This window comes from Molothrus aeneus, chromosome Z (genome assembly GCF_037042795.1).
Source record: "Molothrus aeneus isolate 106 chromosome Z, BPBGC_Maene_1.0, whole genome shotgun sequence".
Classification (NCBI taxonomy): domain Eukaryota; kingdom Metazoa; phylum Chordata; class Aves; order Passeriformes; family Icteridae; genus Molothrus; species Molothrus aeneus.
In genome coordinates, this window is record NC_089680.1 from 17,396,327 (window position 1) to 17,540,505 (window position 144,179).

Genomic DNA, 144,179 nt, shown 5'->3' on the forward strand with positions numbered 1-144,179 from the left:
TGATGAGGGGATATTTAATGTAAAGGACAATTATTGCAGCACAAATTCTAATGCAGTGTCCTCTCTCTCTCTGCAGCACAGCATTATCTGGAGAATTCCTGATGACAGACTCACATTTGCTGTTTTGGTTTCCATTATGAAAAACCACAAAGGAAAAGATATGTAGCAAACTGCTTTGGCTTGCCATTTGTTAAAATGAACGCAGATTCTTCTGCTGTACAGGGACCACCTCTGCAATTAAAAAAACCCATAAATACTCCTGCAGCATACTAAGAAATTCCCCTGAACTCAAACAGAAGGTTCTAAGAACTTCAGAAGGCAGGCATTGCCTCTCCTCAATTCTGACTGTAAAGAAAAGAAGTTTTGATACCCTTCAGCAACAGAATATGATCAACAAGGATGCAACAAGCAACAGTTTATTTGTAGAAAAATCCTTTAAAATTTACTACAATGTAAGATTAAGGAAAAAATAGTCTTAATATATATACATACAATATATATAAACAAACACATATCGCACCATGAAAATTACATGCTTTTTAGAACAGAGAATGGGTCATATTCCCTCATATCAATTTAAAAGTTATCACTGCAAGAAACCTTGCTTCCTTTTTTTTTTATCCCCATCAAAGTTTTCAAGTACAGGAAGTAAGTAATGCAGGATCTAATAGTAGAAAACCTTTGTTATACACAAATTACAACTGACAACTAGACAATATTATTCTGCAGTATCCAACACTTGTATTTTTTGAACTCTATTGTAATGATATGAACTTTTACCTGAGGTGCATGGAAATAACAAAGCATGATAATTGGCAAGTTTAAGAGATTTTCACATTATGATTTGACTGTAATTGAAGTTGATTAGGTATCACACCTATGCCTATAGTACTGGCACAAGAATGCTCTGCGTGAGTCATCACCAATGACTTAGAAGTGCAGGAAAAAATAATAGGCAAGCACCACTTGCAATGATAAGCATGCAGACAATTTAAGTGAAACAGAGGTAGCATGTTCTCGTAACTCCAGCAGGGTCATTCAAATCAACTGCACCCTCCCTCCTGCAAAAGGCACTCACTTTTTCAGCTAAAAACGATGCACTTAAGTTTGGTCAGATTGACCACAAATGGTGGAATTCTCTCATTACAAATATAAAAAGAATTAAGCAGAGGACACAGTGAAAAGGAAAAAAAAAAGAATGTAAGAAAGAGACACATAAGGTACTATGTGCTATTCCTCTCCCCCTACCTTTTAATGGGGAGAATTATATAAAACAGTTGCAGTACGTAATCTAAAAGTTAAGACTTTCCAGTTGAAATTGCAGTATTAAGCAGCACATTCTCAATCAGAAATAGTTCTAAACCACCAGAAGTACACCAGTCTTTTTAATAAAGAGCAACAACTCACAGTAAGGAGTAGAAAGTTTACACACAAAAAAAGGTGGTGCCAGAGAAGGATCCTCTGATGCAAAAGCTCATAAATTAGTATGCACTGTAACTTTTATATTGTATCTTTTATCCTTTCTGCGCTTTGAAAGGATATTCATGCAAAACACCTCCTCTTACCGTGACACTACAGAACTAATTGAGTTATAAGATGTGCCACTGTTGCAACTGGAGGCATAAGCCTCTTGACCATTAGCATCTAAATTAATTTTGAATACAGAAGATGCCTTCAGTAAGAAATCTGCTGCATCTCTGCGGCCTAATTCCCTCAGCTTAGACATTAGTGTCCCTACAGTACTGTCAGGTGCATTACTCCATTCCTGCAGAAGGGCATGAACTGGGCTTGAAAGAAAGTAATTTTGTGTTCCATTATTTGTATTGTACTTTGCAACAAGATCAGGGAGGCCCAGGTTCATGGCAAGAAGGCACCAATCTTTGCCCATTGGATCAGGTGGATCCAAAAGTCGACTTAGTTTTCTCCTGGTAAGTAGATTGAGATCAGAAACATGAATATCCATTCCTAGGCTTCCCTGGGAGTAAACATCAAGACACCCAAAACACAGTATACTGCTAAAGCTCTCTTTATATCCCCCCATAGTGTTAGTTAATGATGTCTCCTTTTGACTCTGTGCACGGAAAAAGTCTCTAGGCTGGTAGACCATTACTGGTTCATGATGTTCCCTCAGCTGCTGAGGACTAAGGTAATATTTCCCAGTCAGAAGACCTGGTAAGGTTGTTGCTATTAAGTTATCAATGGTGCTGCACACAGAATCCAGAAGTAAACAGCACTTGATCTTCTCTGTTTCCAGTCCTCTAACTTGAACCTCTATACCCTGCCCATGGTTGACCAGCAGCACTAAAAGCTCAGCTCCACGATTCATAATCTTTGATCCATTTACCCACAGACGTATATCAGCATCTCCCTCTGTGCTCTGCTGATGAATCCACCTGCAGAGATTCACCTGAACTTTATGAAAAATTCCACAAGGAAATGGGGTAAGATGTTCCACAGGAACTATTCTAACACCACCATAAATCAGCACTTCATCCTCCTCATCTGTCCAAGACCTGTGAAGATTGTCAGTCTTTATGAGAGCAGGAATATCCACCATTGCTCCACTGCTAAGGTCCCTTGCACAAATATCCATGGCATCCAAAATCTGTATCAGCTCTTCCACGTCACTATCTGCCACCAGACGCTGGATGTCCTCTATGGTGTACCGACCTCTATAATGGTGGAGAGCTTTTGGGTTCTCCACTGACAGGATTTTTCCAAGGACATTAGAACAGAGCCAGCGAGGATCCAGAAGCACAACATCTTGGACAGTTTCGCTCTGCATAATGTTAATCTGTTTATAAATATGAAAGTTACTGTTTACATCTTGTGAGGTACAAGATGATAGCCCACATTCTCACCTTCCTAACAGACTGACCCGACAATTTGATTAAAACTGCTCACAGGAAAAAAAAAACAACAGTGCATTTAAATATATGGCAAGTACTCAGAACAAAAACCAGATCTTGTTATTTCCCACTAGTAATGAGATGATTAGAGCCCAACAGCTGGAAAGCCTAGTCATGCCCTGCAAGCTGTTTATGCAAAGGTGTTATCAGTTTCTAGTGGACACAAATAGCAGTGAACACTTCATTGAAGGTGATAACATAGTGATCCTTTCTGGGTATTTTAAATAACTATAACAATAAACTGTAATTCTTCCTGTCTCAAAGAGATTATGGTAACAAAATAGAACCACAAGACATAATGATAACAGAAAGCGTTCTCTAGTTCTTATGATGTCTTAAGAGTAAGAGAAAAAAACAAACAACTTTAGACATTTGCTTAAACTCCTACAGAAATATTCTACCAGAACAGTAAATAAAGAAATGGAATTTAGATAAAAATACTTACTTCTCCTATGCTATGCAACTGCTGTGCAATATGCCGTAGGTCATTTTCACTGGCTAAGGGATTAAGATGTTCCTGTACATCATACACAAACTGCTGCAAGGACATCAGCTGGTTGGGCCCATTAATTTTTCTCCAGGAAGGCAGTGTGGAGATTATTTTTTCACATAGGTGAGTCATAGGTGGGCAAGTCTTAGAAAAGCACAGAAAACATCCACTTGAGAATAGGGGTGCTATTTTTTTTATATTGAGGTCTAATGCATTTATAATGAATATTCAGACTTAAAGAGCTCCGTTTGTGCTGGACCCTTACTCTTTCACCTGGCATTAACTTACCATAAGATCTATCTACCTTTTCTTAAAAAAATGAATTGCAGAAACTAGTTTTTCACTGAAATAAGGAAATTTTCCAAATATCACCATGAGTTGCCATCATGCATCTGTAAGTTAATGCTTATTTCTGAAATGATGAGAATTTATTTAGAATCTGTACTCATCAATATCTTTACAGGACCAATTTACTTCAAAAGGTGAGACACCAGGGTGCTAAATAAGAAGCAAAAATGGTACTGATGTATTGATTGCCTTAGTCTTCACTGATGCCTTCTTGCTATCCTCAAGCCACAGCCTCCACTTCTTATGCAGTAAAACTCTTCAGATTTCAAGCTAGTGACTATAGCTATAACAAAGCTTTCTTAGAGAAGAAAAGCTTACAAAATCAAGAGACAAAATCAGAAATGTAAAACAGGCTGAATTTTGCATGAATCTAAATATTTTCCTCAACCCACAGAATTAACTCTGTATTACATCTACTTTTAATCAATTACAAAAAATACATTTCAAAAGTAGCTACAGAAAATCTTGTTGGTGTGTAACATGATATTAATCCATTTAGCACAGGCTACAAAAAATTTGACTTGGTGAATGCTTGATTTGACTTGAATTAAAAATGCAGTCAAAAATTAATACCTATTCAGTTTACATATCCATATTTGGAATTATCTTTCTAACAGTTGAGAAAACTGTTCTACTCTGGTGAGTTTTTAAGTGAAAAAACCTGTTTTCCAGAAATATATTTATAATAGATTTCTGTTTCTCTATAATACTTTGCTGAGTAAAAAAAAAAAAAAAAAAAAAAAAAACCAACAAAAAGGGGGGACCAATGCTGGAATCCAGTCACTGCCAATCAAAAAACAAAATTATGACTCTGAACTGATATCTCAAATTGTTTCCTTTCAACAGAGAGTATTTTGGTCATCTGCTTTGAACAGCTACTATTTTCAAAATGCTGACTGAATCTTTGATGTCAAGGCTTTGTTTATCACAAGACCTGTCAAGCATGCTGTTAGAACACTGGAACAACAGTGGTTTTTGAATGCTTCATTATTCTAAGTTTGAAATTTACAGTAGATCATTACACAAGACGTTCACATTTTGGCTCATCCAACCCAGACTATTAGACAGTACTTACAGAAATTATCTGGCTTCTTATTTCTTGCAAGTGATTTCGGAGAAGCTTCATATCTTTAGACCCAGATGCTCCAGCATCCAGGACAAATAACTTTTCTGAAATTTGCAAATCATTTCCAAATCTAAAAAAAAAAAAAAATTATTATTAACTTAGCCCCAAATCCAGTTTATTTCTTAATACAATTGTAGTTTGGTCTTAAATTATACTAGAGTTGGAATGATGAAGTTTAAGTAATGATTATACTGAGATATTTTATAAGCACAGACACTATAGTTACTGTGTCATTTTCTTGAAAATAGGCAGAGGTATTGAGAGTAAACTGTTTTCTCTCAGGATGAAGATTGAAAATGTGTAAGAAATTTGTAATTGCATCACATGAACTGTAATTACAAACCAAAACATTTTACTAGAGAAGAGACTACAGGAATTTATTTATTTTAAGGTCTTAATGTCTGTTGCTTGCTCTCTTCTCACTTTAAATAGTTCAGTAGTCATTGATGTTGACTGCTCTCTTTCCACCTCCTTTTGAGTTTCCAACCACACAAGCCTGTTTGCCTAGCTCTGGAGAGATTTGCATTTAAAAGGACTCCAGCACCAAAGATGACACACAGGTTTTTTTCTATTGGTTTATTTCAACTTATTAAAATACTGCCTCCCCGCCAACTATTGGCTATTGGCTGGAATTCCTTCATCTGTTTCTTGTACAGCCCAGACAAGTGTCCATACTTGCAGGTACGGATGATTTCTCATACCCAGTGTTTCCTGCTTACATGCTCACTCTGAATATAAGGTATAGTTGCTTTAAACAATAGTATGTTTATGGAAAATTCCTCATTTCCATCTACCATTAGCATGTGCTCCAGACATTTGCTGAGGAATTCTAGAAGTTTCATTAACTTCTGTGTACTTCTTGGCTGACCTTGTCACCCGTGTGACTCCACAATGTCCAGCTTTTTGCAAAGTGTGGGGAGTAAGGCCTCATCTAAGTTTTTTTCATAGGTGTCCTAAATCAGTAAACAGGTAAGGGTAGTTCTCTGGTAAATTTTCCTCTTTTGCATCCAAAGTTTTTAGCTGCAAATGGCCTACTTTTCTGAGATCGGTGCAAAACCTGAGAACCAAGATGTTAGACAGAAAGTTGGGAATGGGTCTTTGGATGTAGCCCAGTGTTTACAGGGTGACACTGCCTACACCACAATTAATTTTGACACCACTTGGCTCATTTTAGCTCACTCAGGGCAGCTTACTCACTGTAATATTAGTAAATGTTTCAATTTTAGCACAACATATGCTTCCTAAACATATTCAAAATATCATCATATCATATAAGCCATGTAAAAACCTTTTACCTATTCCAATGCATTTTAGTATTTTTCTTTCCAATTAGCATGTTTAAACACCATGTATAAGTATACTTTCCACTTACCTGTTCCTGATTTCTTTCAACAAAGAGATGTCTTTGTCATACCAGAACTCTCCCCCGACAGGCCGAGGCAGATTCACTATGTCAGCATGCGTGGCAACCAAAACAACACGCAGGGGACTTTTCAGCTTTCCACCAAATGCTAGAAGAGAAACAAGAGGACTCCCTCACTACAAGGCATGCCTACGGAGATGGCTGATACTGACCCAGAAAAGCAGAAATACATTTTACCTTCTTCATACCAACCACTTTTGTAGTTATTTACCAACTCTAAGCACAGCCGTTAACAGTGTAACTGTTGATGCTCTGGCAATTATCTGCTTATAGGACTGTGTGTTATACATTATCTGCTTATAGGACTGTATAAGGCCCAATTTTAATAGCTAGACAATTTGAATAACATCAGATACATTAATATTGGGTTACTTTATTGGTTTAACAAAAACAGTAATCAGAAGCACTAATGATATAGCTACTAACTACAAACTATGACAGCATGAGGGGAAAAAATTAGAAATAGCAGCTTCATGAAAGGATTTTTGCATAATCTTTGCATAGTCCTTAATATTACAGGTGCAGAATAGAAGATTGTAAGAACACAAAATGTTTACAACATTCATATGTTGATATGAATGCTATTTTGCAGTACTTACACAAACAATGACCTCTCACTTAGGTGAGAGTTAAGTAGGAAAGCCTGGCAGAAGCCATGAAAAAGAATGAGAAAGAAAGATACAAATGGCATGAATGAAGCGACAGTACAGAACACAGAGTTTTCACTCTTTTCTCAAACTCGTATTCCAAAAAATAGAAGACATCATTAAACAATTTTTAGAAGAGACAGTACACCCTATCATCCTCTTTTAGCCTTAAAAAAGGTCACATGCTTACATCACTGCTCAGTTCTCATCAACTAAGAGCTACAAAATCTTGAATAAATCATAAAAAGCCCCATTTCCCCAAATCTCTGCATAACACGTCCAGGCAAGTATTTTGTAATTATCTTCTTTTTGTTTTTCTTTTTAATTGGCAGCTAAGGACTTAGACAAAATAACTGAAAAGTAATTCCAAGAGTTTTAACTTTTCTGCACACATCAGTTACTAGATATTACTTGAGAGATTTGTAACAATACAGAGATGGATGGGTACCCAGACTGAGCTGATCACTATAAACACAGATTTAAGTGAAGTACCTAAATAATGCTGATAATCAGATAAGCAAGAAGAAAAAAATCAACTGAGACTGAGGAGCAGTGAAAAGCTTTCAGCAGTTGCAAATTAGCTGTATTTGCAGCTTTGTCACCCTTTTTGCAAATTTCTGAGCTTTAACTTTCACAGGTCATTTATTGTTGGTTAGATCCAAATGCTGATATTATTAGCACTGTGATTTTATCTAAAACAGAAAATAAAAAAATGCAGATGCCTGAACTGAAAACCAAGGGTTGGCCTTGGCTCATTGTCTGGCTGAGATAATGCATACAGAAAGAGAGAGAAAATAACTCGTTGCACAATGTTAAGTACTTAACGCATTTGTCTGGTGAATCCCTAGCGTTGCTAAAAATGTCCTTTAGTGCTGAGTTAGATCCACTGGCTGGAATAATCTTTCAGATGACAGAACCAAGACACATGACAGAGGTTGCTTAGTCCAAGAGACTGTAACAGTCTGCAGACCAGTAATCAACTACAAACACAAACATGTTTAAATAAGTTACTGTATATACATCTGGACTACCAGACCTTTTGAGAAAAATATTATTTAAGTTAATTTAAGTTTGCCCACCAAGTAACTTGCAGTAAGCCTGAATATAAAACAAATAAAATTACTTAAAACCTGTGCAAAATTGGAGCATATGTGAAATTTACAAGAAATACTGATTTTTTTGCATCAGCACCAAAAAGTTACCATATTTGAAGTCCAAACAGAACTTTAGTTAAACACATGAAAGTTGCACATACTGAGGGATAACACTGTTCCATAATACTGTTCTGTCCTGTTGTCACTGACAAGACTAATTTATGCTGAAAATATTGTTTATTGGGGCTAGATATAAGAGGAATTTAAGCAAAGTGTCTAAACTTGGTTCTGAATGGTTCCAGCCCTCTGAAACACTATTGATGGCTTATGTGACATAAAACTTCATCTGCCATGTACAGATGTAAATCCCAGTGCCACAAGATATTGCACTGTACTTCATGACATTTTAAATTGAGCTAAGTGGTGTGTGAAATGCTTCTGGCTTCTTCCACGGTTAAAATTCCCTTTTGCCAAGAAACCTAATATCAAGTTTGTTTGCATACATAGGGATGAAGACACGAAACACGGATGATGTACAGAGTTGCAGAGAAATACAAGAAGCTTGATATCTCTAATACTTAATTAACAAGAACATACCTATTGGCTCCTCAACTGGGACCAATGATTTCAGGAAATTGAGCCAAAAGGTCACTTGGTTTAACTGGATTTCATAAGGCTCCTCAAGGCTAAAAAGCACTATGTGAATAGCAGTGTGATCATTAGCAGCAAAATAATCATAACAGCAGAAGTACACAGGATTCCCAGAGAATTCCCAGATGCTGAAATCCCCAACTCCTGAAAAACAGACAAACATATGAAGAGATCATCAGTAAGCATGAAATATCTTCTGGCCACGAAATACAAGCAAAACATTTAATCTGATTTAAACTGTCACAAACATAAACTGTATGCATGTGAGAAAGCAAGGCTGAAAATGCAATCATGGACAAAGGGAACAAGTTTCAGTCAGTTTTAGAGGCTTAGCAGTTGGGCCCTCAAAGTCTGTTCCTCTCTCACACTCCTTCTCTAGGGCATTTAGCCTGATTTCATATGTAAGTACCTGTGCTAAATGCATGCAGTCTTATGCAATTAAATTGAGTTTTGCCTTGAACAACAGCAGCAGATCTTGTAATTGTCTTGAAAACCAAGAATAACGTCTCCCATTCTTTTCCCTGTTCACTTCAAAAAAGCTTAATATTTTTCTTAATTATTCTTTTTAACATGCCACCACTGATTTCAAAAACCACTGAAGAACATTCTAAAAAGAAGCTGCTTTGCTTTACAGAACTGGACTATTCACATTGTGCTGGTAAATCAGGGATGAAGAATCACCATGTTAAGGGTTCCAAGAGCTCCCTGCTTCTTTTTGCCATCTCTAGCTTTGAGTAAGAAAAGCGTTAGTATGTTGCACTTCCCAGATGCACCATCTGATTACGGTGATATCTGCCTCACCTGTACTGCTTCTAATTAAATACATGGTGATTAAGAGGCACCTCAAACTTCTAGGAGAGAAGTCAGAACACTCCAGCCTGTTGTTATGAGTACAGCTACTCAGAGTTCACCTGTGTGTACACTTTATTCTGTATAGTACAGAACAGAGAAAGAAAACAAAGTCCTTCTGACAGTCCATGGCACTACTCGGTTTCCTTCCCAGAATTTGACTGGGCTTCAAATTATACTGAAGGAAGAAATTAGCCTACACAAAGAACAAGTTTTAGCTACTTGGCAAAGTCTTCAGCATCTAGGATAAAAGTTTTGTCACTGAATTCATTATTATACACTGATAAGCAGGTTTCTGTTTCCAAGGTAAACTCTTGATTAATACTAACTCAGCTTCAAAATTGCAGCTGCTAAAGCATTCAAAACATTTTCCTTATGAAGAAGAGATCTGACCACCAATATAAATCACAATTAATATGGCTGGTGGAGACAATTTGTGTGGTCTCAGAGCCAAAAGCTATGTGTGTACTTACGACACCTTCTGTGATTGACCCCTCTTACTGCTAACTGGCTTCAAGTGCAGAGCAGTTAGTTTCATTGCAAAAAAAGAAATTAAATCAGAAGCTCCACTCACAATGACTGATGAGCTCCAGGACTTACCAAAAATGCTCCAGTCCTGATACAAAGTGAGAACAGTATGTCCTTTGCATAGCTGGTAATACTGGGAATATACTTAAATGGTGAGGACTAAATGGGACCAGGCTAAATCTGACAAAATCCACAGATGACCTCTAGTATAGGTGAAGAAGCCTTCATACTATTAGCCACATTGCTGACCTGCTCCTGTCATACCAAATCCCTCTTTTCTACTCTCCCACTTACTCACCTCAGAAATGTATTTCAGTATTTCTACGTAATACTGTAAAGATCTGACATGAGTGATTGAAATGTATATTACAACAGCTACAGCACTTCAGGCAGATTTACTTTCTCAAACAAATTAAATCCCACCAGTGTTGGATTGTCAAACACAGTCACTACTATGCAAAGTCAGACTTTCCCCCCCATTTTTCTTTTAAAAAACAAGTTAAATGGCATTAACTGCTTTACAGCATTAAGGCATCCCAGCCCAGGGCTCTTCTTACCATGCAAGCAGGCATTCTGGATGTCAATGGCCTTGGTGGACTGGTCATCAGAAGAGAAGTGAGAGTGATGGGCAGGTGACACGAAAGTTTCTAATACCCCTTTGGTCAGGCCTGGCTCAAACATCATACTGCGGCTTCTCACACTGACATTTTCACAGCCAGGATAAAGATTCGTAATACTTACTGAAACTGGGTCAGGGAAAGGAAAATGAGATTACAAACCATGTGAAAATCACAACAAGATCACTTCAAAACAAGTATGCAAGCCATAAAAGCAGCTTAAAAAGCCCAAAGTGCTCTTCAAAGAAAGGAGATGTCTATGAAGCTGTGGGTGTATACAACTACATTCTTATTCTGAATTATTAAAAGGAGAATATTAGAATGATCCTATAAAGCACTTATGTCCTATGTTCTATGTTGCAAACTATGTCCTAAGTTCTATGTTGCAAAATATGTCCTAAGTTCTATGCTGCAAAATAGAATGCTTTTAATTTTTTTTATTTCATTTATTTTAGCTAAAAGCTACAGTTTCATTGCATGACTTATTATTGGCATGGAAATGTCCCATATTCATATTATTGCTTCCTGTAAGTAATGATAAAAAATATCACAGTGTAACAAGTGTCACTGGGGTGGTGGAGGAGAAAAGCAGGCCCTTAACCCAAATGATTTTACTAATAAGCAAATTTTAAGTTCCTTGTTTATTCAGCTTCCCAGAGTGCAAATGAGAAACAAAAGGGCTTTTTAACTGACATGCACCATCTAGTGGATAAAGATTTCTTTCCTCCACTAGTTGGCAATTTCTAATATTTGGGTTTTACAATAGAAAGAGGTTACCAGTTAGCTGTCAAACTACACTTCCATGTTTGACCTCCTAGGACAATATTTTAAATCTTTCGGCTGTTGTAAATAAATACTTAGTGAATTCACTTATTTTTACAGAATTTAAACAAACACATAAACAAACAAATGTTATATCACCAAGTATAGACCAAATTGTGCTGATTTAAATATTTATCTGATTATGTCACTCAGTGTAGAATATAATTTACATGCTATATAATGATTTACATCCCAAAAGAACGTATACTGAAAGAAGCAAAACCCAAACTTCCAAATACTAAAATAACTCCATAGTAGCTTTGTATGTATACAACAGCATGTCTTTCTGGCTTTATATCTAGGAAAGCTCTTTTGAAGGGCTTCAAATTCACCTTTATTTTTACATTGATTTGCCAGTGTGACTGGCAGTCTTTCTGATTTTATGATGGCGTGAGCAACATAAAACCTCTTCTTTGGTTCTGTTACCAACCAACACAAAAAAACCTTCCTGTACTGCCTCCAGGAACTGATATTCCTTGAGCAATTTATCACCCTTTGTATGACACAGTAAATTAAGATAAATAAATCAAGAACTTTTGATTGATTAATTTAATCAAGTTCTTTTTTCTGTTGTCACAGGTGTGAGGCCCTTGTGTTAAGTAACAATCTCTGTGGCATGGGTCTTGCCTTGTTAAGCCACTTTGTGAATGCCCTATATCTTCCTCAGGTGAATAGAGAGAAAGTAGAGATGAAAACTACTACTAGCAGTGTTCTAATATTACTTAAAAATCATGAACAAAATCCAAACCTGCAAGTATTATCCAAAGGGTTTTTTTTTTTTTTAAGGCAACCCTGGCCTCATCTAAAACTTACACAGACCACTTCTAAACATCAATTTAAACTTGAGCTCCTCAACATGCTTAGCTTGCTTGTGTAGGCTCCCAGTGTTAGAAAAGGGACCTGGACGTGGTCTATCCACTGTCCGTCCCCCTGTGGGTTCTTCAAAAACTATGCACAGGCTTAAGTGTAAACCTAGCTAGTTCCTCTACACCTTCTAGCTCTTCCCACTTTGCACAGGCCAGCTGGTGCTACATGAGCAATCTATTCCCTAGTATTTGTAAACATTTACTTCAGTTTGGAAAACTTCCATTTCCAGCTTGTTTGAAGATGATTTTAGACACCACTAACTGGTAATCTAATTCAAACCTGTATCTTAGGGAAAAACACTCCAAGGCATCAGAGGCAGTTCTGAAACCTGTTACTACTTAAAAATCACATAAAGATGCAGCAATTGTTCCAATTTTGCAGTGTTTATTGAAGTTCCTCCAGCAGAAAGGAAGCTAGTAGTGATGTTTGCAGCCTAGGACTTTTTGTGACAAATAAATAGCAGTGTTTACAAGTCCTGTCCTCTGCTGTACAAGTTCACTTATGCAGCATGTAAGAAAAAAAAAACCCTTTAACTACTCATGTATCCTTCACACTTGCTGGTCCTCTTCCTCTTACTTTAGGTACAAACCTATGCACAGAGAAGTCAGTCCCTTCTCCCTTTTCATTTTGTTTCTTACATGATTAGGCTGTCCTGTCTTCTGCAGTGCAGCCAACAGCTTCTTCTTAGGAGCTTTCAGAATAAGAGGAAACTGTTTTCTCATACAAGCATTATGGCTCAAGACCATACCTGAAGGTTTGGAAGACAAAGGTGATGGGGGAAATCTGCTTGAGTTTGTGGAGGAGAGCCTAGGCCTACGTCTTCGGAAAAAGCTTCGTATCAGGCCGCATTTGAGGGACTCCACCAGAGTGGTTTTCCCAGTGCCAGAATATCCAAACAACTTCAATTTGATCCGGGGTTGTGGATTCTGTGTGTGCCTCAGCTGCTGGATAAAAATCCCCCGGTAGGCATCCTAAAATTCAACACAAAGAAGAAATCAGAATGTGTGGCAGGGAACTTCTGCCTCCCAACAAACTCAGCATGGGGTTTAGATACACTTTCTTGCCAGACTGCTGTTCATCTGGTTCATCATGCAAGCTGCCAGCTACTGAACAGGCAGACAGGAGAGCTTAATGCTCACTCTCAAGAGCTGCCTTGACGTTTCATGAAAATCCCATGTCTTCAGGCTTCCAGTGAATGGAATTATTTTGATCTCCAATGGAGAGGGCAAAGGTGTCAAAACTAGTCTCTTTCAGTGCCCATTCTCCTAACCCACCAGTCTCAGAAGGCTAACCAATATATATGTTCTTATGGAATACACATGCAGCACTCAAGAATTTTGCTGTGACAGCTATCACCTGAACCATCCAACAACTCAATGTGCATTTCTTCTTTTCTTTACATCAACTTTTTCAGTGCTTCTCATGTTTGGGTGAATTTCAAGGAAACAGGGAGGAAGCAGGAAAGTGTGAGGGCAAAGGAACTAGATTAATCTTTCCTTTCTTCATTCCCCCATTTGGAGCTGAGAGAGAGGCTCTGTTGTTCTGCATTTGCACCTAATTTAGATGTAGGATGAGCCCCCCGTAATGATAAGCATGCAGCAACTGAGCTGAGAAATTGGACAGAAACAGTAGTGCATGCAAGTTTGTTCCTTCCTCACCAGCACACATTTCTTTAGTAAGTTAGTAATTTTCCCCATATATAGAGACAGGCCTTCAGTGATGTTATGTTCCACAATCAAGAAGAGGGTTACAGTTGACTAATATTTCTTTCAAATGAGATCTAGCTGACCTTCTTCCTTTGTTCTAGATCAATTTGTATTATTTGCATATTTACATTAGGAATAAATCATTAATTTATCTGCCTGCAAGCAGACACAAATAAGAGTTTGGTGTGGGGATGTAACAATGCAAAATGGAGCCTATTATGACAACTTTACCAAAGCTGTTGTTGCAAAGGAAGTCTGAACTTTGCACTTTCTTACATCTTCACACACATATAGTTTATATTCCTAGGAAGTATAGATTTGCTGGCAGGCCTAAAGGACATGATTCTACTTCTACCTTGGCAATACATTATGTGTACCATCTTCTATTAGCAATAGAAATGGTAATTTATTTCAGTTTCTCCAATCACAGACTCATCTTTGTAATTATAACAGGATTATTTTAATTGGCCTGGCTCTTGCCTGCAATCTCCAGGCAAGTAGGCTCTGGAACCTTCCCAGCATGAGTGATGCTGCCTATCTGACTAATCAATGTGTATCAGATGTGTCAGACATGCTGCCTTACAACAAGCCCAGATCATCTTTTTGTTCTAGTTAGCAAGACATTTGGATATTCAGAAACTGAAGAATTAAAAGATGACATTGAGAACTTATGCAACTCTTTCACATGGTATTGGTATTTTTGTAAGGGACACAAACCTCCCATTCTTCATAACCTTTATCTAAGTGAAATGGTGATGGCAAGGAGATAAGTCATCCTGGGGGATGTGATAATCTTAATAGCTTATTTTCTACTAAATACCTTAGATGCTTTGCCAGGCACTGTCAGACACTGATAGATATAAATCAGTGGTGCATACTTGCTCAGTCAGCTGCTTGAGTATGTACATATTTGCTTTAATTGAGGGCATAATTTCAAATTAAAAATATAAAAAGGAAAAAGAAAAAAATACAGCATTGCAGCAAGGAATTTTGCAACAGCTTTTAGAACGGCTTTGATGAAAACCTGACTTAAAATTCATGTATTCCCAACCTTTTTAAGTCTTGCAAGCAGACCGGCTACATGTTCATGCTGCTCTGCTCTGGCAAGATCTTCTGCTGTTTTCCCATCCTGTTAAAACACAAATTATTAGCAGCAGTTCCTCCTTCATTTTCTTTTACAAATGGGCATTTGGATGCTACTGTAACAAGATACTTTGAATTCAAAATATGAGAGCAAAGTCAACACTCCTCCCCCTGAATTCCATCTCTCTTCTCAGCAATTAGAGAATGATAGTGATTTCTAGATATTGCCCACTGAATAGATTTAAAAGGTCACAAAGAAGGGACACATCAGCATATTGACTCACATGAATAGCAGGTGAATATTTGTTTACCAATGGATAAAGACTGACAGTGGCATATCAGCCACTGGAGGATTCCAGAAAGCAAGAAAACTTGTAAGGGATGCAGTTTAAATTGCATCAGCAAGTCTAAAAGGAGAAGCAAAGCTGCCTTCAGTATTCTGGTCTTGCCATTTAGTTACCTATGTTTCACAGATCAGCAGTTTAATATTAAAAAGACTAAAAGAAAAATTGCCCACTATTTGATTCTTACAGTTATTTTATGCTATTCTATTGTTTTAAATTTTGGTAAGAGGTAATTTAGGGGTACTTTGCTTATTTCACTATCTCAGATAAAAGAATTAGAAAATACATCCACAAGTAAAATAGCAAGTTATTTTCCTATTCAAGCTTTCCTGAAAAGTACAGAGTTTCTACACAATGGTGTAGCAATAGGTAAGAAAAACTGACATTTAAAAAGGGCTTGGTTACAGGACCCATGAAAGTGTATTTTGCGCCTACTAGTAAATTTCATTACAATTGCTGACTGGCTTCCTATATTGCAAATCAGACAGCCTGAAAGAGCTGATCCTGAGTTCAAATCACATTTGCAAGCATCTGTATCCAAAACTTTTAATCATTGACAATTTCGAAGTTGGTTTAGAAACTTCCATGAGGAGAATCCAACAACACGGTGCCAGTTAACATATGAGCACAACAGATGTTTTGGGGCAATTTTCAAACATTTGAAATTGTTGTATACTCCAGGAGGGGGAGATTTTCTAAGGTCACTTAATACCATCCATGAAATCAAATAAAAAATAGACTAGTTCCAAAATGGGCTTTAACCCAGGAAGAAGGCAAGGAATTCATAATACAGCCCAGTTACTTAATGGTGTTGGAAAATTTAGCTCCTCAGGAACAGCATACTGAGAGAAAAAAAAAAAGGCCATTAATTCTACTGCACTGGCTCAGAAAGAGCTGTTAATAAACTTTTCAGAACAGTTTAACAGCCTTCTAGCAAACCAATGCAAAACTGAAATATTAAAATTACAACATGAAAGCTCCTTTAGTCGTCTCTTCATTTTTCCTTTTCTCTGCCACCATGCTGCTGGAATAATGGATGGTTACATATATTCAGTGTACTGCTCCTGATAGATTTAGTATCAGCACTATTTATTTTGTTATGTCCTTCAAACTAACCTAAACCGAAGAGACAAAATGTACTTTTACCATGGAAGAACAGTGTCCACACAGGCGATTATACCAACACAGCTCTCATGACATAAATGAAGTGTGACAGTTCAAGAATTCCCCCATCACCCTTTAATTTTTGTCTCATCTCTACACTACGTAGTAGTGCAAATACATATACACAATGGGATGTAACAAACAAACAACCAAAAAAGACAAAAACAGATGACAAAGGAAATCTGTAGAGCATCCTACCAAGTCCACTGCATGCACATTTCACTATTATTAACAGGGGACATGGCAATATACAATCCAATAGTTATCAAAAAGTAATTATTATGTCCTAAACTTGGTTAAGCCACAATTCCAGGTTTATTGGCATTCTCCTCCTACATAAGATCTGTGCTTAAAAGAAAAAACTGCAGTGCTAAATCTAGAGGAAAAAACCACAAAAATTAGTATTTTCTACCAAATGGTATAGCAAATGATATAGAAGTTTTCTTTTTTCCCCCTTCATTTCGGCCATCTCAGGAGAAATTTGTTAGGAAAAGAACTCTGAAAAATGTGGACTCAACTAAAATCTAATGACAACATGTATTTCTCATATGGAACAGTAGTTATTTCTAAGCAGAGTACACTGGTTACAGTGAGTAGCAATGTAAAATTATCCGCTGCATCTGAGTACAAAACATGATTAGTTTGTGCAAAACACACGTAGTGGTGTGCATGATGTCTATAATTTATCATGCATATGACAAAGGACACTTCATTCCTGCTGTGGATATATCATTAGGAGAATGTTTCTCACCCTACTGAGAATGACAAATGCCCTCTGTGTTACAAATGGGAAGCAGTGGTGCTGGCTGATCTGACATGAATGATTTCGTTTACAAGGATACTCTCACACTAGTTCCCTCATCCATGCAACCACACATCTCCCACCATAAAACTAGAACTTTGCAACCCCCTTAAAGCAAGAAAAATATTTAAGATACATACAATGCATTTGTATGTTTCTCAAATGTGAAATGGCATACATCTTAAGTGTACTCAAAACTCATAGAAAGTGACTCAAAACTTATAGAAAACACAATGATACAAGTAATTCTTAGATGAAGAAATTATTAGGGGAGGACAAAGTGGTAGCTGTACTGCACCATAATCTAGTTCAACTAATACAGTTGGAACTGTACTGTTCCAAATTCAGTTGCAAGAAGGGAACAAGTAGACAAGAGATAGAACAATTCCCAAAGATAGAAGAAAACTCATGTTGAATAACATACAACAGGCCTTTTTAAAAAAATTTCAATGTCCTTTTCCTACACCTGTCTCTTTCATGAGTTCTCTTTCAACTGTCATGCATAAAAGAAGAACAGCATCTCTCAATACTTACAGAGGTTAATGCTTCTACATTGGCACCGGTCAGGCAAAGGAACCGGACAACATCAAGAATGCCATTGTTTGCTGCCAGGTGTAAAGGTGTTCTTCCATACTAACATGAGGAAAGAAGTGTCACTACATTAGTCAAAGAACTTCACTTCAAATTTTATGCGCAATAATCAGGCATATTATACAATTATACATACTGATACACAGGACGGGTTTTGCAAAAACTGCAAGAAAAAGTACTTGTGATTGCAGCCTAAGCACAACTGCCAAAAGTGCAATTAAAAACAAAGGCTGGATGACTATTTAAAAAACAGGGAAACAATTTTCTAGCTAAATCCCTCACAACTGTGGAGTAATCCTTTAGAGGTTTTTTTGGCTATATTTGATAATGTCTTTTAATTCCAGAAAATTTAATTGCCCTTTTACTTAATTAAATATGAGCCACTAAACACTAATTTCATAACCTTCAAAACTCTGGGTTCTACTTCAACCCAAGAGCTACTGAAGATTAAGTATCTCCCCCTTTCACCCAAAGAAGTAAAAGGAATGAATGAAAGAAGTCAGCATGAAATAATATATTTTTTTCAGTGAAGAGGGAAAGTGCTGTAAAGTATTGCTTATCCAATTTTTTCTTTTTTCCATGAGTCTCTTCACTGGCAACAGGTCCTCATGACACCCACTTCTGGTTTTGCATGTCCAGAGCTACTGTTACAAAAACAATCATTTATTCTCTGCTGGTAGCCTACTATTTCTTTGGATTTTTATGCTTTCAATACTGTTCTTCCTGTCTACAATCAGCAACAAACTCATAACATTTACTGAAAGAAGTATTGGAGAGCAAAGCCAGCTTTCTGACAACTGCTATCTGAAAATATGCTCAGGTTCCTCCAGACCCTACACCTCAACTCAAGTAGCATCCTTTTACAGTGTGTCCTGTGAGACCATAGCAGTGATTGTCCCCCTGTGTTCGGCACTGGGCAGGCCACACCCCAAATCCTGTACTCAGTTTTTGGCTCCTCATGACAAGAAGGACATTGAGACCACTGGGCCATGGCTGGAAAAGGGGAATGAAGCTGGTGAAAGGTCTGGAGCATAAGTCCTGTGAGGAGCTGCTGATGTAGATGGCATTGTTTAGCCTTGAGAAAAGGATGCTTGAGGGAGGCCTTGTCGCTCTCTACAACAGCCTAAAAGCAGGGCGTAGTGAGGTGGGTGTTGGTTTTCTTGTGCTATGAAACAAGTGACAGGAGTACAGGAAATAGCCTCAAGTTGTGCCAGAGGATATTTAGATTGGCTATCAGGAAAAATTTCTTCACTATAAGGGTCGTCAAGCACCAGAATGGGCTGCTCAGGTGGAGTCACCATTAAGTAATATGGATGTGGGGACTTAGGGACATAGTTTAGTGGTTGGGTTGGCAGTGCTGGGTTAATGGTTAGACTCTGATTTAACAGTTATTTTTCAGCCTAAATGCTTCTATGATTCTATGATTCTAAAGGCATGTGATGGTCTGCTGTACTGAATCTCTGAAAGAAACAAACAGTGCCTTCAATCAGTATTACATACATGTAGGACAAAGCCAAATGTTTGGACGAAGGACAGAAGTTCATTTTGTTAATGCCCTGTTAATACAGGGTTTGCTCCTGAAGAGGGGAAGTAGAAATTAATATTCTCTATTTAATAACACTCAAACTCCCCATTTCAAATAAAGGGCACTTTAAAAATCTGTCCAGAATACATTACTCTTAAAAGAATAACAGCAGAATAACTATAACCACAGCTTCTGTAGCCATGATCTCACAGCCACTAAACATTTTTGGGCTAATTATTTTTTCCACAGTATGTCAGGGGTGATCCTAGCTCAGCACTCTCCATTAGCAAACAGGACAACAGCCTCGTGGTCCATTAACACAACTTCTCTAAAATGTGCTCTTATCTGTGAATCTGGATTTAATTGCCTAGTAAATCAGATTTGAGCTGAGAAGGGGAGCTCATTGTTTTAACTTTTTTCATTAGACAGCTGATGAGTTTAATTGTTGAAACCAGAAGTGATTGCATGGACAGTCCTCAAAAAACCCAATAATTTTCTTTGGCTTTTATCTAGTCAATACAATATAAGTGCTCTGGTAATAAATAGAAGCGTTAACTAGGAAAAAACACAAAGAAGCTAAACTACCTGAATCAAAGAAATTGCAGATAGCAACATTAAGATTCCTATAAGTAACTTTTAAACTTTGTAGCACATATAAAATTTAAATAGGGCAGAGAAAGACATTCAGAGCTAAATATCAAGCTATAAGCATCACAGCCTGTCAGCAGAGTTCAGTGGCTGACTTTGACCGATTCAAACTATATAAAGAAAGTTTCCTGAAACAGCTCACTTTTCCCTTAAAGACCTCCAGGATAAAAGACATAATATAAAACTGCAAAGCATTATGTTTAGTCATCCCATACACTGCAGCATGAGCACAACAGAAGCAACATAAAAGGCACTAGGGACTTGAAATTAAGGGACATGTAATGAAATATTTTATCTGGAACCAACTACAGATTGTTTGCATTTTTAGCTGGCATTAATCTACCAATAACCATTGCAATCACCATTTTTAGAGTTACAATATTGTAGCAGAAAACATACCAGTCTTCAATTCTGTGTATAACTCAGAGTTACATATGAAATCAAAGCCAGCTGCAATGCATTTTGTCTGTTCTTTTGCACTAGATGTAATCTGCATAACACAAAGCTAAATGGCTAAGGAAGAAGGTTGGCAAAACAATAATAATTCACCTGGGTTTTTTCTTTATTGATGTTTAATGATCTCTTCAACTGAAATGGATTTTGATAAATTTGTGAGGTGAGTCATTTAATACTTTGCATTTGGCCACTTTCAGAGACAGAAAAATCTAGGAAAAGACTTTTTCATATCAGAGAACTTGAAAAGGTCATCTAATTCAACAGGTGAGCTAATAAACAATGTAGTTCAGCATCCATATTCCATTTACCTTATTAGTGACATCCAAACTACAATTTGCTTCACAGAGTGCCGTCACAATAGGCACATTCCCATCTTTGCAGGCCACATGTAAGGGAGTGTTGCCATGTCTGTCTTGGAAATCTACAAAACATCCTTGACTAATGAGAGTTTTAACTACTTCTATTTGGCATCGTCTTACAGCAAGATGCAGGGCTATATGACCATCCTGAAATAAAGAGACAGCAAGTAAGTGAGATCTAATAATACTAAAAATCAAAACATTTAGTAAAGTTCACAACCATCTCAAGTAAAAGGGTGCATTTCCTTGCCTTAAGAATCACAGTGGTTTTTAATTTGAAGGTGGAGGCAGGGAGATGCACCATATCTGTCTGAATAAATAAGCCATGAGATGAAAGCAAATTTCTGTTAGGCCACTGGTCTTTGCAGTGGAATGGATGAAATACAAATGCACATTTTCTTCTAACAGCTTTCCTTGGAGGGAGGAGAGTGATCAGTAGTAACAACTAGCTGAATATTGTAAACTCCAGTGTTTACTAGAGAGAAATTAGTGATGCAAAAGTCATGCAATCTGCCTTCTGATCAGTAACTTTAAAGACAGAGCTTTCCCTATGTGGAACAACTTAAAGAGACCAGAAGAAACAATTTAATTATTTTAGAAGCTTTAGAAATTTTCTGCTGAACTTGCTTTAATAACTATTTAATTAACATTACTAATAAAGGTACTTAAAAGGCCAGCCATACCAAAAATACAAGCAAATAAATTCCAAATTTATTTATTTGGATTACATCATGAAAGACAAAAATTGATTCTGAAACAAATACAGTCAAATTTTTAAATAGTTCTTATTGGAAATGGATATGATTTATCCAACCCATAGTAATCAAAGGCCAACAGCAAATCCATCTTTTTCTCTGAAGTTAACAGTTTGTTGCCAATTACAGAACCTAATGTTCCTGTAATTTTTCAAAGAGTGTTACTCATGAAGTGATAAATGATAAGGAGATGATATATCAGCAAAAACCCAACCATGGAATAATAATGATCACTGGACAACCCTAAAGACTACTTCAGCCATCAACAGGCCCTGTGTGAGCTGCTATGAAAATTCACATAGTGGAAACAATGCTGACTTGCAGCACTCAAATGAAACAATTGAGAGACACAGCCCTGTGATCTCCAGACATAACTGACCTTGTCTGTTGCATGAAGGTCAGCCCTGTGTTCTGCCAAGCACTCCACAATATCATGGTAACCCCTAGCAGATGCTGTCAGGAGTGGGGTCTCCCCTTCTTTGTTTTTAATGTTCACATTGCACCCTGCTTCACAGAGTGCTTTGGCCACAGAGTAGTAGCCATGCCAAGCAGCGCAGTGCAGTGGGGTTTCTTCTTCCTATCAACAGCGAAAATCAAAAAACAGTACTGAACCAAACTTCAGGAAGAACAACTCCCCAGCTTAAAAATACAAAAAGATAGTATGAAAAAGAAAAGACAGTCTACTAAGTAAGTCCTGTGAAAAGATATTGTAATTTCTAATGCTGACATTCTAAAACCAAGAATAACTTCAGCTGACATACAAGTGATCATGGTACCTTGTCAGCAATACTAGTTTAAATCTATCCTTGCTCCTGAGGCTAACTATCTTGGTTCTCTCACTTGTAAACAGACCCTTGTTCACAAACAACTTCTACATCCTGTGTGCTGTGACTAATCCAGTGTCTACAACAGATTGATCAGAACGAAGATGCAAATCCCACAAGACCCGCAGTCTGAGGCAGGTCACTCTGCTTATCATGTTGAGAAAGCACATCCCAATGTTCTAGGAGTGAAGATACTTAAAAACCCAAGTCCTTTAGAGAACACATCACAACATGCCTTTGAAACTGTCTGCATTTGGAGTCCAGTGCTGACAGAAGCACTAATTTGCTTTTTGCTTGAACCCAGGAAACTTCAAAACATTCAACTTCAATTCATTGTACATCAGAGCAGTTACATGGAACACCATTAAAAACCTCAAATGTTTGACAAAAATATACTGAAAGCAGCCTACTGAAAAAGCACGGAGAATTAAAATCCACTAAAAGCTCTATCAAATTCTAAGAAATGGGTTAGCCTTTCTGTACCTGGCAAATATCAAAAAAGAGACAATTGAGGATGATAATAGCAGAGGACTTGGACTGTATTCAAGGTTTCTGTAAAAATCTGAGTGTGAAGAAACAGACAAAGACCATTTTCTGTCCTCCCTCAGCCTAGGGCTCCTTAAACAATGAAAAGGAAGTCCTAGAGGATGCAGCACTTGGGGAGGCTTGTGGAATTCACACACACAGAGTCAAATCTGGGTCAAATGGATTTTCTTTTTCTGTTATGCCTTTTCTCCCTTGTTTTCTTGCAAGAGTTCAGACCTCTAAAGAGACCCTCCTCTCATTTTCAAAAATGAGTCCTTGACACTGTAGAAAAATCCTATGACTGCTAAAACCAAGCAGAATTCAAGGCAAAAATTAATAAAAATCTTTAGCTGAACTCAAAGAGTTCACAGAGTTGTTTCTCTGTGAAGCTTTCATTTTTGAGAGAACCTGTGTTTTATAGCACTTGTTGGTTCTCTCATTTTTCACATAATCTTTATCTATTTATTAAGAGCTACCAAAACCTCCATAATTTGGGTTTGCAAACATGCCAGAGGCTAAACGTGAGACTTGAAATTTGACCACTTATATAAAGCCTTATTTGTTGAAAAAAATGCAGACAGTGTTCATGACTCACCTTGTCTTGAAAGTTTGGATTGGATCCAATGCTACAGAGAAACTGAACCACATCCACGTGCCCATACCGAGCTGCCACATGGAGTGCGGTCTCCCCGGACTGCAATTACAGGAGAACATGGCAGTGTAATTCCCTGTGTCACACCATGATTCACACTGCCTGCACACCCTGTGCAGCCTGAATGCCCTGAATCCTGCACAGGATACTCCTCCCTCTCCCTTGCCCAGCCACACAGCTCCATCAGCAGAGCTTACTAGCTGGTTGTAGGTGACAGACACAGCACCACCTGGCAGGAATGTTATTTCTTCAAGGCTTTCTTTTCCCAGAACTTATTTTTCCACTTTATTTGTTCCAGATCACAGACACGATGGGATTTCTAAGCAATATGAGGAGGAAGCTGTGTGTGCAATTGTGTTGAAACAGATGTCCCATTTCTATTCATAATATTTCCATATGCTCCCCCCTCCCCTGTTTATTCAAGGTAAGGAGCTGGCCTAACACATTTGTATACCCCGGTGCATTTTGGTCATTATGTCTAACTATTTGCAACACTTTCTTTTATGAAATTATATAAAACAGAAACTGTATTTTTATTAAGAGAGTAACCTCTTTCGTAGTAGCCTTATCAGGAGTCATACAACAATTTTCCTAATGTACCTTGCCTTGCATTAGTTCCCTCAACAAAGTAAACTGTGTTTCATGAGTATAATTTCTTCTGTACTGGAGCTCTGGCTAATATAAAATCATTGCTATGGTATAAAGATTTAACAGCAACTAGTTTCTAGGGCATATGTTGCTCAAAAAACACTGCCAAAGACAAGGTAAGTGCTCATCAGCTATAAATTGTTAGGCTTCCTCATACTCAACTTAATAACAGTCAAATTTACTTGTCAGACAAAAGTGATTTTCAATCAAAAGGAATGAAAAACCAAATCACGATTTCACTCTGAGTTCCAATGAGAAATCAAGTCTTCAAGTGAAAATTAATTTAGGTTTGTACTTCCCCACCTACCCACCATGTAGTCACCACATTTAACATGCACACTTGGCTAACATTTGTCATAAAAATAATCAGTACATCCAGCTACTTTAAAGCTTGGTTATCACGGCCCTATAAGTCAACTTAGAAAACCACACTAAAAGAGCCAGTTAAATTCTTGGAATTATGGCACAGCTGAAAACCATTTCAATTGAAAGATCTCTCCCTTTGAAAAGGCCCTCTGTGTAAAAAAGGAGTTATTTTCTTACCTTATCCTTAATATCCAGCGGACATTCATTATCATTGAGAAATTTCAGTGTTTCTACATGTCCATGTCGAGAAGCCCAATAGATTGCATTAGATCCAGCCTATCAAAAAAGGTTCATTTCAGATGTTATCAATCAAGTTAAAATCCTAATTCTAGGTTTTCAGCTGAGGTACATGTGCACTTAGGTGTACACAGACACACTGAAAAGCTATTCAAGCTTATTTGAACACATTCACTTTTAAAAAAATTTCAAATTGATTCAACAACACTACATACCAACAGTGACAACAAAAACCTCTCTATGCAAGGATGATTAACAGGATTACTAACTGTTTGCAAGGATAATCCTCTTCTCCCTTGTTAGGGAGTTCTTTCTAAAGAACAGTCATGAGATAAAAACCTTTCTTCTGCTTGCTTTACCATCTATCAGATGGAGAGGCAAACAGTTCTTCAAGCTTGCTTTAAATGAATTGTTACAGCACACTGGGGAAAAAAGCTTATTGTATCCTCCATCAAATATGAATTTTAATTGCTATATTCCCCATGGCTAAAATATTAAATTATCATTCTATATTAAATAAAGTTCACCATTGTGTTTTAGGGAAATCACTAATTTGAACTAATTGAGGTGGTTTTGTAAGCATGAACTACATTGTAAGATTAGTATCATTCAAATTATTTCAGCTAATAAAGTGATGAAAATCAGAGGATATGTATTAGTAACAAATGACATTGCTAAAAACTTGGGGTTTTTTTACTGTGGAAGGCAGAAAACAGGATCTACAGCTCAGAGTTTTTAATTTCCAATACCACTTGGTCTGAACTGCTTGTCTCCTGCTAACTGTACTAAAAAACTTATAAAGAGCAATTGAAAAGCAGAACCCCAACCTTATCTTGAACATCAATACGAGATCCACGCTTTAAAAGCAGCTGGAGCATCTGAATGTTTCCACAGCCAGCAGCAATCAGTAGTGGAGGTGTTCCATGCTAACAATGAAATACAAGCAAGAATGATATAGTTAATTGTTGAAGGATTAAGGAAATAGTGGAATAGAAGGCATGCATTGAATAGCATTTCAGATTTCCACCTTCAAATTAAGTCTGTAGGAAATAGTGCATGGAAATAATTTATTCCCTTTTTCAAAAAAATTATTGCACAGCAATTCTCCATATTTTTGAGATGAATTAATGATATATCACACAGCACATTTATGCTTTTAAAATTAGGAATATCAATGTTAAGCTCTTACTATTAGCCTTGTTTGGCAAGAACATTCCCCCTTGCAATTTCTTTGCAGCCACCACACCACCTCAGACACAAGCCATAGGCAACATCTAGGAAAGTGAAATGGGACCACACATAAAAACAAAAAAAATCCAATGATTTCTTAAATGGTTCAATATCTATCACAGTAAAAGAACATTTTACTTCTATACTGTTCTTCATATTTCTGAAAGTACTTTGTAATGAAGGTCACTATAACCATGCAAAAAAGTATTACCTTGTCTTGAGCCATTTAAGAAATCACTGTATTTTTTGTTTTAATGGGCACTCCCATTTCACTTTCCTAGATGTTACTGATGCATTGAAATACTGTAGTGGACAAGCAATTTCATTACTGAAAGTGAACACCACCATCTAACATGTTCACATATCCCACTTCTGCAGTTTGCAACTTCTGTTTCTAACAATGCTTTGCAAAGTCAGTTTTAGCAGTCTGGTTAGTCTTAAGTAGTCTGACATCTTCATTGACCACAAGAAACAGCAAGTGCCACCAAGAGTGAAGGCAGATATTTGATACACCACAAATCTATGGTCAGTTCCTGACCATAGATTTGAGTTACACTTTTGAAATGCCTAGGCAAAAAAATTTGGGCTCATTTGGGCTCCATTTTAATGAATCTTCAGAAGACTGAACATAAAACATGTGAAAATTTCTCCTAGAAAAAAGGCAGAACTTTTTCCCATTCCCTTGCCTTTTAATTTCGGGTGTTACATTTCTATTTTACAACCACACTGCTCTATTCAACAGGGTGGTAGCTAGTCCCCCACACACACCTCACACCTCAAAGCAGGCCCACAATACCTTGTTGGGTTGATTGACATCGTAATTTGTCAGAGATCCCAGAAGGTGCTGTAATCCAGGAACATTGTCATCATTGATGGCATGAATAATAGCTTTCATCACAAAAGAATCTTCCTCATCCTTGCAATTAAATGTGAAAGAAGAAAAATTGTTAGCTTTAGGAAAAAAATCTGTATCTAACAGATGCCAAGACATAAAAAAAAATTAAAACCTAAATTTTTTGAAACATTTTTTTGTAAAAGAATGCTTCAGCTGCAAGTTGTAATCTTTCATGAAGCATATGGCTAGCATGTATGCATGTTATTTGAAAACCCACACCAAACCACCTGACATGTTTTCTGGTAAAGTATACTTCCCTCTTCATCACACACAAGCCTGATAATCACTGGGACTCCACACAGGTTTCTTTAATTATTTTTGGGTGTATTTTCTTTTCCTCATAGGAAAAGTAGATGATAGATTTCAATAGAAGCAATACTCGCACAAAATGAAATTATTCCATGCATACATATGACGATTAAAAAACCCAAGTGGTGCATGAATACCAGCTGAATATCAGGTTTTGTGCCATCTGCAAGAGAGGTGCTTTGGTCCAAGCTGTCATCTATTCAAATGGATCAGTTAAAAATCTAGAACCTAAGTAATAAGCCTAGATACCTCTGCAGGTGTAACTTTGTTTTTCTCCTCTGCACTAGAATTTCAAAGAGCTGAAATTCACAGAGCCCATTATTTGGATTGCTCTTACCTCCCTCTCTCCCGAGGTTTCAGATTTTTTAGGACACTAACATTGGGCTATAATCCTTTCTGCTGGAACACAGGTGTGAAAAACTGATCCAGTGTTAAAAGGCATACAGATAGCTGAATTGGGGGGGGTGCTGGTTAGGAAAAGGAGAGCAAGAGGAGAACAAAGAGCACAGAAGCCAAAAGATAAGAGGAGAAAAAGTGGAAACATGAGCATGGAGTCACACAGGAGGGACATGGGGAAGATAGTATGCCAAAAAGGGCTTTGCAGAATTTTTTAAGTTTGATCCTATTAATGCACAGAAAAGATGATATTCCCCAGCTCTAAACATATTAACACACATTCCTTGCTGATCACAGGGAATTTGTGAAGTGTATATTAAAACTTGTAAGTAAGCTAAGAAGAATGCTTTTGGATATACAAGTATTTGTAATTACAAAACACTGCTGTCTAGCATTCATAGGATTTAAAATGGCCTCGATGATTTTGAATATTCGGTAAAAAAAAAAGGAATATTATTTTAGTTCACAAAATGATGAAGTAAATAATGAGTAAAATTCAGATGACATTTTTTCACCATATAATTGTTATGGATGACACTTTTTCATCATATAATTGTTACAGTGCAAAAAAATACTCATGAATCAAGTTTCAAGACCAAGAAATGAATTTTTGACACCAGGTATCAGCCTCAACACCGTAAGTTAAATGTCAAGGTTTCAAGATGCAAAAGATCAAACTATGGATAACTGACCTTTGTAACCTAAAATCTATTTCTTCTTACTTATGAGATTAGCTAATTATGCAAATTTTCAAGAGACTAATATTTCTGTTAGTTAGAAACTGGCAAAGTTCACATGTGATAAAGCTTTCTAAATATATAAGAACACACTTACCAGAGTATCATCACTTCTAGCGACACTCATGCTACTTCTGGATAAGAAAGATCTTGATAATCTTTGGCACAAGGATATTAAGCGCACTGATTGCTTTATAAAAATAACAAGAAAAAAGCTATATGTAAAAAAATTAGAAAATTCTGATAGCATGCTATCGCAGAGATTTTAAAGGACTTAGCAAAACAAACTGAAGTTTGACTTCAATACCCCATCTGCTTTTTATATTGAATTTGAAACCTTAACTTTTGTTATTTATAATCCAGCAGAAGCACAAAGCAAACAATTCACACACAAGCATTGGATGCAGATCACTGACAAAGAGGTCTTCTCCCATACTAGCATACTCAAGCACTTAATTTATTCCCAGTGTCAGAAGAACATGTTTGTTCTTCCTTCTTTTCCACTCTTAAATGTGCTGACCTTTCCCTGGAACAGTCAATTCTACTGCATTTGTATGTCACCAACATTTGATGTGTTATTGAAAGACTTACTTTCCATTTTCGTCGTGCTGCAAACTTCTTGAATTTCTCCATATTCACTGCAGAAGCTTTTCTACTGAGTGCTTGCTGAGAGTCTTTTGGCTGTGAGCAAAGGGAAAATAATGATGTTTCAAAAAATTCCATAATTTCTGCATGTAAGTCTCTGTCCCTCAGTGATGACTTCCATTTACATTATAATAGTACTCCAATCATACTGTAATAATGAAGTAATTGTAAGCACATATTTTTAATATTCAGAGTCTAGTCTGGCATACAGATGGAATTTCTTAAGAAAATGCTGTAAGGGAAATCCAGACCTAAGAATGCAATACTAAAATGTGCTTTTTCATTTTAAACAAAAACCCCTTCAAACATCAGAACATTCAGCCTTGTCCTTTACCTCCCTCTCTGATAGAGGCATTTGATTTCCAAGATAAATCCTGTCTTCTGGGAAGATCTCCTGACTGATTTTAAATTCAGTCAATCTTTGTTACAGTCTCAGTGTAATCACCTGGACACTGCTGAAAAATTATTCCCTCCCCAAACAAAATCACATCCCATCTACCAGTGCAGCAAGCTCTAAGCCCTCATCCTTTCAAATTTTCATGGGCTAATACTAAGCACCAATGACTAGTGGACTACACGAAATTTTGCATTTTATGATCCCATCCTCGAAGTCATTTTTATGGAGATATATATATATATCATGGGATCATGAAAAGGCTTGGGTTGGAAGGGAACTAGTTTCAACCTTCCCTGCCATGGAAATGCAAGTAAAGATAGCGGTTTAAGGGGAAAGGGGAAAAGAGGATATGACTAGTGGAGAGGGAATCAAATGCCTGGGAAGTTAAGTTATAAAGCAAAGTAATAGGGTTGTTTTTGTCTCTTTGCACAAGTGTGGAACTTGGTCCAAGAGAGACCATCTTGCCCAATCCTTGTTTTAGTGGTTTAAAATATGTCAGTATGTTCCACACATTTCAGCTATATCAGATTACCTCAGCAAAAAGTCAGCAAAGCATGGTCAAATTTGTAGTTTGGCACTTTGGTGTAGAAATGCCTGTCCTCAGATGATGTACTGTGAATTGCAGCAGTTTTGGCACAGGTAAATACTCTGCTAACTGATTCTCTGGGAAGTCAAATGGGATCAAATACCCACTGTGCATGCCCACATCCTGGGAATCAATGGCACTGAATGGGTTTACTACTCACAATCGGAATGTGATAGGAATTAAAACAATAAACTGCCAGGTAGCACTACACACATTAAGAAGAATGATGGGTGCCATTTCCTCCTTCTCAACCTAGCAGCTTCACAACAGCTCAATCCAAACCAAACACTGAAACACTGAAGAAGGAAGTGGACCACCGCATCAACTGCTCTCTTCAGTGTAAGGGGAAGGACAGAAGAGAGATTACTAGTTTTTTCCCAGTCTAAATAAGGGCATTAGAAGAAGAAAAATTAGTGTGAATTGGACTGGAATCAGAGACTGTATGTTTATCAGTGCAATGCTCTGTGAAGATTAGCTTCCCTGTCTGACCATAACTTTAATTTCCATAAAGGGCTACTTCCCTACTGCTAACTCACATAGAGCATATATTAACGAAGCCCATATTCTGTATGTGTTAGCTTTCATACAGGCAGCTTTCCAAAACAGTAAGTTACATTAAACAATTATGAAAATATTCCATGTTAAGGAAATCGAAAAGCATGAAATGAAGAATGATTAAAAACAGGACAACAGAGAATGAATGGCATACTAACCTTGATCCAAGGATGCAGCAAACTGTCTTGAATAGTCATTCTCTTCCTTTAAGAGAATAAGAGATAAAACAGTTTCAGATATTAATAAAATACATACTGGTTTATGTTTATTAAACTACCATCTCCTAATATCATGTAATTTTAAATACTAGAGATGTAAGTGCCACACAGAAGAATAACAACTCACTTTGGATCTTTGACTAGAAGCCTTCGTATAAAGTCTTTAGCTAGGGCACTGGTATTACTGAAGAATTCTTCTTCAAATTCATAATTCACAGCAGACACATTTGCCAGTGTTTCCTGTTTGGTTTCTCCAAGAAATGGAGATGCACCACTTAGACTGCAGGAGAGACAGAACATTCCTCTCAGTACATGTTGTAACATTGCTGCTTCAGCCCTCTGAGATCAAATAACAGTAGAAAGAGAACATTTTTCTTTTCCATTTTAAGGCTGCAGATCTACTTTCAGGAAGATGTGATGTAGCAGGGCAAAAAACTTTGCTGTAATTTCAAAGACTACTATTAAGATATAGCTGTAGCAAAGTCACCTACAGATTTGAAAACAGTTTCCCATCCTAGCTCAATGCTGATTAACAGCAATTCTTTCCATAATTATACTACTGCTTTTAAGATCATACAACTTGAATCATGATGTGCAATCAGAATGGTTTGATTTGTACAGACACCACCAACACCCCAGAGGATAGAATAAGAATTAAAAAACAACAACATTTGCAAGAAACACCCATAGATTTTGGTACTTACAGAATATAAGTTATTACACCAATGCTCCTGGATTGAAGGAAAAACAAACAAAAAAAGGATGAGGGAGAGGAGAGAAAAATAGATGGAAAGAGAGAGAGGAGAAAAAAAAAAGGTTAGAACATAAGCATAATCATGAGAGATTTATTTCAAGTAAGATCCAATAACTTACCACATATCTGCTTCAAGACCAAGAGGCTCATAATTTACTATTTCAGGAGCTAAAGGAAAAAGCAGCAAGGTAAGTACCTAGTCAAAGAACAGGTATAAGTCTCACTCTGAATCCATGTATGTCAGAGATAATAAGGTAAGATGCTGATAGATTAAAACACCTTAATGCAAGTCTAATTTGAAATCAAATGCTACAAATTGCTTATTTAAATTTCAAAATGTCACAAATTACACACAAATTTCATACTCTGTAAATCATCCAAGCCAAGATAAGCCACAAATACTGTTTCACAGACTGAAAAAGAATAGTTTGAAGAAACAACAGTTTTCTCACCAACAAACTCTGGCGTTCCGAAGATATTTTTGAATTCATTTCCAAAGTCAATTTTGTGTGCTAAACCAAAGTCAATAATCTTGATTCGAGGCTTTGGTACATTCCTGTCCAACAGCATTATATTTTCAGGCTTTGAGAAGGAGGAAGGGGGGGAGAGGAAGAGAGATTACATATAGGTACAAACTGGACAAGTGTTCTTCACCACTGAACATTCTTTTTACCTCTGTTAGACATTTGAATTGTATTTTAGGCAGAAAAATCCTGACTTTTCCTATTATGATCAAACATATGCCCAAAGTAACTACAGTAAATTAGGATTCCATGTTGATGTTGAAGCGCTAAGATTTCCACAAGGCCAAGATTTTACTTCTTGTAGATACCACAGTTGCAGTTTTCATGTGGACTGACCCTAAGTGAAACACACTGTCCCCCAGTAAAGATCACAGATCCTGTGCTACAGCCATTCCAGCACAGCTGGGAGCAGGAAACAAAACCCTATAAACTAGTTACTGGGTTTGGTTTACATTAGTCCCTGAAAGATGTTTCTTTCACACCACATAAGCAAACAGGGAGGTGTATCTTGTTGCCTTTGGATCTTCCAGAGAAACTTCTGGAGTGGTCCAGCTCCCAGATTTTAAGGCTCAACATACTTAAAAGGAAGGAAAAAGAGAAGGTACTCCTGTCTTTTCTAGCTAATTTTGAAATATGGACTTCACATTACTTTACACCAAAGATCTTCAAAGCCAGAACAGAGACGATGAAATGCCGGGATTATCAGCAAAGGGGGCTGTCTCTACACTGCATCACTTTAATCGGTCGGACTTTAACTCAGTCACCATGTCCTGTTATGTCTATAAGCTGGTGTACTCTGAAGAGGTTCTGTAGCTACATCCATCCTGTTCAGAGTGTTAGGGGCTTCTGGAGTCATAAAGTACAGCTCTTCATTGTTACCCTTCTTTTACCTTTTTTCCCCAATCACAGGACCTGATATGTTCAAAAGTAATTTCTGCATTTCCGTTCCATATTTTTTTTGGTCTACACTTTGCTGCCTACTTTAATGCACAAATTTTTGGTATCCAAGGATGACTTGTTCAATTACAAACAGATTGGCAAAAATTCACGTTTCATACTCTAAGAAATACAATTCTTTCTAGCTTTACAAATTTTTTCTCTTGCTGACTGTCATACAAAGACCAAATATATTACTGAGGTGATGAGGATGAAACTGGAAAAGGTATGCTTACACTGAAATCCATCCCCTTCCCTACCTCATCCCCCTTTCAGAACTACATTTCAATTGTAATGAAAGAATCATGTCTCCTTTTTCTCTTACAGACATAGCTGCCCACTTCAGAAGACTTCTGGAATGTTTAGTTGTCTACCTTTGAAAAATAACACCTTCTGGGGGAAAATGTGCTGAAATTGAAACATTTAAAAGCAGTTGCTGAATTTAGATACAAAAAACTCTGCTTTCGTTATCAAAAGGATGCAATTAATACCTTTTCTGAAAATGAACAAAAAAGCCCCAAAAAGGGAAAAAGACATCAGTGGAAATCTGCTGCCTGCTCCACAAAAATCCTTGTACTTAACTCAGTGCAGTTTCAATTAAGCACCTAAAAAAACCCACAGTTGAAAAAGGCATCTAGGTCAGAATATTTCACCCCGATCCCATTCACATTGAAAAAAAAAAATCATAGTCCTCATTTTTATTTCAGGGTTGTTTTCTCAGAATGGTTTAATTTTGTCAGAAGGTGCCATTTCCCCCTGAAGAAACATTTCCCAGACGGGAACTATTTACAGTTCAGTAACTTCTTTCCAATGGCTGAGCTTCCCCCTGTCTACATAAGCTAGCAAAACAAAACTGTGGCCAAGATCTTCATGATGACTGATTTGTGGCTAGAATTACAAAGGACTTCAATGGATGTTGATTACAGTTGAAGTTTTTATCTGTTCCACACACCTTAAGATCAAAGTGGGCAATTTGCAGAGAGTGGAGATACTGAACACCATTAAGTATCTGTTTGAGAAATTCTGTGGCTTCCTCCTCCGTGAGAGATTCTTTCTCAGCTAAGAAGTCGAAGAGCTCCCCACCTGCAACACTTGGAGAGTAGAAGCAGAGTTATTGACAAGCTTGCTTTAACCAGTGGGTTCCTTTTAGTATAGCTGTCCTCAAACGTTGAAGAGCCCTGAAAAGGATCCAGATGCTTTAAATGTTTCAAATATCAGAAAAAATGATGAAAAGTACTTAATTCAATACCCAAAAGAATTAGTAGCTCCCTCCCTTCCCCTGAAAAGAATACAGTAAAAAGAGTCTTCCTTTCAGACAAAAAAAAGTTCAGAAAACCCGAACAAACATAGTTAACAGTATTTAAATTTAAATGAAGTAAAACCCTCCTACTCTCTGTATGCACATTTAAAAGAATACCATTAAATATGAAGTAACAAGACTCAAAACATACCAACACAATGGGACATGACATTATCTAGAAAATAAAACATGAATTGGCTCATATCAGTAAAACACCAGATTTCTACACCCTCATTGAAAAATAAAAAATTTAAATCTTATTTTGAAATATTTACTGGCAGCTATCCTATTTTAGTTTCTAAACTCCCTAGAGCATCCAACTTTTGAAAATAGATTCTGGTTTTGAAATACTGTATTACATGCAGCACCTATATTGTATTTGTACTCTAACATGGTGAAACCTTTTCTACAATGAAATGTCCTTAAGACTGTTTCCAGCAAGTGTTCTAGCCCCCCAGCAGAAAGAAAAGAGGTAAGACAGAGTACATAAGCACATCTGGATTTTTGCATTTGAGAGAGAGAGAGGAATAAAGAGAAGATGATCCTCTTCTCAGCTCAGTCAAGCAGCTCTTAACCCAGTCAACAGCATGAAGAGATACTGAAGTGATAGAACTACAGCTATTCCCAAATAACAGACACGTTTCAGCTGAAGGACACATTAGTTTGCCCACTGTGGCAAACTACTTTTCCCATCTGTGAAAGCAAGGCTACTACTTAGAATAGTCTTAGAGATTGCAAAAATGGTCATAGTATCGCCTGTGTTTTTCATTGTAATAATACTAACACAAATTCAGAAAGTGCACTCTAATTTTTATTGCTTTTCTGCAGGAAAAGAAAATAATCTCCTCATGATTTAAAGCTCTGATTATGAAACATGAGGTGGTGATTAACATATAACAATGGGTAAATAGTTTGGGCAAATTTCTTGAAATACATTTGACTTCTTTATCATGTCTACTTTTTCAGGGACTTAATCTGCATTATTGTAATGCAAATTGCATGAAAAGTGTATTTTAATGAGTTCTTGAAGCTTTCATTGAGCTGCCTAGACAATAATGAGAGTATTGTTTAGGGTATTATTTGTGTTGTGATATTTTCTGCATGAAAGCAATTATTGAAACAAAGTGCCATTAAAATATAAGAATTATAGACTGTAAGGATGAGAGGTCATTTTAATGATTTTTTTTGTTGTTGTAGAGACATTAAAATGGAATTCCTAATGATTAAATCCAACTTGTTATTTTACAGAGACTGGTCAGAAGTGTCTTCCAAATGGACACACATGCATATTCTCTCATTGTTTGCTTCTGACTATAAAAAAAAAAAAAGAACATATTTTCAGGCTAATGTCTGTATCTCTGCAGCACTGCACTGAACGGTGACATTCATTTCCAATTACTGGGCTAAAGGCCTAAGCATCACGTGAAGCTTGCTTCCCCATGTTTACAAAAGGATGCTGGCTGCAGTTGTTGAGTGGCTGTAAACTGCAGCACAGCCTTGCCACATGGAGCAGGCAGACTCACTGTGGCTACTGCCCCATCAAAACCCATCAAGTGTAGGCACTCAGCGTGGCTTGGCACTGGGCTAGCTATCACAGTTTGGGGAACCAGAGAAGATGGATCCTCAGCTGAGTAAGAGCTTGTAAGACTGCATCTGGTCCCACTTTTCAAGCAGCTGGAAACCCTGAAAAACAGCAAAATCTCCTGCTGGTGCTTAAGCCTTTCATCAGCCATCACAAATCACAAAGAGAAGTACTCAGGCAGGCATTTGCAGCCATGGCCCCTCCAAGCACTGTGCTGTCCACCCTGCAGTCTAAAACAGACGGTGACAGTGTCACAGAGGTGGTATTATGCTTCATGGCTGGCAAAACTTGCTCTTAACTCCTCTTGGCATTTTAAAGATATGCAGTCTGTAAAACATAATAGTCATCTATGATTATCACTTATTATACACATTCCTTATAGACCCCCCCCCAAAAAGATTTAATTCCTAAAGTTTGCAACTTTTCAAGATACCTGCATTTATGTAAAATGGAAAGAACGTCTCCAGTTTCTTCTTATCTGCAATTATTCTGATTCTAGACTGCTGAGTACTATTATTCTGTCTTTACCACAGATTAATTGTAGTGACCTTTCTTTAATGACACACCATAAGCCTTATAATTGTGTGCAATAAAACATTATCTGTGTTTCACAGGTGATATACCTAGTGCTTGCAAATCTCAAAACTGAGGGCCAGGGAAGGTAAAAGGCTTGGAATGCTTTTTTTTTTCTTTTTTAAAACTGAAAGTTCTTTAGCAAATCTAGTGGTAGATTTTTGCAATCTGTTGTGTGCTTCTTTGATGCTTAAGCACTGTTACCCTAAGTGACTTGGCAGCCCTTGCTGAAAGAGTAGGCGAGTGAGGAGGGACGAGCTGTAATGCACTCAAAGTGTTGTTCCAGGAGCAGCTGTACCCCTGGTCTGTGGGACTCTGGTGTGCCCCCTCATGTTACACATCTCGCTCTTGATGTCTAGGAGGAGATCCTGCGTGGGTTCACCTCAGAGAGGGGGCCGTGGTGAATTCTCCTGCTGGTAACTCCTCAGCTGTGGGGGAGAGCTCTGGAAGCCGTGTTCTCCCCTGGGGTGCTGCCATAGCTGGAAAGCACAGTGCCCACTTGGCTGCTTCTGCTGCTTACTTATGGTAGAGACATAAAGCATGAGCGAAAAGGGTTTTTATAGCAATGATGAGTAAGACGTTATACTAGCATGCATAAGGGACTTTACCTGGAAGCTCAGAAATGCCTGGCTCCTCTGCACTAGGCAACCTCCAAGGGAGGCCCTTCTCACAAGTGTAAGGCAGTGACCCCATGGGAAGTTGCCTCTTTCAGCTTCCTCTTCATGCTTGTCAGGAGACTGCTTATTCCTTACCCTTTTGCTGACTCAGGAATATCTGATGTTAAGCTGTACTACCATGGGCATACAAAAACCCATGCTATCGCTGCAAGGCAATCTTCAAGTGAGTTGTGGAGGGTTAATACAGGTCTACACTCAACATACTTTACAAGTCTGATTTCCACAGTTAATTGACTGAAATACAATATCCTCAGATTTATCAGCAGAGCCAGGTTTTACAGATTTTGTAATTGGATTACATGTGTAGAATAACTAGAGGATCTTTACTAGACTTCCAGATATCACAGATGAAGAAATTGGTTAGAAAAAGCCAGTAAAGACACTGGTTGTGTAAGCTACTGCAGCCTTCACAAGCCTCCTAAAATGCTGTAGGGGCATCAAGTCTAGTCCTATGCCTCAGCCAGTGTAACAGAGTCCCACAATACATAAACACTGCATGTTTTTGTAAATCAGAGTCACCTTCAAAGTGGAGCCAGAAGCAAGGAGAGAGCCCTATTCCACTAATGTGGATATCCCATCTCACTCACAGAACCAGTGTTAATCTAAAGAAGAAGGCACAGGTAATTTCATACATCAGCCCCTTTGACTGGTCTTTATGAACATCATCTTCTACCAAGAAGTACACTGTTTCCATCTCCATTACAGAGGGCCTTTGTTTCTAAATTGGCTTTGGGAATGCTGATGCACAAACTGCTGAAATCTGACTGAAACCAGACCACTGCATGCATTTCCCAAGCCACACAACTGGCTCCCAGCCTGCCTTTGGGCTTCTACAGAGGGGCCTGCACAACCAACATCCTAAAGACTGCTGACCCCAGCCACCAAGTGGATAAAGGTGCTTCCTGAAGGGAGCAGAGGCAAGAGGTTCACCAAGCACTAGTCCATCTTCCTATAGAGGACTTTGGAGTACCTCTACCTGGTATCCCTAAGAAGCATAGAGCTTCTCTCTTTTCAATTTCTCAGTTTGCTGGTAGGAATTACCAGACAGCTTCCTGATCAGTTCTTCTGTACCCTAAGACAACTCTAAATGCCAAAATGCCAGTACGTAAACGATGGACAGCAACCTATTAACAGAGAAACTTAATTACAAGTCAAGTCACAGCTAAATTCCTTTATGGCTGCAAAGCCTCCATGTTCTCCTTCACATAGTGTTTTCCTCTAAAGCTTTAATTCTTCAATGTTCCTGTGTAAAATCTTTCTGTTTACATTTAAATTTAGTAATAATTCTGCAGTCATAATATGCTGTTGAAATATCATGCTCAACAAAATAAGAGTTTGTGCTTTCTGGCATTCACATCTTAATTCCACCTAATTCTAATGCATTATTGACCATGTTATAACACAGAAAGTCATAAGGGCTGAGAAAATCTATTTCATCATTATAACACAACTTTTTATATTGTTTTTAGAAGCACATGTTTTTAGAAGTATATTGTATAAACATTTTCACTAAGAGCAAAGCTGGTATGTGTTATTTCACTGATACTTCTAGGCAAAAGTGTTATCTTTCCTGAAATGAGAGAAGTAAATTAAAGCTTTCAGCTGACTGTGCTCTTTCTTACAAAATGCAATAGTGGTAAAAGCATTTCCCAGCCTCCCCAAAGGAAGGTTGACAGATGTGATTGCAACCCACACACCTCCCTCTGGGAAATAAAATACATCACGCCCATGGAAAAAGGATTTCTGTATAGTGCTTTTGCAAGTTGCCAGGCTTTCTTAACTATGAAACAGAACTATCGCCAGATCTCAGAGGAAGTCATTAGGGGAACCTACTCAGGGAACTTAGAATCAATTAACCTTCAAAGTCAGCATGGTCACCTCGTAATGACTCAGTCATATGCTATGATCACACTGCTTATTATGCAACAGCACCTAAATGATAATTAATGATTATCAAAGGATTTTTAATGAATTTTAAAATCTACAAATGAACCCTAAAATCTAGACCCAAATCCCTTGAAGGAACATTTATCTTGCTTAGATTTCAAAACAACATAAGTTGTTTTGAAACAAAACAACATAAGTTAAAGAAGCATGCCATCAATTCATTCCAGTTTTAAAACAGATGCAATTTGATAAATTACCTGAATTCTTCCCTAGTCCAAACATTTATTCTGTCAACTTGTAAAATAAATGTTTTCCCTAGGGATTCTGTGGTCAAATCTGTCTTGTATGACATCCAGTCATACAGTTGTCAGCCCAAGACTAGACTCATATATTATTTCTTCTATTTTACGTAAGAATAAGGGGGTTTGCATCCACTTCATTTCACTGCCTTTATGAATTGTGCAGTTACCAACCCACTCCTCAGAAGTACAAAGTGTACCAAACATTTTGAAACAGCAGAACAGGGCTGCTAGCTCATTAAATTACCTACTGGCTGAACAACATTGCACTTACATTTTTCTTTATCTAGCTACCAGAAAAATGAAAACATGTTCCAGCATCACCACGCCTTTTCATTTTGATTTGTCCAGCTTCCATTACAGACATCAACTGTCATGAAATCCTCTCTTTAGTGTGCCTAAATTCTTCAATTATACTGAACAAGAAGCATTGGCCTCAAAGGTCAGCCAGAACACATGCACCAAAACCTGGACTATATTTTAAGCAGCTAAATCCCACTAAGGGGGGGTTGGGTGAGTGGGAGAGGGCATGAGCACTCCTGTGAATCTTTTCTGCACTCAAACACCACTGGTATTTAGGTTTTCATCACTGAAATTCCTGAAGTGCCCAAAGTCTGCGTACAGCAGGTGGTTACCTTGGCCCAGCAGAGTGCCTTAGTATTTTGATCTCATCTACAACATTCAGATTAATAAATGAGGAGCATATGGGTTTACCAAACACGAGGGGCAATGATTTTGCTCAGGGAATGCAACACATAGAAACCAATTCTCCCTTTGAGACCTGCTCACTGTGTGGCAGAGTCATACCAGCTCTTGAGCCTGTCCTGTCAGCCCTGTCAAGCCTTTGTTCCAACCTGCCTACATATTCTCTGTGCATCTATCTGTGGGCCTGGAATTTAGGATTTTGAAATCCAAAGGTGGCACAAGATCTACAAATTGGTGTCACAGGGTTTGCTAACTGCCCGATACATGCCAGAAGCACCAAATATTTAATCCTTCTCTCAAACTGCAGTGCAAAGCTACTTGATAATAACTTTCTTATTTACTTATGGGTAAAATTTACAAAAATCTCAGAGGTATTTCTACCAAAAGACAACTAAAAATTAAGGAAGCCCTGTGAAGGCTTCAAGTTTCTCTGGAAAATAGGCTTTAAGTCTCTTCCTGAGCATATTTGTAAAAAGTTAAATTAAATCCCCAATAAGATAGAAGAGGAATATCAAGAGTTCACAGTTACATGCTCTTATTTGCTCTTCAATGATCAATTAATGAAATTGTCATAATTTTTTACACAAGGATGTATCATCCTCTTGCACTGTTCTGTTTTAATTAACAATATGAAGCTACCACCAAAGCAGAAAGTCAGAGACAGTGTGAGATACAGGACTAAGTCTAAAATAAAGTTTATGCTTTCAAATGAAGTATAAATCCTAGTATTTAATGCACAAATGCTTCTAATACTTTCAAAACTTTCTATTTTAACAAGTTTATAGAACAGATAATTGTCACTCAGAACCATGCTAGAAGAGATAACCATCTTAAATCTAGATTTCAAATTCAGAATACACTACCGAGTAAAAGGAGTCAGGTATTGCTATCAAGCCATTTTTAAAAAACAGACCACCTGCATTCCTTTTGTGAATTTTAAGGAACTACTGTACAATATAGGATGAAAATATTTATTTTTTGTGTTGCAGCAAGAAACCATAACCAAGACTCCACAAAGAATCACAAACTGAGTATATTTTACGTCTGCAGTCTAAATAAAGACCTAATAAAGTGGAAGAGGAAATAAAATGGAAGAGAGAAATTATGCATCTAAGGTCAGGAAAAGGGGAATCAAGTAGGTGCAAAACATGCTTGAGAACAGAAAATAATTATCACTGCAGGGACATCTGTGTTTTCTAGTCTGTGAAGTCTGAAAAAATGATGGCTTCAGCAGAGCTCACTAGAAATAACTTAGTACAGCTAACATATAACAGACTCTAATAGCTGCAGCTGGATAGAAAAATGTAAAATTAGTCTGAAAAATTCAGACTAATTCAATTATTTGTGTGATAAAAGCCAAAAAAAAGAAAACTATTCAGGTTTTAAGTCAGATGAGGAAAAGACAGTGGCTTCCAGTTTGTATGTAATATGCATAATATTCCTTTCAAGATGATGTAAAAGTCCACAGAATGCAAATTTAAAAGGTTATTTCCAAGTCAAGAAAGGAGACATTTTTCACTAAGACCTAGAGTTATGAAAATATGTCTGAATGCTCTAAATATACCAAAATACTGCAATAAAGTAAGCTTCTTCAAGGATATTTCATGCTTGTCCCTGGCTGCTGAATCTTTTAAGGAAAGATTTGGTTTTAAAAGTTTCATAAATTAAATATTTTGTAGAACTTGGGTTTTTTTATAAATCAGTTTCCTGATATAAAGTAGTTCAAAGAAAAACTTCCTAACACCTATGTGGATAAAGTAGCTCTGTTTTGTATTCGGTGCTGTGAGTACCTACTTGGCCACTGCAATAATTAACCAACTGCCCACATATTCCTGCATATAAATCATGACCTTGAATAGAATCAGAGAATGGTTTGTGCTGGAAGAGACCTTAAAGATCATCAAGCTCCAACTCCCCTGCCATGAGCAGGATCACCTCTCACTAGACCAGTTGCTCAGAGCCCCATCCAACCTGGCCATGAGCACTTCCAGGAGTGGAGATCCAGAAGTTCTCCAGGCAACCTGTTCCAGTGCCTCACCACTCTCACAGTTAAGAATTTCTTCCTAATAACCAGTCTGAGTGTGCCATTTTTCAATGTGATGCCATTCCCCCTTGTTCAGTCAATTGCTCACCTCTGAGAAACTGCCAATTAGTAAGGCAGAAAAATGTTTAGGAGTCTGTATGCAATATAGCAAACCTCTTGCTGAAGCAGAAAATAAAAATCAATACTGAATAGGCCATAGACCCTGTCACCCTGGGACTGTGCATGTTGACATATGGCAACAAAAGGGCAGCTGTGGTTGCTCAATCACACAAAATTGTGTCTCTGTGTGGTATACTGCCTCATAATTGTAGTCAGAACAGAACACAAGAGCCAGGAAATACTATGTTCTAATCAAAATGGAAAATGGACACTTAGGGTAGATTCTGAAGATAGAAAAACAGGTTATTTAATGAGATTTCAGCTTTATTTCTGTTCATATGAAATTGATCTGTAAGAACAAAGACTGTCAAGAGGGAAGGTCCCTAGGTAAAATGTGAATATTAGAACATTAGAGAAAAAGAATTACATATTTAATGTCTGAGCATGCGATTAAAATGACAATCCTGTCTATTCAATAGCTTTATGTAACATCACAGTGATTTTGAGAACTACAAAACTTCGTAGCAGTTAGCATATTCAAGTTTACAAAGGAATTGCTACAAAGGGATTCCTCTTTGACTGTCTAAATAAATAAATGCATTACCTTTATGATATCCAAAACAGCACTTCTTCAATTGAAAGACTCACAAAGCAGTTTGGAAAAGTGAAAAAAAAAATCTCAGATTGAAACTATATAGGGGTTGCTCACCTTGCAAAACAATTACCTAAATTGCAATACAAATAATTTGCTGAGCTTCATGACATCAAGCTTATGAAATATGCAGATAGTCATTCTTCTGCTCAATGGACAGCGGTGGTTGCACACAGACACACACACAGCAACCTTGCTGCCAAAAGAGCTCCCATTCCATGCCTCAAGTGAGGGTGGGCGGGGTAGTCCCATTCCTCCTACCACTGCCGTGATTACCAAGTGTCCCTCACAGCTTTCAAGTACAGACACTGGCCTGATTTCATCTGTACAGATTTCAGAGCAGAAGGAGCTACAGAAGCAGCAATACTCTGACAGTAAAGTTGTAGAGCAAGAGAACATGAGAGTTAGTATCAAATAGGGAGAGGAATAAGCATCACAATTTTGCTGTGTATTCACATCACACTTCAAAGAATTCTGAACAAAACCCGGAAATAGTAAGAATATAAGGAACTTTTACTTTATACCAGATGATAATTTAGTTTGGAAAAAAATACTTGTTTAAATTATCCACATTTGGCAAACTAATTCAAGTGTATACAACTGGAACTAAAAAAACCAAGCCAGACTACAACTATTACAATAAGATATCACATGCTGGACTAGAAGTGTAAAAATATGTTTGCATAAGAAAACATAACATAACAAAGTAGTATCATGCATATATAGACCATAGAAAGAATGGAACTCCAAAAGCTACATCCCAGTTTCCTTTTTAAATCTATACTGTAAATGTATATGTTACTGAAACCATGCAACACTGAAGTACCTTTATAAAGTGGAAATACAATTTATCAAATCTAGTAAACAGGAAGACAAAACCTACACAAGAAAAACCACATGAACAGCCCACAAAAAGACACGAGTGCTGCCCAAGATTCCAGTACCAAGTCTTCTGCATGCATGAATTTCTTACTGTACAGTATGGTTAACTGACACTGAGCAGGTATGGCAATAAAAAAGTGCCAGGCATGCCACCTGTGTAAAGATATGCACATTCCAGCAGCACCGCTGACAAACTCTTAACGGGTGACTAAGGCTTAACTCCTACAATTGCAGTCTTTGAGGAACTGGAAGCCAGACTTTAAAAAATGGAGAAGTAGCTTCTGCTGACATATTTAGCTCAATCTATTAGCAATGACATTGGATGAAAAATTGGTAATTAAACCAGTATGAAACTGTGTGGAAGTTCAGTTCTCATTTTAACAAGAGAGAACTGTGGGAAAATTCTGTTCTATGTGGGTCAGAAAATGAGAAAAAGCATTCACTGAGGCCACTTTACACCAACACAAAACACAGTGAAATTTCCTAAACTAATCTGCACTTAGAATCTCTATTTTCCTGTGCTCTGATCTTCAAATCAGTATATTTAGTTCCAGGCTATTCTTTTGGATCCACAACATCAACAGTGATTAAAGTAAAAAGCAGAAAAGAAGAAATGCTAAATATGCTGATTTTTTTTTAAAAAAAAACTTTGTAGTGCATTCAGAGTGAAAAATATGTGTGGAAATCAGGAAACTATAACACTGACTAAAAACCAAAGATTTCTAAGGCTATTATCTGTTTTCTTTTGGGGTGATAAGGAACTTCCATTGAATCACTGCAATTCTCAAATTTTGGTTTGTTTTTAAAAACCAAAGAAACAAATATTCTCCTACTAGTCTGTGGGTTTCTAGAGTTACTTACAGCTCCAGAATGAGAATGACATCTGTTTTATTCTCATAGACGTCATGAAGCGTTATCACATTGGGATGCCGAATCTCTTTCAGTATTCCAACTTCTCGCTCGATATCTTCCCGGCTCACTCCACGACGGCTGGACTTCGTTCTCCTTTTCTTGATGAATTTTGCTGCAAACTGCAGGCCGGTACTTTTCTCGCGGCATTTTTTCACTACGGCAAACTGCCCACTGAAAAACAAAGAGATGACGAGGGTTCAGTTCAAGACAATTCAGAGTTAAGAGTAACCTGTTTGCTGTGCTGGGGGAAATCAGCTTTTAACTCTGGCTGACCTAAGTATATAACTGCTTCTTATGCCATCTACAATAGCACTTGAAGAAAACCTAGAAGAGGCAGAAAATGTAATTTAAGATTAATTAAATCTTAAATTGTAACACAAATGTACACATTTCAGCACATCAGTAAGTAAAAGGCAGCACCTTACCAGTGAGGACCACTGGATTTTTGACAAATACATGCACTGGGGATTACTGGGCAAAAGTAATGGTTTCTGGTTTTCTCCTCCCATATGCTTGTTGAATATTTTTCCTTTGTTCTGCAGTTGGGACAATTTGGAGTTTTTACAATCTACATTATTTGTCAATATTCACTTTATTCTATATATATTCTATCCTTAAGTTTGTTTTTTAAAAAAAATTTAAAACAAAACTTGGTTTCATGACACTGCTTTGGATTTTGAAAGCACTGACTAAATACAGTAGTATCAAGAATTACTCATCTTGTTAAGGACAAGTTTGAAGATGAGAAAAGTACCGAGATACTGAGAAACAAAACCTGTGTTTGTATTACAAAACAGAAGAAACTCCAGGAAGCTGCTGACTCCAGCACACCATCACTGATGTACAAGCCTGCTGTTGCTAGATGCACACATGGATCTAGATCAGGAATCTCCAGGAGCCTAATGTTGATTTAAAGAAAGAACAAGATTTCTAGAAGTGTTTTTTTTTTAAGTTTCCCTAATCTCTTGTTGAGGAGTCTCAGGAAATTCTGGTCCTGTTTTTTTACCATATGAAGGAATAATAGAATTACAGAATGATACTAAGGAGAACATTTTTTGAAGTTACCCTACCCTGGTAACTGAAGAAGATCTGTTCTCTAAAGCAGATTTAGAACAGCAATTGAATCAGAGCTAGCCTTAATAGGTTTGACTACTTGAACAGCCATATAGCACTCAGAGCTATATGTTTCATGCCACCATTACTGTGCTGATCCCACATAGTACCCTGAGTGATGACACATTGTCTTGAACTGGGACATGCAGTTGGGCAAGGCTAAATGACTGTCACTCGTGGAAGGACAGGGCAAAGACAGGACCTTTCATGTGAACTCTTAGAAAGACACTCTAGAGTAGCCACCACCATCTGGGAAATCTTTGAATGCAGCCATGGGTAGTGAGTGAAGGAAACTTTGAGAGAAGTCTTAAACCTCTACAGTCTAAAGTTGAGGTTTAGATTTGTTTCAGTATTATGATCACCATTCAAGTTTAATTCTTCATTGTTTAATGAAATCAATTCATGAACTTGTGAGATGTTATATTGCATTAAAAATGATTTTGCCTTAAATTCCACCCGCCCCCAATTTCACATGAAGTTTTCAAGGATCAGATTTCCATATGAGGACCCCCACATTATTATTACAAACTGCAGTGGACAGAGCAGTGCTTCAGACGACACCATATCCTCTTCTCCATCACACACAGGCTGGAAGACCTGCTTCACTTGCCCAGACTTGGCCTGCTAGTGTTATCAGAGACGCTCTTTGACGTGTAAGACTTTCATATGTGACTGAAAGAGAAAGCACAGACCTCTGGAATACCCATGTCATCGTAAACTAACAGCAGAGAGCTAGACATGGTATCCTAAGGTCATCAGCCTTCTCTGCCTGGTTCAGTCCAATTTCACAAAAACTGAGTTTGATCTCCAAGGTCTGAGCAATTTTGCACTGCCAGAGTAGAGGTATTTGCACTGCTGAATTGAAAACACAGCCTTTCTGGCTCCTGCTTCCAGTGAGAAAAGCAAGTGATTGTCTCACACTCTCCCCCACAGCATGCACATCTCCACAGAGATACAAAGCTTTATTTAAAAAGCAGTCAGTTTTGTAGAAAATTCACAGTTTCAAAGAAAAAACAAAGTGGAGTAGTAGACAGATGCAGACATCATCACAACTCCAAACAGCTACTTAAGCTCATAGATCACAAGGAAGTCAAAAGCTGCTGTTTGTCTTTTGACCACCTGCCTGGCTTTCAGGCTAGAAGTCTAAAACGTCTCATAGAGGAAGAAAAATATTTCTGCTTATGATTAATCCACAGGCTTGAATGCTGCATGGCTAACCACTCTCTTATCAATGCACAGCCTCTAAGTTTAGCAAAAGCTACTGCTTTACTCTGGAAAATCAACAAAACAAACAAAAAAAAGAAACAACCCTCCCCTCTCCTCCCCTCTACCCACCCTCACCCCCCTGTAATCCCTACACAATCCCTACAATGCAAATCAAACAAACACAGAAACAACAACCCCCAAAATAAAATATTAGAACCAAAATTACATCTAACATCAGCTCTGGAATGAAAAAGGAAAAACATAAATCAGAAATACACAGACATACAATATATTCTGATATCCAAGATTTAATTATAAAAGTTGGCGGGAATTAAGAGTTGTCTGTGTTTTACTGACATGATGATTTTTACATAGTATTATGCATATTTGAATTACATCATTCCCCAAAGCCACTTCATGCTTCCAATGCCTTTAAGGCTAAGACTGTTTAATCTTATTTTGGCAATGGGTCAACTATGACGTTACAGCATGAGGTTGACATCCTGGAACAAAGGGGACTACATACAACAAGTAGATCTCCTCTCTCCTGAGATATGCCATTTATTTTTTCAGTCATTCACTATTTTCTCTGTCCACAACCACCTGTTGGAAGGATGCCCTGACCTATCACTATTCAATATAAAAGTGTTATCAGAAGTCCAATACATTGTTTAAAACATATTACTTTAAAGATTGGTCTCATCCACGGTTTGACAGGAGGTGAAGCTCCAAAAATCTTTGACACTGCTCAAGACTGTAAGAAGTTCATCAGCTAACAGGTATTGTGAGTAAGTGCCAGTTATACACCAAATAACCTTCTTATTGTTGCTGTTGTGGTATTTATTCAGCACACAACCACACAATTAGCTGCTTGTTATTAAACGCTGTACATGCAGATCACACTTAAGCTGCAATCAAAGGGGCTGTTTCATTCCTGTGATCCCTAAGCCACACCATTTTACAACTCTCTCTAAACTCCTGTTTTAAAAGCAGAGGAGATATGTAAATCAAAATGTATTTACTGGGCTTTCCCTTGCAGAACTGCAGTGACAAGCTAGTATAAATCAGCTTTGCACACATAACACTCATAGAATATCCAGTCATATCTTCCCAAAGATCCTACATTTTCAGATTCAGCATTCATTCATACACCATCTTCAAAGCCAGAAAAGTCCTTTAGTTTTTTATGTTTCCTTGCTTTTGTAGGTTTGCTTTAAAGTGCATGAAGTCAAAAAATGACAGCCATTTTAGAAGAAAATTACACTAACCACCCTGCACCCTCTCCCCAAAGTAAATCACAAATTCACACTTAATAAAGTGTCCGACATCATTCTTTTTCCACATAGCAGAATCAGGTTAAACAGCAAGGCAGGATGACAGCTTGATGTAAGAACAAATACTTCTGCTAATAATAGTAATTTGTTTTGTGATCTTGTAATCCTTAACTCAACCAGCCCTTAATTACTACCTTAAACCTACTCTTTGTGGGACACTTGGCATACATCCACATCCAGTGATTTTTCAGACTCACTTCAGAACAAGTACTTACCCATTACCTAATCATGACATTTCTGTATCCTTTTTACATCATGAGACCCACTGCCCTTTACAATATATGTATAAGCAAAAGTCATGCAGATAGGGGATGAAAGCACCAATAAAGCCCCTATATGTCAACCTTTATTGGTCCTTGCTTAGTGGGATCACAAAAAAAACTACTCATCAGCATGAATTAAGGAAAGTTTTAAATACAGAAATATAAAAATTCCTTTCAAATCAAAGGGAAAACACAAAAGAGTACTTCCATTTTTTCCACAAGGATGATGACAGTGATTAGGGGTGGCAGATACCCTGTATTCTTTCCCACTCCCAGCTGTCTGCACCAGCTCTATCCAGGTAGTTTGTTCTTGGAAGAGTAAAACTTTGCTCCAAGAACCTGGAGAAAGAGTTCTAAGCTGGACACAGAGTTGGTCCAGAAGACTTGCCTTCCAAAGTTTAATGGGAGCAGGAAATAGGAGTAAGGAAAAGGCATTAAGTTGCCATCAGAGTAATAAGGTGCCTCACTATGTTTCTGACATGCAGGGATTTTCTTCCTATTTAAAAATTTGATATTCAGTACACAACTGTGAAAACATAATGTACTGAGATTTAACTACTTTTACTATTTGTTTGACTACTTCTCTTTTTAAAATTACACTAATCCAACAGAGAGAGATTTACATAATACTATTAGATTAGCCTGTGGAAGAAACTGCAACTTGACGATGGGACTACTTGTTTCCTCCAAGAGAACACCTATTAGCATACTGCACACATGTCTGTCTTTCCTCAGAGATCTCCTGCAGGGAAGGGCAAGGGACCCGGAGATGTGCAGCCCCAGGAGCACCCCAGCATCAGTCAGCCCCATCAGCAACCACTGCTATCCATTACTGTTGTACTATCTGTTCAAATACAGTTGGAACAGTGTAACTGTTAACAAAAAAAATTAAATTAATAGAAGCATTTTTGGAGTATCTAAGACATGACAACATGAAGCAGTCAGAATCTGAGGTTTCAAGCCATGTAAGAAGCAGGTGGGCTAAGTCAAATTTTAAAACATATTTATAGACTAAAGTGCCTACCATAACTTTGTGTAATTGAATGGCAATCAGGTACCTCTCCCCAACCCCTTCATGCTGTGATGGGGAGGGGAATCAGGAAAAAAATTAAAAACTCAAGGGTTAAAATGAGAACAGTCTATAACAGATAATAGCTGTAATAATAATAAAAATTCTAATAAAACCAATTACAGCAACAGTAACAATGGAAAGAAGAGGGTGTGAGAGAGAGTAATAAAACCCAAGAGAGAGAAGAATAAAAGAATAAAAACCCAAGAGAGAAAAGTAATGCACAATACAATTGCTCAGCACAAACCGATGTCCAAATCCATCCCCCAGCAATGACCCCTCTTATGATAAATTCCCCCTGGATTATATTTTGGGTATGATTTTCATGGTATGGTATATAACATGGCCCAAAATTTGCCAGTTGGGGTCAGCTGTCTTGGCTGAGCAGACACTCCCAGCTTCTTGTGCAGCTGCTGGCTGGCAGAGCATGGGAAGAGGAAAAGTCCTTGCCTTAAGGTAAGTGCTACTGAGGAGCAACAGAAACCTCAGTGTGTTACCAACATTATTCTCATGCTAAATCCTAACCACAGCACTGTAAGAGCTATTAAGAAGAAAACTAACTCTATTACAGCTGAAACCAGACACTAAGAAGTAGAGAATTTGTCCAATCTATTAATTTCCCCAACATTTTAAAGCTTGTGCCTCACATTTTTGTGGTTTGGTTATTTTAAAAACAAATCATGCCTTTTAGCTATGTATTTATATCCTGCAGAAATTGTCTTGTGCTGTCAACCTCAGCACATAATACTGATGAAATTGGAAGTTTCTGCTGCTCTGCTGATTTCTGTAATTTCATTAGGTTGCTAACAGACTTCTCTAGATGTTTGCTAAGCTTACAGAAAAGTGATTTTCTTCACTGTTTTCTCAGATATCCAGAAGAGCCACTAGTCCTAAGGGATGACGTAAGAGCATGATAAAAAAATTTATGACAGATCTAAATAAGGTATCTCAGAAAAATATATATTGTTTACTGGTTTTTATTATTATTTCTTAAATGCTTCATATTATTTCAAGAAGTGTATGAAAAATTTTAGTGGAATAGTTATATTGGAGATGGGGAAGAAAAGTGATGAAAAGACAAGAGACTTTTACTTTGTCCGTGTACAGATATGCATGTGTATGCAGTACTGAGTGCAAAAAGGTATTTTAATTCCTTACAGTGAGGGTGGTTTATCATAGAATTAAACTGCTTTCTGTGCCACACATTAAAAAAGGCAAGTGCCTGCCATTGCCAAGGCTTCCTATGGAGCCCGCTTATGAATTCCTGGATTTGGTCAAGACATCTCACTGAACACAGCTCCTCAGTACAGTAATTAGTTAAGCTTGAGCAGAATAATCAGATGGCTCTGGCTGGCCCAGAGAGAAGGGGATGCAGAAAGACAGCTACATACTGTGCCTCGATGTCAAAAGTAGGACCAAGCATGCCTGTACAACTTTCCATGTCCTTTCCCCAGCACCCTCACCTGAAGATCATCATCTACTTAGGATTTTCTTATTCCACTGACAGAACCATGATCAAGTTTTTCCAACATACTTAATGTCAAACAAGTTAAACAGTTGGAGCAAGAATACATGCACACACCTGTGCACACATTTGCTGAGCTGAAGAGCACTTATTAACTAGCACAAGCCACCAGGCAGAGATGAGGCTCCTGCATCAGCAATTTGGCAGTAAACATCAATTGCAGATGATTGAAAAACTCTTCGCATTTACAAATAAGAAGCTTAGAAATAATGCAATCTCGCGACTAGGCTGAACTTCATAAAGTAGAATAAAGCACAAGTTTCAGCCACTCTCTGTGTACATATAAATATGCACAGTATCTCTATATACATTACTATGAGGATTTTAAACACAGGATAAAAAATATGAATGGATGATATTTTGGGATTATACTTTGTTTACTGTTTATTTTATACACATTATAGTGTGAAGCAAATAGATATCTGATACATTTTATCATTAGAAGTAACTGAGTTTCTGTTCTTGAAAAGGGTTTTAATTAGATGTATAGCACCTTGAAAATGAAATTTAAAGTCAAAATGCCTGCAATATTTTCATCCTGCTGCTATAGTTTGTCTGAAAGCTAATGCATAGCCCTTGCCAGGTATGGCTGCTATGTTACCAGAGGAGAATGCAGTCCTCTCTTTTATCCAAGGAGAATGCCTTCACAATTTTTTCCTTTTAAAAATGGCTTCACTTCAATCCACAGCTCAAAACTGAACAGGATTTCAGTGAAATCCTGTATTCTGACGGGGTTATACCAATTCTCCCATGGAGCTACAAGTAGATGTGCTCAGTGTGATTCCCAAGTGTTGGCAGGTGACCTTGAAGGGGGGAGAAGAGTGGAAGGAATTACGAAGAGTAGAGTCAGAGATGCTTTATTATGTCATTCAATGTGAAAACAGCTATGAAAACACTTGAAAAAAGTGATGTAAGTTCCGTTTGTGTTCAGAAGAAATGGTTAAAGGGGGAAGAATGGCAAGGAAGATGGTGAATTTGCTCCAGCTGGGAATGCCAAAGCCTAGAGAATAAACAGTGTGGGAAACCATGTATTAAATCTGCTGCTGTTTTTCCCCTATCTGTTTGGAGAAGTAGAATTTCTGTGTAGAGATAACATAAGTGTTTACAGAGACTTTTAGGCCCTATCCCAGACATGCTTCAGCTCCCTGTTGGGAGAAAGATCAAAGCAGAGACCATAAAAAGCACAGGGAGGTCACAGCATGGTGCTAAACTACACGTGCTCAGGCCCTGGACAAATGGACACAGCCGCAGCCCTGCCACCCGCTAGGATTGGGCTGAGCCTGATGGTGCCTGTGCCCTCACTCGTGTCGCTGCTGCCCAGCCTTGTTTCAGGATCCTCCAGTCAGAGAGGTAATGGAATAAACTTATTCTCTGCATTTCAGCTGTGGTTGTTTTTGGTTGCTCTCAGTCACCTGCATGCATTGATTAACAGTTCAAAACAGAAATTATTTGTATTTTAGTTCAACCCCTTTATATTTAATTAGATGTGGCTGAACTGTGGTTTGCTTCACCTCTTTAAAGGAATGTTTAGGTGAGTTAAGATGTGTCACACATTAACACAACCATAGAATAGTTTGGGTTGGAAAGGACCTTAAACATCAGGCTCCAACTCCCTTGCCATAGGCAGTGACACCTCCCACTAAACCAGATTGCTCAAAGCTCCATCCAACTTGGCACTGAACATTTTCAGGGATGGGGCATCCACAACTTCTCTAAGCAAGCAGTTCCTTCAGTGCCTCACCACCCTCACAGTTAGAAATTTCTTCCTAATATCTACTCTAAGAATTCCTTTCAGTTTAAAGCCATTCCTCCTGTTTTATCACTACATGCCCTGTGAAAAATCCCTCTCCAGCCTTCCTCTAAGCCCCCTTCAGGTATTGAGGTTCCCTGCAGAACCTTCTCTTTCCAGGTTGACAGCCCCAGCTCTCTCAGTCTGTCAGTATATAGTCTGGCATTACAGTATAGGAACAAGTAAATGATGTTCAATCACAATATAAGAAAGACATTCAGCTATTAGAGATCACCCAAAGGAGGGCCATGAGGATGGAGAACAGCCTTGAGGGGGAGGTGAATGAGGAGCAGCTGAAGCCACTTGATCTGTTCAGCCTGGAGGAGACTGAGGACAGACCTCACTGCAGTTACAACTTCCTCAGGAAGGGAAGAGAGGAGCAGGTAGTGATCTCTCCTCTGTGGTGCCCAGTGACAGAACCTTCAGGCCTGAAGCTGTATTTGGGGAGGTGTCATGGTTTGACACTGGCAAAATGCCAGCGCCTCCATGAGAATACTCTCTCCCTGGTTTCTGCTGTGCAATGTGACCAGGAATAAGCAAAGCAGGCTCCCACTTAGATAAGAAAAAAATTTATTAACTAAACTACAAGGGAAAAGAAAAAAAAAGAAACACACAAGGAAAATGAAAACTTCACAAATACATCTCCTCCTCCTCCCCAGCAAATTCCCAATACAATACATCCCCCAAATCATCGACTCTTGGTCCGGCACCACCCTTCAGAATGCTCAATCCTCAGTTCATCAAGAGGAGAAGGAGTCCTTCTTGTGCCAATGGTGACCTCTTCCTTTCATGTCCAGCGCTCTCACCACTGAACGCGGACCAGAGCTGCTTCTAGGGTTGACTTTTAAGGATGCTTCGTCCCACTCCAAAAAGGCACAGTCTCAACTTTGGGACACCTGTCCCCCCCATATTTTTCACCCCCTGGGGCCAAGGGGTACCCACACCGAACCCTCTTGGTCCTGAGGCATTGCCTCCCCCTAGAATGCAGTCCCTGTATCACAAGGAAACATGGCTCTGTCCATGGCTACACAAAAAGAGTTCACCATAAGCTACTCCATCATCTCTTCCACCTGAGTTCTTCTCTATTTCTCTCGTGGCCCATTTCCTCTTACCTCATCTCTATCTCTCTTCTCATTCAACTCCAGGAGGATTAGCATTTGCAAGGTTTCCATCATCCAAGAAAAGGGTTAAAAATCTGAGGCTCTGTCTGTCCAGAACTCCCACAGCTGCCCAGTCGGGCACCTTCTCACCGCACCCCCCTTCTCCTTCTCGGCCGGCCACTATTCAATTTCAAGGTGGCACAAGCACAGGCACAGGCTCGCTCTCTGTCTCTCCTGGGAGGGGTGGGGGTGGCTGCCCGATGCCTCTCAGTGCTCCTCCACCCTTCCATCCTGCAGGGGCCTTCCCCTCCCTTCTGGCCAGGCCCGGCCTACCTCACTCGGCCGCATGGCTGCCCCTGCCCCGCCCAGCCCGCAGCCGGGCAGGGCAGCTCTGAACCTTTCCCTGACCGGAACCCAAGAGAGCCTCTCAGGCGAGAGCCCTGCTTTAACCCCGTGTTCTCAGAGGCGGATCCAATGTCCCAATGGCCACATTAGGTGCCAATATTGAAATCTGAGCATCCATTGGCCTGACCACAGCAACCCAGAAAACATATTTCCTGTCAAACCACCACAGGAGGTTGTGTATCAGGAGGGTGTTTGGGCCCTGGAACAGGCTCCCCAGGACCGTAGTGACAGCACCAGCCTGGCAGAGTTCCAGAAGCATTTGAACAACACTCAGGCACATGGTGTGTTTTTTGCAGATGTCCTGTGCAGGGCCAGGAGCTGGACTCAATGATCCTGATAGGTCATTTCCAACTCAGCATATTATACGAATCTATGAATGTTGTTAATGTTCAAGACCCTTTCAATTGCCAAAATAAAGGCAAAGATATTAAATTACAACAAAGCATTAAAACAGAAACATGTATCACAAGTTTAATATAAACAAATCATAAGAACATCACCTCTGAAGAATTTATTTGCATTGAACTCAAATTTACCTCTATTTAAAGATACTATTGCTCAAAAGAATGAGGAAGAGGAATATGGGGGTTACAGCAAAGAATGGAAAGCTCTATTTTCCAATATGTACAATATTTCAACAAATATTTATTATTGAAACTGCCATACAAAGCATGTAATTGTGAGACAGTCAAGGCTTATGAAGTCATTTCATAATTGTTTAAAATTATTAGACAATGAAGTTTGCCTAGGACTTTTGCCTGGGACTTGCTTTCATGGACTGTTTACCAGCTTCAGTTCTCTTCATCCCATTCACTGTGCTCTTTTAATACAAGAGGAAGGTTTCCTTCTAATGATTTTCACCACTGTCAGTCCCCTGTATTTATGTTCCTCACTCAGCCATCTAAATTCCAGATTTTTAAGACCTCCACCTTAATCTGCAGCTTCAGCACTTGCAAGTCCACTATCTCTAGTATCTCAATAAATCTCAGTCTTCAAGTCATTGTTGTCCAAAACTAGGAAAAATTACAAATTTCTCCTAATTCCTTTCAGCTCTGCTCTCATTGTTACTGCTCTTTCCTGTCCTTACACATTCACCCGACTCCAGCACAGTGGCCAGGTATTCAGACCTCTTCCAGAAGCTCAATTAAAGAAATGACTCAGTAGTCCCCACAAAGTCTCTCCTAATGAGAGATGAGAGAGATTTGGAGAGATGCCCTTCTCCAAATCACCCTCTGGTTGCCTAGACTGTGTTCTCTGCTTGACACTTGCTTTCCTCCCAACTTACCTAGTTTACCTTCACAATAAAACAGCAAAGCACACCAAAAACATAACTGAAAAGAAAAACCAACCAAACCCAAACCATCCTGATAATTACGCTTCTATTCTGGATTAAACAGTGGGCTGAATCCCGAACATGATGTTCACACTCACCCAGTACTTTTAACACTCAGTAGGGTTTATTCAGTATGCAGATAGAAACAGTTCTTCAGCACCTATTATTTTCTCAACTGTGGATGTATGAAATGGATGTTCATTGCATGTTCAATGGATGTTCCAGTTAACACACACAATTTTAAACAAATACTTTACCAAAAAAAGGGATCCAACAGTAATCCAAGTCATTAATGTGAAGCTTTCACACACCTCATTAAGAATACAATTCTGCTGCTTTCAAGGTTATTTACTCCCTTTTATTTAGATAGCTTAATTACTTGTTAGAGGTCTTTTAATGAATAAATAAAAAGTAAGAGCATATATGCACAAAGACTAAGTTTAACTTAACAGTTAAACAGATGTTAAACACTTAAGCAGATGGCACATCACACAGTTACCCATCAATCTGCAACATGGGTAAAAGGATTGCTCTACAAATCTTGCTGGATAGCCAGCATCAATATAGAAACTATCCATCTCCCCCTCCCCAACATCGTCCCTTTCTCACATGTATTAAAAAAAAAAATCTGTTCCTTAAGCAATAGTATTTCAGTGAAAAATTCTTGGACATTTACCTACCCACTTGCTTTTGGGTCCAGCTCAGTTCATTTTAAGTACTGCCACATTTAAAGTACAAACCTTCTGAAGTTCCTGCATTTGCCAAGATATTTCACTTACAGAAATTCTGTTATGTAGGAAGTTTCACATTTCTTTTCTAATTTCAATCCACTATTCTTTCAAAGATGTAAATGTAACTCCTTCCCATTAGCTTTAGGTTTTTTTACTTCCTCTCTTTATCAACAGTCTCACCATAACTGAACTAAATGGCACAATTACCCAAAAACACACTAAAATAAATTTTCTTTGGCTTACTGCATGCATATAGCTCTAACTCTGACGACAGAAAACTGCAGCACCTGAATGCTGTCCAATCTGAGAGCACAGCACAGATTCAATCGCTGGAGCCAGGAGAAAAAACAGTGACAAGGATTTTCTTTTTCTTTTTATATAGCTAACTTCTAGCCCTCTAAGTGTCTCCAACCCCCTTCCTTAAAGGAAAAATAAAGCCTATGACCTAGCAATTCAATCTATGCAGTTTTTATGTTAAAATATGCTGAACTGAAGATGGCTGCTTGTTATTACTTTGGTAATAACATGGTTTTGTTTAACATGGAAATATGTTCTATTAGAACTTTGTGCTACAGCAACAATCACAGCATTCTTTTGAAAGTAATGGATGAAAATCACCGGTGCCAAAACAGCTCACTTCATTAAAAACACAGTGTTCTCTTCCTTTGGTAGGATTTGGAAGTGCTGTTGTACAGCACTAGAGAGACAGCAAATTTGGAGCATGACTGCTGAATAATTACATGGGCTCAGGTTAAGCACGCATTTTATTTGCATAAGCACACATTTTATTTGCATTCTTGCTCCTTGTGGAAAAAGAATGAGGTTTCCAGCTAGACTCCTAGAGGGAATTTGAGAATACAGGAAAACATCCAGTTTTTGGAGGTCTGATTATCTAACTTTTTCAGAACTTAAATGAAAAATAAGAACAGATCACTGAAAATTAAAAAGCTTGTATAAAATTTATATGAGAAATAGATGCATCATCACTTTATTCATCTATTGGACCTTTTTCATTGCATGAAAAAAATAGCAACATATACACTTTCTCTCAAAAAACATAAAATATTCCTTGAATGTTTTTTAATATGATTTCTGCCTATAAGAACTTACTTTGACTTATCATAAAAAAGCTAGCAGTATGCATTTAGTCAAGAAAAGAGTACTGAATGTTTCATTTTTCAGTGCTATGCAGAGACTACCATTAACCTTTCTTTATATTTACAGATAGCTGAGTTGATCTTCTTTTAAAGCCAAGAAATGAATTAAGTGATTTCTAGAGATGGTTTTATAAAGTATGAAGCTAGAGCGTGAAGGCATCCCACTTCTGCAACTGGATGTTGTGCACAGAAGCTCTCTCCTGAACGTAAGGAGAGCCACCTCCATTTCTGACCTCAGCAGTCAGGTTTTTGAAACAGTCAGAAGTCCTCATGCCTATTTCAATGATCTTTACGAACACTAGAAAAACTATTACACTGAAGGAAAGGCTGGAGACTGTTGTAACCAATGCTGATACTTTAATGAATGCAAGGAGTATGCTCAACAAATATTAGCAGTTATAATTAATACAACTGAAAAAAAGGAAAAAGAAAATGTTGCAAGTCTATTTTAGCATTACTAAAAATAAGTGGTTTTCTAAATTCAGATTCTTTCTCAAAATATAATATTTTTTCTACATTTAGTTTTGACTAAGGAAATTTGTCATCCAAACAGTTGCACATTTAGAATTGCTAACATTACTGATAAGTTTCACTTTCTACAGTAATACAGTCAGTCTCCAAGAGATTCTAATGCACCAATTCCAGCTCTCAGTGCTTCAGCTCTTCCTACTCAGATGAAGAGGTAGGCATCAGAATAAAAACACTTTCACATGGATTTCAGCTTAACAGTCACTGCAGCTGAAAGGTTTTCTTCCTGTTACAAGGGCTGAGAGAAAAGGACTCTACAAACTACAAGGAAGCACTTTAGAAATTATAGTCTTAATCAAGATGCATTTCTGCAGAATTTTGCAGCGTAGAATTGTAACTGACCTACACAACCTGGCTTTGCCACCCTAAACCTTGTGCTTTTTCAGCTACAGATAAGCAATACTGCACCAGAAATAAAGCAAGCACAGTGACTTGGAAATATTTGGAGGAGAGATAAAGTGTGTTCAAATACAGCTCCAAAATAAAGCAATGATTTTTGAATTAAAAAATTACATTGTAAATGGAGCTTCAATGAGTGCGTTTTTCCAGAAAACTGGTCTTTACAGCTTTGAAACAAAAGGGTAGTACGCTTGTAGAAAACAGTATCCAAATCCATCCTGCCTAAGAGTTAAGTATAAGCAAGGAGTTGTGAGCTTCTTTCTTATTGCTATCACCAGCAGAGAGTCCCTAGATTCAGTTCCTCATCTTGCTTCTACTCAGGAGCCCCCTGCATGCAAATTGAAAATAACCAAGCCCCTGGAAAAAAAAGCAGAACCAGTGACCCAGAGGCATTTCAGTACTCCCAATGAACTTTCTCTGTACACCAGTTCCCTCTCCATCTTTCTAGAGGTATTTTACTGCATTCTCTTTGCTATTATAACTTCCTCAAAAATTAACTACAAACATACTTCCTGAAAGTGTTAACTCTTTACTTTAAAGATTTCAGAGGGTTAGGGAACAGTACTGTACACATGCTGGAAGGATATAAAGGGGTTTTAGTTGATTTTAACCCTGCAACAAAGCTGTAAAGTTCAGAAAGTTTGGAAAGCTTTGGGTTCCTTCAGTATATGGTATTGTAAATAAAAAAAAAAAAATTTCCACAATTGACTGTTTGCTTTGTGGAAGATATATTTGTTGTAGTTACTACATAGTTTTCCACATGGAAATAGGAGGCAAACAATCCTGAAATATTTCACTTTCCAAACCACAGGCCACTTTGATTTTCTAGACAGACTTTTCAAGTTAAGATTTCAAATATTAAAGAGCACAAATTCCTGAAATTTTCTTGTATCTGGTGCCTCCTTGACAAAGGAAACAGAAATGACACAAGCTCAACTACTAGCAACAAAGATGTAACTAATGTTTATTAATTTTTTGTTACTTCACAAAGGCATTTTATTTTGGTTTCAAGAATACAAATTCCATTTATGTATTTCCTTCTTTTCTGTCATTAAGCAGCATTTTTCTGTGTAAATTTCATCTACTCGAAACATTACCTGGAGGAAGGTTTTCCTTAGCAGGGACTGCTATTGCTTCTTTCACAGAAGCCCAACTCTAATAAAAACACTGTGTCAGAGGACAATGTGCCTCGTGACTGCTTCCTGCACAGACCTCCTGTGCCAGTGCTGCCTTTCCTTCTGCCAGCCACCAGCTTTCCAGTCCAATACAAATTGTCTCAGGGAGGCCAGCACAATATGCTCTCCCTGGTGACAAGCTTAATTGTGTTCTTTTTCACATTAAAATATCAACGAGGAGCTACCAGAAAGAGACGAGTGTGGTAGTATATTTGCCACAAATGGCCTTGCAAAACAGTGTGATGAAGGACAACAAATTTTAATAGTCCTTTTTTTATTCTAGGGAAACATATCTTTTAAGAAGGATTTATTATACTGGGTGTGAAAACCTGTGCTGCCAGAGATAGAATGTGCCAAGGAGCATTTTCATGTTTCTCCTCCCGTAAGATCTCATGCCCAGCTAGAGAAGGCAGCAGTAGCTACTTGTCAGGAAGTTAGCACTTAAATGTAGCTCCATGAAGCCAGGAGACAGCCCAGTGTTTTGCAGGATGGCTCCCTCCTATTAATGATGTCTCAGTAACCTGCCTCAAGGCCACTTTGTACTTCTTCTCAGTTGTTCAGCATGCAAAACTCAAACCAGAATCCTGCTATCCCTCTACACTACCATGTTTCTGAAACTATTCTGGCTGCTCAATTTCACCAAGTTCCAAGATGCTGGATGCCAAAAATGGTTGTTTCTTCCCTGCACTGATCAGGGGCTGCTGAAGCAGCTGACAGAGCTGGAGGTCCTGAAGCAGGCCCAGCTACTGGTGAAGGGGAGAAGAGGTGCAGATGGGGCCAGTATCACCTCTGGATCACTCCCTTCTGCTGGGACTGCTGAGCCCAGGGTGCTCCAGGAACGCAATGAAGAGTTTGGCTGGCAAGAGCCAAGAGCGCAACAGCCAGCCCTCCACAGGTACTGCTGCCCCACTGAGACACTGCCCTCAATGCCAGATGACAAGAACCTGCCACAACAGGGGATCATCTTCATTGTTCTGTAGTTTGAAGCCCAAAGAAAGTAACCCCCATTTGCCCAAAGAAAGTAGAACTGGGCTCCCAGGATATCTTGGTTTCTTAACTGCCCTTGACTGTCTTGCACTTGAAAGTGCCTCATAACATGTCAGGAAGGCAAGTGTGCTGGCATGCAATTCAGGATTCAGGATAGATTGTCGCTGACTGCAGAAAATACTGTTTTGTTATGGCAACCTGTGCAGTACGTTTACTCTGACCAGCTGTGAGCAACCATGTGGCTACTCCTTGGCAGCCACAAAAAAACTAATGGAAGACACTCATGAGCTTGGTAGCACATCCAGAAAACATAGGGGCCCCCAAGTTTGCATCTGCAGAGCAACAATTCTTCAAGTCTTCCTTCCCCTCACAGGTCAGGTGTTTCTCTGGCAGCAAGAGCTGCTTTGGCCTCACAGCTTCCTCATGGCTGAACGCCAACAATGGAAGGAAAATCAGTTTTCAGAGGCAAAACTGAAAAAGATTGCCAGAAAATACAGACTGCTCTCTTCCTGTTTCCTAGAGCGACATCAGTGAAATTTTTCTAGCAATTAATGAGTTTGCACAGGTGTTACTCCAAGTGTAATCATAAGACTGTCTAGCTGGCAGAAGTGATAGTGTGTTGGTGGTGACAGGCAGAGAACTGAGCTCAGCTGCTGCAGTACACTACTGCAGGGCTGGCAGTCAAAAATCAGCTTGTAGGCTTGACATGAGAATTTGTCAAATGGAATAGGGAATCCTCCAACACCTTCCTTTCTGAAACTGCACAATCACATAAAAAGTCAGAAAAGCTTCTGAATTAATTTTTATTGTCTTGGCAACACCACCATAGAGTCTCAGCTGTTTTATAAACAGCTTTTAGGCTTAAATTCACTGTCATTTTCAATGTATTCACTACGTACAACTGAAGACACTTATTGCTCTTTTTGAAAGCTTTCTCAAAGCATGGAAACAAAAAAAACCGAAACCCCCAAAAGCCAAAAAGACAAACCAAACAAAACTTCAGCATCAGAGAACACTTACCTCAAACTGTGTATCAAAGAACATTTGAGTAAACAAATTGAAATCCTAATATGTGTGTAAGTCTAGGCTTCCCCTTGAGAGTGAAAAGGGCAAGCACAGGCATTGCTGCAAACAGCCAGACACAACCTTTGTGAAGGATACAGATGTAAAATGACTCCACAGTGAGTATCAACATCTCCCAACAAAGGTTCCTCAAAAATCCAGGTCCCTTTGGAAGATGCAATCCAGCAGCAGCTGCATGGGACAAGTTACCAGGCAGCTGAAAGACATCCCTGCACACAGCCATTTCAGCATGTGCTAAAAGACTACAATTTATCAGAGATAGGAACATAATAACATTAAACAAGACGACAGAAGGGCTTGAAGTGGCACCCACATGAAAGGTGGTGGCACACAGTGAGCATGCCGCAGACATGAACCACTGGCATTGCCTGTGCACAAACACAGTGTTCTCACAAGTACAGGGTCACCAGAATCAGAGCAAGCACAAGCAACATCTTCTGCAGATGCAGCAGGAAACTGACAATCATGTGGAAACTAGGCAGCCACCACAAAACAGTCACTTTTTCTGGCCTCACATGATTTTGCATGCTATAATGCTGGGACTCTTTTCCCCATCTGCCACATGACTAGCAAAAGGAATAAACATCGGGCAATATCACCAGGGTAGTACAAAAAAGATACTACCAGAACTCCAAGAAATGAAAGCAGGGATGATCATAACTCTATTGAATGTTAAGCTCTGCTCCAAAGTTAAAGCCTTTGTAGGCCACACATTAAATAAATATCTACAGTAAATCAGGAGAGTCCATAAAAGTAGGGTAAAAAGTGGTACTATTGAGACCAATATGAGACTTCTCTATGCAATTTATTATCAATTTATAATTTTTTCCACTCACAGTCCTCCCAAAATAGTATTTTTTCACAATTCAGTTTAACTAATTTTCCTACTAGCATCATACAGCATATAAACATTTGTTTGGCTGGATTGCTAGCACAGTGACAATCCTGCAGCACATGGCTTTGTGGAAAGGCCTCTAACATGTTTCTTGTCTGCCTAGAAGCGAAGCTGGTACAAAAATATCTGTGCACACCCTACTTAGCCCCTACATGCCCAGCTACTTCTTCCTGTTATTATATCTCTTCTTAAACTGATCTCAGAAAACCAAGATTTACTTCTAACCATTAATGCTCAATGATCCAGCTTAAAAGATAATTTTAAAACCCCAAACCCTGTTCACACAGGGCATGGCAGAAAGTGCTACCACATGTCCTAGGATGTCCCCCCACTGCCACCCAGGGCATGCATAACTCCCACTAGACCAGCTTGCTCAGAGCCTCATCCAACCTGGCCTCAAAGACTTCCAGGGATGGGGCATCCACAACATCTCTGGGCAACCTGTGCCAGTGCCTCACCACCCTCACAGCAAAGAGTTTTTGTCTAGTGTCTAATCTAAACCAACCCTCTTTCAGTCTGAAGTCATTCTCAATCCTTGTCCTGCGACTATCTGCTCTTGTAAAATCTTTATCTTTATTGTAGGATTCTCTTCATCCTTTGTACCAGTTTGCCAGTGTTGCTTATCAGAGAGGGTACAGCTTAGCCTTTCTCACCCCATCACTGCTCAACTGAATTTCATCTCTATGCCTTTCCCAGCTCATCTGTCCTTGTCTCCACTGCCTCTGCATTTGATTCATTCAAATTTTAGTTTGACCAGTAGTAACCTACTCAGACATTCTGGTGTCTTGCCTTCCTTGCCCAGTTTTTTGTTCCTGGGGATTGCCAGCTCTTCTGCTCTATGGAAGACTTCCTCAGAGATCTCTGTTCCACTCCTTTGATCCTCTGGGCAGTTTCCCAGGAGAGCCCACTGCCTATCTCCCTGAAGAGCTCAAAGTCTGCTTTCCTAAAGTTCAGAAGCCTAACTTTACAGCTTACCTGACCCATATCCCTCAGCACTGCTAACTCCACCAGTGCATGGTCACTGCAACTAGGCTGCTCAGTTTCTTCCAACCACAGAAAATTAATTATTCTCAGGTTAAGAAACAAAACTGAAATTCATTATAGCTAGTTCACTACATTTGGGATAATATTATGGAAACATCAAATTTTATTTTTTTATATAGGACAGAGATGGATCGCCTAATATCAAATATAAGCTCATGGTTTTAAATTAAGACTGAAAGAATATGCAAAATAGGTCAGAAAATTTTCCCTGTAGATGATTTGCTCCCTGAACTATGAAGCTGAGAGGACAGAATTGAAAACATTACACTTTGTTACATTAACTTTACAGCAGTAGCACCAAACCATCTATGTTAAAAAGTACAAAGTCAACTCCAAATATTTTCGTCAGCTTTCCCTGTTGACAAGTTATACCCAAATTCCACAGAAAGCTAAGGGGCCATCATGCAATGGTTCTGAAGGCCTTTTCAAGTGAGCGGAACAGTCAAACTGCATAACTGCCCCTGTAACTTGAAATTCAACAGAAATGCATAATACAATAAAGATACTCCTTTATTACATCACCTTCTAATCCCACAAGAGTATTGATGTGCAGCTTAAATGCTTGGGAACTTCAGCAGAAAGGCTAGTACAGACAATAGTGATGTTGTATGCAGGACCAACTTTGGTGTCTCCAAAGGAAAAAAGTGATTAATTCAACAGTTGCTTCATTATGATCAGATCAAAAGGCCACTTTATAGTTCTGTCTCTGAAATAGTTCTTCAGACAGAATCAGAGTAACTTCCTCCAACCAAAACCACAATGGAATGCTCATTCCAAACACCTAAAACTGAATTGCTTAAAAGCAATGCAGCAGCTGCAAAGGGCAAAGAAGAGACTGTAAATTGACCTTTAGAGACCGCTCAAAAGTATGCAGAAAATATGAAATGCAGATGAATCTGAAAAATGCTAAGATATTGGGACTATTTCTTTTCTCAGCATCTTCCTACCCTGTACAAAAACAGTTACTGTCCAATTTTCAGAACAAAAATTCTAATTGTTTACAGAGAAATTAAATTTTCCATCACTTACTTATGAATAACCAAGGGAAATATTAATAATTAGCAATTTAAAAATTAATATACATAAGATTTCCCTGTAATATTTCTTCTGATGACAATGATCCTAGCTCCACTATTGTCTTGTGATTGATTTTTAAGCTGAGGTGTTGGGGAAGTTGGATTTTTTCTTTTTTTTATATTCCAATAACTTTTGGTTAAAACAGCTATATCAACTTTAAGAAAACAAAACTTTAAGCAACCACAAAACTCAGCTGAGAGGAATATACTGTGTACCAAGGTGAGCTTATTACTAAATGAGTCAACTTTCTAAGGAAGAAAATAATAGGCTAAAAGCACAACACAGGCAGAGGAGATGATTTCAGGCTAAATCTGAACATGTTTTCAACCTTTTAACATCCTGGAAAATCTCAGCTCCTGTCTGTTTATTGAGTGATTAAGGACAGCATGGTGCATTTTGACACTTGGAGATAAAGTCAAGGAAAATATCCAACAGGCATCAGGAAGTGAATATCATGTTGACATTGAATAGCTGCCAAAGTGCAGAGGGCAAAAAGCAAATGTAAGCAAAGATAACATCCTAGGCAGACCAGAAGGCAGTGATGTGTTGCTTCTGATGGTGTACAGAAAAAACTGAACTTAATACAAAGAGGAAGAAAGAGAAGGAAGAACAATGGGTAGAGAACACAATTGATTTTTAAAAAGCTACACACAAACAAGCTGTCAAATGTGCTTAACAACCTAGTCTGAGCTTTGCACAGGGAAGAAATGGGTTAATCTTTGTAATCTTGAAATACAGGAATCTACTGAAAAGATAAGGTGAATACCAGCACTCCAGGCAGCAGACCTGAAACTTGCAGCTCTTTGCTTTTGTTAAAGCAAGCCCCCTGCTCCACGCTACACAAGGAAAAGCCATTATAAATACCTACAGTAAAGCCAGAGTAAACCTGCTCTCATGCCAGCATAAGGCTACATTGTGTATCTGAGAAATGTGCAGTAACTACCTCCATGCAGGTACATGCAACTCACTCTCATGCACATTTGATAACTACAACAAGGTGGCGGCAACCATATCCATAAAGCTCATCCCTTTCCCTAGAGGGTAGATTAAATTATCAGTTCAATAGATATCACATTATGTTATCTTGCTTTTTCCAGAGTTTCAGTCTAAATGGGCTAGGAAACTGTTTCAAAAGATCCTTCTTTTTCTTTATGACAGCTACTTGTCATTCTTGAGAATGTATGAAAAACCACCAGCCATAAACAGTATTAAAGATAACACTACTTAGCAGATAGTAGATAGTTGTGTTTAAATGTTAAAAGCAGTTTAAAAATTCATAGTCCTTCCAAACAAGGAAGAGAATTGGGTGAAGGAACAGAACTTCTTTATCAAGTAATTTTGTGCAGCTGACTAAACACTAGACCTCCCAAAACATACCAATAACAGTACATGTATGGTAAAAATTGATGAAAAACCAAGCACAGAAACACAACTACCGTACATCCTGCATGTCTCTACAAAAAGGCACACAGTCCTCATCCCCTCCACCTCTATTTTTAAGAAAAAAAGGGAATCATGTCCCTTACAAATATATTCCCACTTGCTTTTACCCTCTCATTGATTCTAAAAGACCAGCTACAAGAGTACTTAATGTTGTATGCTCAAGGGTCATGGGCTGTAAACCTTACAGCATAAATTACAGACCAACAGCATTGTATAAAATGAATGATATTAATTTGAAAAGACATCCTTGGCAACACACAGCATGCAGTACACACATGACACTTAAAGTGCATCACCCTATTGTCCCTAACTTTTTAAAAAAGAAGTTACAAAAAAGACAGAAAAGCTGTCTAATACCAGAATACATAAACGACAAAAAAATATAGTTTGCTTCCTACTTTTGAAATGAAAGACAGTCAGAAGAGCTCTCCCGCCTCAGGTTTCTTTTTCCCTGCAAGAAGCAGTCATGGTGACAGCATAAAGGATACTACTAAGTGTTACAAGTCAAGTACGGCTCAATACAATTCAAAGCTCCTACTTTGAATTCTGCACAATTCAAGCAGTAAAATCTCCTACAGAGGCACAATCGTTCCTGCAAGAAAAGATAAAAATTAATATCTCAAAATTATTTTATTTAGCAAATGAATCCAACATCAGCTCAGAAACGATGATGTTCTTCCTTGCACCATACATCGCAGATCATCAACTTTAATAATCCTAACACACTTCCTACTTGACAGTAAAAGTCTTATTTTAGCAAGTGAATTTTCCTGTCACTAGGCTACTCCATAAGCTTGCAAAACTCCTGTGCCTCCACTTAATCTGTGGCTTGTTTTACTACAGATAGACATACACAAGGAAATTGAAAGCAATTTCCATCTGCCTTACAAAGGAGACAGAGAAAACATTCCTTCACTTGGCTCTCTCATTTATGTTACCATTACACAAAGCTTAAACCAGAAGTGCATTAAGGGACTCTTCACAGGGTAGCTCTGTTACAGTGCAGCCCCACATTCATCAACACAGTGAGCAAGGGTAGGTAACACAAGCTTCAGTAGATGAAAGCTTCACTCTGCAGCAGAGTACACCTTCAAGTTTTTTTTAGAGATGGCCCTGATGAGCTAGACATAAAGTACCACCAGTATTGAAAAGGCACCAGAAGGTTTGCAGCAAGGTGCAGCTAAGGAAGGCATTGCTGACATGAGGCAATCATGCTCCCTCTCTTCCTCCTACATTTGCTTGCTGCTGTGCTTAAAACCTTTTCAGAACATGGGGGTTAATAGCTGTCATTTCATCTCTTGTTCTACTTTGACTTATGACCTCTTATTAGTTACCTGCTTCCAAATCATGACAGCATTGCAAATTTACATTACGCCTGCACATAAGCCTTATAAAAAACAATGTGCAGAAACACAGGCACAGATTCAAGAGTTTGTCTTTCTGAAGTGCAGCATGAAGGATAGGGTTTTTCCAGAAGAAAAGGTGACATGGCAATAGTATTTTAGACTAAAAAGTAAGAGAAAGGAAAGATCTTGCAGCTACTAAATCCTCCACAGACAGCACCAGCACACAGCCCTCCCTGCAATCAATGTGGTCTTCTTCTTTCAAAGGAGCACATGACTTTAAAGAAGTTATGACCACAGGGTTATCAGACAATATATGGGTTTCTCTATGATCATACTCTGCTAAGCAATTAGGTCAAACCGTGCTCTTGAAAATTAGTTTAGTGCAACTGAAGGTCAAGGAATGAAAGCATGCACGGGAGATGAAGCAGAAAAGAAGTAGAAGGATTTAACTCTAAAGCACATACAAAGCCCTTGCCAGAAAGAGGAGTTGCAGTTGCTAGTACTTTGTAGTGTATGAAAGGAACATTCTTGGCACTGAAAACCTGGCATCTGTGTACAAATAGAAAAAGTGTTCCAAGTCATAAGCTGTACACAGAAACAAAAAGGAACTTCTTCACATCAATGTGCTCACCAGTACTGTCTTGTTCATTCTAAATTACACTTTTGTCAATGGCTTAGTTGTCAGGCAAATAAGTAGATTTTTGTTACTTTTAACCAGAACAAAGAGATATTACATGCTTTTACAGAGTTCTGTAATTCTTAGGAAAAAAAAACCAGATTATTTTGCATAAGCAGGAATTCTGATGTCAGATTCTTTTTCTTATATTCACATTTGGGTTTTGGAATGCAAATTTGAATGAGTAAAGTGCTCTGGGTCTATGTTGGCAGCAGATGTTCAGAAGAAAAGGCACACTGGAAAAGCTGAAAGCATTACTGAAGGTTTGATGATTCTGTTCTCCTGGAAACCCATGGATTACTGCAATACAAAACAGAGACACACTAACAGCTTTACACATGGCTGCAAGAAATTGACAGAATTACTCTTCTGAAAGTAGCCAAAAATTAAATTCTCTTTCCTGCTTCTTCTAGCACTTTGAACAAACAACATGACAACATGTTGAATAGGTGGGTGAGAGGCAAACACTAGACAGGCAGAGACAAAACCTTCCCTCCTTCCTGTATGTATATAAACAATTCAGCTCTGTCTCCAGTTTCATATTGTCTATCCAGCACTCACTTTTACAGTCTGGGTAACACCGAACATGCATACTTGTCACTGTGCCAATAGACAAGACAAGAAATGCAAGTTATCAACATTGCCGAAACTTCCTACAAAAGACTGAGTAATGGTCAGACACTATTTTTATGCTGTCCAATCCAGTTACTGCCTAGTAGGAACAGCAATTACATTATTGAGGGAAAGGAGGGTTAAAAAAAAAAAAAGCAGCTGTTGGCTATTTCTTGCAAGCAGAAGCATAATATCTAACAGCTGTAACTTCCACACTTCAGGTGCAGTAAAACTTTTCACTGCTCAGGAGATAAACATTTTTTCTTGGTTCCTTCCTGAGAATTAATTTTACCATAGGATTACATTTCACATTAGAGTTTCATGTAATATAGCGCAATGTGACATAAATGCAGATGCATTATACAGACAGAGAAGCTGAGAGTTAGTATATACTACTAACAGTCTTCTCTGTGAGATGTTCAATTTTTTTTAAATTTTTCTTTTTAATATGAGACTAGTCAATACTGCAAAGCTCAAGAGCTCTTACCTTTCTCATATACAGAAAAAAGCAGGGCTGCACTGCACTTTCACAGCAGCACTGTCTCTCCCACTTCCACAAAAAGAAATGTCATGTTAGATCGAGTGAATTTTGGTATTCTGTGGTTCTCTCCCAAGCGACACTTCTGAGTCACTAACCTTTGACACATGCATTGCTAAAAGAACTGACCTGTTCTAGAGGAATTTGGAACTGCTCATTTGCACTTACAATGGGAACAATAATTCACTGAATGTGGTGATGTGACAAATTGAAAATGAACACAACCAGTATGAGAGTGAACTCAGTCTAAACACAGGTAGGATTCTGGGTAAAACTTGAGGATGGTAAAAAAGAACACAAAAGTGAAAATGTGAGATGCCCCTATGCCTCAAATGCCTTAACAAAATATTTAAGTAATTATCAAACTACAGAATATGAAGAGCTAGAAAGTACTAGAGAAAATAACTTTTAACCAAAGTCTACTCACAGACAAAGGGGTTTAAAACACAGATGTAAAGTCCATGTCAAAATGTAATGGTATTTAGTGTACAAGCTGGAAGAATGTGTATGTCTGTAAAACTACCAAGGCAGCTGTATATCACCCATTTTCTATTAATGATGCCTGGGCTGGAGTTTGTAGAAACCTGTTTGGTCTGAATACATGTACATCTGCTAAAGTATTTTCAGAAATCATCTTACACTATGAAAAGTGGAGTACTCACACTTGTAAGCCGTTGAAGTAATAGCTACAGCTAAACCATACAGGAAAATGAAAAAAAAAAAGAGAAAAAAAAGAAAAAAGAAAGAAAAAGAAATAATGCAAAGAAAGCCAGAGATTTTCAAGCAACTGCCATTCATAGTATTAAAAAGTACATGTACACATACAGCTACTTTAAGAATCAATGCCTAAGTATTGCCATATAAATACAGAACTTTATATACCTTGCAAGTACTTTAGTCTAAATGCTTTTACTGTTATTTAATACTTCATTTCCCCCTTCTTTTGGGCTTTTAATGAAATTTGTAAACTAACTCAGCAATTAACCTTAAAATGTAAGTTAATCTAGCTAAATGTTTAAAGACATGTGACATAAGTCTGACTCGGAACTGATCATAAAAGCTCAGTTATCACTAGCTCAGAAAATCTTAAACCAGGAGACTGGTGTGAATATTAGAACATATGAGCAGAACAAACATTTGATTTTGGTGATGCTAAAGACTGTTCTTGCTGCTATTTCATAACTAGTGTTTTGAGTTATGTGCTTCTCTTTTCAGCAATGGGTTTTGAAGCATGCCTGAATCAGTGTTTGTCCTTCAACTTGGGAAAGAAAAGTCTAGTGATAATTCTTATCAGACCTCATTTGTGTGATCCACTCTTTCATCACAATGAACAGTCTTTCTTCCTTTCACCTTTTCAGAAATTCCCTATTTAGTGGTGTATGACCTACCATCCTTATGATCAATAACACTGTGCCTATAAGCATCATTCCTATGGAGATTTTTACTCCAGAAGGTTTTTATGTTCAATGGCCACAAATAAAAATACAAATTCATCACCTTTACAGCACAGCTGTACCGTTAAATACATTAAACAATGCTAATGTAAGAAAATTTTTTTTCAGTAGAATTGAAAAAACCCATTTAATACAGTCATAGAGTATGGATCAGTCAAACACTTGCTAGACAAATGATGAAATCTAATCACTAAGAGCAGAAGTGAGGATGGACTACAAAGCCCCAAGCAGGTTATGACTCAGCTTTCTCTAGAAATTATACAAATTGAAGGTGGGAAAGGATGTAAAGTTTGGTTACTTTCTACTTCTACCAGGTATGAAGAATTACTAAAATACACAGGTGCATTACTAACCTTTTAGTATTAGAGCATAAGGAGAAACAACCTACTTACATTCCACAGAAGATGGTGGAGTAATTTTTTGTGTAGAAAAATTCTGGATTTTCTCCTCCAGTTATTAACCTGATGTTAGCTAAATATGTAAGAAACTCACTGAACTATAAACACATCACTTAAGCTAGTGTTTTCCGTGACTTAAAGGCAGCTTTTCAAGATGACATGGCATTACAAACAAAGCAATTTGTGTCACAAACACAATGCTCTCATGCTAAGTGCCTTAGTAACTCCCATATACATACATTATGGTTTTATGAGCTACTAACTAAAACGAAGTAATTGTCTGCTTCCCCAGATCTTCAGCTTTTATTCACAGATTCACAGCTATTCACATGTGTAGATGAGCTTGGGCACTTCAGAATTTAGAACATTAAAAAAAAACCAAAAAACTTAAAAAAAATTCCAAGTTGTCCTTTCTGACCTCCGTGCAAAGGAGGGCTTGTCTGGCTACTCTGTGGCTGTTGCCACGGGAAAACATACTGAGACTGTGCTGTCACCAGTCTCATTGTCCAGGGTTAATCACAGTCAGGTTTTGCTCCCCAGTTCAGAGCAGCTCTTCCACAAGGCCTTGGCTGGCCAGACCTGCACAGCTCTGAGGCACAGCACATCGGTGCAGGCTTTCAGCATGCTGTAGTAGGCCGAGCCAGTACCTGTCACAAACAGAGGCTTCCCCATCCCACGGGCCCTGCATTCCTATGCTGTGCTGCTGGCTGGCACTGATCCTTGTCTGACATGCCCGTGCTGACCCAGTTCAGGGAGCTCAATCTGTAATCCCCTCCCGCTTCCAGGCTGCGCTCAGGATGGTGCCAGTGCTAGGGCAGGAGAATGCTGCTCAGTGAGGAACAGGAGGGTGAGGAACAGGACCATCCCATCCTCTGACCCTGGCACTAGGCTGGCTTAGCCACCCTGGGTGGGCTTGCAGGCAGGCAGAGCAGCACGGACCAGGAGCTAACACACCCTTATGAGGAACAGTAATGTAAAGGTTTCTTTCTGGAGGAACAAAAGAGGTAGCAGAAGTAGACCAGCTTTGCAAGATAGAATCTGGAATAGTTTGTTCTTCAGCTAATGTTAGAACTGGCAGCAAAGCCAGGAAAAGTGATATCCTCCTTTCAGACAAGAATGTGAAGTAAATAGTATCAGAAGGCCCTTTCAAATAAAAAACCATGAGAAAAGATGAGATATAAGGAACGGAGCCATTCCCTGACGTGCTTTCCTTCACCAGGCAATCAATGGCAATTCTACACAGATGGTCCCGCTCATGGAGATAAGAAAATATTGCCAGACAGATAATATACCAAAAAATCAACACTTCCATACCAAAATGTTTGAAGTCTGTGTTTGCAAGGAATAAAAACCACAACAAAACAAAAACACATACTCAAATCCAAAGCAAACAAAACTAAATCCCTAAAAGAAAGAGAAAGCTGAAGGAGAGAATTTGAAGTACCTATCTCTAGGATTACATCTGCATTACCCTTTTTAAAGGTAACAGGAGCCAAGTGTCCTAACAAAAGAGTCCAAGTCAGCAAGAAGAGAGGCATTGAAAGATAAAATCTTTTACCATTCAAGACTTTCATATATTTTTTTTGCCTTTTACAATAATAAACTCCCAGTCTTGTTGACAGAGTTATTCAATGTTGAGTTCTTGGCCTCAAAGTTGTAGGATCCAAGTAAGATCCACAGTAGTATTATTTTCCTTGGTGGACAAAAGCCATGTTATGGTTTGACACTGGCCAAACACCAGGCACCTACAAAAGTCACCCTCCCCTGTCACAGCTGGGCAGAGGAGAGAAAAAAATTAACCAAGGCTTCATGAGTTGACAAGAACCATGAGAAAACCCTCCAAGGGAAAAAACAGGCTCAACTTAGAGGTACAAAGTGAATTTATTACAAAAAAAAATCAGAGGAGGATAATGAGAAGTAAAATAAGCCCTTAAAACACTTCTTCTTCCCCCAGCCAACCCCTCCTTCCCACCTCCTTCCCCCAGCCAACCCCTCCTTCCCACCCAGCCAACCCCTCCCAGCGCAGGGAGACAGGGTGTGGGGGCTTTGGTCAGTTCACCACCCAAGGTTTTCTTCCACTGCTCTGGGAGAAGGGTCCTTCCCCTGTGAGACGCGGGCTTCCTCCCACAGGAGACAGTTCTCCATAAACTACTCCAGCATGGGTCCACTCTCATGAGCAGCAGTCCTCCCAAAATTGCAGGAACTGAGCCCCTCCCATGGGCACACAGTTCTCCCAAAACTGCTGTGCTATGGGTCTCTCCCCATGAGGTGCAGTCCTCCAAGGACAGGCTGCTCCAGCCTGGAAGCAGGGCCCTCCCTGTCCATGAGGTCTCCCACTGGATCACAGTGTCCTCCAGGCATCCACCCACTTCAGCCTGAACACCTCCCCCATGGGCTGTGGGTGGATCTGTGCATCCCCCATGGATCCCCATGGGCTGCAGGAGCACAGCTGCTTCACCATGGTCTGCACCAGGGACTGCAGAGGACTCTCAGCTCCAGTGCCTGGAGCACCTCCTGCTGTCCTTCTCCACTGACCTTGGTGTCTCCATGTTGTTTCTCTCATGTGTTCTCACTTCCTCCTCTGGCTAGAGAAAAAAACCCCAAACCTGTGCCCCACTTTGGTCTCATTTTCTTCTTAAATATGTCATCACAGATCTTTAATTTGCTCAGTTTTGGCCAGCAGCATGTTCATCTTCAGAGCCATCAGGGATGGGCTCTGCTGGACATAGTGGGAAACTTCTAGAAGCTTCTCACAGCAGCCACCTCTGTGGCTCCTCCACTACCAAAAACCAGGCTGAGCAAAACTAACAAGAGGGGGAAACCCCACACCTTGTCACCCACTAAACCTGACAGAATGATTTAACATGGCAGAATAACTTAATTGTAAACGATGTCAGAATAAAACATTTTCAGTTAGCACAGAATTTAGCTGCACTTAATTATACCCTTTTGCCTAGCTATTACATAGCTAGGCAAAGTAAGCACAGTGCCAAATTAACAGCCACCACAAACGACAGACTTGATTTGAAGCTTCATGCATTAGTTTTCTTAGTCTCCTTTAGAAATACAGGATTACAAAATACCGTATCAGCAGTGAAGTTCAATTCTCTTCTCTAAAAACTTCAGCAAACAGAAAAGAGAGAAGAGTCTCCACACCACTTCTCCATAAGCACAAGAAAGTTAAAAGTCACCAGTTTCCAAAAAATGAAAAGCCTTTCTCTGTCCCATAAGTGCTTACAACTTCAGAGCACTAGTCCAACAGACTGTGGTCTGGGGAAAATGTCCCTCTGCTATCAGTTCCCATGGCATAGGAGCAGGCACTCTAAGTGCATACTTCTACAGGCACACCTGGCCAGTATCTCAAAGCTAAAACAACCACTGACTCTTGAGAGAAGACTGAGGAAATGTACAAGAGTCCAGAAGCCAATTTACATACCAGGCAGAAAGCAGGACACCATTAATAGCTCACAAATAAATACATAGTGGAAATAAAATATTTCCAGTACATTGGTTCAGTTACGGGCTCTTAGCCTCCTGTTTAGGCAAGAAGTGCACAGACAAATGCTATTGCCCCAAGTAATTTTTATCCTTTCCAAAACCTCACTCCTTGGTATAATTCAGAAAAAAAAATCTCAAACTGTAATTTCAATCAGTATGTAAACAGTTATAATTCACACAATGAAATCTCCAGCTTTGGATAAAGCTTACAGATCCCCATAAGCTCATGACCACCCAGTTGTTCTTTCTGTTAAACACATACAAGACCATCTGAGCTTCATAACAAACAGAGACTTGCACCTGCAGGCAGATGGCACTGGGGGAGGTTTGGTCTAGAAGAGTGGCACACCACTCTAGTGGAGTGGCACACCAGGTCCACTCTCATGAGCAGCCACGGAGAGCCATGCAGCCGTGCTTCCTCCTCAGCACCACTGCCTCTGGAAGCAGAAATGGATTGGCACATCAGCTTGCACAAACAGGAAGGAATAAGGGGAAGGAAATTAAACTTCTGATACCAAGAGAGTAAGGCTGCAGGCCACCATGTGTATTACTCACTGTAGTGTCTTACAGCACTGCTGTAAACCATGTAAGTTGTTCTGGGACTGAGGGAAAAGTACCTATTACAAGATATTCCCTCCAACATCAACGTGTGCCACAACCAAAAAAACCCACAAAACCCCAGCATGCTAACAACACCACACTTTTAATAAAACAGGACAACATCCTCAAGGACTATAATATGCCTGGAAACTTTGAAAGACAGTGTTTAAACTGATCCAAAATATCATCAATGACTGTATCCTTATCAGCCTTCTCCTTTTCCAGTATCATGTAAGTCTTTCTTTTAATTTTACAAGCTCTATATTTATACAATTCCCTGTTCATACTGGCTCATTTCAACAGGTCCCATAAAGTCATTTTCCTTGAGGCAGGAAGCCTTTCAATTCCAGCCTGCAGAACCATCTGTAAAAATTGCAAATGTAAATATAGTTTCTAAAGTTTGTTTCACCAACTATTTTAATTTTTGCAGCATATTAATAACATTATACCACTCCAAGCATAGTGAAACAAGGCTAAATGTACTGAAGTCTTAAATCTTCTTTCTCAAGCAGCTTCATCTCACAGCTTCACCACCTTAGCTTAGCATCTCTTATTCACTTTAGAAGAGGACAGCAGCCATCTCTTTCAAATGGAGGGACAAGACCTGCAAGTAACATGTGAAGAAGGACATACCAAGGTTTACAAGGATATGGAGAGATTCCTCCCCATACAATTCGTCTCTGCCATTAGTCTGTTCCATAACTGTACCAAAACCAACAGAAATTTCACCCAACAACTGACCAAAATGTGCATGCTCCACTCTTCCTGTATCACCTCCTAGACAAGATCTCAGAGTTTAGCAACCTCACCTGTATTAGACTCCTTGGCACTGGCCTTTGTACCCAGTTCTGCAAAATTTCACATTATGCCAAAATTGACTGCATAAGGTAGACAAGCAACTAAACAGTAAAGGCTTGAAGATCTTTAGGCTTCATTGGCACTTTTCTCAGCTTCACCCATCTCAGCCACTTACTCATCATAGTTAAGTATGACCTATTATACTGCATGGCAAGTCAATGAATGCTGTTCAGGTTTAGTGGATATCCCTCCTTTGTGTCACCTATCTTCATGCAAGGGGGACAAAACAGAGTTTGAGAAACAGTTTTATTTGAGACAGAGCTCCTTCAAAGCCACTACCATCCAGGACACAAGGTGCTGAGCCACTGCTTTAACTGGCATCATTTCTTCAGAATATAAAATTGTATCAACAAGTTACACAGGTTTTCTAACCAAGCCAGTTAAAAACAAAAAGACAACTGGACATTAAGCCAGGGTCTCATGAGAAACACACAATCTCCTCCAAAAACTGGTCCAGCTTTGAACACCTCTGACTAACTGCAACAACCATTTGTGAAGATTACTTCAATTGCTATTGCAACTCCCATAGTTCTCCTAATTTCCAGCTTATACTTCCTTGCTGTCAGTTTATGCTCTTCTGTCTTTGTGGTAAAGTGACTCTTTATCTCTGTCCCTCCTGCATATTTAACTCAAAGTAGATTTATGGAGGCAATCACAACTCCATGCAGGCTGAGATTTCACAGTTCTTTCAGCTGATCTGAGAGTGTACACCTGCCATAAATTATATATAAGGTAGGTATTTTTCCCCTTTGACAGCAGCACTAAAAAAAAAAACAAAACAACAACAACAACAACAACAACAACAACAACAAAAACCCAAAAAAAAAACCAACCCTGAAACAAAACAGCCTACAGAGAAACACAGCAGAGGAAAGAGATACTGATCCTTTCAACCATCAATACTGCATGCAGCCTGAGCTTTGAACAAAGCTCTCATGAAACAGCGGTGTCAGCCTCCCCTTCCTAGGCTTAAGGGGCCAACTTCTGTTCAGTACACATAATTCCAGCAGAGCAAATGATATACTCAACATCTGTAAAGAGAAAAAATGGGGAGCAAAAAAACCAAACACCTTAAAATCCCCACAACACAGAAGGACTAATCTGGAAAGCTAGAAGGACAGATTGGAGTTTCAGCACACCCCTACCACGCCTGCTCTGGTACTGGTTATGCCTCACTGAGCCTGGCTAGAAGAAAAATCAGACAAGCATTTTTATCTCCTTCCTGATGAGTTTAGATTTACAAAGATTTGTGCATTTAAACTGAAAGCACAGAATAATCAGCAAGCTCAAGTTTTTATTACACTGTATTTTAAAGGAAATACAAAGCAGACATTATTCTTCCCGAGAGAAAGAAATAAAGTAAGCAGGACAAGTTATACCCAAAAAAGCATCAGCACTTCTTGTGCTTTTCATGAAGCAAACCTCTCAGCACATTTTATATGGCAGCAATTGTCATCAGTGGCATTGTATGGTGACAGCTCTTGCAGCCTGCGCAATCAGCAGCTTGCAGGTTATTGTGCATTTCCGAAAAGGAAACATTTTGAGGCATGTCTGGGAGGCAAAGTGACTTGAGATGCATAATTTTTGCGACTATGTTTTCCAGTTAAGAAACTTTCCTTTTCAGTATCCATGCAATCATCAAAGCCAGGACTTAAAGACAAGCATGGAACAACCAACTTCTCCTCCAAGAGCTGACTGATAAAACATGGCCATGGCTCGAAAACAGCACAAAAAGGGTTATTTGATGTAATTTGAATAACACAATGTTCAATTCCTTAAAAAAAACCCAAAAGGGCACACAAAGACACCAAACAACCAAGTTTCCTGGTCAGGGACTTTGTCATCAACATTTTGAGTTCCTTCTTAGGTCCTTTTCCCTGAAAAGCTCCGATAGTCCACTCAATTTAATTAATTATCATGTACTACTAAAATGTGAATAAAGTAGTTGTAAAACCAGTGAATTATACACTTGCAGTATTTATCACCATGCATGTACAAAAAACAGGAAATGGGACTGCAGGGGTTTGCACCTTCTGCTTCTCCAGTTTAACCATTTTACTGCTGCATGAAAAGGAAGGTTAACACACGCCTTATAATGGAGCAATGTTACTTTCTTTCTTATATCAAGAAAACACAAGGAAACAGAAACTGGAAATTTCAATATACCACAGTTAAAAAGTTTGTAGCTCACATGCACTAGTTTTAGCCTTACAAAACCATCTTTCACACTTCTCCTTTCCTTCCCCTCCCCCATATGACTTTCTGATACATAGGAAAAAATGTTACACTATAAGATTATTAAAGATCGCTGTCATGGGTTTTAAATGTGACAGTTTTGAAAGGAAGTATCCCCTTTGTGATATTCATGATGTCTTTCACATCCTATAAATCTCACAACAGAGCCTGGCAATTTTAATACATGGGCTAGTTAGCAAGATTAACTTAGATTGTCAAGCCTGAAAAGTGCCACGAAGGTTAAAATCTAGTTGCCATTCAGGTTCGTTTGTTTGGGGGTTTTTTCAGTGCTTTTACTTTCCTCCCAATACAGAAGTGCAGTGTAGTTGCAGTGTTTGGATAGATGACAGGCAGCCTCTGCAGTTGTAAAAAGCAATGCTACCAAAACCCAATATCTGAATAAATCAAACCACATACATTCATGCCCATATATATATATTTGTATATTCAGCCTACATACTCCCTGTTTACAATGGAAATTATTTTCCTGGAAAAATAAAAAAACAATCCTTTTTCACTCAACTCTGAAAGGTAGAGGAACATCTAACAGAATGTAAATACATATTTGCACAGCTCTCTGTTCTCTCTTATCAACATCTTCAGCATGTTAGCCTAGGCATTTTTCTCTCACGACTGATAAAGCCATTAGGCACATTAGGTAGCAGGGTTAGGTTGCTACTTTTTACTCTTAGCATCTCTGACTAGTGAGTTACCAAGCAGAGTCAGAGCAGTCTCCAAAACTGGCAAGATTCAGTGTCGCCTTCCTCTGACAAGTCACAAGTGTTTCCCTAGTGACTCCAACAGGTCCAAACAAGCCTGACATTCAAAACTGTTAGATACCTCTTCCTGCTTTCTGAATCAACAAGAATCTAAAAATTGTGAACCACAGTGCAATGCAAATACCATTCTTCAATTCCAAAACTTTACCCTAACACTCTGCATCTCTTTTAGAAAGCACATGAAAGCTTGAAGGAAAATAAAACAACCAAAAATACCAAACGTGGGTGTTGGGGGTGAAGGAAGAAGGAGCTGTCTATGTGATCAGGAACTCACACAGACAAACACAGTATGTATTTATAACACAGCTTTGGATAGCTCTCCCTAAAATTATTTAAACAACACCACATTTCTCACAATACTGTATGAATTCTCAAGCAAGGCCAGTCATGGTAAAAAACATACCTTGAAAGGTTCAGTGTACTTTGAAGGTCTTTACTTGCTTGCTCACCATAGTGAGGTTTTTAATACTGCTGAACTTGAATTCCTGACTTTTGGGAAGACTGAAGTAAAAGCACTGCAGCAAGGTATTTAAAATGCACAGTCACACCACCTGCAACTGCAGGCAGAATTAAAATGACAAAACTGCGTTTAGTGAATTCGTTGCTCTTCCATGATAATGTTTACCACCCCTTGAAACTTCATGGTTAGATGATTACTTAACACGTCTGCAGGTAGCCTGCACATGAACAAGTAACACGTGTCATTTCATATTTGTAAGAAAGATGGAAAACAAAAAAAACGTGTATGCAATACACCATACGCTAATCAAGAGCAATCTTCTTATATGTTCCAAAGATAGCATTAGATCCATAAGTCTCCCAAGACTGCATTGGTACAAAAGCTTAAGATAAACCAACCTTAACAGCCATGAACTTGTCAGGAGAAATCAGATATGGGCAAGAAAAAGAAATAAGGTTGATTCTACCGGTATTCACAATTGCAAATTTCTTTTTTCTTATTCTCTCCAGGCATAAGTGAAAACTAACTAAAGACTAGAAGAAAACTCAGACTTTTTTGGTAACAGGACTATGACTGTTTATTGCCTTTTCTGCAAAAGCACAGTATAAAACCAGAAAACTAGAGAACACAATTTTTTTTTAGCCAAGGCACACCGTCATCCCTTCTTATTTCCAATAATGCTAGGTCTTATGCTAAGCAATACTTAAACCTCTTTTATTACTTTCTATCAAAAATTTAATTTACATAGCCCATTTGCTTTCTTCAAGACACCTTTCTTATTTAAATGATTTTTATTCTAGTTACTGTCAGAAGTATTATAATGTAACAAAGACTTAATTTACAAGGGAAAACAATGTAGATTATTAAAATTAAAATTCACTGAGCTCTCTGAAAAGGCAGGTTGGCCTAGGAACTTAGGGATCTTTTCATTGAAACACAAGTCTGTCAATAAAAACTCACCTGTTAATTTATTCACCTTTTTTGCTTCATGCCTGCAGCTAAGTAAGAGGAAATAAAAGCATTCTTCCAAGAGAAGGGGGAAAATCAGTTGATTTTGCAAAATGGGACCTTTCATCACTGCTTAGTTGAAGTATTAATTCACAATTTGGGTTCCCAAATGAATACAAGAAATTTTAAAGTTAAAGGTATTTTTAATATTCACTGTTTTTTGAGTTTTAAGCCTCAGGATAACTACATTTATATGCAAACCTAGCAGTCAGAAACCTGCTAAGGGGTAAATGAGGAATGGAAAGTGACAGATTTACAAAAAAGTAGTTTGTGCAACCCTAGAAATTTAAGTTCAAAAAGAAGTTAAACACCACTGGAATAAACCATACAACAATATCCTGAGGTTTGTTTACTCTCATGGTTTTATGACAATTCACACTGGAATAATCCCGATTTCTTAAAATGATACTGAAGTGAAAGCTTTGGCCCTTTTAAATACCTATATTCCATTTTTAAAGTAAAACCCTGCCAAACATTTCACAATGTTTTACCATCCAGTGGTATTTTCTCACATATGTAGATAAAATTGATGAGATTCTTAGATTACTTTACTCTTTTTCAAGTGAAAACTAGAGTAGATTTTAACATTCTTTAAAATTCATAAAATATTATAGGCTTAGAATGCATGCCAAGCTTCTATAGCATTAGGATGGATAAACCCCCCAGTGTTGTAATAACCTGTTGGTAAATGATAAAATAAATATACCATTTTTAAAATGAATGCTATTACCTAACACTCTGCCAGTTTGAAACCCTCCATTTGTTCTGGTTTTTTTTGGTTGTTCTTTTACTACCTAATGTTTTCAGTGTTTGCACTTCTCATACTGTAAAAACGAAATGCCTGCTCTCCATTGCTGTGCTCTGGAGCTTGTGACTTGTGACTTCCAAAGAACATTTATTTGAAAAAAAAAACTGCATGTATTTAAACACTTCTTATGTAATTGGCCTAAGGGCAATTGTTCTATTTCATAAATATGCATCAGAGACCAAACACTGCACTGATACTTCCTCTTTAAAAAAATACAGGAGAAATTACATAAACCTTAGCATCTTCTAAATTTGAATATTGACATTGTCTTCTCCCTGAAGAATCTTAAAAACCCCACAATATATGTGCGTCTTTATTGTCTTCCATGAAGTCAATAATTTATCAGTATCTGTAAGCACAACAATTGTTTTATTTTTAAGAATCCAGAAACCTACACCTGAGTTTTGGAATACTGTGTATCCTTGTCAAAAAAAAAAAACCCCTGAAAATGAAATAGAGCAATCTTAGGAGCTAAAATAATTTAGATCACAAAATCCAAACTTATGCCTTAGCATGAAAATACATCTTCCTATGAGGTTATCCAGCAAGTTAAGATTACTTCACAGTCTAACACAGTCCTAGAATGTTACTCTAGATGTATGAAAATGTCAACCCAAAATACTATGTGGAAATAAAAGTACGTGTTTATTGTCAAAGTCACATCAACAAACTTGCATAAAAATGGGATGAAGTTTACTAGAAATACAGTGCAATTAACTTTCTTATAATGTGGGGGGGCTTCTTGGTTGGTTAGTTGTTGTTTGGGTGGGGTTTCAGGTTGTTTTTTGGTTCATTGGTTGGTTTTTTGTTATTGTTGTTTGGGGGTTTTGTTTTAGTTTATTCTTATTTTTATTTATTTTTAAGAAATCATGAAATATTTCTAAGTTCCTGCCTATTCAAGTAACTTGTTCACAACATTAGCTATGACTGGACGCTTCACTGGAAAGGTACACAGAGGCAGATATAGGGGCATCTGCTCCACGTATACTGAATGCCCTGTGCTAACTGAACACTGACCCTCTGCTTTGAAATCACCAGGATGAACACTAGAAAAGGATTCTGCCATACTGGTTTGCTAGAATGCCACTGGATTCCTCCTTAAAGAAGGGGGAAAGAACATAAAAAAGGCTCTCATGTAACACAATTCAGTGTTTTAAACTGTCTTAAAACATGGAAAGCACTGAAAAAACAAGGCATGACTAATATCGTGGGCTCGGAGGGGCTCACAATTACATAATTCAAGAACCAAGGTTCAAGTAGGCAGCTCTGCATTGGCAGCGCTCTGCTCACATCCCTTAATCTGACTTCCAGCTCCAGCAGCGATGCCCAGACAGTCATCTTCACCACAGATACAGATGGAATACAGAGCTTCTCTCACTCCTTTAATCGAGTCTCAAAGCAAAATCCAACACGCCATACAAACGTAGTCCTTCACACTATGAACAATGCAAACTTCCCTCCTTCAAGCCCAGCCCGTTTCCAGTTCCCCGCCCGGCGAACAGCAGCCAGCCTCGCACAGCCACAGCTGCGCCGCCGACAGCAGGCTCGCCCCTGCTAGCCCACTACAGCACCCGGGAGGGTGTCGGGCTGAGCAGGTACCGCCTAGGAACTGTCCCTGTCCAAAAATCTCATCAGACCCATGTTAAAAAGGCAAAGGCGCGGTAACTTCAAATCCAAATCCTTTTCTCTCTTTGGGCACCTCAGACACGGTGGAAAGGCAACGCGGGTGTGAGCCTGCCCTCGCCCCTTGCCCCGCCGCGCTCAGAGGCCACGGCTCCATCCGCCCGCACCCACCTGCCAAGGTCCTCGCCCGTCTCGTAGTGCTCCTCCAGGTTCTCCTGCCGGAACACCGTCATGGTCGCCGCCCGCCGCCGGCTTCAGCCCCTGCTCGGCGCCCTCATCACCAGCGCCCCGGAGCCGCCCCGCGTTCGGCTGCGCGCCCTGCGGACGAGCGCAGAGGTGAACGCCCCTGCCCGCGGTCCCTCCCGGCGCCGGGGGCTCTCCCCGTCCTCCTCACCCGCGAGGGAAGCGGCACCCGCGGGCCGAAGAGCGCCTCCCCTGTCCCTGCCCGAGCGCCGGGAGAAGAAAGCGGCGCTCCGCGCCCCCGCCCCTTCCCCGGCAGCCGCCCAGCCGCCCAGCCGCCGCGGCGGCCACCGGAGCCCGGCCGGCCGGCCGCCCGCCGCATTCCTCAGTGGCTCCGTTGTCCTGTCAACCGGGACGTGCCGCCGGGCCTGCGGCAGGGGCCCGCCCCCGGACACCTCCGCAGTCTGACCCCGGGCGAGCCGCCGGGCCGGGGCGAACGGCACCGGTTGTCCCGCGGCGCCTCCCGCTTACCCGCTCGCCCTCCCGCCGCTCCGCGCCCTGGGAAGCGGCGACAGCGCCGCGGCCGCTCCCGGCGGGCGCGCAGGCACTCGCGGTGTGGCCGCACGGCCAATGAGGAGCGGCCCGCCCGCCGCGCCGCCCTCCGCCCCTCGCCGCGGCCTCTCGCCCCTGCTCCGCCGCCGCCTCCCGTCGCCTCGGCCAGGTGCGCCCACCCCACCCCACCCCACCCCGCCCCGCCCCTCTGGGCACGGCACGGCCCGGCACGGCCAGCCCGCGGCGGCGGGACCCGCCCAGCGCGGCTCTGCGGGCGGCTCCCGGCACGGCCATTGTGTGCGCGCCGCCGGCCGCGCCCTCCCGCAGCCCGCGCCGCCGCCCGCCCCGCGCCCCGGGCAGGGTGAGCCCCGAGAGACCGGCGGCTGCTGCCCTCCGCCCGGCCGCTGCTGGCTCCCTGCTCTACCAAAGAAGGGGTCCCGACCCCAGCGCCCGCCCCGTCCGGAGCCCCCGGGCCGCGCCAGCAGCGGCGAGCTCAGGAGGGTGGCTGTAGTCTGTCTGGCACACGTGCCCACGCCGAATGGTCCCGGCCCGCACGGAGAAGCGAGCCTCAGCCACTGGCAGCGCTCTCGGGCACCTCACAAAGCAAATGCTTACGTGCTGTTTGCAGGTATTCTCTCACCAGGACAAAGTAATCACCATTTTCCAAAATACAAGATAAAGTCTACTCCCTCTATAGGGTGTTGCACCTTATATTTGGTTGTTTTCATGTCATCTTATGTGCTTCTGTCACTTCTCTGGCTCAGATTTCCCAGCACTTCACATTTTCTGCAGTATATTGGTCCCACGCCAAGTTGAGTACTGATTACATTCTGGACACAAGTGCTTTTTCTATTTTCCTCCCATCCATTTTGTTCAGCCTTTGAAAAGTACATGATGTCACATAACTGAGCAACTTTAAAGTTCCATCTGAACTTAGGAGTTGTTCAGAGAGAGAATTGCTCATCAAAGGTAACAGGAAGTTCAATGCACTCATATGATTTCACTCCTGCTTGATTTAGCTCTTGAAAGAGCCTAACCTTCAGATACAGGTCAACAAGTACAGAATCCCTGATATTTTCTATATGAGTTACAGCATGACCTTGTGGAAGTGTCAGAAATGTTTTTCACCTCCACTGAAGTTATCTGTAAATTGAAGGGAGGGTATTTGGTTGGATTGCTGGATGTGAAGTTACACAACACCACATGCAAAGAGTTTAGATCAAGAACTATGCACCCCTCTTTCATTTACAGCCAAAGATGCAGGAGTATGGGTGCTCTGCCTTTTCTTCAGCCCATCTTCTACATGTTTAACAGGTTTTCAAACTCATGATTCGCACAGTTTACGCTGTCAGATTTTCAACGCAGCTTCAGGCTTTTAACTAACGCAGGATACAGGTTCAAAAGTTCATTTTGGTTTTGGAGATTGTTCCTTTGCTGAAAATAAGGACAACCAGTGTAGCCAGTCCATGGAATTTCCAACACTCCAACCTTGCTTGATTCTTCAGGGCTTTTTAACTTCTTTACTTCAGGATGTTTTATGGGGGCCCTGAGCTCATAGAAGAGTAACATTTCTTGTACCTTGTTTGTATTTTGCATTGGAAGCAGTGCTCAAACATGCAATTCAGTACTAGTCTTTATGTACCAACCCTGCTTCAACTAAAGGAAATGGAATTTTGCTATTGATACAAGTAAAGCATGTGCACATTGGAATCAATACACAATAACTGAGATAATTACCAAGATGCAAAGGAACAACAGAAAAATTAATTGCTTAAATGTTACTCTTTCTCCTTTCATTAAATAATTCTATTAGAAGATGGAAATCTTGCAACTGACACCTGTCCGTCTAGGTCTGGGATGCCTGAATTCTGTTGTCCAGGCCCCTCAGTGACCACAGGGCTGTGTTTGAATCTCTTGTGGCAGCAGCAACAGCACAGGTCACCATGTTGTATGCATGAGGAGGAGTCATGCTTCATGTGACTGAAGTCAGCCACAACGCCATATCCCTGCCATGGCATACACAGATACAAAAGAAGAGGTTTGCCAACAGAAGCACTGTTCCTGTTTCTTCAGAGAAGTACTCACCTGGTTTTGTTTGATGCAGTCATCTTTTAAAGGGCTTGCCAGTTCCTGGTGGGACTCATCTGGCAGTCTGGGAACAGTTAGTCCTGGTGAGAACCCAGTCTCATTGCTGTGCCTTCAAAATGCTCATTGACGTTTATGAGAATTATTGGATTGTACATGTAGTAAATGGAATAAATAATTCTAAATTGCTGTCAAATATAATACAGCAACTGTGATTTTGGTTTATGCTTACAGGTTTAATAGCATATTGGATGAAGTCCAGCCCTTGGTGGCAGAATCTCCACGATTTCATAGTTCCATGATTTCAAGCCAGTGTGATTTTTTCACTTACTGTAATATAACAAAAATAATAAAGTAAGATTAACTCCTTACTAACACCATTGTAAATCAGGAGTGATAATGGTTATTTCAGTGTGAAAGAGGCTCAGGAGCAAGATTAGTAACAACAAATGTGTTTTCAAAGGAGTGATTTGTGCCTGCCAGATAACTACGTGAAGTGTCTCATACGTTTTGTTGTGTTGAAAAGCAAGTGTCCTGTTTCTCAGTAAATATTACAAAGAATCAAACTTGCAAATATGTGTATCGCCCAGCAGCGTTAAGTGAAAAGAAAGCTACATTGTTTCTGCAAGTCAAGTGACGTGTAGCACTCTTTAGCCACTTGGCTCCTGAACCTACCCGGCCTTTTCTACACAAAGTTAACAGACAAGGAGGCATATTAGGTGTATTGTTTCAGGATAAGTCTTTTCAATATCACTGTCAAATTATTTTCTGGCATCCAGGTAACATATCTCTCCTAACAATGTAAGATCCCAATTATGGCAAAGAACATAAATTACTTAGGCTGGATATTACTTCTTCTGTGTACCGTTTACTTTTTGAGATCCGCATTTGTTTTCAGCATGACTATGAAGCAATTTCCTGGGTTATGTGTGATAACCTCTGCTGATTTATAGGTTTTCCATCCCTATTTTAATTTCTTACAAAGCAGTCTAGTTACTGGTCTCAAAAATTGAGCTTCTCTATCCATCATAAACATCAGGGATGATAGCACAATTGAAAGCTGACAATCGGTGTCACAGAGCCACTTAGTTTTAGTAAGCCCAAAGCACTTCTAGAAAAGTTGCTCCAGGTGTGCCAGTGCATTTTGTGATTAGGTCTTGCATCACTCAGAAAGTAGACAGAAAACACTGATTCAAAAAGACCTAAAGCTGCTGACAAGGTAGGACCTCTAGTCTCACAAGGCAGTACTTTTAGGGCAGTAACTAGACTCAGCTAAGTGGTGCAGAGTAAGTTTTTCTAGGTGGGAAAATAATTCCTTAGCCTTTCAATCAGTAAAAAAACTACTATGTTGTTTAAAATTGCAAAAATTCATTTAATTGCTGTATTTTGGAAGACATATAGAAATAAAGTTCATAGAAAATTATCAGCATCACTGTTCTGGAAGTATCTCAGACTGATTAGTGCCTTTTTTATTCTCTAGGTCAGTTCCTCAGGAAAAAAAAAAAAAGGAAAAAAAAATTTCATCTCCCAAGAGACTTACAGCTAACCCAGCACCTGTCAACTCATGTGTTTATTCATCAGGGACCTGTACCATGTACATACCCCAACACGTGCTCTTCTCTACTGAAAAATACAAGCTGTTGATGAAAATAGGAAGAATTACATCTGTGGTGGAGAGATCATTTTCCCTGAAGCTGAACTGTGATCTGTGATGAAAACTTTTGACAAATGACCCAAGAATTATCACTAATCAAAATCAGGGCTAAATAGCAATTACATTCCTTTGAATTATAGTAATTCTCACTTGTAGGTTTGGTCTCTGTGTTATTGTATGTTTCTTTATACAAAATAATCTGCAAATGCTTGATTTGAATTTTTTGTCAGAACTGTTTCTTTCTGAAAAGAATGTGTACTCCAAATCAAAACATTTTGACAAAGATTGTGTTAATCTATTATTTCAATAAGGTAGATGTATATTTTCTTATGTTTAGTCAAAATATCACTTTTAATAGTGCACCTTTTTGTTGCATATTGGATAACATATTCTGTGGGGCAAAAATATATATGTTCTAAAGTAGCACAACTAAATCCTTTGTTTTTTTGACTTTTTAATTCTGAGCTCAAACAGTTGGTTTCCTACAAAACCAAAATAAAATAAAAATGTAAATACATTTTTCATAAATTTTCTTCAGTCAGGCCAAAGGATATTCTAAATCTATACTTGAAAGAAGAAGTCAACACAGGTAATTCCCATGCTACCTCAAGAAATTTACAGGGACCATGAGGGACTTGTTTGTACTGTATATTGCACTATAAACCTTGAACTTGACTGTCATTTCAGTATTGTGATATGCATGTTTAATAATAAATTTTATAACATTTGCTGTGATAAAACCATGAGCTTTGCATCAGTTTTATGCAATAGGCATTAGATTTCCTGCCACTCAGTTTTGAAATATAAAAGTTCATCAGACCTACCAGTAATGTATGATACAACAAAAACTTATTTGCACTGATCAGTAAGTTTCATGAAGCAATAGATGACAGGATGAGGGAGATTTCCTGTTCTGTATTTATGTCTATTTATTCTCTTTTCTTTTTTAAGGGAATCTCTACAGTTCCAATCAGTATAGAAAAAAAGAAATCAAGGTATACATATGTACAAAAGAAAAAAAACATTTAATAGGAGAACTTAAATTTATACAATTACTTTCATTCAGTGGTCCTCAAATACTTTGCAAACATTGGTTCCCTTAATTATCCTCTCCTACACCTCTGTAACAGTTAGGTGTAAAGTAATTTTACTTGTAGATTCTGAACAGGTACTCCATGCATTCAGCATACACGAGAACCAGCTTTAGAGAAACCCATGTGAAGGATAGAAGAGATTGGTGGGATAGTGCCTGTGGCGGTTTATTTTGGTGCTCTAACTCACCAAACTTCCCACTCCACTTTCCTGCTGATGTCAGGTGTTAGAAGGTAAATGTGCCTGGTGACACGTGGCCTTGGCTCGTTGCCTGCCAAAGCCACCTGTGGGTTCAAATTCCTTTGGCACGGTAAAGTAATGTGGCGGTCATAACCTTACCCTTAGAAATAAATGCTGAGTAGCATTTAATGTATAATTTTACAGATAAGGCATGGGAAATGCAGGCTGGATATAGAGTTTAATCCCCAAACCATGGATGTATATTTAGCTGCTGAAAATATTTTTTCTTTTTTAGCAAAGCATGACTAAACTGTACATGAAGAATGTCTGTAGGATCTGCATGATGTGCACAGTATAAGACTTGAAATAAGTGATGATGATTGAAAAAAGATGTTATCCTAACACTTAACTCCTTATTCCAATTAGAGTCTAAGACTGTCTCTGTCAGATACCGTGAGACAAGACACCTACACAGTAGTGTTTCCTTCAAGGATGCACTGTGAAAATCTGGATTTAAAGCCATTAATGCTTTTAAATGCTGCCCTGGATTTTTCCTGTCTCAGCAGATCTGGCTTGACAGATATACTACTGTGGAGTCCATAAAAAATACCTTGTTACTACAGCAAGTGTTACTATCTCTTTGGTTTTGAAAGCACATTTACCACAAGAATCTCAAATCTGTATACACTCATCAAAACCTCAGTCTTCACACTGGTACTTGCATGTGCCTGTCACAATCTTTGTTGGAGAAAAGCTGATAATGCAAGACTAGTGCTAAACCAGAACAGATTTAGCAGGTGATATTTAAAGGTAGAAATGTGGGAGACTTCTTTTGTGGGACTAGTACATGATCCAGGTTGCTCAAAATACTGGGGAATCAAGGGCAGCAGTTTCAAAATCATGAACTGGAAGAACGCATCAGCTGCCCAGCACCCTGACAAGCTCTAGGTGTTGTGTTAAAGGAATAGCACTCTCCAGCTATTTGTGAAATGCCTATGTGTGAAATCATTGACATATGAAAAAAAAAAAAAGCTCTCTTGCAGCCTTTGCTCTGTGTATTTGGGCATTTCTGAAAACAAATCAACCCTAAGCATGAATCTACAACAAACAGAACTTGTATAGAATTGTCATCTAGATGTTAGGGAGCTAAAGTAATCATCTTTGGCATGTTTCATGCCCGTACATTCCATCTGCCTATCTTGCTTACATGTACAGCAGACAATGAAATAATTGTGCTTAATTTCTGAAGAGAGAAATTGGAATTTTTTGTTCAGTTTCCTTTGTGTGAGGTTCCTTTGCCAGGTATTGCCCACAACACAATCTGATTGTGCTGAGTGCTTCTCTGTGCATGTGTATGTCATACAGAGAGCTAGACAGAAGGACAACTAAACTTCTGCAAACTCGGGATTCATCAAGCAAGAGGAAAAAAAAACCCACAAGAGGCTTCTGTTATGTAAATTACACATAATCTTGGAGAGCTGATTAAGAGATGCTGTATATTGTTCAAATACTCTAATCAAGTCACTTGTAAGTTTCCTGTGGTATAGAAAAAAGTCTGTCCTGATGAAATTCCGAGTTTCAGAGCTTGATCTTTAAGTTTTCCTGGTATAAGTGGTACTGGTTGTGATGCTCAGCCATTGCCTGCTGAAGTTTGTTTCCCCAGACTCTCCCCCTCCACTTTATTTTACCTAGTTGCATTGTTAGTTCAAGGTAACACAACCTTGATATGTCCAGCCTTGCTGTGGATGGTTACAAAAGCCTGATGAGGATCAGAGAGCCAGACAGTTTACCTCACAGCACCTCTTTGCTGCTGTAGCTGGGAGTAAAAATGGTGGAGGAAGGACTCTGGGACAAAATAATAATTTCAAAATTAACACAGGGTGTATGTGTAATGTTGAGGACCAGTATTGAACTCTTCCCATAATGTGTGGTTCAGAGTGTGTTAAAAGGAGTGTTAAAACCATTTTTCTCAGCTGAATGAATCCTTTCCAGAATGCCTTCAAATAATTTTGTACTTCATCTCTTAAATTGATTTATTATTGTATCACAAATAAAGCTGAACAAATGACTTAATGAGTTCAGGTACTACAATGGATGGGTTACTGTTGTATATTTTAGTGATTATCTTCTTTATGTACAATTTTCAAAGGAAAAGCAGCAGCCATATACATACATACTCAACTGTCCAGTAGGATTTTACATCCTGAGTCCCTGAAGGATTTTCCTTCTCCATATACCCTAGAGGCTTCTCAGCTACAAACAGAACAGGTGCGAAAAGTGAGGGTACTGCTGTATTGCAAAAACCAATATATATTTTATTATTTATTAGTCATTGTCACAGCTTCCTATTAGTATGGAAACTTCTTACAGGAATCTGAACCTGAGATTCAGGCAAAGCAGATCTGGAGGTCTAGATGTTAGGCATAGCAGTATCAGCTGTTAATCTGGTGGAGTAAACCACTGCTTCCATTAGTACAGGCTGGAGAGTTTGTAATCACTCTGCTGGGTGAGCATCTCAGTGTGCAGTATCCTGTAGAATGAAGGGTGAAAGTCAAACTTATGTGCTTAAATAAAGGGACTGCTTTTCAAATCCAGAATCTCACCCTGACTACAAGACATAGGGAGCAGCATGGGTCCACCATTTAAATACAGAATGTCATTCTAGCATTCTCATAAGAAAAGTAGCATCATGATTCATTCCTATTCACTACAAAAATCATACATTATTTATATGCGTATTGCTCAAATAGATACCATTGTATCCATAAAGAATTACTAAATGGGAAGTAAGCATTCAGAACATCTTATTCTTGAATTAACAAAGACATGCATTAACAATGATGGGTCTTGTACCTGAAACCATATTTAGCAACTAATTTAACTGACAGGCAAGGAGAAATAGTTCTGTCATACAGACATGACCTTCAGCTATCAGATTGTTGCAAAAACCTAATGCATAATATTATATGAAGCACTTTCAAAGCTCCTTTTTCTTTCTCTCTCTCTCTCTATTTTATTTTTTTTTTTAACATTAGATACCAGTATTTAGACAAGCAAAGATATTTTACAATCTGGCCAATAAGAAAAAAAATCTAGTGATGATACATGAAAGAATAAACAAAGACATATGAGTAAATTCAGATTAAATACTAGAAATTACTATTTAAAACCTGATTTTAAATAGTATATTCTATATAATATAGAATATTGCTCAAGGGGAGAGACTGTCTTGAACACAAGCAAGGGAGATAGGTGGGTTGGTGACTCAGCTTCACAAACAGGACCTCTGGCTCTGGAGCAAAAGCAGTGGTAATGGAGAAGGACTGGGACCAGAGGAGGACGAATGAGGAAGCTCATGTCTCTGCCATGGCCTTGGAAAATCTGCAGCTGCATTGTCTTTCATGAGCAGTGAGAACATGAAGAAACACCAGAGAACACTAACGTCTATTCCAAATGAAGTGAAAACTATTCTGTAATATTAAACATCAGAAAGTTTTCCAGGGCTAGTTCTTCAGCTGCTGTTAATCAGTATGATAAACTGTTTCAGTTCTGTAAAGTAATGGAACCAGGATAATTTAAAAAAGGTCAGTAATTAACAGTAATTAACTGTTTAACCACTTGACTTAGGAGGATTTAGTGCTAAAGAAAAGGCATGTGTGAATCCAGTGTTGGAGAAATATCCAGACAGTTCAAATGCCTGGCTAGATACTGAGCATGAGAGTGGAAATGGTACATTGTTTCAGAATAATTGCATGGAAGCCAGGATTTTTCCTTTCCTGGTACAAGCCTGTTAAAATTAGATTACATTGTGTTCCAGTGTTCAGACTTGGGAGTGTGTTCTGCAAGCTCTTCTTGGCCTGTTTGTCTGCTATGGAGGTGTTAATTTTGAAGTTGCTGTGGTGCAAAGGAAAGGTGACACCCTGAATTAATGCAACAGCACTTAACCTAAGAAAATCAGGGTTGTACTTCAAATCTGATATTGTTTTGGCAATGCGGGGCTAGTGCAGGTGCTTGTTTCCATCTCTCCCAAGAGACAGAGAGCAGTGCTGTAGAGCTGACACCAGCAGTTAGTGCATGTGCAGAAGAGATATGAGACTGCGGATGGACAGCTGCTCACAGGCATTGTCAAAGGGGACCGGACTGGAAACATTTCAGGCAGCACATCCTGTGCTTCCTCAGCACGCTGAGAATTCACTTGTCTTCTCTATACCTGTCAAAACAACAACTATTGCATCCTCCACCCCAAAACATGCAGATGAATAAAGGCTGGGGGTGGGGAGGTTTTGCTGATTATTGACTCTAATGAAGGAGAGTGGGTGGTGATAGCACATAGCAGAAACCTAGAAGAAAGGCAGTATGATATAATTTCACCCTGGGAATCTATTGCTATGGCAACAAAGAACAGATTTTTTTTTTCTTTTTTTTATAGGGTTCAATACAAAAGTATCACAAAAGGAGAAATCACATTTTTGACAAACCCTTCCTCTTCCTTGCTTGTATTTTCTTCATTTGTATTTGTATTCATTTGTACAGAAATATTTGTAAATGTGAAAAATAAATGTTTGTGGCCACTAACATTTCTCTTAAAAGAAATAAAGTATGGTTGTGTTAGCTTTATTGACTTGGTATGAAGTGACAGCAAATTTTCTGTTTATGTTCTCAATGTCCAGGCTATAGACCACTTACATTTTTACAGTTTACATTTCTTTAACAGCTATTGAAATGTTTCTCGAGATTTAACAAGATGTGACTGAGGTCAGAATTTGGCCTGCACCATATTCTATTCTATACAGATAAAAAATTAATGAAAATAATTACTTCTGGTTAAAGCTACTGAAGTAGGTTTTGATGGCCATTACAAGATATCCTGGCAGCAAAACTTCTCTTTAGGAACTGCGGCAGCTTGGGATGGTGAATAGGTGCTTAGGGAGCCAATTTTCTACATTTTCTCTGTGAGAAAGGTTAAAGCTTTGCAACAACATTAAATGAAGGAACAGTTCTAATCGTGCCTCTTCAGGAAGAATTAAAGCCTTTTATCAGAATGCCAGATTAATATTGCATGGCTCTGTGCCAGCAATGCCTGCCAAAGCCCTGGGATCACCACTCTGTCTGCTGGAGACAAGCTGCTGATACAAGGAAGAGTGACCACTTCTGGGTTTACTTCCCTCTTCAGGGTTTAAATGAGGATTGTGATCTACTAGCTAGATGAGCTAAGGATTAGCCTTACTGGAGATCTGCTCCCCCGTTTCCCCTTTGAGGCATCTTCATTTCATGACTTTAGGCTTTATTTCACCCTGTTCTCCTAATGCCTGCACTATGGAAAAAATAATTTGCTATCTTTGCTCAGAAACAATGTTAATTTCAATTGTGTGTTCATGTTTATACTATTTTAGCTCTACACCAGGTATAATTCTATTTTTTTACTATATTTTGTATTTTGAAATATCTGCAAGTTTTTGTATGATATTAAAATGATATTTTTCCACACCTTTTTTCTGACACAGATCTCCCAGAAGAGGTATCTGCTGCTGTGAGATACCCTAAGCTCCATGAACAAAAAACCCCTGGGAGCAGCAATAATATTGATAGTTAAAATACAAATTTAATGAAGAAAGGCAGTACACCTATGGCAAGAGACATTGATTCAAACAGAGCAATTTCTTTCTATGACTAATTTGTATAAAACACAAACAAACCAGACCCAAACTGAAACAAGAACAGAGAAGAACAAATAAGAGCCAGGGACACAATCTGACAGAAGACAAAGCTAATGTATATTAGCTTTGATATAGGACCCTAAGGGGTTTTTCCCTCCAATATGGTGATGAAAAAAGGATGCTGTTCTGTTAAAAAACTCAGTTTAGAAGTACCTACCAAGCTGGGAGGTGCAGAAATACTAATTTACCACATTTTCATTATATTTAGCATGCATTTATGGCAGATTAGGTTGGCAGGCATTACTCACCTTTTGACCATTTCAAAAAGCTGTTGGGATCTGAGTACCATAGAGGGATCTGTGGTTGTTGAGTATAGGAATCTGTGGTTGACATTGACCTTACTCATACAGCTCTGGAGCACACACTTCCTCATCTTTGTTGGCAAACAAGGCTGTAAACAAACCTTAGCATGTGTTAGGTGTCCTGAAATGAAAATCTCTGGCAAAGAGGGAAGTCTTCTTAGGGCATATTATGCAGTGTCAGCCTTTGTCCAGAAAAAAACATCTGCAAGGACCAGTGCTGCTGAGATATTTTCTGAGCTCAATTTTCACTCTCTCTTCAAGTCTCTTGCCTATAAATTATGAATTTTCAATCAAAGGACTCTATCTGGCAGACAAAGATTCTGCCACAGAATTACTGCTCACAGGAACTGCAATACTTCTCTCTGGATGTAAAGGCACTGAATTACACGTCTATGACACTGAAGAAGTAAAACTTGGTCTCAGAGTTCTTGCTGCACAAAGAACAGGGACAACCTTATGTGCTTTTTGGCCTGGTATCTGCTTTTAATGTTTATGTGCTCTTCATGTTCTCACAACATCATTACCAGTTTTCCTGCTGGCAGGCCCTCTGGCAGGAAGCCCAGGCCCTCAGATGTGAGTGAGCCTTGGCACTGCTGCTAGTGTCAAGTGGAGTACCAGCTTCTTCTATCCCTTTGTGCTGCTAATGAAGCTTTAAATGAGCATGGCTTTCCAATGTGTTTATACAGAACTTCACATTGTTTTTTTTCAGAGTTGTACTTGACTTTTTTTTTTAAGCACTAACCACGAGCACCTAAATTCACCTGTGCTATTACTATACCCTAGCAATAATATATGGCAGGCACAAATCCACTTTTTCTTCTTCTAAGGCTGATAATAAAGAGACCTCTGTGAATACTGTGGAGTACTTTGAGGTTGATGTTAGTTAAGCCTAAGTTATAATATTTTTTGAAACAAAGTGTGTTTAGTATGAACTGATTTTTGTTGAATATCAAATGCTTAGAATTTATGCAGCAGAAACCTCCCACCTTGTATGTAACAGAACAGTAGCAATTTTACCTTCTATTAAACAATACAGATATATTCTGCCTTGTATCTGTGTAGGCTGCAGTAAGTGTGCATGTTTTTTCAATGGAGAATTCTTATTGAATTTAACAAGAAAGAAATCAGTAATATTCCATAGAAATTTAGTGCAGCTAATACCTATGAATGGAGAATTACATCCCTGTTACATTGTTCTCTGGGTAGTTTTAACCATTCAATAGAAAGCTTGTCATTCCTTATTAAACTCCATAGAAATTTCCCCTAAATGTTGGTTTTTGAGCTATTGCTACTGGAAGTACATGCTAAGCATTGCAAGCACCATAATTTTACTGGACAATTAAAAGTTATTTTTTAGTCTGCCTTACATAGGTATCATTCTTCTGGGACCAAAAGACAATCCAAAATCTAAATTCCTTTATAGTGGTGCACTATAGCAATGCCAGTGTAACAGGGGGAGAAAACATGGAATGCATGGGATGTCATCACAGCTTTAACCTGGTAGAAAGAAGATAAATAGGATGCTCATTCTTGTCTTTAACTCCAAAACAACAATACAACCCCCACTATACTGTACAGCTACACTGCTTCAATGTAGTTTGCAGCATTGATTATCATTTAGGGTTCAGCAAATGAACATATTGTTAGGTAGGTTTTAATAAATACTGTGGTGTGAGAGCTGGAATTCTGTCTGCCTGTGGGCTGCAGGAAACCCTAGTGTACATCCAGGGATTGCACTTCTCTGAATGACACTGAGCCTATGTGATTCTAGTATCATAGCAATATCCATGAGTGACAATCTTTTTTTCTGAGAATTGTTTATACAAAAAACACTGTTAGTATGAGTCCTGCCCTTCTACTCTTCACCACAGTGAAAAGAAGGACTGCAAAGTGGTCCTACCAGCTTCAGTGTGAGTCACGGGGGAGTTCTCTGTGGTGGAAACCACTTTGTGCTCGGTGCCTGTACAGGTATTAGTGCACACTGAGGTTTAATCACAAAAAGGCTTGGTTGTGCAATGGCATAGAAAATAAAGAAATAACACTTATAACAATACTTTTCAAATGTGCTTTCCTAAGAATAAGAAGGAATATAGGGAGTTATTGTGCCTGAACAATGCAAAGCCATATGGCTAGCCTTTTTCTTTGTGCTCACCAGGTCACGCTGTGTGCACTGCTTAGGAGAACTCAACTCCAGAGAAGGAGCAGTGCTACTCCTGTAGCAGCTGAGAGTAAGCGATTTGCTTTGCCTATGCTGTTCTCAGGTTAGAGAATGGAACCTCAGGTCTACACACTCCTCACTTCTTCCCTCACAAATGCAATAGAATTAGTGAACAGAGACTTTGCTTTCAATCGGGCCTACCAAGAAAGCAAAGGGGTGAAATTGGTGTAGTGAGGCTTTTGTTATCCTCTGCTTTGGCAGGTGAACACATAGAAGATGGTGCTGGAATTTGCTTGTACATAGCAACACAGAAAGACAATGGTGACTGTGTAGAAGAATAACTGTAGCATGAGTCCTTGGTCTTACAACTTTTGGTCAAGCTACTGCTTCCATTCGGCCCTGACACTTCTGTGCAAGAGGAAATGCTTTCATTAACAATTTCTCTATGAAATTATAATCTACCACAGTGTCAACTATTGCACAGAGAGGGGACCAAGCAGGAAAATGCAAGGTAACCATAAATATCTATTTATTTCATTTTGTCTGCTGTCATTTATTTCATTTTGTCTGCTGTCATATTAGTTCATGCATTTGTTTAAAGTGTAAAATAACCAGTTGTCATGACTTAGGAATAGCACTCCTCAATTCAGTGTCCCCCACCAAGACTCTCCCAAATGAGACACCACTAATTTGGTCACCCTACTTCCCCTTCCCCCTCTCTCTCAGGGGATGGAATTGAGAATTGGAGGCACAAAACCATGAAAATTGCAGATTGAGATAGGAACAATTTATGGGAAACAGCAATGAGATAAGAAAATGAACAGTTATAGCAACAATATTAATAACAAAAGAGTACAAAGAGAGGCTGATAGACATGGAAATTGCTCACCAAAGCCAGGAACATGGACAACAATGGTGGAAGGACCCTTGCCACACCCATGGCTGTGCTTGCTGTCCTGACTGGAAAGGGCGACCATTCTCAGAAGAGTGAGAGTGCCTTTCCCTCTGCCCTGGCAATGATGTAAGATGGTATTTAATAACATGGTCTTGGTCATGCCTGCTGTCACTGATCTGGACAGGAACCAGGACACCACTTCTTAAAGCCACTGCACTTAGATGATATTGGCTGAAAAGGAAGAATGCACATTAAAATCTTCAAGCTATGTAGAGGCCAACAAAAACATACCGACTTTGTGCAATAAAACAGAGGGAATATTACATCAAATACATTATAAATTTTCATAAAATGGAAGAGACGTTTTAAATTTAAATTACTGATTCTGGCATATGGCAACATAGATACTACTGCAAAGAGAAAGCTAGTGCTAACTTAAGAGCTCAGCCTTGCCAGACAAAGAGTGCTGTAGACACAAAAAAGCCTCAGGGTTCTTCATCCTCCAAATGGAAATTGGTTTTGCTGGGAACATGAACATTTTTGATCCTAATTCAAAATGTGGCCTTTGACAATAAACTAATTTTGATACTGCAGAGTTGAGCTAAACTACGAGGGATCAGAAATTAACAGTAAAGATGAAGATGAGGCATATAATATCATTGTAGGTGAAAAAAATAGTACTTCAGATCATAACTAAAGAACCTGGAAAGAAATGTAAGTTCTTGTCAGTGCTACAAGAAAGAATCTCCATGCACTCTCGCGCAGAGATAGGTGGTCGTTCCACATGTGCATGCAGTAACCTCCAGAATTTCAGGAGGTTTGGGCTATGGGTAGTTAAAAATTAGTCCTGGCATTCTACAGTGGTCAAGTCACATCCATACTTCACACTTTCATTTGTGTTGTTAACAGAGAGGTAAAAGATGTGAGTGATGCTGCACTTGTGCCTGAGCCAAGTGTTTTACTTTCAGGGAAATACTAACATACTTTACTGCTGAGCAGTCCAGGTCAGAGCTCTAAATTTTTAGCAGTTCTTTCTCCTTTACCCCAATGTGAAACTGGTAAGAGAAACATTTTTTTTTTCACATGATTTATCTATTATGTAGTATATCTGCTGCATCAGTTATCTTTATTAAATATTGTAGACAGCTCTGGCAAGTAAGCCACAGTTCCACAGTCTGAACTATCTATATTATTTCTCAACAAGGTAGGGCATCCTGAGGAAATGATAGAGATTGTAGAAATCTTCTAGGGAGGAATGTGTGCCCTTGCTGATTCCCCTGGGATTTCTTCTTCCTGGAATTACAGGTGGACTATCTAGAAGAGCCTGACATTGTGTAACCCTCCTTTATTTTGAAATTTATCCATTTATTTCTATAGTAAGCTTGTTTTTATATCCATTTCACCCAGTTTAATCTCCTTGTATCTCTTCATCTGGCTTGGTTTCCTATCCTGTACTTTGGTTGCTGTTTTTCGTTGCTAGAGGCTCTTTCTGCCTTGAACACTTCCCAGCACCTGGGCTCTGTCTCAGGCAGCTGAGACTCAGTGCACCGCCTGATCCCACAGACCAGGGCCAGAGCTACACCCTGGTACAGCCCTGTGCTTCCTTCCTATGGCCTTAGACCATCAGTTATGAACTGCTCTTGATCTATCAGTCTGGGACCAGGGAACTTTGAGCCTTGGCCTGCGATCCTCTTCCTCTTTTCAGTGATTCTAGAAATTAGAAAGAACACTGTCAGCATCTGTCTGAATTTTCTGTGAAAATCCTAGTAAAAAGGATGTTGACACCTTTCCTATTTTAATTCTACTTTGCAGTCATTATTTCTCAAAGACAATAATGAATTCCTGGCCTCTGTTTTCCTCTGTTAACAGGGCTCATTAGTGGGACCTTGCAGTGCTTGGCAGCACCGGACACCAGACCTTGTTTCTTCCTGACATTTATCAATCACTGAGGTGGTAATCTCTTTACATCTCATGAAAACCTATTTGCCTTACATGATGCTTCTGTCCTTGATCACAAAATGAGGGAACACTGTAGCACCCGGCTCTTTATGACTCTAAAGGGAAACATAGGAGCAATGCCACTGACAGATAAATGGAAAAGAGACAAACAGGTGCTTGAAATGATGATAGGATGATGGAAAAAAAGTGTTGCCTCTTGAATAAAGTAGATAGTATCCAGGAAGTTGGTAACAAAAGCAAATCCATCAAATGAAGCAGATTTCCACAGCGGTTATACATGTTTTGAGAGCAAAAGATCTTTTAGGGAATCTCTTGCCTCAGATATAGTTGTGAAGGACACAAAGAGCAACCTCAGTTAAACATTTGCAGATTAGTCAAAACATTGGACCATCAGGGTTTTCATGTAATTGTTCATATAACAATGAAGTTGGCTCCTCCAACAGAAGAGAAAAGATCAATGGCTAACACCAGGATCTTGACATAAGAGATTACTTCTGCTGTTTCTACAAAATGTTCCCAGTTTGCAGACCATAAGAGAGAGAAGGCCTTCCCACACAGTTTCTGGATAAAAGAACAAGATAACAGAAGTCATACCCATGGTTGCCAGGATTTACCTCTTGACTACTTTAGCCATTGAGATTCCCAGCAAAGACCCCTATACTAGTCTTAAAAGGCCCCAGTGGACCCTCCTTGTGGAAAGGAGAACAGTAACATCTGTTTCCAGGTTTTTCCTATTCTCAATTGTTGTGAGTGGCTGCTAGTGGATAGAGTAGCTATTGCCTGCAAAACCAGAAATACTCTTATTTCAACACTTATGAAAAGAGCTGAAAAGTTATGCCTCATCAAAACAGGTGTCTTACTTTCATTCATTAGGTAGGGAGAAGGAGTAGAAAGGATGAGAGGGAAAGTTCTTCCTTGTCCAGAATGAGACTATGTTTGTTAACTGCTCCAGATCTAAGAGCTCATGAGGTCTGTCTGTTTGAGAAAGTTTGCTGATAATAGACCCCTGACACCTGTTTGCAGCTGTGGGAATCAACAGAATCATCACACAGATGACTTAGGGTAACCACAAAAAGCAACCACAGCTGAAATGCAGAGAATAAGTTTATTCCATTACGTCTCTGACTGGAGGATCCTGAAACAAGGCTGGGCAGCAGCGACACGAGTGAGGGCACAGGCACCATCAGGCTCAGCCCAATCCTAGCGGGTGGCAGGGCTGCGGCTGTGTCCATTTGTCCAGGGCCTGAGCATGTGTAGTTTAGCACCATGCTGTGACCTCCCTGTGCTTTTTATGGTCTCTGCTTTGATCTTTCTCCCAACAGGGAGCTGAAGCATGTCTGGGATAGGGCCTAAAAGTCTCTGTAAACACTTATGTTATCTCTACACGGAAATTCTACTTCTCCAAATAGATAGGGGAAAAACAGCAGTAGGTTTCACATGTGGTTTAACATTGATATTCTCCAGGCCTTGGCATTCCCAGCTGTAAGACCACATAAGTGAATCCACCATCTTCCTTGCCATTCTTCCCCTTTTAACCCTTTCCTTCCAAGAGCAGAGCTTTAGGAAGACAGCACCTCTCCTTGTAGTTAGGCTTGAATCTTTTCATAATTTGATTCTGGGTACTTAGAAGTTATAGGGAGTGACCACTACAGGTAGCTCAGTTATTCAGTTTAGATCCTTTAGTCCAACACACAACTTCATCTCCCTTCAGTCTGCTTCGTTCTCCCTTCAGCTAGACTACAATTTCTACATTGCATTTTCATCTACTTTCTGTGCAGTTCAGATTGTGAGATGGAGTTCACTTCCAAATGAGGTAGGTTATGTTAGGTTCTGTAATTCTCTCCCAACAGGAGAAAAGATTGCTCACTGAGGAAGCTGCTAAAGTTGCCTTTGATTGGTACCTTTTCCTTTTAGTGGTGAGTCACCCCGCTCTTTCCTCCTGTGAAAGCTAATCTTAGTTGTTGTTTTTGGACAAATACTTTACAACTGCAAAGTTATTCACCAGCAGTGAACTCAATGCCTTTCTATTTACAGCAAATTTCTACACTCTGCTGTCTTGTGATAGATCTGAACTTAACAGAATCTCAGAGGATGGTACGCCCTTCTGCACTGAAAAAAGCTCAAGAAAAAACTGTGTGATACAGGAAGCAGAAAAGTGGTAAAGGGCAATGGAATACTCTTCCATGGAGATGTTTTGAAACATACATTTGTTTCTGAGGAGGTGAAAAGGAAGCTGAAGTAATAAAAAACAATAGGCCATTCATTAGCCCCTCACTATCCAAACTCAAGAAATCCTATGTCCCAGATTAGTAGAACATCTCTTAATACACAGCAAAACATCATCATGATGGAGAAGGTGAATCCATCTAAAAAAGGTAAGGCCTTGAAAGAAATGCTGTCATGGTCAATAATTAAGTTGTATGACTGTGTAAACACAGATAACTCTGTATGCCAAAAAAGTTTTGCTTCCTGCTGGGGAAATTGTCAGTGATCAGAAAGTGTCTCCACCTCTGTTACAGGGAAGTGTAAGATCTGTTTAAATGTGTGTAATGGAAAAGACTGAGAACTAGAAAACAATTAGCTGTCCAGGCTGTAGTGACAGTGGAATCTATCAACTTAATGTAGAGGTTTGTTAACCCTCTGTGTGTCCCAGAATGGGCAAGGTTGGGGGGGACCACAATGGGCCATCTGGTCCAACCTCCCTGCTCAAGCAGGTTCATTCCAGAGCACATGGCACAGAATTGTGTCTGGCCAGTTCTTGAATATCTCCTGTGAGGTAGATTTCACAACCTCACTGGACAATCTGTTTCAGTGCTTGTTCACCTGCACAGTAAAGAATTTCTTCCTCATGTCTAGCTGGAACTTCCTGTTCATCAGTTTGTGCCTGTTGCCTCTTGTGCTATTGCTCGGCACCACCAAGCAGAGCCTGGATCCATGCCCTTGAAACACCCACTTCAGATACTCACAGACATTGATGAGGTCCCCTCTCAGTCATCACTTCTTCAGCTGCAACAGGTTCAGCTCGCTCAGCCTTTCCTTAGAATAGAGATGCTCCAGTCCCATAATTATCTTTGTGTTCTTCCACTGGACTCTCTCCAGCACCTTCATGTCTCTTCATATAGTAGAATCATGAATGGATTTGGTTGAAAGGGACATTAAAGATCATATATTTTCAACCCCTGACTTTGGCAGGGACATCCCCCACTAGACCAGGTTGCTCAAAGCTGCATCCAATCTGGCCTTCAGCACTTCCAGGGTTCATTGTTAGATGCTACTGTATTTCAAGCATGAGTTATTTATATGTTTTTCCAGGTTAAATGCACTAAAGTGGGAATGCAGTCTGAAGACCTAATAGGGAAAGGAGACATCTGCAACTAGTGTATTTGTGCACAGAACTGGCATCCAGGCTAACAAAGGTTTGTCAGTGCTGGCCTGGGGCACTTCACCCCCATCCTGCCATGGGACTATCATGAGTTTGGTTTGACTTCCAAGAAACTATACCCCTGATATGGTTTGATGAGATTGTGCAATATCTTTATATTGATGGTTGCTTCTCCAGAAAGCCTCATCCTGCTCTCATTTGCTGCTTTTGAGACAATCCTAGCATTACAGTATCAGAGTTGTTTACATGGTCCAGGACTACAGCTTGTAAAAGAAAATATTTATCTCATTCTGTCTTCACCATTACCTATTGACACAAGATAGAATCCTGCAGTTATTTTGCCTTTAAAAAAAAAAGAGAGACAATTGTAGCAATGGGAAAGGCACAATCTGGTCTTGAAACTTGCTCATGCTGCCTTATTAAGACATTTTGCTTTCTGAATCTAAGGATCTCTTACTCTTCTTCATCACTCTACACCATCCTTGTGGAGATTACTTGGAAGGAAACAATTTTATAAAAGAATGAACCCATTTCTAGCACCACTTCTAGGTGGACCCATTTAGTCCACCTAAGTGGGTAAGAAATAAGGAGAAAAACCATGTCAATGAGCTCATTCAGTTCTTCACTGACAAGTGTGAGATTCTGAGAGAGAAAGTTTTGGTGGTAGGCAAATGTCTAAAAATTGCTTATTCTTACTTCCCTCTAAACTTTCCATCGAATATCATTTACCCCTTACCAAATAATGTTTACTTCTCTTTAGAAGTATTCTGCTCTTTTGGGTTCCAGATTTCTGTTCCAATGCATTTCAGGTGCCTAACTCTAATAGTTGGAAATGGGAGTCTGAAGGGATCTGAGTATTGGGCCACAAAGTTAAGTGTATATTCCTAAGTTTAGATTTTTCCAAAACATGAAACCAAAAACCAGACAAATTGTAGAATGCAGGATCTAGCAGCTTGTTCCTTTTTTCTTTTTCTTTTCTTTCTTTTTTTTTTTTTTTAGTATACTACAGTCACTTATGGAAGCAGTGCACATGTGCTTTCACACATATGTAGCTTTTGGATGGACAAGACCTGATTCTGCAGTTTGCCCAGGATATAAGGAATTAAGGAATCAAGGTAAAACATTGGTGCTCACAGGCAAATTGTTCACAAGTTTGTTTTAGTGTCTAGATGTAGAAAGATCACGACTTCATGTCTGCAGGAGTTAAATACTATCAGGCATAAATTCAAAGGAAATTCTCTATAATTTTTGTAATTCAAAGCAGTTTGCAGCATTTGCTGCCAGCACAGAATGTTCAGGTTTGGATGTTAACTAAAGGATTAAAAAATACAAGCTCTGCAAAACTGGTCATTAACTGGTGAAGACAACTAAATGTTTACAGTGGAAGGCAAAAAACATGCACTTACTTTCTACATCACTCCCTCTGTACCTTCACTCTCCTTGACCACTTATTTCCTATCCTCAGGGCATTTCACTACAACTGCACCCTGGCCTTTACAAACGGCCCTTCTTAACTACCATTTGGTTCCAAGTCATGCTGCTTTGCAACAACTCTGTAATATATGCAAAAGAGGAAAAACAGGATCAGAGCCACATGTTTGTGTTTGCTTGTAGCCTAGGGAGAAATTCGAACTTACGTTTGCAGGAGGAACAGGCCTTATCTTTATTTTTACAATTCACAGTATGTTTCAAAAATTGTTATGGCTTAAAGCCCACAGCTTAAAGCCTGTTGTTGAATTTGTGCTTCTTTTGATAAGAAAAAACCCACCCCACTGTGCTTGTGCAGGTTTGAAAGAACATAAAACATAGTGCCAAATGTAGTTCTTTTATGCAGGCAGGCAAAAATGCACTGCTCACTTACTGTTTTCTAAGATCTTTCGACAAATTGAGGCATGCCCTTTATGAAAAACTGTTCCCTGCTTCTGAAAGAACTCTGCATGAGTTCTTGCTTAGTAACTCAGGACACAAAGTAGGGTGGAACAAGACTTGCATTTTGCAAATTATTATGCATTTGATCATCTATAGTTAATGCTCGTCATAAGAACAGCAGTGCTAGGCCAGCGAATTCTCCAGTGAAAAGTCTGGCCTGTGTATTTCCTCACAAAAAAGCAATCCTGAGTGTCTCAGGAGGGAAGGGATGGGAGTTGCTACTCAAACAGCAAGGCTGCTGCTCTGCCCTCCAGTCAGCTGTGTGGTAAGGAGGCATTCGCTATTCCAAAAATGCCCAAGAAGGAAAGCACAGCAGTGTAACTAATGCTCCTCTTCCTCATAGATCCTGCCAGTGTCAAGAGAGAAAATCTTTCCTAAGTCCAAATCTGACAGTGGTTTACGGGCTATCTGAGCGGGTGTCAGAAAGCTTCAGGTCTTTCAGCAAGTGATCTCTGCTGTGCAAGGTAGTTATGGATTCCACTGCAAATGTAACATGCAGATCAAAGTATACCTGGATAGCACAGTACACAGACAAACTGTGTGGGACAAATCCCAGACATTCTTGAATGAGGATTTATCTTGGAGATTGAGAGTTATTATTTTCTTCTCTGACTTGCTGTGCAAAATTATGAGAAGATAATGGTAACACTGTTCAGCTGCTCTTAAAAAAATACTTGAATGTAAATCCAAAACACTTCCTACAGTACTATTGATGCAAAGGTCAGAAAACAGTCATTTGACTATTATGAATAGACAACTATTGTGTGACTATTTAATCTATAATTTCATTTTAAATATTTATTTTCAAAATCTAAGTCAAGGGTCTACAAATGTGACAGAATTAATTCAAAATGAAACAGGATTTGATTCAGGTGATTTTAGTCATACTTTTACACATTGAAAATAAATTGATACAATATTCTGCATACTGTCAAGATAAAATGACTATTTAGTAGAATAATGTAACCATCTAGACAGTTATTATCAGTTGCTATTATGTGCTTATTTGGACTCTTCCTAACTGTCATTTACAAGGAGCTAAATTTTCAAATACTGTATTTCTATGAATTTCACTATATAAATATTTAATTTGACGAAAATGTGTACGTAATATAAGTCTTAACACTTTTCCTAACTGGAAGCCAGAGCAAGCAAATTGAAAGGAAACATAAGGACAAAGACAGATTGATCCCTACTAAGTAGTGGATTAGTGCCTTATAACTGCTACATTTGGTAAATACAGCATTTCATTAATAAGTCTAATGTAAAACTGGAAGACTCATATATGCTGATTTATTTTATATTCTTTGAATTCAGAAAATTCTTTCATTAGTAAGATTCTGAGATTTGATTCAGAGCTCACTGGACACTGAAGTTCTGCTTTTATAAAAAGAGTGTTCTGACCTGTATGCATTAAAAAATGAGGATTCAAAAACCTGTGGGGTGTGCAATATTCCTAATCCCGTTCTTTTAAGTACTCTGTCAATTCAGGAAGAGTTATTTCTATCCAGACCTACTGTATTTTCGATTTACTCTGCTTCCTTCTCTCTGCTCACAATAAACAGTTCTTGCTGCTTGAATGGAAGGAGCCCTTTGATCCCCGTTTGTTGTGTCAGCATTGTCTGTTTGTTGAATGAAAGAAAATTATGTGAAGCATCAACCCTCAGCTCATTCTCTTTTGGGGTCGAAAGACGTCTGTGCAACCATCAGCCTTAAGGCATCTCTTTGAGAAAGACTCCAGGCAGCTTTATACTCTTCTTCATTTTCAGGCCTCTCTCCTGCAGATGGAAGTTAGCCAACTCCCCACCAATCAGTTTGGATCTGATAAATTCTAAGGTACCAGCTGTGCAACTCTGTCTCTGTAAGTAACTCTGCTCTCAAAAACAGCAGGATTATCAGTTCATGTCAGAGAAAATGCTTTGAATTCTATTATTGTTCATTGACATGCATTACTCCAACTCTCTTCAAAAGTGCTTGCTCTGGAGCATGAATATTCACTCATTGTGCCAAACTTGTTTCTAAAACTAAAAGACATTGAGGCTGTGTAAATTTACAATTAAGTAATTTATATTCTGACTTATTGTTTGATGCTTTTTTCTATATGAATATTTCAGAAGATATAAGTTACTCTGACAAATGCTGTTTCTATGTTGTGCATTCCATGTTGATAGTCAACACTCCTATCAAATTAAGTAAATGCTTTAATTCTTGCCCTTTAATTGTCACACTTGAAACAGAATACTACTGTGTGTGAGCTAGTATTTAGCATACTTATTTATTTCTGTTTTTTGGAAAAGATGAGTAGCACATAAATACATAATACAGAAAAAAACAAGCTACAGTTTTTTAAAATTTGTTAGTAGGGGCATTTTACATAGGTTCAAGTATTGTTTGCTGAGACTTTTCAGCACAATTTGATAGCAAAAAGTAAAATATTTGAGAAGAAATATACATTTTTTCTGTTCAGGTAAGCTCTCTTTTCATGAAGTAGCATTTTTAACTATAGAATATGGGTATTTTTTGATCTGTAAGTCCATACAGTGCAGCTGCTCTGGGGAAAAACCGTCTCCTTCAATCAAAATGATGGTGAATTTCCTATACTATTGTTTTTTTCAGTAAAGTGATAGTACATTTGGATTCATTTAGAGTTGTTTCTATTTTCTTATTGTCATGGACCTTCAGCTTTAAAGTAGACAAGATACTGTATTTTCTTCCTCCTGGAAACAACAGTACCATCATCAAAAGGATGATCAGTTTCTTTTAAGATACATAATTAATGCACACAGAGACATTTTTCTTACTCCCACAGTAGTTCAAGAGGCAAGTTTTCTCTCTATGCAAGCTCAAGTTGAGAAGTACGTCTCCACCTATGCAGACAGCATTGGTTCAGCATGAATGCTGACAAATGTAACATGTTATTGCACAAGACAGGACCAGCACTCCTGCCTTTGCAATCCTTCTCTTCCAAGAATGCTTGCTGTATTGGTCACTGTCCCATGTCTTGCTTCCTCAGTCATTACCCTGAAGCCTGCAGAGTTATCAGGCAGAGGATATTGAGTAATGTATTCTTTTACTAGCCTTCCTTGCCTTTAAGAGAGAAGATGGTGACCATAGTAACCACCATAATGGGAACAAGTGTTTGTGGCAATAAGAATGTAGAGAAACACTTCCTTTCCATATCTCATCTTATAATGGAGTATCTGTTTTGTCATGCGAGATGCTGGAAAATTTTATTTTCACCCAGAATGCCGAGTTAAAAAAAAAAAAAAGACTGGAAAATTGTAAGTAAGTGTGATGTGATTACAAAAACAAAGTTGCCTTGCAATGATGCCTACTCAATCTCACATGCTAATATCAAAAGAGAAGAATATCCCTTGTTTCCTCACATGCTTTATAATTAGTCATGAAAGAGATACTGAAGTTCTATCTATTCCTAGAGATACAGCAGGATTAGGAACGTTACACTATTTCAAGCATTGGCTACAAAGAAAATGGAGACTTCTTTTTTACAAGGAGTCACACAGAACAGGCAAGGCGTAATATGTACAAGTTACTCCTGGGGAGGTTTTAACACATGACACATGTTTAACACATGAGAACAGTCAGCCATTGACAAAATCGCCCCAGGGAAGTGTTGGATTTCCCAACACTGAACAGTTTTCAGCGGAGCAAGTTGCTGGGCTATCTTGTCTAGACTGTGCATTGGCCAAAATTTGGACCTTGAGGTCCCCTCCAAATCTGATATTCTATGATTCCATGATCTAAATAGGAAAATTCCATCATCCTATGCATCTGAATTCTCCTCATAAAATTCTTGGCTTTTCACTTGCATCCAAAGAAGCATTTACTTATGGCTTGCTGATGAACATTTTCATTGAAGTATATCATTAAATAAAAGGTGCTGTGCTAAAAATTAATTCTGTTATGCAGTGCCCAGCCTCCAGAGTAGCCAGGAAGCAGACCTACATGAATCAAAGTCTGGGACACTGGCTCTAAAAACTGGCCTGATTGCTTAATGTGTCTTTGCATCTGCAAGGTTGTATTCTGAAGCCAGGCCTTGGTAACACATGGGAGGAGAAGTTTACTAACACTTTACTAATATTGACAGAGACTGTTGACTCCAGAAAGAAACCTCAACAAAATAACTAGCGGGTAACAATACTCTTTTAAAAACATCAAAGGATTAAACAAGTTTGCAACACCTTAGACCCTCCAGCCTTTTTTTCTTGAAGGCCAGAAAGCCAAAATTACAAAGACCCAATGCTAGAATACAAGCTAGTAAAAAAAAAAAAAAAAGTTTGTGCATGTATTAGGGAGTAGGGGAGTATCACAGAGAAGTGACAACCTGCTTCCACCTCCCCATGGGAAGCCATGGGAAAGGCAATGCAGAGATCCGAACAGACTGTATATGGATGTCCAGCTTCCAATGAGACATGCTGGAAACACTGGCAGACAAAACAGCTTTTGCAATATACTTCTCAAGCTGGTTAAAAGTTCTTGGCTAGGTGGGTGCCCTTGCATGGATCACTGATAGCACACTAGGTTCTGTCCCCATCCACCCAGCTCACAAAGCAGGGGTTAAGTAAAGAAATTTAAGTAAAATTAACCTTGGTAATTAAAGCCTGATCTGTGTCTTTTTATCCTGGAAGACTAGATGAGGATAACTCTTGTTTTTTAATCCTGTCTTGTTTTTTAATTTACAGGCTGTTGCACACTGGCATGGGTAACTGCAAACTGCTGTTGGAGACATTTAGTTTTGTAAAGCACAGAAGATGCACAAAAAACAATGACAGAAGGTGAATCACATTGTCAACCATCACGTGGAACTTCTAAGGATAGTAGGATTTTTGCCCTAATGATATCACCAGCAGCAGGCCTTATGGAAATGTGTCATTTCACAAGATGGGTGATACAGACCAAAGTGACCATACAGACCAAAGAGACTTCTGGTTGGCACCATCCCAAGAGTTGTAGCAGTTCTCTGACCATCCTAACACAGCATGCCTTGAGGTGAGAAAACGTTGTAAACCTTTGCCGTGAGACTTAAGTAGAAACCATGGCAACAGTTACTGTGGCCGTGCCTTATCAACATTTAACTTTGTAATCCGGCAGAGTTTTAACTTTTCCAAGTCTAGTGTGACCAGCTGGCATAGGCACACATTTCCTCATCTCTTGGCTAGGTATGTTGGCTGAATTGCTTAAAAAACTACTTATGGAGTTACAGGTTCCTCTTTTACCTGGATTTTTCTTCCTAATATTCTACAAGGAATTTTTTTCTACGTATAATTGCAACCACAACCTACCATTCATACTGTAATTCATTATTTACTAGACCTATGCAAGGACTAAGATGGTCACTGGGTGAGTGATTTCTTCCTTAAAGAACTACCAATCTCATATATACCCCAGCATTTTATTAATTGCTAAAAAATACAGGCAAATGGGGAAAAAAAAGCCCCGGCACTGTGTGTGCTTTGCCTTCAAGAGATATTATCATAAAAACTAAATTCTTTGTGCATATCAATAAAAAATGTTATCAGGGCAGATCTGCTATGGAAAAACCCTACTAGACAGAAAGCAATTCCAAAGACTAAGGTTATGTAAGTTCAAAAAAGGTCTAATGCTAAAGAGAGATGAAAGCCATACAAATAATTTGCTTTCATTACAAGTGCTTCTGCTCTACATGGTACAAATTACCCTTCCTGCTGAAAATGTAGCTTGAGCATGAAGGCATATCCATAGAGATTAAAGGATACAGCATTGCTTTCTGCTTGTACTGTCCCTGTTCTATTTTTGCATTTCATAAACAACTTTCTCATAAAATAGCTGTGATTTTACAAGGCTTCATTCTGCAGGGCTCATCATCTCTCCTCTGGATTTGTGTTACAACAATAGGAACAAGGTTAGACAAAACCTCATGGAAAAAAAATCCTTCCAAGAGCTACCTCCTTGCTGACAAGCAAACCTTGATACCAAGCCATGCAATTTGCACAGGTACTTGTGTAAAATAGCAAACACTGACTATCAGCTACATATGCAGCATCTTCCCAAACTAAGGCTTTACTCTCAGACCCTAGAGCCTTAACACACGGTCTTTGGCCTTGCTCTAAGCAAGTACTCCAATATAGTGTATGTTCCTCTATCTCCATTTTCTGTGGACCTTCTCTATTTCCAGTTGAATGTCCTGTACTTCTGAAGGTAGAGTCATCACATATTCTGACCTCCCTTCAGAGCCTTGCCTTTTTTGATTGATAAGGCTCCTTTTACCTCACACAAATACAATCTAATTTCTTGAAAGCTGCAGATAGATAAAAATATTAGTGGCCTTGACCACAATCATCCTGGTACTTGCAGGGTCACATCGTCTTTCCTGTACTATGGATAATGCAAATGCAGTAGATCAATAGGGCAGCTTGGCGACTTGGGGCAGCAGAGAACTGCAACACACTGTCATGCAGCCATGAAAAGTCTACCACAAGCTGTGCCACATGGCTCCACTAGAAACTGCTGGGCCAGAGCTCCTTATGCAGCTGTTCCTATCCAGCCATGTGTTGTATCTAGTAAGACAGGATCCATGTATGAGAAGAGCCCAAGTTAAAAAGAGAAAGCTGTAGACAACCTAGTAAAAGAGAAATATTGCAAACATTCACCATTGCAAACATTTAACTATGCATGCAGTTAAAACAAGGCATTCCTTAACATTATTCTGTTGCCCTTTGCTAGGGCTTGTCTAACCAAAGCCTTGTTAAAACAAGGAATGCCTTGTTTTAACTGCATGCATAGTTTCTTTAAGCGGTGTTACATATATATAAGCTGCTATTACCTTCTGTATCAACACTATTCTAAATCTTGGATTCTCTTTCTCAGAGTTTTATTTGGCCTATTTAGCATAATCCTTGAAATGGGACTCTGGAATAGATCCCAAAACCATTGAAAAATGCTTTGAATTTATTTTCTGAAACAAATCTTCATATGACTGCTTCATGTGGAGAATGATGTCTCTTTTAAATATAATGGAATATACCAGATGCTATGGTACGTTATTGAAATTTACATTGCCAGAAGTTTCCAGTGTGTTGGTCAGAGTAACATACAAAAGCTTCTATTTATACTTTGAAGCCATTCTTTCATCAGTATCTTAATCACCTCCTACTTTTACTCAGGGAATTTATTTTGAGGAGTATGTAGGAGAACAGCAATATTATTTGAAGGGAAAATATGAAAGAAATCTACAGGTTTCTGACAGCTCGGTCAGAAATGAAAGGGAAGCACGGAGAACAAGGCCAACGAAGGAAGGCCACTGATAAAAAAGCCATTTCTATTATGGCATGGGTGAAGACTTATTTCCCACAGAAATGTGTTGTTTCTTGGCCTTTATCACAGTCTCTTAGTTAATATTTGTTAATAGTTAATGATGAAATCAACTGCTGTTCATTCTTGAATGATACAGGTACAGACAATCTCCCCTCTCAGCACCAACACTGACAAAAAAAAATCTTGCATTGATGTGGTGGTCTATCCTGGAGAGGACAGGCTGTGAAACAGCCATACCACAGGTAACAGTATTGGACCATGGACAGTGGGATGCCAGGATAGATAACATCCACTCAGGTTATGGTGAGAGGTGGGTGAGAAGAAAAGAATAATGGGAACAATTTTTTAAATTAAGTTATTCCTTATGAGGTTATGCTCTGAACCCTGCCCTCTGATTGGTTCTATATAAAGTAATGTTTTGATTTCTCTTTGTTCATTGGTTCCCTGCCCTGACTTAATGTCTATATAAGGTTATGTTTGCTTTATTTTGTTGTCTTCTGGAGTAGCTCTACATAGTGTACACCTTATGTTTTGTTTGCACCCTTTTATGTTCCTTTATTAAACTTTGATTTTCAGGCGCTTCAGTCATTCCCATCCCTATTTATTTATTGCCACTCTCCTGGCTGATCTGGTCCTGGGGTTTCACGCCATGAACACTCTGAGTGTTGTCGCTCTGTTTCTCCGAGAGCATCTGTTTGGTCAGTAATACAAATGAAAATCAAGAAAGAACAGTCAGATAGTAATAGCTCCTGGAGAAAAAACCACATGAAAGCTAGGCACCTGGGTAAAAATACTGCCAGATACTGTTCTTGCAGCACAACACCAGAAATAAATACTAACAAAACATGATAAGTAATAAATTCATAAGGGTTTCTTTGTTTTGCTAATTCAGAAAGCTTTGAAAGGTCAGTACAATGTTGTCATACATTCCTAAGCTTCTAGATGATTGGGTTTCATCATAATTAGTGAGTGTGGTTTTTCTAGATCTTTGTAAAGTCTTAGATACTGTCACTTACAGAATGTTCTGGACAAGTTATCTAGCTGTGAAATGATCAGGTTCACTGGGTGCTGGATGAAAAACCAGCTAAATGTCAGAACTTCAGGGGTTTTAGTGTGTGGGGCTGCATCTGCCTGGTGAGCAATCACCAGTGGTATTCCTCAGGAATTCACTGTAGGACCAGTTCTGGCCAACAACCTTATCAATGATCTGGATGCAGGACTTGAATGCACCATTAGCAAGTGTGCCAATGATACCAAACTGAGAGGTGCTGCTGACTCTCTCAAGGCACAAGAGCCTTGCAGAGGGATCTGAAATAGATTGGAGTGCTGGGTAATTATCAGTGGCAAGAAATTAAACAAGAACAAATCCAGATTCTGCCCCTGGGATGCAGTAAAGCTGGGCACCAGTATAAGCTGGGAGAGGAGTGTGTGTAGAGCAGCCCTGCAAAAGGGATCTGGGGGTGCTGGTGGGCAGCAGCTCAGGGTGAGCCAGCAGTGTGTGCCCGGGCAGCCAGGAGGGCAAACCCCATCCCGGGGTGCAGCAGACACAGCATCACCAGCTGGGATTGGGATCATCCCGCTGGATCCAGCCCTGCTGCGCCTCACCCCGAGTCCTGTGTGCAGTGCTGGGCCCCACACTCTGAGAAGGGTGGGAAGAAGGTCCTGGAATGGTCCAGAGGAGGACAACAGAGCTGGTGGCAGGGCTGGAAGGCACATCCTGTGAGGAGGGGCTGAGGGCTCTGGGTCTGTCTGGGTTGGAGAGAAGGAGCTCAGGGGTGACCTCATTGCTCTGAGGAGACCTGGAGAGGGAATGCTGCTGTGTTTCTGGCATTTAGCAAAATGGAATAGGAATGGCTCAAAGCTGCATCAGGGGAGGTTCAGACTGGATCTCAGGAAACATTTCTTTACCAAGAGGGTGGTCAAACACTTGAACACACTTCCTTAGGAGGTAACTGATATCCCAAACCTGTCAGAGTTTATGAGGAATTTGCACAAGGCTCTTCATAACTTGCTTTTATACAGACCTGAATTGGTCAGTAGTGGGACTAGATGATTGTATTATGTCCATTCCAACTGAAATATTCTATTCTATTCTATTCTATTCTATTCTATTCTATTCTATTCTATTCTATTCTATTCTATTCTATTCTATTCTCAGTATTTTAGTCTTGTAGATTTAGGGGCAATTTCTAAGGATCTGAAAAGGTGAGGGAAATATGTCCACTGTCAAAGGGCTGGAATTTAGTACACAGGACCACATATACCCATCTGAAATCTTCTACATGTTCACAAGATTATAATTTAATATATCAATTTTGTGCAAGATTGTCTTGAGGTTTTTTTTATAGGAAAAGATATCCATTCTTGCTCTTTAAAGCCAAGTAGCTCCTACCCTGGGGAAATGTTTTGAAAAGCTCTCATTGCCATTTTTGTGACATCCAGTCTGACTATAAAGGTTAGAAATGGAAAGATTAGTAGGTGTTGCTCCTTTTTTTTCACTTAGTCTTTTAGCTTACACTTCAAAAAAAAAAAATAAAAGAAAATAAAATGAACACTATATTATATCCAACATCTTATGCTGCAACAACTTTATATATTATATCCACATATAGAGTGGGACCTGAATGAAAAAGCTGCCCCAACAAGGCTGGGGCAGATGTGTCTGACTATTGGCATGAGCTGTCTGCCACCAGCTAGTCCTTTCCAAAGCAATATTTTCACATGCCTTGGAATAGCCGCAGGATATGAACTTCTCTAAAGGGGCCCCACAGATGAAAATAAACTACTCCAGAGTGCAAAAAAGCTCAGCCATAAGAATTTAAGGCAAGATTTAACGCCAGACAATGGTCCATGGCCAATTTTATGTACTACTGTAGACATAAACTAGGCTTGGTTTGACAAAGTAAACCCAGCTGTTGAAACAGCTACCAAAATGGTGGACTGCTCTTTCCAGAGTTGTCCCATTTAATCTTGATGTCCAGATCCAAGCAACAACTTTCCACAAGTCCTTCAACAGCATCTCAGCAACAGACTTTAGTTGCAGAATCCTAGCTGACAAAAGCTAACAGCTGAATCTGTTCTCTAGTGTCACACAGAAGTTTGCTTTTTATATTCCAGACTGTCTAGCCAGCAGCCCTGGGGAAAGTCACTGCAAATTTCCTGAAATATAATATAAAGGCAGTTCTGTTTATCCTCTGCATTTCACAGAATACAGGAAAGGTTAAATGAAGAGCCCTATGCGCTGATTATTAAGGATTACAATTGAAGGTGAAGAGCATTTTAGACTTATAGCTGCTATTGTTCCACTTTTGAAAAGAGAGCTCTTTTTTTTCAAATTGCAAAATACAGGTTAAAATGCTTGTCAGCTCAGAAAGATGACAAAATACACACAAGAATGAGATAGGAATTATGGGGTGGTCATATCTTAGCTTTTTAATCTAGAATTAAAGGAAATAATGGGCAGTCTTCCACAGTCATTTGGTGCACTAAGTACAAAACTTCTTAAGTTTCCAATATATAATCTGTAGAATTGTTGCATGAGCATCTCCAGTCTTGATAAACTGGATACATCAACAACTGGACATACTAGAAACTGGAGACCAAAGGACTCAGCTAGTAACTAAAATGTTCTGCTCAGATTCTACACGTTCTGGAATAACAAATGCTACAAGTAATTATTTGTCTCTGAAAATTGCAACATTTATGAAGTGTAGTTTGCTATTATGGTCCAGAGCTTGGTTTTGTTTATTTTTTATTGAAGGTTTTTTAAATGGCCAAAAGGCAGTAAGATAATGAAAATTGAAATGTCATGACAACAAATCTTTGCCATTGGCAATAGCAGCTGGTGATACACAAATAATTTTTAAGTCACAGAACACTAGAGGGGCACATTTCTATTATGTCAATCTTTCAATGTGATTGCACTTCTAAATAAACATGTATTTTGAGATAGATTTTTCGTTTTCTGGCTTCAGGTTGCACTCCTTATTTATGTGCTTCATTGTAAGATATGCTAATTGTGTTAAGACTCTGAAAGCCGGTGGCACAAAATGCTTTAGCTGAACTGTGGATCAAGCCATGCAGGTTTTTAACAAATAAATTGTGCCTCCCTTCTCATAGAAGTTTGAGGAACTTTATACAAAGTGAAACATCAAAGGTAAAAGCCTTGCTTCATTAATTGTACTTCTTTAAAGTGAAAAACATGGGAATTTTGGTTAAGTAGGATCCAGGTAATTGGATTAGTTAGCTGTCTGCAGCTGTAGCTGCACAAACTGGGAATTTTTGGTTTCAAAATGGAAACTTCACTGCTTATTCTACGACTGCATCCTTCCCCTTGATATGAATCAACCATGCCTTAGTGCTCTTGATTTGTCAGTCAGTGACAAGGAGACTTCTGCCCAGGCAAAAATATCAATATATGTTCCTTAAACTTCTCCTTTTCTCATCATCAGTATGCATTGTTCAGTTCAGGATCTTCCACAGCAATTCTGCTCTCAAAGCTGTCATTGCATTCTAACTGTGGGCAACTGACAAGGTCATATAATCCAGTCTTCCTTAAGAAAATGAATGTAATAAATATTATACGATATGGTATGTGATGTTCTATCTGCAGATTTTTTTCTTATTATCCTTAGGGTTTTAATAATCTTTATTACTTTTGTTGGGTCCTATCTGATATAGCATTCTTGTTTATCTCAAGCCAGAAAAATCTGTTTCTATATTTCATAATGATTCCTAAGAAGAACTTTAGAGAAATTAGAAATTCCTATTATAGTTCGACCTAAATAGCAGAGACACTTGCATGGCACAGCTGTGCTCCAAGAACACTTGTGTATTTTACTCACAATGATCTCTATAAGTGGATTTCTCAGTGCATGGATTACTGGAAATGGACATGTTCTTATACTGGAAATTAAAAAAACAGTATCTTCTTTGTTCAGAAACACCCTTGAGAAACAAATCTTGGGTAAAGATCATTTAGCATTACTGAAATTGTTTCACTAAGACATGTTTTCATTGATGATCTATGTTGACAAATGGAAATTTTGTAGCATTTCCCACTTGCACTTGAACAGTCTTGCTTTGAGCACTGCACCCTGTGTACTGCAACTGTCTAGAGGTACAGGGTAAGGTAAAGATACTGTTCTTTGCTTTTTGCAAAAAAGTGCAGGACGATGTCAGTGCTCTACTATGCAGAAAGGCACCTCTGTTACTTTCTCAAGTACAGATTTTCCTCCAAACCAGAACAGACTTATCTGTTAAATGATCTTACTTGTGGAAGTAAAGGTGCTTTTTCTCACGCCCTTAAGAAGCATTTCAGACTGCTGAATGTATCCAGATCAGTTTTTCTACCAAACTTCTTCCTTTCTGCTACTAAACACACTGCCAGGTATCCTGTATTTCAGGGTAGGGAAGAGTAGTAAGAACCACCAAAAGTCTTTAAGGAAGAGAAAGAGAGAAAAAGATAAACTATGACTCAAGGTAATATTTTCCATGGAACTAGGCAGGTGAAGGAAGTCTGTTTTCTGTCATAAATATGGGAAGGAAGTGCTTATATTTTAATGTTTGCAGCTAGAGGGTTGTTTTATTTTTTTGTTAACCAGTGAAAAATACAGATTTCCACTAAAAATCTTCCCTTGTGCAGATATATAGATGAGAGTGTCTAAAAACTAGTATTTTCAGAGTTTAACACAAAAATTGAATTTATTTCATAGAAGTCAGTACTTAATTTCACATCTAATGCTCCAGTGACAATATTTGTGAAAACCTTTAATCCATCTACTCAGCACAAAAAAGCCAAGGACTATCTGCACAGCCTCCTGGAGAAAGGTCTTCACACTGTGCTGAATACAACAACTTGTCAAAAGCCTCAAGAGTATCTCACAATATTTTTCTCCCTTAGGTTATCAGGAAACCTGCTGTTATACCTGTCTCTTTGTCACATTAAGCAGGTAAATCATGGAAAGAAGAAACTTCTCTTAAAACCATGAGTTCTATTTAAAAAAATCTAATTTACATAAACATTAGGCAGCCATCTTAGAATAATGAAGAAACAACCTGGATGCTCAGTGCAAAGTACCATTTTCTCTGAATCCCAGACACACAGATGCATTTAAGCATCATGTTTCATGTGAGACTTTCTGCCTCAGCCTGAGCTTCTTCGTTCTTCACCAGTGCTACTTGATTCCTGCCCTTTGATGTACTGCTCTGCCACCCACTGGCCTCTCTATTCCTGACAGTGTAGTGCAAGAAAAAACCCGATTTTCCTACATACCTCAAACTGATTATTTGAAGCAGATCCACCGGAATCATCTTGACAGCAAATGAAGCATTATTTCAATGTGGCACCTGTACCTTTCCAAAAATGAAGAAGTCTGTCTAAATGAAGTGTTGCTAAGGAGTGGGACATGGGCCATCCAGCACTCCAGACTACCTGGGTCACACCTATCCTGGGTACCACTGGGATACTGAACTTTCCATGCATTTGACTCCTTCATAACAGTGATGAGTAATTTCCACTGGTATTAAAAGGGAAATATGAATGACCCATGCCTCAGAAGGCTAAGACCAATAGATATTTAATTGTGGACTGGACACTTAGCTATCTAAAGTGAGGCTACATATTCTAAAATCAAAACTTAAGGGTTAAGAAGCCTTGAGTTCTACTTACCTGCATATATGAGTTAATACCAAATGTGGGAAGAGAAATTCCCACAGACTGGAAAGGTCTCTCTTGCCATTGCAGAAATTGCAAGTGTCTTATGGCTGTGCTTTGCATGTTAAACGTCATGTTGCTTGTCCATGGCACTAACATTAGATAATAAAGCTTATTGCACTTCTAACTCCTCACAAGCTATTTTTATGTTTTGAAAATTAAAATGATACTACTGAAACAGAACTATTAGGCACTCAAATATTTTGGAAAGCTTTTACAGTTTTAAAGAAAAATGTAAAATATCTCCCCAGTATTAGAAACAACTAGCAGATTGTTAATGGTTTCTATTTTGACCTGTGAAAGAATTGATACTCATGGATTTTTTATTTCATATAAGGCATAACTATGATACCTATATTTCCATATTAATGTGAAAGCACAGCTTTTTGTAAACGACATCCAATATTCTGCTATGATTAATGAAACCCCTTTCTGTAGCACACATCCAGACAACTCATGGACATCAGATGCTCATACTGCCCTACCACTTAAGTAAGAGTGCTCATTCCTGAATTCGTGTCCTGATCATTAGAAGAATAGTAATCTTAAACAGCATCAAAAGTGTTGCTGCTCTTGTCTTGTTAGATAGTGTATCCTTTGAAGCTACTTTGCCGAAGTACATTCTATTCTATTCTATATATAGAATATATAGAATATATATATACCCCACAACTGGCTTACACTTCTGCTTTCATTAATGAAGCATGGTAAGCATTAAGGTGCAGTTACCCAGCCAACTTGATAGCATCGTACATGCATTTTATTAGAGAGCAGAATAGTTACAGTTTTCATAGCCACCAAATTGACCCTGTTTTTAAGTGGTTTAAATTCAGCTAAAAGACAGCTCTGTGTTTTTGTCTTGTAATAATGAAGAACATGTTCCTTTTAATGATGGTCATATTAGACATTTTCTCAATCATTGTTACTTGGAAGCAATTACATTAAATCAATTTCCATGAAATACAGGGAAAGAGAAGACAAAGATCAAGATGTAACTCTGATACTTTGAACAAACTACCGATGAACACAGAACAAAGGAGGTGGATAAAAAAAGTAATTCTCAATTAAAATGTATAAACAGTGATGAGACCCCAGAAGCAGCATCAACTACCACTGAAGCAGCATCAACTACCACCAAGTGAGGGATCTAGGTGGACGGTGAACCCTTGCACATTCTAATGTAGAGGCCCAGCCAAGTGTCAGGACCTGAAGCTGTGAACTGCTGCATCAGGAGAGGGAAGAGACCTGTACACCATCCAATGTCATTGATCAGACCACACAGCAATTCAAAAACAGGATCACCTTAGTTTCTGAAGTATTATTCAGCATGAAGGTCCTGTAGCTAATGTCTACCAAAACATGACACATATAATAGGGCACAATTGCTTTTCAACAGGCCAAAAGCAGATTTCTGCTAACACATCTGAGGCAAAGGTAAGTTGTTGAAATACAGAGAAGTCCAGGAATTTTACTACAACAAACAAAAACCAGGGAGAAATAGATCAGACATTAAGAGAAACAGATTGGCAAAATTTGTGAAATTATCTTCACTGACTCCTGATCCAAGCAGCACCCTTGTTAGCTCCTTTCTATTCAGTGTTTATCTTATTGTTACCTAGCTAGACTTAAAAGTTATGTTATCACCATAGAAATTAAACAAAACCTCATTGTGTGTTAATTAAGTTTATTTCATGGGAATGTTGCCTTCAGGACAGAAGCAAGAGAATCAGACTCACAGGTTTTGGTGGTAATTACCTGTGCTAAAGTGCTTGCTCCACAGACTTACACTAAGGTAACATATGTAGCATTCTGCTGACCCCTTTGAATCAGATATCCAGCAGAATAAAATATTGTGTTATGTTTCATTATTCTGTTTTAATATAATTTAATATACTTTTAATATAATTTTAGTACACTCTACTAGTTAATACTTTAATGTAAGACAATGTTCTAGTTGTCACAAAACTGGGAGAAGAAGTTCAGCCACAACTGGGGATGCTGATCCCCATTTTGCCCTGCCTGGCAAAATGTCCCCTCGGACAGGTCAAGAAGTGGTAACTGGGCTTACTATCAGTTACCCACAAGCAATTGCTCTTCAGGTCTCAATCATGTGGGTGAAGTGAACCACCTACTGATGTTCTGAGTTGGAGGGAAGCAGGACTTTTGTTTGATCTTGACAATAGATTTACAGTTGTTCTCCTATCTTTACCAATGACTGATCACACTTGTGTAGACACTGAGCTCCAGAGCATCTACAAAAGAGAAAAAAACCTAAATTTCAGTATTTCTGTTATCTCGAGACATACTTTCTCTTAGCTATCTTCAGGTCCACAATCAATTTGTCTTTTTAGCTCAGATTATTCCCAACTTGGGGAAAAAGCTGTCAGAGATATTTTTTTAACAAGCACCATGCCTGCCCATATCACCCTGCCAATAATTGTAAATCTGGATTGCTTTCTGTGGATTGTGTGTCAGGCAAAAGTGAAAAGAAATAAATTAGAGGTATTATAGTAGCCGAGATCACAGATTTTGAATGAAGCTGTTTGGTGCAGTATTTTAGATTCACATTTGTTAAAAATAGCTGTCAAGGTTTTATGTCAATCTGTTAGCACAATGTTCAATTTCTCTTTCTCAGCGAGGTTGCCTGGAAACAGGGAAATAGTCTGAGAAATCTTTTTCTGAAAGTGTTGTAACACGGGAGAAATCAATATGGCCACTTCGGTTTTATTCAGAGATTTAGAACCTCTGAGATTAAAAACAAAACCCAAAAACAAACAACCAACTTGTAAGTGATCTTAAATACACCCGGCACAACTAGCAATTTGGAGACAAGTCTTTGTTCATCACCCACCGATCTGTCACTTTCACAATTGTAGTGTACACTGGTATCTCTCCTGGTGCAAGTAATTATCACATTCAAGGCAGAGTTCATCTTGTAATATGTAAACTTAGGGCTGATTGGCATCACAGGAAGAAATAAAAGCAAATTATTTGTAGCCACAAACCATGAAATTGCAGCATGAGGTGCAGCAAGACCACAGAAGTATCTGTACTCGGAAGATAAACAGAAGTCTTATGTCCAGAGTAGCTCATTCAAGTGATGCTGCTGAAGAAACACACACCCAGGTGTGTTGTCATTTCATATACTGTTTCATGTCATGCATGGCTGATAAGGGCAAGTAGGCAATAACAGGCAGCAACAGAGCGATGGCTGGGTCAGTTATATTAACTGGTCAAGGGGAGAGATGATCATGCGAGGCTTTTTAGAAAGAGTCCCAAACTGTGAGTCTCTCACTTGACTGTGCTGGAGTCTGTGCTGATGAATAATGGCCTTCAGAGAACACTTACAAAACATAAGCATCACTCACAGCAAAGAGCTTTTTGAGAAAAACAGCTAGGTTTCAGGATTTTTTCTAATGCCAAAGGTATACCAAAACTTTTATTTTTTTCTTTATTGGATTCTAAAGAGGTTAAATAATCCAATATACCCTTAATTATATGAAAAAACATAATCACACAGGTTATTCACCTGAAGTTCTTGGGACACATGTATGAGTTTAAATGAGCCTTGATCAGGCTCCACAAGTTTTTGACAGCTGCATCTTGACACAGGTGACCCTGTTCCACACCATCCCCCACTCCCTGCAGTTGTGCTCTTCTATTTTCCACATTTCTCAGTATTTTGCATTTGTAGATACTAGACAAGCACAAAAAATGCTGAACTATGAATATACTGAATGTTAAACCATGAATGCAACAAGCACAGGTGGATGGAAAATGTTTCAGTGGGGTCAGTTGTACCATTGTCCAGTCAGGACTCCAGGCAGATGCAGGTAGAGCAAAAAAGAACAGTAGGAGAAGAAGACAGTGTCTGCTGGAAGAGCAGGGTTAACAGTTTATATTGAATAATTAATATGCTCTGTCTCACTATTCTCATTCTTCACAGGTTATCTGTCAGCAGGCTCATTAGTATCCTTTTAATTTTCTGAGGTGAAAAAAGATCCAGCTTGATTTCTGTCAGTGATGTTTTTTGCCATCAGTGGGGACAAGAGGGAGCACTCAGGATGCAGACTCATCAGTTATACTATGGTCCTCTAGACCGTACAAACATGCCTGTTTTCTGTCTCCTTGCATGGAGAGTGCCATTCTCCAAAACCTGGTCCTGCTAGAACTAAATTTACTCCAGAATTACCATTGACTTGATATGAAATATCCTGCAGTCATATGCTCAAATCAAATCAGTGCAGCATGGCTACTTACACTGAAAATAAAAACAAAGCCTCAAAGAAGAGTTTATACCCCACATATATGAATTTTCCTCTCCAAAAGGTTAATTGTGCAGGGAGGACATGACAATAATATGAGTTGGTCAATTCCTGTTCTTATTCATAACTGAGAAGTGTATATTCAAAAATTGTTGTACTTTATATATTTAAGGAGGAGAAGTGTAATTCATATTCAAAAGCTGTTGCACTTTAGATATTTAACAGCAAAATTCCACACAGGGCAGGACAGCCAAGAGTCCTAAGCAACCCTTTTGAGTTTTGTGGCCTTCAGCTAGAGCTATGATGACTCAAATAATATAACATGCAATTTCAATAACCCTACAGGGATGCTGTTCATGAGTAAATGCAAATTATGGTGAACTTATGCATCCCTGGAGAGTTACTCAGAGAGAATATAGAGATGATTGCCTTTGGGATGAATGAAAACTGCAGTACTCACTGTGCTATACCCACATTAGCTTCTGTGAGCAAGACATGAAGAATGATGGCAACAGAAAGAAGAGAATTGTTCTCAGGAGGGTTCCAAAAGAGCTGCTCCACGAGTGAACACTCATTAGAGAAGCTGGGGTATCTCCAGGGCAACTTGTTTCTATGACGCTCATGCCACAAGCATAAGGTATTGAACCGTACAACCCTATAGATGGAGGCCTTGGATTTCAGCAGTCTTTCAATATAGCCTCTGCATGCACTTTGCTGTAGCACTGTTTTCAAGAGCAGTTAATTCATGGAGCAAACTCGGCAGCTCTCATATGGACCCCAGCATATGCACTCAGATAGATATAGCCTCTTCTCTACTGACGCAGATGTTTGTTTGCTAAGGTGCTCAAGGATACCGGGGAAATTTTAAGCATAGGCAGAACAAGAAACAGTCATCAGGAAACAATTATCAAGTAAAAAACCCATGGATTAGAATGTGTGGGTTTTTCAGGGAAATTAACCGTAAATGGTATTTAATTTATAATTTACCAATGTAAGGATCACTCTGAACCTTTTTCTTAATAATGAATAATATAAATGCTAGTACTTCAGGAGGTTCTGTGTGTGAATTGCAGTCCCATTCACCTGAGTTCCACTTCACCCCTGATCACCTACTACCTCTAATGACCACTTCCTGTAGTCTGCTTTGTTGCTTAAGGCTGGTGGGAGGGTGTGCTATAGTTTTACTCCCGGAAAGCTCCATTCACCTCACCGAAGTGTTATTACACTTGAAAACAGAGTAGTGCTAATTAATTTCAGACAGAGACAAGTGAAGTGGCTACAAAGTAAAACAGTGTCTTTTCTGTAGTGCCTTGTCTTTGTTGTGTTCCACAAGATGGTCACCCACAAAAGAGACCTTTCAGAGGACACTCCTAACTGTTCAAGCAGAAGGCTTTATTCAGAGGGATCTTTAATTAGAGGCTGTAAGAAATAGTGGTGTGGAAAGTAGCATAGAATACACTTGGGGTTATAAAACTGGAAGCAAAGGAGGAACTTGAACATTGTGGCAAGATAACAGAAGAGGGATATGGGTTAGAAATTACAGATGAGTTTTCGGGATGACTTGGTTGAGCCACTCATTGAAACTGATCTTTATACAGCCTACTTGAGATTTCTCGCCCAAGCATTGCAAGTTGCATGCTAACAGGAAATGATCTTCTGGTTTGCCTTGCCACTTGCAGGTACTTATTATACACAACAGGTGCTTTGTGAATGGCTAAGAGTAGCTGAATTTTATTAGCAATGATAAGTTCAGTAAGTCTGTAACTCAGATAATGTCTAAGACCTTACCATAGATTTTCATACTTTGTTGGTCACATGGCTTCTGCATACACATGTTGTACTGACTAAATAGTCTGAAATTCTCTGTGGAAAAAAAAATCTTATACAAAGACAAGGTGGGTTTCACTGACTTATTAGCCCTCCTTCCTTAGATACAACCAGCCATTGCATTTAGAGTAATTATACTTTGCATGATCCATGAAATTTCTTGTCTACATGAGGAAGCCCAATTTGAAATCCATTTATTTCAGGAGTGCAGGGGTGTTTCTCATTGTGTTTCCCATTCCTCTCCAAATCTCAATAGAACATATTGTTGTGTTACAACAAATCAACAAAACCAAAAATGTTTCCTTTTTGGGTTGTCCATTTCATGGAAGGAGGAGGACGGAAATAGCCTGTTACTACATTTGCAGAATTTCCTTGTGTCTTCATCCTGAACAGTTTTATTCTCGTTCTGATACTGAACAGGAAAGAGTGCAGAGGAGATCTAAAAAAGAACCTGAAGACTGATTGACACGGAGAAATTCAGAAAGCTGCTGCGTTCCCGTGCTCTCCCTCCGCTTCCCGTTTTATTAAGAAACTGCGAAAACTGGAAGGAACGCCAAATATGACATCAGCACAATGGAAAACGTGCTGCCCTCCTCAGGCAACCTGCCGTGAGGAGCTCACTGCTGCCTTCAGGCCAGACACTAACGCCGGACGGCGCCACTACAAGAAATAACACTATTTAATTTTAAAAGCCAAGCCAGAACTCGGGAACAAAAAGCCGGCCATCGCAGCCCCCAAGCCGGATACGCGTCCGCTGCCCCTGTGAGGGCACGGCGAGGGCCGCAGCGGCTTCCTCAGCTCCCCTCTGGGGCCTTAAAATGGCGGCGGGCGAGCTGCGAAGTGGGGGGGAGTTGTGCCGGCATGGGCGCTCGCAGACCCTCCGGACAGGGGCTTAGACTGCGCTGCCGTGAGGAGGGAGTTGAGGGACTGCTGTGTAGCTGACAAGCACCTGCCCCAGGCAAAAGGCACTCCGGGTGGCGGGGGGCGAAGGGGTAAGAGGGGGACACGCAGCACTTGCAGCCCTCCCTCCTCTCCTTTCTTCGCTCTGCGCCGCCCGAAGCAGCGCACGCCAGAGCCAGCTGGGGAGAGTCGTTTGTGTCGGGGAAAAGCTCAGCCGAGAGAACAGTAATTAAGAATTTAAACAAAGTACCGGTGGTGGCTTTTTCCGGTGGGGTTTATTGCTTTTGTTTTTTGTTGTTGTTTTGGTATTGATTTTTGATTTTGAGGTTTTTTGCCTGTTTCCTTCAAACCTACAGACAGAAACTAATAGGCCTTGTATGATCTAATGGTAGAGTGGCTTTTCCTTCCTGTCATTTTTGCCTATGATCTTGGGAGCCCAGGAGATAATCACTGCTTTAATAATACATGAGTATATGCTGCACTTGATAGATAACCAGAATTTAGGCATGTTCAGGAACAATTATTTTTGCACTGGTTTCTCAAGGTGCTCAGGCCTGACTGATGACTAGTTATGTGACCTGAGGGAATGGCCTTAAGCTGTGTCAGGGGATGGTTAGGTTGGACATTAGGAAAGGATTTTTCATCCAGAGGGTGTTTGGGCACTGGAACAGCTCCTCAGTGAAATGGTCACAGCACCAGCCTGACAGAGTTCAAGAAGCATTTGGACAATGCTCCCAGTGCATGGTGTGACTCTTGGGGGTGGTGCTCTGTGTAGGGCCAGGGATAATTAGATGGTTCTTGTGGCTCCTTTCCAACTCAGCGTATGCTGTCATTCTATAAAGTCAGGTTGAGCATGGCACAGGTGGAAAGATTTGTTTGCAAAAGCACAACCTTGTAACAACTGTAGCCACCCCTTTTTTTGGGTGTGAAATAAACCGCAGGATGCACACAGATCAAGAGAGCACAGAGCCCTGCACTCATTTTGGATGGACTCCCTACTTAAAGTTGCTGTAGCTAGAGATGGGAAAGTAGGAAATACTTCTTATGTATCACTGAGCTCCGTCAGGTGGGATTACTGGCTGACATCTGTTCAACTCTGTCTTGAGTCCAGACAGCTGGCTGTCAGGCTGGACTGTCCAATTTAGGGAGGCAGTCAGTCTCAAGAGAAAATTTTGTAGTTCTTTATGTTCACAGAAACACAGAATAAACTGAAGGGACCCACAAGGATCATTGAATAAAACTGGCCCTGCACAGGACCAGCCCCAGGAGTCACACTGTTTGCCTGAGAACACTGAGAGCTGTGACCACTTCCCTGGGGGTCCTGTTCCAGTGCTTGACTACCCCCTGGGTGAAGAACCTTTCTCTGATATTCAGCCTAAGCATCCCCTGATACAACTTCAGGCCATTCCCTCAAGTTTGTCACTGGTTGCCACAGAGAAGAGATCAGTGCCTGCCCCTCCTCTCCTCTCACAGGGAAGTTGTAACTGCAGTGAGGTCTGTCCTCAGTCTCCTCTGGGCTGAGCAAACCAAGTGATCATACCTGCTCCTTGTACAGCTTCCCCTTAAGGCCCTTTTACCTTAAATTAATAATTAACTTTAATGTCTTTCTCATGTTGTGGCACTCAAAACTACCCCCAGCACTCAAGGTGATGCCACCCCAGTGCAGAACAGAGCGGTAAAATCCCCTCCCTTGCCCAGCTGGAGATGCTGTGCCTGGTTCCCCCCAGGACAGGGTTGGCCCTCCTGGCTGCCAGGGCACTGCTGGCTCATGACCAGGACCTCCAGGTCCCTTTCCATGGCACTGCTTTCCAGCATCTCATTCCCAGTCCGTCCATACATCCAGGGTTGCCTCATCCAGCACTTTCTCCCCTGTTGATCTTCGTATGGTTGGTAATTTCCCTGGTTCTCTAATTTGTTGAGGTCTCTCAGCAAGGCCTCCCTGCCCTCAAGGGAATCAACATCCCCTCAGTTTTGTATCATCTGTAAACTTAGTACCCCTTCCAGTCCTTTGTCCAGGATATTGAAGAGCATGGGCCCTAAGATGGAGCTCTATGGTCGACCACAGTTTCATCCCCCAGTCTCAGCCCTCACTTCTTCCCAGACCTGGAAAAAAGCTCCTTTTAGCCCACTATTTTGCAGATCCAGGGAATTCAGTTGAAGATTGGCTTAAGTATTTAAATTTGCTGATTTCCTACTGTACTTTGATTTGCCTTTCATGGATTCTGCTGCAGCTACCACTAATGAGAAGCTTCAAGTGTAAATCTAGGATGGGATTCAGAGTAAAGTTCTCATTTTGGTACAGTGTAAAGCGTCTGTTATGAATTCAGGACACGCAGCCTCTCTCACTGATACTGAAAGAAATTATGAGAAATGAGTAGAAGGCATGCCACATACATGACCTGAGCAAGCCAGTTTATACTCTCAATTACACTGCTGTAAAAATAAGGTAGTTCATTAAATTCTAGTGAGGCCAGGTTTATACCATGGCAACAGTCATATATATGTATATATAAAAATGTATTTGCATTTTTCTTTAGCGTGATTGATCTAAGGCTTGGAAAGGCAGCTTGTGAGTTTACAGAACATTCACCATTCATCCACAGAGTGGTGCTGTTGGCATATTCTGGAGGTACTGCAGCAGCGTACAGATGTTTCTTTAGACTGTTTAATTTAGCTTTTGTCCAGATGGCATTGTAACTAAGGACCGAATTTAAACAAAATACATTTATTTTCCAGGCATTCAGGCTTTCTGAACAATAAGGGTTCTATTCTAATTGCAATTCCATGTATCCAGATTAGTTTTTTGTGTTTTCAGGCAGGTTCATATCATGTTATTTGTTGTTTATAAGTGAAAGCTATTATTCTTTGGCCCAGTGCAGGACTGGAGAGGACTGTCTGTTGTTGTCACATCTTTTGTCTTCAATGTATGAAGAAGTGTGACCTGAGGGTTTTAGCTGTGGACTCTACTGTCTGGAAAGGCTTCTGCCAGAGTGAGACTCTGCATACAGGGGAGCCAAGTGGAGGAGCCAGGGTAACACCTCTTCCTCACCAACTGACGTGTGATAGTTGCTGGTATTCTCTACTTCATGACTATGAAGAAACACAGCATGGGTCAAATTTCTCTACATTATGCCACTACATGCTTTTGTCTAAATTCTGCTATGACAGTTTAACTCTCTGAGAAGAAAAGAATATTTTGGTTCTGATGCCCATAAACTCTTGGCCTTTCTGAGGCAATTACCAGTAAATCCTGTTTATACCATTCTGTACCACACTAATAAATTACTCTTGCTCCTTTAAAATTTACTGCTGCATTGGTTATTGTGGAGAATTAGGCTACCTTTACCTGAATGACTTAACAGCTGCAAATTCACAAGAATCAATTTCTTTATATCTTCTCAGATAATCAGCCCTTGCAGGCCTTTCTGCCCTTTCCTGCATTCTCTTTTCCATCTACTTTGACTCCTTGACTGTTAATTTCAGAAGGAGGAAAGTAACTGCTGCTTCACAAAACAGTATATCCTGATTTTTCTTGGCTGTCACTGCATAGTTTGGCTTGGATCTCCCCTGATTGTACAGTCATAGTGTAAGTCCAGACTTTTTTGTCATAATTGTGAAGTAGAATTTCAGACAGTTTGGGTTTGAGATCTCAGTTGATGTGGCCAGTTCTATGAGAATCACTCTGACCTAGTTTTTAATCAGTGCTTTCCCAGCCGGCTTAAAATATTTACAAGATATTTGTGTGAATGTATTCTGAGGGACACTTGATGTATTTTATCAAAAATTTAATTGCTATTCTAGAATGGATAAAAGATTTCTAAAAATCTATGCAAGTTGAAACAAGAAGACTAGATCTCCTGAGGACAGAGTTAACCTTTTTATGAGAAATTTGGAGCAAATTCTGTGCAGAGTCTATATTTCTTTACAGGGAAGATGCTTATTTTATGTCTGTAAGAAGGACTATGTGTATTAAGGCTGCACAGAGAATGTTGCAAAACATTGATGAAAATAGAACACATTGTCAGTGGAACACTTGATTAATGTGGACCATGAATCTGGTGATTTCTTATCTCTGCATCAGCAAGGTCTAACTTCATGAAAGCTGACCATCATTTTTTCTTTGCTTAAACTTACTTTAAGATATACTTCAGTATCTAACTCTTCACTGTTTTGCTTATAAACTGTAAATTGTGTATTACAAATTTCATTAAAATACACAAACTTTACCAGTGGCAAGTTGTGAAAAACCTTTATTTGAAAGAGTAGTTTCTTTAGCTATGTCATACTTCCAATATGACTGCCACTGTTCTCTGAGATGCTGTTTTCAGTTGCCAGAAAGTTCACATCTTGAGGAGGAGAACTGTTCTGTGTTATGTGTCTGGTTGGGGCTGATATGAATCTAAAGTTTAAGCTCAAGAAGGTCTGCCTTTTCTGGGAATATGTACAGGAGAATAAACATTCTTTGTTGTTATTGAGAAGACCTGCATGCTTTCTAGAAAAGTTCTTGATGTGGCAGGTAGATTGCTCTTTTGCCAGATGGTGCTTTCTCTAGACTTGATCTGGTCAGGTTGTACCTTTGAAGAAACTTGATTTGTGCTCGCTCAATAAAATCTTTTTTGGGGCTCTGAGCTGAATTTTGCCTAGAGATCTCAGCTTGCACTGGGGGTTCTGTATCCTCTGTCACATCTTTCCAGCTGCCCATAATGTATACCAGTATGAGGCCCACAGAACAGCAAGAGCATACTTCCTTCCAAGATGAGCATTTTTCAGTACTTGCCCCACTGGATATGTTAAGGGCCTCTTCCAGATTGGATGCTAGAACAGATAGGATAGCTCTCATCACTATCAGGGCAAAGCAGCGTAAGGATCTTGTTGAAGAACCATTCCCTCAGGTAGAAAATGCTTTCTGTCAGAATTTGAGAGTTGAATGTGGAATTTCCAATCTGCACTCTCCTCCATGGCCAGACAATTACATTGAAATAGACTGGCAAAATATGTTTCATATTTTATTGGCTTATCTAGTTAAGCATGCATAAGCAAGGGCTCTTTTAGCCCCAAACAAGAATCTGTATGGTTTGCAATTTCTATTTTTGCAGCAAAAGAGCAAAGTTGATAACATTACTTAATTAAAGAAATTTAATGCTCCAAAGTTAAGCACTCCACTCACTCAGATTTGTGATCTGCAGTCATTCCTCTTCTTGCCTTATTTTCTATGACTCTTCCAGATCCTACAACAAATAATTCAGGGATTCTGGAGACAGCAGCCTTATTTACTGGATAGCTTTCCTGCATTCCCAAACCATCTGTTCTCTACCCTGAATTTTGCAGAGGCTATTTCGAAAAACAGACTATACTCACATGCTTAAAAACAGCAGAGTAGAATCTGCACAAAGGGGCCAAGTTTTAACAACCTTAGTATTCTTAGCTTCTACCTGAAGATTTTACACTGAAGAGTGTTGGATTTTCCTGAGTTTAATTTAACTTCATAGATGGAAAAGAGGTTGTTAGAGTAACTGAAGAAAGCCAAAATACTGATGCAGGGATAATCTTACATTGTTTGAAGTGGAAATAAACCAGATATCAGAACTGCAGGAATGGTGTGATGTAAACAGATTTCTGCCTTTAAATATTTATTAAATTTCCTTTAAGTTCCATTTTGTTTCCTTTCCCCACTGGTTATAATTAATGAAGAACTGGTGAGCTGCAATTTTATAGAAAGGCACGGGCTTAATTTCTTAAAATACTTAGTTTAGAAAATGATCTTTGTAAGAAAGTATGCATCTGTTTAGTTCAAGTAACAGGAAGGCATTGGGCACTGGCCAGTGCCTGGAAGTCTGGGGCTGTGATCTTTGCAGGCACAGCTCCAGTGACTCCCCCAAATAAGCCCAAACACTCTCCTACTGTTTTTACTTTCTTTTCTCTCGAAATGGAATTTGGCATGGCTGCATTTCTGATCCTGTGGTGCTCTGACACATACTGGTGCAAAGCCCAAGGACTGCAGGTGGGGAGTGTTGTACATAGCCATGCAGAGTTAAACAGTGACAGGAATTCTGCGCTAGCAGTTGTTACACATCCTAATTTTGTGGTCAGCTCTTGAATTGTGTATCTATGACTGTGCTTCATGTACTGTTTTAACAAAGTAAAGAAAGGGAACTCTTTTCTGGCCTTTAAAATATTCTCCTTCCCTACTGTTAAACACTAGCCAGAATCAATGAGAGTATCTTTGGAAACATTTAATCTATTCAGCAGTTAGGCTTCATTATTAGTGAATGGCTAAATTCACATGCCCACCTGGGTTCTTTGTAATACTAATAGCCAGAATTAGAGAGTCTGAAGTTTTGCAGTGTGAAATTCATGATTTAGGGTCTGCCTCCTAAAGAAAAGGGCTCCATGGCCTACTCTTCCTTGTATGTATTTTCTGTCTCTCATGTTCTTCTGAGGCATCATTAACACTACATATTAGCCAGGTGACATTTGTCTGAAAACAGAGTCCTTTTGGGAAAATGTGTGGTTTTGCATAGGATGAGACAGAGAGTAGGAAAATAGCTGGAGATTAGTCTGTTTTCCTTTATACTTTATCCCTAATTATTTTTTGTTTGCGTTTGTTTTTGTATTAAATGACTTTGTGTTAAGTAATAACATTTGCTTTGGAAATCTAGTAACCTTCTGTGAAGATAAAGGGCAATACTCCATATATTCTGCTTTGATGTTTCAAAAGGATGTGGCTGGTTATGTGTCAGGATAGATCCACCTCACAGTACCCATTGCATTTCCATGTGGTAATCTGGACTTTCTCTGTTCTGGAGTTGTGTGACACTATTGTAAAAGCAGGCAGTGCCACTGTCATGCACTCCTTCTCAGGTCTCTTCTGGGACAGGGCAAACAGCCTTGGAGATGCACTGGGGAAACTGATGTAGTGTGATATGGATCACACCTTGTAGAAGCTAGAGGCCTTTTATTTTAGTGAATGTGGAAATGTCTCTGAAAATGTCTAGAGAGGAATTGAGACAGTATTTCTGTTCTGAAGAATGTATGAAACCATGGAGTTGTCTTCAGAGGCTGATAGGCTTTCTGAAAAAGATGAGTAATTCAGGACTATGTTTGTCTTGGTTGACTGGGGTAAGGATACAGCTGGTTGCCAAAAACGGAAAAGGAAGGAGTATTCAAAAGGAGATCAGCTGAAGGATGTGGTGTGGCAAGAGGGAAAAGAACGTGTAGAGGAGATGCAATCAAGAACAGATTTTTTGTGTGTGACAAATTAATAAACTCTTACACTCCCTGGAATCCCACCTTCTCCAGTTGCCAGGACTTGTGTGTGGGCTCTTTCAATGCCATACTTCATTAATGACCCTTAAGGGCCTAACATTAACACCTGTTTGTGGTTATTTCCTGTCACTGTTTACTCTCCCAGATGGTACAAATACAATATGCCCAGTGTGTTAGGCATTCGGCAGTAATACACCCTTTGCCAGCTAAATGCCATTCATGCTAAATTTGGCAGCTCTTTCATAGTCTGAATAATCTGTCCTCAGTCAAAACCAAAAATTTAGATTCTCAAAATAAATAGGAAATAAATAGCCCAATTGTTTATCTTATAGTTAGTTTTCTTGTACCAAAAGGGCCGAACTGAGAAGAATCTTAAAATCTAATGGAGAGCTAAGACTGAGATGGATGCTCCAGTGCAGTGGGATAGGGTGTACTCATGTGATTCTGAAACTATGATTTCACGACCAGAGGATGTGTGACTTTGTTCTGGTGACTGAAAGCTACTGATAATGGAAGATAACTGCTGCAGAGGAGAATGTAGTTTTGAGGTCTTGAATTAAGCCTTGCTGTTGCCTGAGAAATGTTTGAAGTAACTGGAGGAGTGAACAGTGTTTTCTGGAGTGCTCTGAGAAGTCATCCAGTACTGGCCAAAATGTTTTGTGTGTGATGCATGACTTCTGTTTTCACCTCTCTCTGAGCAGGGAACATGTCTTTCTAGGACTGTGATGTTTCACGTCCATTTGGAGTTCTAGGGAAATGTTTTATATTGACAAAAATAAGAAAAAAATTGTAATTACTTGGCTTTATCTGAGATAAAAATGCTAAGGACATAGGCATTTGCTGATTTCTAGCCCAGTGGGCAGAAGTCTAAAAGGTGAATAAATGAATACCTATGCTAAGCCATTGATCATCTGTTTGCTACAATAATTGGTATATAAAATGCTACATTCTGCATAGGAAGGGGCAAATAGGGGGCTTATGCCAACAGTGGGCATATAGATGCATTTTTCCAGATGACATTATTTTGAGGCTGAATCCCTGACAGCTGTGCCTTGGTGACAGACATGATGGTAAAGCATTTATCTCTGGATTCTGCACAGGCAAATATCCAAACCGATTATTTTACTAGATCAAGCGGAGAAAATACCTTGTAGAGTTCTGAATGTAGTCATTTAGTGTTGAGGTCCTTACCATGGCACATGTCTGTCTTGTGTGTGTATATGAATGCTGAAGTCAATTAAGAATGCAAGCCACTTTCAGGACAACTTAAGATACAGATTTTGAATACTGGTTCTTCACTCATAAGATCTTATACATCTGAGTGAATATGAGATTATTCCTTCATCAGCTCTTCTCTCTATGATGAATAATTTGTCAATGATCTAGTCAAACCCAGGGACTTGGTTCTTGTAAGTAGAAAGGCTCTGAGAGAGAAGATAAAGAAAAGGCAAAAACTGCAGCTGGAGAAAAGCCACTGAATAGTCAGCAACCAGTTCTACATTCAATACAGATTAGTGAGACGTCATCTTCCACCAGACTGTTCGAGAAGAGAATGGTTTTTAATATAAGGAGTACACATCAGAAACAGGTGTTTTTATGTTTCAGTATGGCCCCTGCATCATCTCCATCATGCAGGGGAGGGCAGCTTGTGGGCAAAGGGTACCAAGTTAAATAACCACTGCAGTTGTCCTCCTCCTCATGTTTTATTTTCCTCTCTTTGAAGTAGTCTTTAGGCATATGTAGATCTAGAATATGGCTGCAGTATGCCAAATGTACTTATGGTAGAAGATTTTTCTGTAGGTTTTACCTGTCTTGATGGCCACAACATTTATTTATTTGCTAGAAAAGCAACTTTCTTTTTCATTATGTGTGGGGCCAGACTCATGCATGTCACACTCTAGTGGCCATATGCAAACTGGTCTTTTAGGTAGATAGTTAAGTAACTGCTTAATCAAATGAAAGTTGTTAGAAAGACAGACAGAAAGACTCAGGATGTCTGGCTTCTGTAGTAATGGTTATAATGAACCTGAAGCTTCTTTTGCTCCCTTCTATTTGATGACCCTTCATTGAAGTGGGTATGATAAAAGATCGTTTCTAAATTGAGATAAACTTTGCCCATTTTACAGTGTGGCTTCTACGATCACTGAATACCATTGCCCAACTGAATGGGCACACAGGATATGCTTCAGATTCTGGAAATGTCAAGCACCTAACCCAGGAGTTGACTTTTTCTATCCAGACAGCCAACAACTGCTGGTTTCTTTTGGAAGTGACCTCCTGCTTACCTCTAACTCCATACTGCTTACTGAGGTTTGTGTATCTACTTGTACAGTAAAAAGTGAGGTGTGTGTTTTGAGGCCCAGGCTTGGAATCAAAGGGGTTTGTGTGGCTCCCTCTGTGTGTGAAGAAGAAGCTAAGGTTTAATTTTTTTTTTTTTTTTAATGGAGGAGTCTGTGTAGTACAAAGCAAGCCTCTTTCACTACAAATGTTTGACAACAACTCTTATAACATATTGAAAGCTTTGAAAGTTTTTGGCATTGGACTAAAAAATTGGAATCTTCAGCAATGGTTGGGTCACAGATTTTGTCAACAACTCAAGAATAGTTTCCCCTGTTCTGGCGTCAAGCAGACTGCCAGAGAGCCTGTTGTGTTCTTTCTGCCTGCTTTATCAATATCACTCACAAAAAACTAAATAATTTGAAATTACATGACGTTTAAATGCTCATAAATATTGAGATAGAATGGGCTTTACCTGGCTCCTCTCACAACTGTGATGACATAGCTGTGCTGACAGTATTAAGCATGTTTGTGCTTGTGTGTGTACATTCACAGAACAACAGGGCCAAGATGTTATTTCCAAGTTCAGGCAGAAAAAGTGTATTTCTGAGAGTTATATCTCTTTTTAACTTGCATTAGTGTTTGAAAGTGTCCACATGAATAAATTTTACAGGTCTGCTTGATCCATCTATTCTCTATCTCAAAAAAATCCCTTATCTGACTCTGAAAAAAATAAATCACATGTCATAGATGTAAAGAACCTAAGCAGGAAAAAGTGGTGCCATGTCTACTATTCATTCTCCTGAAGAATATCCATAGAGAGCTATGGAAACTCTGTGGGATTCCTTTCCCTACAAGTTGGCTAACAAATAGTAAATTAGACATCCTTGGATCTATCATCTGAGACCTCTCTCTGTCTCTCAGGCATTGTGTGCAGGGCAGCCTGCATAACAGTCTCAAGTATTACGAAGAGAGCTGAGAGCACCATTTTTAGTTTTGGGCAGAGGAAACATCCTAAAAGATAGTTTACTTCAGTCCAGACACTATTTAGCCTGGACTCTAGCTTGTCATCTCAGTGCAGGGGACATTTTTCAATGTGAAACTAGGATTTTCCAGTCAGAGCCCATTTGCACATGTTTGAATCCTTTTTATTTTTAATCACTGCTGCTCTCTGTTTTCTTGCTCCCATGTAACATACATTTTTTATCAGTAGAAAATGCTGATAAAGTTGGACAGGGGTTGCCATTCCGACTGATTCCAAATGAGCTTGAATTACTGTTCCTGAGACACAGACTGCCTTTACAGCATATATGTACTTTTGTGTCCACATACAACTTCTGTTACCTAGTTGCCCTGCCCAAAGAGCAGCCTAGAATAACTCCTGATTGTAGTTATGCTAATGAAATTTAGCTTGGGCATCATCTACTGGGGTGTTGTTTGTGGTCAGAGGGTTTTATAGCCTTTATTGACATGGATTTGGCCCATTCCAACAAGGGTTCTCCTCAAGCTGTTCCTGACACAACCTGTCAGAACAAAAGGCCCAGGGATAATTCTGAGCAGACTGTTCATATGTGCCTCACTGTCACAGAAGTGGGCTGTTCCATTCCCATACCATGCCTGGGAATGCCACTGTGTATATGTGTCATTTAATCAAGAGTTATACGTCCCCAGTCAGGCTCAATGCAACCAACTTCCCCAATATCCTTGCAGTGCTGCTGGCCATGGTGTTTGAAACTTGAGGATCTTTTCTCTGCTTCATGTCCCTCCTGTATATGAAGAGGTAACATCCTTGTGACTGCTGTTATATGCAATCATCATAACTTTATGTGCCATGATAGGTCCCTTTTTTCCTTGTTCAAATGCACAAACTATAAGACTTCAAATGAAGCCAAAAATTGTTTTTGCCATTGTCCTGTTGCTTCGCTTTCACAGAGCACTTCCAAGCATAAATGGCATGTGCTGGTGCAAGCTCAAAACTGTACTTGTGTATTTGGACGTAACCCAACCTATCTATTTTGGCATTGTGATACAGAAACAAGAAAGAACAATTATTATTATTAAACAGAATACCAGCGTATAGGGTCAGTTGAATATTCAACACTGATCAAATTTCTGGAGGGCTGAACAGCCAATATGTCTACTTATATGTAAATTCCTACCAGAGCACTCTCAACCTGATCAAAAAAAACAGGCTATATATTTTGCTCCTCAGATATGGCCTTTATGCATCTGTTTCTGAACATCTGGCTTTAATGAACATGGCTTATTTAAAATAATATCCTCTGGTTCCCTGAAATGCTTCCTAGAGCTTTGGGGGTAACACTTCTTTTTCTACTTTCTCCCTGGAAATTTTTTTCTGGGATTGCAGCCTAGAGAAGACGATCTATAATAAGGCTGCTTGTGCCAGTGAATTGATAAATAAGACTGTCAGATTCCTTGCAAAGACCTGTTCCCTATAGTAGCATGACTATATTCATGGGCATGATGTTATACTAAGTCTTTATGGTAGAGGCAACTGCCTTTTATTATCTATCTTTTTCTTCCCTGAAGTCCTCAAGTCTTCAGGCTTCTCTACTTCACCTCTTGTTAGTGAGAGTGATGACTTTCAAGTTCTTGTCCTTCTTGCTGAAATCTTCACAGGCATTACATATTGTCTACATCTCCTTCTCATCCATGAGGATTTCAAGTAAAAGAGAAACAGCCCTTTTTTCCAGAGAAGTATGTGTTCCAAAAAAACAACTTAAACAATGAGAATCTTCCAAATCAATTCGTAGTCATTGAAATTAATTTCTTGCCCAGTGGAAAAGACCAATCAGCTAAATGAAATTTTTTCCTGTGTGTAGAAATCAAGCTAATACTGTCTAATTTGCAGGGTGTTATTGCCATATAACTATGATGTGTCCTTATACCCTGTGGGTGTTTTTTTGTTATTTTGTGAATAAATTTCTTTAGCTGGAATTTTGTTTTTCTCCTTCCTGCCTTGAAAATAATCTAAGAGATATGGAAACTGTGCTATGAATTATTCTTCATTTTTACACAACAGAATTGAATAATTTTGCTATGGCTTTTGTCTTTGTTCTGCCTTCTTTTCTATTAAAACTCAATGTTAAACAGCTGTTTGACTTGCATGAGTGGTGCTTCTACTTTAGTTCAAGACACTGAAGCTGTATTTAGTTATTCCTAGGGAAGGAAGGCATTTTTAAATGAAATCTGTGGAAAGAGACCTGTAACATTTTTTGATGTAAGACTCCTGATACAAATTGTAAATTTGCTGTAGTGGGGAGGATTTTGTTATTATATTTGGTTCCATGACTTGTTTCGGGCTTGTTTGGCATTCTGAGCTCATTACTTTTTATTATTATTTTTTTAATATTAGGGCTAATACATTTTTGAGGCACTTCTTCACATAGGGCTGTAGATATTTTGTCTTTTCTGAAATTTCGTATTCCAGACCAGTGTTCTTATTTCCTTCTTCACTGATTAGCTGGCTCAGATAGCATTGGGACAACTGTTTTTCCTCTCTCTTATTAGGTTTCTCTGCCTTTCTTCAAAGTTCCAGCATCCCATTTGGTACCCTTAAATATTTCTCTGCTTTATTCTCTCTGTGTGCTGCTTTACATTTTTTATTGATATTATTTAGTTATGAAAGCTAGAATATTAGAGCTGTCAGCCATCTTTTGTGCATTTTGCGGTTATTCTGTAGTGGCTCTGAAAGTTCTTGTGGAGTTAATAGATTCTCTGCAAAACCAGCCATTTCAAGCATGCTCATTTTCTCTTTCACTGGCTATTTATATTCATCTGTTACTTTATAATTGCATTATCAAACTCATATTTTTTTGTTTGAAGTTCAGTAGTTCATCCTGCAAGATGTGCTAGAATTACTTAATATCACAAAAATTATGTGTAATTAATTCATATTTTTAACTAAAAATTTAAGTTATTACTTTTTTGTGTGTTTTACATAGGGAGTAAACTATGAATCCTTTTTATTCATATAATAACATAAATGACACATAGTTTATGGGACAAAGTCTGCTTTTGTATTCCTTCTGGACTGATCATCCATCATGGGTAATATTCAGTTATTTCTCTGCAGAGATATAAGTGGCTCCACTGTTTCAAATGCAGGCTTGGGAGTGCTGAATTTCTAATGAAAGTGATTTTGGACCAAATTTGACCTGTTCAGACCATTTAATGCTGATGGGGAAATGTTAATTGCAAGAATACATCCAGTATGTTCTGTGCATACAGTATGTTCTTTTCTTTCCACATAATCTGTAAATAAGAAGACTAGATATATTAGAGGGAAGTGAATCTTTGAGATTTGTGGGGCTAGAAGATTGACTATTGACTTCAAAGAGAACTAAATGCTTTTAAACATCTTGCCTTTGACTTTTTTTGGGAATGCTTGCATAGCTGGACAAAGGTCAATACAAATCTTTGACAGCAGAATGGCCCAAGTTTTCTGACTTTTTTTAGAGAGGTTTGCTATTTTCAATTTGCTTTATCAGCATAGCAGCTAGGTTCTGTTCTCTGAACTGAGGGTATTAAGATTTGGAAAAACTTGTGAAAGATATGTAATTTTGCAGAAGATGTAGAAAAGCTACATCAGAAACCATTAAGGAAAAACGATTATTCAGAGATGTCTGTTGTGGCCTAACCAAGAACTATTTGACACAGCACAGCCCCAGTGAGTAGGTTTTATGCAAACTTTTGCATTCTTTACTGGCTGATGACTCCACACGCCTTGTATTTCACTTCATTTTTAGCCTGTAGACAACATTGGTAAGGGGAATGGTTATTCTACAATCATCATTCCCTGACACTAAAAAGTCAATCTGGGCATTTGGAAATGACACAGTAATTTCTTGACCCCTGCAGCAAATCTCCCAGGGACTTTAGAGAGGCCATGGTCATGCAGACATGTCAACTTCTGTACTGTAAGAACGCATATTGACATGGACTCAGTATCGACAGTACACAAGATGACTGTCACTGTGCTGTTATTGTCAGTGTCTGCCCTTTGCTCACTTCCCAAGCTTCAGGGAGAATACTTCCTCCTGCTTTGTCCCTTTTTACCCAGTACAGATGGTACATCATTAGAGCTTCTCCCTGTTCTCATCCCTCAAAACTGTCCACATGGCAATGAAATACTGCATTCTGGAAAACAAAGAGTATTCAGTTGAGGAGAAATTCTTCCTCTTCCTGCATATAAGGCCTGAAAAGCACCCAGCACTGAGGGATCAGCCTTCAGTCAGTTTGCTGCAGGCTGCTCAGTACTTTATTGCTGGACACCAAGGGACACCACTCCTGACCTGTCAATCCTATTTGTGAAGAGGCTCAGCAGCCTTGAGCTTTTCAGCAAGGCCACTAGGGAGTCCTTGAGAAGGGAACTTTGCTGTTCATGCCAGCAGCTTCTGGGGTAGCAGGAATGACAGGAAGCTCTACCCCAGAAGATGGAAAATTCCATCTGCTTATCTTTCTCAATTCCCTGAAGTATCATGCCTGACAGTTGCTTCTCTCATACCTTATTTGAAGGTTACACCAATGCTTTCTGGAAGTCTAGAGTCAGCAGACTTGGTTTTCATGTGATGTTTACATACTCTTCTTATCACCTCAGGTATTATTTTACTTCCTTATCTTGAATGTGCTTGGTACATGAAGTTTTCCAACCTCTGTTCTTCCTCTCCCCTCCTGCCTTCTTTTCTTGGCAGCTGTAATTTCTACATTTTCTTTCCATAATAAACTTTTATAATTAAATTTCTTCTTTTTCAGTCCTATTGTAGTTTGTACAGGTTTCTACTTGCCTGGAAAGTCCTTCCTAAAATTTCAGTTGTTCCTACAGGAAGCATGAGTCTTGGCCTATATATCTATCCCTAATGTATAGTATATATTAGTGACATTTACACTTGACCTAATGATTTAGGTGACAGAGAAGTTGTCGGGGAGGGAGGGTATCATACTCTCCTTTGTTTTTTCTGGTAACTTCTGGCTTTGTTGCTATGTATTTCTAGTTGTCTGGTTTAAATATTTCTTTTGTGTGCTCAATGTGTAACCCAATTTAACAACTTTCACTGCTTGAAAAAGATTTGTTTCTTTTTTTTTTTTTTAGATAAGAAGCTCAACATTTCCTTTCACACTCTTTTTCTTTACCTATTTTTGCATTATCCAAAACCACCTTTTTACTGTTGTATACTGAAATATTAGTGTCATAATGTGCAAAATAATATTATTTCAATGTTAGAAATAATTGAAAAGCTCTGCAGATAGGACCATAAATTTTCAGTGTCTGAAAATTAGGGACCTGGTGCGTCTATATTCACTTAGTGTGAAATTCTCTAAGTTTATTTGGATTTTTATGTCTGTAAAGGAGGCTCAATTTGCTTTTAGTGTTGGATGTTACATATAGTACATGGCCAGAAGAGACTATTCTGATCCTTTAAAAAATCCCCACATTTAATATATCAAATATATCCACACTTGTTGACCAGTGTTGAATTGGAGAGCCATTCACTTGAATAACCAGCAGAAGCTCAAATCTTTTTCTGCATCTGCTTCCAGAGTAAACTCTCACCATGACCTCTGCCTCATTTTGTTCCTAGATGAATCAGTGTAGTGCTGACTTTCTTGAACTAAACATTGTTCTTTCTATGTACCTTCCCATGTGATCCAAATTCAGAGGCAACCTGATCCTACCTGATTATTTTGTCCAAATTTTATTTCAGTGCCATCTTTCTAGGCTTCATTACAGTTTTACCTGTCAATGTTAATTTTTTTTTTGCAAAAAGCTATTGCAAGAACCACAGTTCTAATTAGGGTGACACTTTATTCCATGCTTCTTAGTTTCGTTGGTCCTTGATAAGTGTAGTATAAATCTGTCATCATCTTTGGTGCCAGCAGTGTGGAGTGCCCCTGGAGGGTGGAAGGCACCAGTGCCTCCATTTTCTTCATAATAAGATATTGTGAATCTCCAGCCAGGTGCAGTACAGGTGCTACTTCCCAACACTGCTCCACTGCTTTCCCAGCCCAGCAGCCATATCTCTGACTACCCATTTATTAGGCCTCTCTTGCAGAATTTCATTTTCAATCAGTTCTCTGGTACAGATTTTTCATCATATTCTAAGCCATCTCAATACATGAACATGAACACTTCATTCAGAACTCTTGTACAGTTTTTGGATGCAAGTTCTCCATACCTGTTTTAGTTTAATTTTTCAAAAATTGCTTATTACAGTAGCTGTTTAATATGACCTTGGTTTTTTTTGTAGGTTTGTGAAGTTTTGTTATTGTTGTTTTATTCATTAATTTTCTTGTGGCAGGAGGGAAGTTTGGCTTTTTCTGAGCTATATGATGAAGTTATATGGCATAAATCTGGGATTTGTATTTTACTAACAGTAATTAAATTTTTTTTCTCGGTCTGGAATGCCTCTGTTACTGGGATTCTTTTCACTCCTTGCACTCTTAGGAATCATCTCACTGTCTTGAACTCTTGATGCCACTGATTTATGTCCTTTTGTCATGCTACAAAATTTCTATAAGCCTGGCTTATAACTTAGTTTCCTACATATCATTGTCCTTATTTACAGCAGAATTTGTTGCACTTTACTTTGAAGATCAAGTAGAAAGAAATTTTTTTTCAGGTAATTTTTTTAATGCTGTTGTTAACCTTTTTGCTGAATGTTGTTTTGTCTGCTGGTTTCTTCTGCTCACAAGGAACAATTCTGACAACATGTATTTGGGCAGAGTAAGCTTTTTCTTTCCTCCAGTTCTCTGCTATTCCTGGTACACTTGGACATCAGATAACAAACAGGCTTCTAAGTGCTGGTTTTGTGCTCCAATTTTTTTCTTCTGCTTGTTTGAGGTTCATTATTTCTCCTAAATCGTTGCCAGCATGAGCATTGGTAAGGAGACAAAAACAGCAAGAAGCAAGAGTTGTGTTGTTGGGATTATACTCTAGGTGACACTGAATGCTGTTTTCTGGTATGATTAATCAGCTGAAATGCACAGAGCTTTTTAGACTGAAGTAATCCATTTTGAAAGGGAGTCTGTTTGGTTACGACCAAGATAGGAAGGTGAGGATTTTCCCTTTCCCTCACAAGATTTCTCCCTTCCCTTCCTCAAGTGAGGACAG

The 144,179-nt window shown here is 39.1% G+C and overlaps 1 protein-coding gene across 1 annotated transcript; it reads right to left on the reverse strand.

Moving 5' to 3' along the window:
* Window positions 1–400: 400 nt before the first annotated feature.
* DAPK1 (death associated protein kinase 1) lies at window positions 401–83,687 on the reverse strand. Its single transcript, XM_066568850.1, has 25 exons — window positions 83,571–83,687; window positions 44,800–45,021; window positions 34,191–34,329; window positions 32,231–32,360; window positions 31,898–31,946; window positions 31,729–31,755; window positions 31,152–31,304; window positions 30,965–31,010; window positions 29,215–29,304; window positions 28,721–28,813; window positions 27,083–27,202; window positions 25,884–25,982; window positions 24,997–25,095; window positions 23,749–23,847; window positions 22,184–22,381; window positions 20,999–21,196; window positions 18,005–18,103; window positions 15,129–15,206; window positions 13,120–13,342; window positions 10,623–10,811; window positions 8,635–8,832; window positions 6,246–6,384; window positions 4,823–4,943; window positions 3,355–3,543; window positions 401–2,794 (listed from the first exon to the last, which is right to left on the reverse strand). The coding sequence occupies exons 1-25, from the start codon at window positions 83,630–83,632 to the stop codon at window positions 1,562–1,564; spliced, it is 4,293 nt and encodes a 1,430-aa protein (XP_066424947.1). The 5' UTR covers window positions 83,633–83,687; the 3' UTR covers window positions 401–1,561.
* Window positions 83,688–144,179: the final 60,492 nt, after the last annotated feature.

Excerpts from the sequence above, each read along its gene's own strand:
- DAPK1 (XM_066568850.1), bottom strand. The coding sequence starts at position 83,632 with ATGACGGTGTTCCGGCAGGAGAACCTGGAGGAGCACTACGAGACGGGC. Across the intron at positions 34,330-44,799 it reads GTCATTCTCATTCTGGAGCT|TGTTGCAGGTGGGGAGCTCT; the intron begins GTAAGTAACTCT and ends CTACTCTCCAAG. Across the intron at positions 15,207-18,004 it reads ATGTAGAAGCATTAACCTCT|GATGGGAAAACAGCAGAAGA; the intron begins GTAAGTATTGAG and ends GTGTTTTAACAG.